This window comes from Elaeis guineensis, chromosome 10, assembly GCF_000442705.2.
Source record: "Elaeis guineensis isolate ETL-2024a chromosome 10, EG11, whole genome shotgun sequence".
NCBI lineage: Eukaryota > Viridiplantae > Streptophyta > Magnoliopsida > Arecales > Arecaceae > Elaeis > Elaeis guineensis.
In genome coordinates this window covers 27,821,399-27,943,698 of record NC_026002.2, presented here as the reverse complement: position 1 = coordinate 27,943,698, position 122,300 = coordinate 27,821,399, and the positions used below count along the sequence as shown (strand labels likewise).

General features: G+C 38.2%; 6 protein-coding genes across 9 annotated transcripts; 3 read left to right on the top strand and 3 right to left on the bottom strand.

The window, feature by feature from the left end:
- Nucleotides 1-20,029: 20,029 nt before the first annotated feature.
- On the bottom strand, nucleotides 20,030-24,866 carry LOC105052765 (uncharacterized). 3 transcript variants are annotated; one of them, XR_003801953.2, is made up of 2 exons: nucleotides 24,369-24,503; nucleotides 20,030-20,426 (listed from the first exon to the last, which is right to left on the bottom strand). XR_003801953.2 is itself a non-coding variant. In XM_029266912.2 (2 exons), exons 1-2 carry the CDS (start codon nucleotides 24,550-24,552, stop codon nucleotides 20,409-20,411), a joined length of 2,583 nt encoding a protein of 860 aa, XP_029122745.1. In that variant the 5' UTR covers nucleotides 24,553-24,866; the 3' UTR covers nucleotides 20,030-20,408. The 3 variants fall into 3 exon arrangements, 2 of the variants coding, with proteins under 2 accessions (XP_029122745.1, XP_010932006.1); XM_029266912.2 differs by having other exon boundaries at nucleotides 21,988-24,866; XM_010933704.4 differs by lacking the exon at nucleotides 20,030-20,426 and having other exon boundaries at nucleotides 21,487-24,865.
- Nucleotides 24,867-50,052: 25,186 nt separating this feature from the next.
- Nucleotides 50,053-51,211, top strand: LOC105052513 (protein LURP-one-related 11-like). The gene is made up of 3 exons (XM_073245079.1): nucleotides 50,053-50,319; nucleotides 50,422-50,655; nucleotides 50,841-51,211. Exons 1-3 carry the CDS (start codon nucleotides 50,053-50,055, stop codon nucleotides 50,967-50,969), a joined length of 630 nt encoding a protein of 209 aa, XP_073101180.1. The 3' UTR covers nucleotides 50,970-51,211.
- A 1,788-nt stretch (nucleotides 51,212-52,999) lies between these two features.
- LOC140852079 (uncharacterized) lies at nucleotides 53,000-54,486 on the bottom strand. 2 transcript variants are annotated; one of them, XM_073244833.1, is made up of 6 exons: nucleotides 54,387-54,486; nucleotides 54,095-54,297; nucleotides 53,760-53,998; nucleotides 53,413-53,634; nucleotides 53,248-53,340; nucleotides 53,014-53,154 (listed from the first exon to the last, which is right to left on the bottom strand). In XM_073244833.1, the coding sequence occupies exons 1-6, from the start codon at nucleotides 54,437-54,439 to the stop codon at nucleotides 53,035-53,037; spliced, it is 930 nt and encodes a 309-aa protein (XP_073100934.1). In that variant the 5' UTR covers nucleotides 54,440-54,486; the 3' UTR covers nucleotides 53,014-53,034. The 2 variants fall into 2 exon arrangements, with proteins under 2 accessions (XP_073100933.1, XP_073100934.1); XM_073244832.1 differs by having other exon boundaries at nucleotides 53,000-53,154; nucleotides 53,760-54,297.
- Nucleotides 54,487-64,378: 9,892 nt separating this feature from the next.
- LOC105052764 (protein LURP-one-related 11-like) lies at nucleotides 64,379-65,415 on the top strand. Its single transcript, XM_010933703.3, has 3 exons — nucleotides 64,379-64,636; nucleotides 64,764-64,997; nucleotides 65,169-65,415. The coding sequence occupies exons 1-3, from the start codon at nucleotides 64,379-64,381 to the stop codon at nucleotides 65,295-65,297; spliced, it is 621 nt and encodes a 206-aa protein (XP_010932005.1). The 3' UTR covers nucleotides 65,298-65,415.
- Nucleotides 65,416-68,539: 3,124 nt separating this feature from the next.
- LOC105052763 (protein LURP-one-related 11) lies at nucleotides 68,540-69,431 on the top strand. The gene is made up of 3 exons (XM_019853294.3): nucleotides 68,540-68,809; nucleotides 68,913-69,146; nucleotides 69,303-69,431. Exons 1-3 carry the CDS (start codon nucleotides 68,540-68,542, stop codon nucleotides 69,429-69,431), a joined length of 633 nt encoding a protein of 210 aa, XP_019708853.1.
- A 1,259-nt stretch (nucleotides 69,432-70,690) lies between these two features.
- LOC105052512 (uncharacterized) lies at nucleotides 70,691-98,827 on the bottom strand. The gene is made up of 27 exons (XM_010933343.3): nucleotides 98,622-98,827; nucleotides 98,299-98,494; nucleotides 98,090-98,208; nucleotides 91,613-91,729; nucleotides 91,324-91,470; nucleotides 90,485-91,185; nucleotides 87,723-87,844; nucleotides 87,518-87,609; nucleotides 87,093-87,303; nucleotides 86,906-86,969; nucleotides 84,704-84,852; nucleotides 84,542-84,612; nucleotides 84,281-84,454; nucleotides 84,040-84,111; nucleotides 81,569-81,670; nucleotides 81,393-81,482; nucleotides 77,335-77,410; nucleotides 77,139-77,238; nucleotides 76,969-77,038; nucleotides 76,582-76,761; nucleotides 76,091-76,213; nucleotides 75,920-76,003; nucleotides 75,418-75,602; nucleotides 75,183-75,321; nucleotides 75,031-75,090; nucleotides 72,820-72,924; nucleotides 70,691-71,121 (listed from the first exon to the last, which is right to left on the bottom strand). The coding sequence occupies exons 1-27, from the start codon at nucleotides 98,706-98,708 to the stop codon at nucleotides 71,008-71,010; spliced, it is 3,750 nt and encodes a 1,249-aa protein (XP_010931645.1). The 5' UTR covers nucleotides 98,709-98,827; the 3' UTR covers nucleotides 70,691-71,007.
- Between the last annotated feature and the right edge of the window lie 23,473 nt (nucleotides 98,828-122,300).

The following is a 122,300-nucleotide window of genomic DNA, read 5'->3' as shown; positions in this document are numbered from 1 at the left end:
CTTTTGAGTTAAATCAAACTGGTGAAAAAGCATCTAATAATTCGGTATCATGCATGATACATCACATATTGTGTTCATCACATCTGCCTCTTTTACTATATATATATATATATATATATATATATATATATAAACCTTGATCTTTTTTTTTTTTTTGATACATGAGTGGTGTCCTTTAGTTGAATAAAAAATATGATTCCTTTTTCCTTAAAAAATATCCATGTCTGGAATAGGGTTCAGTAGAACCCTATCAATGCACTGATGGAACAGTAATAAACGCAAGAGAGGAAAACATTTAATAAACATTGATAGAAGATTAATTAACCAAAGAAAGGAAAACATCTAAAAGAATACCTAAATTAAAGCTAAAAAATGATGCATGTCTATTATGTTGGATGAAGTGTGATGCACACCACATTAAGCCATGAACTAATAAATAGGAATTGTTCTAGTTCACAGCTCATGCAAGTGATTATTACATACACATGCATATAAATGGAGGAAGGCTCATTAACAAAGCTCATTAGATCTAGTTCTGACTTTTGATGCAAATGCATGATTAAGGTTGTTTTTCACTCTTGAATGTCAAATTTATTGGAGGGAACCAGAGCTGAGTTCCCCTCTCAGATGGAGTTGGCAAGCAAGGATTCCTTGGATGTGGTTTCCAACATTTTAGTGCATAAACTTCAAGAGATGAAGAACAAACAATAGATGGAATTCTAGGAGACTAGGCAACCCGAACAGCAACAAAAAAGTTTAGGATATTGTTGCAGCCAATCCCCTCATCGCCTGGTCGTCGGGAACGAGTACTTGCAAGAAAAGCTACACTGACCGGAGATGCCTCCGGCGGGGACCCTCCGACGGTCAAGTCAGAGAGGAGACTAGACAACAGTAGAAGAGAATCATGGGGACTCAGTGGGAGAGAGAGAAAAAGAGTTAGAGAGAGTGTGTGAGTCTAGAGGCTTCGAAAGAACCTCTTTGTAGCACTGTTGCCTTCCCCATTTTATAGTAGAGCACAGCGTGGTGCCGTCATTAATGGCGCAGACAACTGGGGAGTTGTCAAGTCGCCGGAGGCTGTCAAAGTCGCCGCGAACTGTCAAATCACCGTGGGCTGTCAAATCGCTGGGATTAATCTATGTCCTTAGCAGGACAATGTCCCAGGGCGGCTACGCCGCACGTCCTTGTCAGGACAGCGGCCCACAACAGTCATACGGCGTTTGGGGAGCCGACCGACCGTACGTCGGTATTTGGTTACGGGACGTTGGGCGAAGACCCGGGGACACCGTCGGTTGGTCTGGCACATGGCGGGAGTCGGTAGAGTCGGGCTCCGCCGTTCGGCTAGTCGGGAACAGAACGGGTCTGCCTGACCGATATACCTTCGGTCGGACGGTGTCGGCAGTCGTCGGTCGGTGCGGTCGGTAAAGTCGGACGCCGGTCGGACAGGTCTAAAGATGAGTCGGCGTGAAAGGGGTCGGTCGGTATGTCCCAACATATATGTTTGTCAAATTACCATATCAAATGTTGGCTCCCAATTTATATTGCCATATCAGCTGTGGCATGTTGCCGGTCCCAAGTTCATATACTCCATAAGCAATCATTGGTCGTTTCTATTGGAGAATGAATGCAAGGTACGATTAGAAAATATTTATGATTCATCTCTAGCACCATCTTACATCTAGCTAGGTAATAAAAGTTATTATATCTTTATTATTTTTCTTTTGTTTTTGAAAAACTATACTTTATTCAGGTGACCGTTGGGATATGGCACATGTAGATTGTCAGATTTTCAGCAAAATTTCTACCATATTCCGAAAGTATAAGATGCCACAACCTGGGATCTAATTACCCACAAGTATCTAAAATCTACTCAGTGCATAGTGAACATTTAAGTCTGATATTTAACCTTCAAAAACCTACTTTAAGTACCAACAACCAAGTTGATTTACATGATCTTGTATGGTTTTTTTTACCATTGTTTGTGTTGACAATGGAGGTATATACATGTGCAAACATATGTGCATATGTACGCACACACACATATACATGTATGTATGTATGCATTTGTTGTTGCATATTTTCAAAAAAAAAGAAGATAAAGTTTGACTTAAAACAAAAATAAATAACTGATGTAGTGGTTGGTTGCCCAGCCTCTTATTTCAGTGGTGCTAGTTTGAGCCATGCTATACACTTTGAAGCCTTTTCTTAAGAAGATTTTTATTATTTTTCTTCCTATTTGATCCAACATTTACTGATGTATCTACATTACCACCATACAGGGTTCTCTCTCTCTCTCTCTCTCTCTCTCTGAAAAGGGAGGATAGTCCACCTGATTACTTCACTATCATTAACTGATTACAGAGCCACAGAGGGCTGACTTGGTGGTACAATGTTGTAATTGTACCATATCAGAAGTAGAGACCGCCACAGCTTAACTAAAAGGTCTGTTGTAATTGCATACGGAGATTTGAAGAGGCTTCATTTCATTATTCAAATGTATGTTGAAGGATCTCAAAAGATTTAGGGCAAATAAGTGGTTTTGCACAGAAGTCATAGAACAAAAAAATTGGAGAACCTACAATATATAACACCAAGGGCTATTGATTGGTTAATAACTATTTATAAGACAGACACTTAATGCTTAAATAGTATGGTTACTATTACATTAAAAATATTCCAACTCTGTTTAAAAATAAAAACATAATCTGAGTGAACATGTCATGAAACACTAGTATATTTTCAAAAATATGAGAAATAGCTTACAACTGTTACATTGATCTTAATGGATAATGTCAGTTCAATTAAAAATTTACCATATAAATTTTTGAACCATTACAACACCAAAAATTGCTTCAGGGCTCTGACCAGAGACTCATTCTAATAATTTGAACCAAGTGTATGCTCATGATTGGCTGGATATATAATTCTGGAATATATATATATATATATATATATATATATATATATATATATATATATATATATATATATATATATATATATATATATATATATATTCTCCAAATTTACATGAAGTTGACATTCCTTTGATTCAACACCAAAACAATCTCTAAATCATTGTTAAAACTCCCAATGATTATGGTTGTCTGGTTCCTTGGCTCCTTTCCCAAAATGATACAAAAAATCAGAAGCAGACATTCCTTTGTCATTCCAAAAGTTGACAATGACATGAAGTGCAAAATAATCTCATAAACAATCCCTACGTGTCAGAAGTTATGATAGCTAATATAATAAAAACACTGCATAAGCTCAAATATTCCACACCATATGCATCTGCCCTGAGAAGAATAAGTAGATCACTGCATATATAGGTTGGCGAGCCTCCCCCTAATGAATGAGACAAGCTAAGCCTTGAATAGGTTTTGTTAGAGCGACGATGTCTGCAATAATTGAGTAACATTGCTAATCCATGATTGACGTTGCCATCCTTAATTTGTTGAATGCACAAAAACCCATGAATTTAAAAGGTGTAATTAATCAAGTAACAAATATCCGGAAGTAGATATCTATCCAGGTGGACACAATTGTCTCAAGCTGAGAGTCTCTTATGTCACAAACATTATCTATTCATATCCTTGTCATATCTTTTTGGCTCCAAACGTGATAGTAAAGATACTCACACTACGGAAGTGGAGAGGGCACTATCATTGGCTATCCTCCAACTTTGCATTCCATCCCATGCAAGCTGCCAATGCCTGGGGACAAAACCACTTTCAATCAATCCATTATTTTAGCACTGCATGTCCCCTTTGTTTAACCTTAACGAGTGAAAGGTTCCTAGTGCCTCTCAAAGGATCCAGTACTCCTTCCACTATATTCTAGTTGGTTGACGTGGTCTACTAGGAGACTAAAGGAAAAGAGATGGGTTTCAATCATAGTTTGCAAAACCTCACGTCGTACTGATTGGTTTGGTAGTACGTAATCAAAAGCTATGGTTCTACTAGGACGTGACAAAAAGGAAAAGTGGACGGAGAGATCGAGCAAGAGTTTGTCTTCTTGTCTGAGCTTAATCTGACCATAGTTTTTGTCTTTGGTAGTGGTGGCATCACTGCTGACGATCTCAAACCAATCATTAAAACGTTAAAACAAGGAAAGGATCTAAGGGGAAGGATATGGCTTGGGTTGCAAACGGAGGGCCACAAGGTGGTGTGAGGGAGGACCATGGTCAAAGGTCAGGAGGTCAAGTCTATCTTTTTTAAACTATGTTATCAATAATTTGGAAGACAGAAATTCAAGTTCCATGGAGAGATGAGGATATTATGTCATTTAATGTTTGATTAAATGGTCTGATCATTGAAGAACTCTAACTTTTAGGCTCTAGTTGATTGCAAGAAAATCTAGTTTTTCTTTTAGAAAGTTAAAAAAAAAAAAAATTCTAGAGATAACAGTAATACACTTCCATCTAATCCTATTTGATGTCAATTAGAGTCCACTGCTCTACTAAGTGAGCTAAGGTCGGGATGTCCATCTAATCCTATTTGAATCCAGCCAATATGGTAAATTTGGACCAATGATCAGATATTGACTCTAAATTGAGCCTAGACTCCAAATCAATTGTAGATCTTGCAAAATTGAAGTCTGACTCATGTCAAAATGAAATATATCTATTATGGTTGACTTCGCATCCGCATGCGTGAGGTATTGTCTGCTTTGGCTCTTCAGTCAAGAGAGAGTATGTGTGAGTAGGAGGTGTTCCTACAAACGGCGCCAATGTTGCGGTCAAGAGTTAAGGGGTCGAATGGCTCGGCTCGGATGGTTGGGTTGACTCCGCGTCCGTATACACGAGGTATTGTTGTTTTGATTCATTACCATCTTTAGATTTCAGTGGGTCTTGGTAATTTAGAGCCTTACGATTTTGTCTTTTAAAAGACATCTCATATTGAAGAAAATGTTCCAATCCGTATAAGCTATACTCTTTCTCGACTCATAACCGATATGGGACTAAAGAAGCCCTCTCTATACCACAACAATACCCAAAAAACTAAGTAAAAAATGACTGCCTCAATGCTTTAAATGGAGTTCGACGTAAACCAAATCTATCCGGTGGGTGTTTTGCTCATGGGTTTGAATCTTAGAAATGAGGTCTATTCAGGTCAATCCAAGTCAAGCTCTCCAGTAAGCCGGTTGCATTTGGGTTTAAATCTTAGACACGAGCTCTATGTGGATCTATCCATATCAAGCCAGAAACATGACCCAAGCGGATCCACTTGGAAGCGTACCACTTCATTATTCCAAGTTAGAATACACATTTTGTTTTCAACATTTTGAGTTGATAAATCATGCAAAGAAATTCTAATTTTATTATTATGTTATGTTGACCAATTATTTTGGATGGTAATAGCCTTCTTTTGTTGTAATGGTAAGGACTAGTCCGACAAGTGCAAGTCATGGGTTCGAGTCTTCATCTGTTGAAGGATCCAAGATTACCCGGAACATAACTAGGTAGTGTAGTTTTTTTTTTTCTTTGTCCTTTTTAATTTTGAATGGTAAGTAATTAAGTGAGAATTATGTTAGGAAAAAAAAAAAAAGTAGTAGTCTTCCATCAGTTCCATCCCTAGGTCGTGCAGTCCTCCTGATGGTTCCGACATTATTCAATATTCCACCTGTATAGAAAAAGGATGCTTTAAAAAAAAAAAAAATGATGAATAGACTTGAAAAGCTCAAGGATTTCATAGTTCATTTGTGACCATGTATGACATCTGTGAATTATAACATACCTAATGCTACTTGTCATAGTTGTTGCATGAGTATCTAATACTTGCCAAGAAAATACTAGGTTTCCAACAAACACAAACACACCTTGGATTGTTTAGTGCAGCCATGGTGATTGAAAACAACCTGAGAGGCTGCGAATGTGAAATGCTTCGTAGATCAGATTTATTGTGTGTTGAACATTCTAAATGCTTGACAAATTCCTCGTAGATTCCAAGGATTGGTGGCCTTGGCATATGAAAAGCTTGCAGAAACCTTTTAAAATCTATGGGAGCATCACCAATTTTATATTGCAGCTTTCAATATACATGACCAACAAGTCACAATCTGTTACAATGTTTGAGATTAAAAACAAAAAAAGACATTTTGAATTAAGTCGGTATTTGAAAAACTAAAAAGCATTTTGTCATTTGTGTATGGTAGAATAAAATGATCTCATGTGATTAGGATTACATGATAGCTACCCTGCCTTCTCCTCTCTCCCTTCGAAACATAGCCAAGCCTCCTAAGCAAAAAACGGTACCACAGCACATGTGGAGGATTGCAACCACTATGACCCCTCTGTATCTTGCCTTATTGTTCCAATTATGTTACTTCTTGTCAAAAAAATTTAAAAAAGTATATTAGATTTTATTGTTTGTATTCATATAGACATGAAAGAAGAGTACCCTATAAGCCAATCGTAAGTATATTGCGATAAATTTTTTTTATAATTTTTTAATTCATAAAATGATATTTATTATTTAAGGTATTGATTCATCATATTAGCTGCATCTTATTATGTCTAAGATTATGATGAACCCCAAAGATTAGGACAATAATTTTAGGAGACATGAATGGATCATGCTAGTGAGACCTAAAATTCTAAAGCCCTAATTTTAAACATTCTTGATCATAGGAGCATTGAGTCGGAGATCAATGTTCTGGATAGATTGACACATCCTATGTATGCTCGATGGAGAGGGTGGCAGATCTCACTAACCACTTGTGTGGGACACTAATACAAAGATGTGGGTGCTCATTTAGAAAATGAGTTTACTGAATTGACTCAATGAAAGAGAACATCTTATGGAAGCCTTACTTGCATGTCAAAAATGGTTCTCTAAGTAGGAGTTGTGCAAGTGATCCTTAGACCTGAGACCACCATAAAATCTTGTGCACATGAACCTATATTTGGGTTCATATCTAGACATGGCATTAAGACATGTACGAGGTGTTCTGGATATGATGGAGTGTATATGGAGGTTGTGAGTAGGTCAATATGGAATCAATCACTCCTAGTAAGAGGAGATCGCATCCTGTGTATTCTTAATCCTAGATGACTTGGGAAAAGTCTTTTGGCCAAAAGCAGAAAGAAAATTAGAAAGAGTTTCTAATACTTCTTTATTGGAGTCATCATTGCTTAATTGAGAATCGATATGAATATGTGTTTGAGTTTGATATGATTCCATACTCATGAATATATTCAAGGTGTAGGGATGATCGAAGAATTGAATTGTATGTAACTTGCTATTGAAGGATATATTTGATATTTTCATCAAAATTTTACATCTTCTGGATAGTCATGATACGTTACTAGACGTCAATCTTGACTTATAGGTTTTTGATCGAATTAAAGAGTTTAATTCGATCATCAATTAGAAAGGATTATGATTGTTGAACTCGGATTAGCTCGATTGGACCTAAATCGATTAGATTGAAATCTAATCAAATTTGATCAACTTGCACCTGGACCTATTGCCAGCTAAATGTAGAATCCAATGAGTCACACACATATAAAAATTGACCAAGGATCCTTTTGAAAATAGTTGATTGAAATTTTGGATTCAATCAGGGCTCCGGTAAGCATGCTAGCACGTGTGGAACCCTTGCTCCTTTGAAGGTCAATTTGGTCTCATCTCTTGCTAATTAGCTAGCGCAATTTAGTGGGTATTTGGGTCAGATTATGCCACCTGAAAGCAGTCCAAATTGGGGTACCACATCCTATTTTAACGCCAATTATGAGGAGTCCAAGTTGTGAAGGACTCTTGGTGCAAAACAAGTTCTGCGTACAAGTGTTGGCGTGGGTAGAAGAAAAGAGTCCTTTTGGCATAGGATTAAGATGCGTGTGGTAGCCCATATCACCCTCCATCCTCTGATGCATATCTCAAAGCATGAGATATATTTTTTCTGAAATTTTTGGGGCAGAAAAAAATTAGAAAAATGAAGGAAGTCTCGCGCATGCGCAGAAGCATCACGTCTCTCTGAGATTTGGAGAGTCATTCTCCTCATCAAATGCTTTCAAAATGAAACAACTTTTGGTGATAATGTTCCACATTTGACAAGATATTTTTGATAATTTTTTTGGAATTTTTTTAGACTTATTTGGATGCCAAACAGACGTCATAAGTTCCTCCTCATGCCTGCATGTGTGGTGATCAGACTTCGTATGAAAGGACATGAGAACACATCCATTTGTGGGAATTTTTATCCACTCATTATATGTTCTAGAATTAAGATTGAATTCTCTATTCACATAAATTTTTAAGGATTTTTCTGATTTGAGAAGGGATGCGAAAACATCCTTTCTCTGGTTGCACGCATAGAGCAGGGTGTTGATCGACATATTATTGATAAGAGTCCTTCTATTTGAAGGAACTCTTATCTCTGATAATTAGATTAGATACGCCTCTTGGATGAGGCACATCCCTCTCTTTTGCCGTCCCTCTAGTGGCTATAAATTGATCGCTGCACTGGGTGTCCGAGGCAATTCAGAAAGAGTTTCCAATTTTGTCTCCGTTGCTTTCTTTTCTTTCTTACAACCTATCTTAGTTTTAGGACAAAGCTTTGAGATTTAAGACAAAATCTTATCTGATCCTAATTAACAAGGGTTGTGAGGGTCTTAAAGAAGGAGGATCAGAAGTTCAGAGGAGGTTCTGAGAGGGTGGAGTCAGTTTCTTGGAGAAACCTGATCGGTATGAGGCTAGTCGAGTTCTAGTGGCTAGAACTCTTGAAGCAAGGTAAAAAAAGAGCACTGTCCTTGGTTCAGTTTTCATATGGATCACCATTGGAGGGCGGATACTTGGAGACCTTATGAAAATTGAGATTAGCACTACAGGTATTCTTCTTATCCTAATTTATATTTATTGTACTTTGATTATTATAGTCAAGGATTTTTGAGCATTGGGATTTCCGGTGCATCGGATGTTTTGAATAAAAATTTTAAACACCTAACCCTTTCGCTGCACCACTGAAACCCATCAGTGGTATCAGAGCCTACTTTGATCTATATAATTAAAGGTTAGAATGTTGTCTTGATTGTGATAAAACATGACTTTTTGGTTTGGTTCAAATCGGGTCAAAGGTTGAACCCGATTGAACATCCAAACCCTCACATGTCTTAGAGATATATTTTTAAATATAAAATACATGTGCATGTATAACATCTTTTTTAGTAGCTTAGTACTCTAATTGGGTTCATCACCAGGCCGTCCGATCATAAGAGCAAGTAGGATTCAGAGATCCTCTTTTTCTATTCAATAGGGTACTCTTATGGCGCGTAGGGGTGCCATTGTGATGTTCTAAGAAGAAGAATCATGAAAAGAATATTTTGTATTCATGCATGTTATTAGAACTTCATGCATATGTGATATGCTTGAGATGCTTAGTTATAATCATATTGAATGATTATGATTTCATATCTTAGAGATATGAATAGATGCCATGATTAGTTGTTATAATTATTAAGATATAACTATAATAGTGCATCATTGTGATTGAAGTAGGATGTGCTTGAGATCATTAAAGCTCTCATAAAAATTATATTAAGTCGTAGTGTTATGAATCAGTAGCTGACCTATTTCTTGAATCAATTAATCAATTGGTGTCTAAAGAAGTTTCAAGTGCGGTGGTTATTTAATTGATTCCGTTGCTGGTCTGGCCAATTTTATTGGTGTCTAAGAAAAGCAACGGGGAGACCCCCACCAATCTTAACACTTTCTTGGCCAATTGGATTAGTTTGAATCTTGAATGAAGGTAGCTCAGTATTTAGAACACTACATATGCCTTCCTTCATGCTTAGTTAATATCTTATGAAAAATCATAATAGGTTTGTTGTGATATCCACAAGGCTTGCTATGAAAATTGATGTGGATTTGTCTTGGTATATATTATATGCTTTATGGTATATTTGGATATATTACTTTGTTGTGATATCCACAAGGGCAGTATTTTTCAGATATGATTGTATAGAAATGAAGGGTCTGACTTAACTAAAAATACTATAGTTTGTTATGATATCCACAAGACTATGAGTATTTTTAGAGGCAGGTTATGTTGAGAGTTGCATGAGAAGCAATTGGATAGGTTTTTCTATCTTTGAACTCATTGAGGTTTGTTGTGATATCCACAAGGCTTCATTAAGGGATTAGGGTCTCAACCCCATTAAGAAACCAGTTTAGGATTTCTCGTTTACTATAGGAGAGGGCTATGGTATCCGATAAAATAGTAGGAGACATAACTAGTTTAAAAGTCCTCATCTAGTTATGCATGTTAAACATGAGTGATCTGCTTATACTATTGTTCTTTATTTATGCAGATTTAAGTCTGCATTATGGTTTCTTTATTTTCATTGCATAACACCATAAATAAAAATATGTTGACCAATCCAGCTCTGTGGATTGGTTGAGGAACTTGCAAATAAGGTTCGTATCGGAGAAGAACTCCAATATTCTGGATATTCCTGATCTTGGGATGGTCAGTAATAATGAGAAGGCAAAAGATATCCTTAAGGATATCATCTATTCATTTTATGATAAATTTGGTCATTGAGAGTATAATTGCAAGAATAATCTTGCAAGATTGAAGCAGGATGCATGTGTAGCACCAAAAGGTGTGTATACGATACAGACCTATTTTTTATTGAGTGGTTCAGACTCTGATATCTGGTATTAGATATCACCTGTGGATCGTATATTTGTAATTCATTACAGCGACTACAGAATATCAAAGGTCTGAAAAGAGGTAACCTTGAGCTTTATGGCGCAAATGGAGAGTCCATTAGCACAGAGGCTGTGAAAATCTGCATGCTTGATTTGCCTTCAGGCAAAATTTTAGAATTAAAAGACTGTTATTACATATCAAAGGTCATTAGAAACATTATTTCTACACCTTTGTTGTAAAAACAAGGTTATGAAATAAGGCTAATGGAAAATGGATTCTCCATTTTCTTTTCTAATGAATATTATGACAGTAGTTATATTGATAACAATCTTTTAATTCATGCACTTAATAAAAATATTTTTCATATTAAAAAAAATATGAAAAAAAAGAGAGAAGATGTGAATGTCACATATCTCTGGCATTATCGTCTTGGTCATATTAGTGAGTCAAGGATTAACAAGTTATACAAAGAAGAATTCTTTGACCCATATGATTATGAATCATTGAGAACTTATAAATCTTGTCTCATGGGTAAGATGATCAAGACTCTATTTTCTGAATATAGAGAGAGGACAAATGAGTTGTTAGCCCTAGTACATACAGATGTATGAGGATCAATGACAACTCAGGCCAGAAAAAGATACTCCTATTTTATCACCTAAACGAAGGATTTATCAAGGTTCGGATATGTGTATCTTATGAAACATAAATTCAAAGTCTTTGATAAGTTCAAAGAGTATCAATGTATGATCGAAAAATAAACTGAAAAAGGTATCGAGATTCTTCGATCTGATCGAGGAGGAGAATACTTATCCAGTAAATTTCTTGATCATCTTAAAAGTAAAGGTATTCTCTCTGAATGGATCCTTCCTTATACACCTCAGTTAAATAGTGTAGCAGAAAGGAAGAATCGTACTTTGATGGATATGGTGCAATCCATAATGTGCTTCACTGATCTTCCAATATTTTTCTAGAGATAATGTCCTAGAGACTGCCACATACATATTAAACAGGGTGCCTTCAAAGTCTGTTGCAAGCACACCATATGAGATATGGAAGGGAAGGAAGCCTAATCGTAAATATCTTAAGACTTGGGACTGTCCTGCTTATGTTAGAAATATTTTTGGACATAAGCTTAGTGCTAGATTAGATAAGTGTAGGTTTGTAGGGTATCCTAAGAAAACTAATGGATACTACTTCTACCACCTACTGAACAAAAGGTGTTTGTTAGTAGGCATACCATTTTTTTGAAAAATAAACTCATCCAAGAAGGAGGCAGTGGAAGAAATATTGAACTTACTAAAGTTCATGATCTACAAATCGATCCAGAAATATCAGTGGTTAGACCACAAGAAGATCCTCAATCAGAAGTACCTAAAGATGAGGTACATTCACAATACACACCTCCTCTCCGAAGGTCAAATAGAGTGCATCATGCATCTCTGAGATTTGATGACAATATGATCAACATCATTCATGATGATGATCCACTGACCTATTCGGAAGCTGTCATGAGTAGAGACTCAGACAGATGGCTGAAAGTCATGAAATCTGAGATGGACTCGATGTATATCAACCAAGTGCGGATCTTGGTTAATGCACCTAAGGGTGTGATCCCAATAGGGTGCAAGTGGATCTTCAAGAAGAAAATCGGAGCAGATGGCCAAGTAAAAACCTACAAAGCTAGGTTGGTGGTGCAGGATTTCAGTCAAAGCTAAAGAATTGACTATGATGAAGCCTTCTCATCAGTGGCTATGCTCAAGTCCATCCGGATTTTACTTGCTATAGCAGCATACTACGATTATGAGATCTGACAGATGGATGTCAAGATGCATTCCTCAATAGTAATCTAGAGGAAGAAGTCTATATAACTCAGCTAGAGAAATTTATCTCAAGTGGGAGGACAAATCAAGTATGTAGCTAAAGAGATCAATCTATGGATTAAAATATGCTTCGAGGAGCTGGAACATCCGATTTGATATGACAGTCAAAGAGTTTGGCTTTATCAAAAATAAGGATGAACCATATGTGTATAAGAAGATAAGTGGGAGTGCTGTTCTCTTCTTGATTTTGTATGTCGATGACATACTGCTCATTGAGAATAATATCTCAATAATGCAATCGGTCAAGACTTGACTATCGAATAAGTTTTTCATAAAAGATTTGGGTGAAGCATCCTATATACTGGGTATAAAAATCTATAGAAATAGATCTAAAGGGATGTTAAGCTTATCCCAGTCACGGTAAATAGATCTCATATTAAAGAGGTTTAATATGAAAGCAAGTAAGAGAGGTTACTTACCTGCAAGTCATGGTATACGTCTCTCCAAGAAAATGTGTCCTAAGACATTAGAGGAGAGAAAGAGGATGAATGAAATCCCTTATGCTTTGGCTATGGGATCAATTATGTATGCCATGCTTTGTACCAAGCCTGATGTAGCTTATGCTTTAGGCATAGCTATCAGATTTTAAGCTGATCTAAAGAACGATTATTAGAAAGTGGATGATAGCAAGTCGATATCAGGGTATGTGTTTACCCTAAATGATGGGGCAGTGAGTTGGAAAAGCTCCAAGCAGCAGATAGTATCTGACTCAATTACTGAGGTAGCGTACATCATTGCTAGTGAAGCCATTAAGAAAACTATCTGGATGAAGAAATTCATCATAGATTTAGGAGTCATTCCTAAGAATGAAGGACCAGTGTCACTCTATTGTGATAACACTGAGGCCATTATTCAAGCAAAAGAATCTAGGTCTCATTATAGATCCAAGCACATCCTCAGATGCTTCCATCTTGTTAGAGACAAGATGTTGTCTTTGAATGAGTAGACAGAAAGAACAATATAACAGACCCATTCATAAAGCCATACTAAAGCAGCTATATAATCGCCATCTTGATTGTATGAGATATAAAGGCGATTGACTTTAATGCAAGTGGAAGATTGAAAGAAGAGTGCCCTATAAGCCAATTGCAAGTGTGTTGCGATGAAACTTTTCTTTATAATTTTTTAACTCATGAAATGACATTTATTATTTGAGGTATTGATTCATCATATTAGCTGCATCTTATTATGTCTAAGATTATGATGAACCTCAAAGATTAGGACAACGATTTTAGGAGACATGAATGGATTATGCTAGTGAGATCTAAAATCCTAAAACCCTAATCTTAAACATTCCTGATCGTAGGAGCATTAAGTCAGAGATCAATGTTCTGGATAGACTGGTACATCCTATGTATGCTCGATAGAGAGGATGGCAGATCTCACTAGCCACTTGTGTGGGACACTAATATAAGGATATGGATGCTCATTTAGAACATGAGTCCACTGAATTGACTCGATGAAAGAGAACATCTTATGAAAATCTTACTTGCATGTCAAAGATGGTTCTCTAAGTGGAAGTTGTGCAAGTGATCCTTAGACCTGAGACCACCAAAGAATCTTATGCACATGAAGCCATATTTTGGTTCATACCCAGGCATGGCATTAAGACATGTACGGGGTGTTCTGGATATGGTAGAGTGTATATGGAGGTTGTGAGTAGGTCAAAATGGAATCGATCACTCCTAGTAAGAGGAGATCACATCTTGTGTATTCTCAATCCTAGATGATTTGAAAAAAGTCTTTTGGTTAAAAGCAGAAATGAAATTAGAAAGAGTTTCTAATACTTCTTCATTGGAGTCATCATTGGTTAATTGAGAATCAATATGAATATATGTTTGAGTTTGACATGATTTCATACTCATGAACATATTCAAGGTGCAGGAAAGATCGAATGATTGAATTGTATGGTAACTTACCACTAAAGGGTATATTTGATATTTTTATCAAAATTCTATATTTTTTGGGTAGTCATGATACGTTGCTAGACGTCAATATTAACTTGTCAATTTTTGATCGAATTAAAGAGTTTAATTCGATCACCAATTAGAAAGGATTATAATTGTTAAACTCGGGTTAGCTCGATTGGACCTAAATCGATTAGATTGAAATCTAATCAAATTTGATCAACTTGCACCCAGACCTACTGCCAGCTAGATGTGGAACCCAATGGGGCACACACATATAAAAATTGGCCAAGGATTCTTTTGAAAAAGGTTGATTGAAATTTTGGATTCAATCAGAGCTCCGATAAGCATGCTAGCACGTGTGGAACCCTTACTTTTTTGGAGGTCAATTTGGTCTCATCCCTTGCTAATTAGCTAGCCCAATTTAGTAGGTATTTGGGTCAGGTCATGCCACTTGGAAGCAGCCCAAATTGGGGTGCCACATCCCATTTTAACTCCAATTATGTAGAGTTCAAGTTGTGAAGAACTCTTGGCACAAAATAAGTTCTGCGTACAAGTGTTAGCGTGGACAGAAGAAAAGTATCCTTCTGGCATGGGATTAAGATGCGTGTGGCAGTCCATATCACCCTCTATCTTCTGGTGCATATCTTAAAGCATAAGATATATTTTTTCTGAAAGTTTTAGGATGAAAAAAAAATAGAAAAAGGAAGGAAGTCTCGCGTGCGCACGCAGAAGCGTCACGTCTCTTTGAGATTTGGAGAGTCCTTCTCCTCATCAAATGCTTTCAAAATGGAATGATTTTTGGTGATAACGTTCCACATTTGACAAGCTATTTTTGATAATTTTTTTGAAATTTTTTCAGACTTATCTGGATGCCAAACGGACACTATAAGTTCCTTCTCATGCCTGCATGCGCGGTGATCAGACTTCACGTGAAAGGACGTGAGAACACATCCATTTGTGAGAATTTTTATCCACTCATTATATGTTCTAGAATCAGAATTGAATTCTCTATCCACGTAGATTTTTGAGACTTTTTTTAATTTGAGAAGGGATGCGAAAACATCCCTTCTCTGATCGCGCATGCAGAGCAGGGTGCTGATCGACGTATCATTGATAAGAGTCCTTCTGTTTAAAGAAACTCTTGTCTCTGATAATCAGATCAGATAGGCCTCTTGGATGAGATGCATCCCTCTCTTTTGACGTCCCTCTAGTGGCTATAAATTGATCGGAACACTGGATGTCCGAAGCAATTCAGAAAGAGTTTTCAATTTTGTCTTCGTTGCTCTCTTTTCTTTCTTACAACCTATCTTTGTTTTAGGACAAGGCTTGAGATTTAAGACAAAGCCTTATCTGATCCTAACAAGGATTGTGAGAGTCCTAAATAAGGAGGATCAGAAGTCCAGAGGAGGTTCTGAGAGGGTGGAGTCAGTTTCTTAGAGAAACCTGACCGGTATGAGACTAGTCGAGTTCTAGTGGCTAGAACTCTTGAAGCAAGGTGAAGAAGGAGTGCTGTCCTTGGTTCAGTTTTCATGTAGATCACCATTGGAAGGCGGACACTTGAACGTCTTGTGAAAATTGAGATTAGCGCTATAGGTATTCTTCTTATCCTAATTTATATTTATTGTAGTTTGATTATTACAGTCAAAGATTTCTGGGTATTAAAGTTTTCGGTGCATTGGATATTTTGAATGAAACTTTTAAACACCTAACCCTTCCGCTGCACCACTAGAATCCATCAGGACATAGCTCTTTGAAGTTTCAATTCAATTGCAGCTACGAGTGAAATAAGAGAGAGGGCCACAGACCCTATGTTTATACCATACAATATTGCAAACAGAATGATACGAAGCTTCCAATCATGGAAATAAAGGAAAAATCCATCAAGTGTTTGATGGTAGCACTTTTTGTAAGTAACTCAAGTGTTGGTGCGTAAGTTGGTAAAAAAGTAGCATCGATGTGAAATCTTGGTTCCCATGTTCAATATGTTCTTTTTTTCCTTTCCACTTCTAAAGTTGCTTCCCCACTGACATCACTAAAATGAGATACATAGGTCAAACAAAATTTTGAAGCTAACTTGCACAGAGATCATTTAGAATAACTCTCATAGACCTCATGTAGATTAAACCTCATTCAGTTTTGTTGTGTTTTCTGACTAATTTGACAGGAATATGTCAAATAAATTGTAATAAAACAAAACAACCATGACAGAAAATAGTGAAGGTCCAAAAAAAAAAAAAAACTAAAAACAAAAAATTAAAAAATTAAAAAAAAAACTAAAAACTAAAACAAACAAACAAACATTGAAGACAAAGCAGCATTTTCGGTTTCAATAGGCAGTTATAACATACCCATCAGCTGTTCCCTTAGCAAGTCTTAAACTCCTAGCAGTGTACTTTTCAAACATTACATTGTTAAAAAAGGACAAAGGCATGCAGATATTAAATATTCAATCAAGCAGTAAAGGGGGGAAAAAACCAGCATTCACAAATCCAAAATAGGAGGCACGGAAAGCATGCATGTTGACTCTGAAATTCAATAGAACATATCCGGACAGCAAGCAACCAACCTAGCTGTTATTGTCACTGGTCAGAGAAATGCACCACCACTGAAGATTTCTAAAGGCAAGATCAAGAAGGTGCTCAGCAAAATTCACAAGGATGGGAAATTTCACCAAGACCACCAATATTAGCTAAAGCTTGAAAGGAGAAGCCTGTAGGAATACATAGATGTCTGATTTGGCTAACTCTGCATCATTCCAGAAGGGATTTTGTTTAAAAATAGATTTACACTTGCACTCCGCACATGTTCGAGCACTCTGAAAGTTTACTGCCAGAAAATAACTCATTTCATTTCATCATCTCAAATAGCAATGCGAATACTTACTTTCTCGAGGAAAAACAAAACCTTAAATTCAAGATAAGAGAGTACAGAATAAAAATGAGAGAAAAAACCATTAAAATGACTGCAACACTGGGTACATGAATGACATCTTAAAAAAAAAGAGGAGGCATGCGCATTGCATGAGAGAGAGGTTGAAGAATCATGCAGAACTAAAACAACTCTTGAATTATTTATGCTCAGAAGCAGTACCACTGTAATCAGTATTATGTGCTATGCTGCCTAGAAAACTAGGATATTAGTTTAGTGGCACATCTGACTAGGTAAGTCATCATACCTATTTCAAGAATGGTTTTGAGATGGACTTGCTGGAAATGCTCTCAAAACAAAAGCAACAGAACAAATGGGCTAGAAAACATAAGATGATACCTCCTCCTTGAATTGTATAAATCGGAAGGAGGCCCAGCAAACAGAAGAGCTGAATATTGGATGGCTGGGAAAGAAAAGAGAAGAAAGCTTAGGTGAAAGCTTTTGAGGAACTGAAAGCCGCGAAACAAGATTTTCAGAAGTTCTTGATAGAAACAAAAGTCAAATTACTTAAACTAACCACCTTCGATGGTAAAAAAGCTTCTTGGTTATGAATTTATGATTATCATACCCATATAAAATAGAAAATAATCAAGTTTAAACTTCCCATATTTTATATATTTTCAGGTTTCACAAGTCTCATTTTCCTCCATTGATATAATGAGTCCCATCAGTCATGACTGCACAGGCTACTTTCAAGAAGAATGCCAACAGCAAGGGGAGGAAGAGGAGAGAGAGAGGAGGGGGGTGGTGTAAGAAAACAGTTTCACAGTTTAGAAGAAGCCTCACTAGGGACCTAAAATCTTGAATTTTCCCAAATTAAAACACAATAATTTACCTACACTTAATAACCTCCTCTATTGACATTATGATCCACAAGTCATATAACCACATAGGCTACTCCTGAAAACAAAGCCAACAGCAAGGGAAAGAATTGAGAAAAAGAGAGAACAATCTCATAGATTTGAAGAAATTTTGGCAAAATAACCAAAATTGCTGAATATTCCAAACTTGAAATACAATAATTCATTTGCTCTGCAATAAGCTTCCTGGAATTCAACCACTACAGAAATTCATTGTGATTCCCCTTAGGCATAGCTTTTGTGTGACCAATCAGGTGCCAACAATGGCAATTTCATGTTTGTTGCAATGCAACACATATTGTGTAAGGAGCTTACTCAATCAGATCAATAAATGTACAGACTATGAAGCATATCGTGGAAGATCAAATTGGAATTCAAAATCTCAAAGAAGCATCTCTCTTTGAATATGCAACCATCAAACATTAGATTGGAAAACAAAAGCATGACTTCAATCTGATTGAACTAGCTTTCAAAATGCCATGCATTATTAGAGGCTTAGCACTACTATTGTTGTATGTATCAGATCTAACTTGTGTTTTTAGATCAGGAGAAATGACATGGTAAAATAGAGAAATGAAGAATTGCCTATTTGTCAGTCCAAGTTTTTAGCACATGAAAGAGTTACACTGAAATACTCAAAGGTTCTGCTTGCTCTTGTACAAGGGTACTTCCAATTGGATAAAGAGGGTGGGTATGACACAAGCTGCACCATAGACCAAACAACAAATTGTATTGACTGATATGCTTTCACACAACTGCTGCACCTTTTCTACAACCTATTTTGGCCTTCAAATTCGTTGTTCTCCTTTTCTTATGCCTTACAGTCTTGATGCTATATTTTATAAAAAATATGGTAAGAATATCAATTTAAGTCCCATTGTCAGGTCTTTCATGCATGTTGAAGCTTTTGTATAGCATGTTTACAACATATCTTGGATTGAAGACAAAACATGATTCTTGATGTAGATTTTGGGATGCAACCTAAAACCTCAAGTTTCCTTTATTTTGATTTCAGGTTCATGATTTATGACATGATTCTGGTGTTCAGGGGCTATTAAATCCACCAACAACTTAAACTCCAATTTTTTTAAATAAAAAATTAAGACATACTTATCCTTGAATTTTAAAGATTTTTTTTTTTGTTTGGGGGTGGGTGGCAGGGCGGAGTGATTTACCCAGCTAGAAACCTACTAAAATTTGATGATCATTGCTTGAATCCCACTAAAACTGGGCACAGGGGGCTCTTGGCTTCTCCCTCAGCTTGTGCTCACCTTGAAATGGCGATGAATGAACTAAAATCCTCCTTAAAACCTCATTCTGAGCAGTATTAGGTAGCTCAGGTCTGGTTTGAGGGCAATATGGGTCCAATCCCCTGTGATTCAACCCAACATGGGCAGTCTGGTCCCAGGTCAGTTAACGCCAGGGCATCTTGGCACCTGACATTTCAATCCCTGCCTTTGAGGTGATTTATTGTCTTTTGGGATAAAACTTTTTCGAAAAAAACTTGAATCCCCAACAAAGGAAAGTAATTAAACAGAATATATTATTTGCAATGAACTATTTTGGCTGCCATCCTGACATCCGAACAGCCCCATGTCATATAGTTAAGGTCAACAAAGTTGAGGTAATGTAGCAAGAAAATCTCCTCATAAATTTGGAGGACAAATTGCAAACCAAGAATAATCATGGAAAAGTTATATTGAAACTCTCTATCATCACCTTTGCGTATTGTTACTAAAACTATTTATCTTAGCAACTGCCAGAACCATCTTCTTGCAACTTCAAACAGCAAGAAACAGAGGAGAAACCACAATCTGTTATGTAAACTAAATGTTGATAACAAGGCAAAAGAAAGAGATCCTCCAGATCCCCTCCCACATGGATCTTTATGGACCAACATAGATAACATGATTTTACAAACAACAATGCGTTGAAGAGTCAACTAGAGGTCTACCTCAAGAACAATTAATCCATCAGAATCTTTCCTGTTTGAGGCATGTTTTTTCTTCAGCTTTGTCAAAAGCACTTCATAAAGCACGAACTGGGCGGAGGATTGTTAACTTGTAATAATGGATGATAGAAGCTACAATATCACCAAGTTAGAACTTCAGAAATGTTTCCTTCTTCCCAATCATTTCAAGTGCTCAAAACCCTACCAGAAACCCCATAATCCAGATTCACATGAATTCTTGAACCTGCATGCGAGGAACCAATTTAGTCAAAGAAGCTGCCTTAACCGGATCAAAGAGAAGAAAGCTAAAGCAGCACATGATATAATTGGAGTAGATATTTCAATTACAAAAAAAAATATCCTATCATGAAGACCTTGCAGGAGCATTTAGCAGACCATTAATAAAAACCATGATGAAAAATTGTTTTACTAAGTGTTATTCTGATCAGCATATAGATTATCTATGTCCCCATTATAAGTGTGAATACATGTAGTGCTCACCAGCTACATCTACAGTTTTATTTATTGAACAATTGATGGGCAATATGACAATACTTCTTCTATCAAAGAAATGAACAAGTTTAAATTGCGTAAACTCACGAGCTGTAAATGTTATTCGGAAACCTTGAGGTAAGAAGATCCAAAAAAACTATCCAGACAGAAATAGAACAGGAGTCTAAAAAGAACCTAGAGGTTTTCATTAATTTCTAATCCTATCCCACTATGACTTTCACACGCAAGAGTAAGATTTTCCGTCTTTGTAATCTTATCCCTATGCATAGAACCTACAGATAAGTTCACATATTTCCTATCTCCCGTTTTATACGCAAACAAGATCAAACAGGACCTCTCATTAAGGTTTTGCAATCCTTTCTAACTTGCAGCAAAATGGATGTATGGAGAAAGTGACCCTGACATTAGTACTGTAACTGTAGCCAACAATCGTGAACAAGATTGAACGGCATATGCATATTGGCTGTTATTTCTATCTATATTTCTACTCTTCTTGTTCTTTTATGGACATATCTAATAGCCAGGAAACTATATAATGATGGGGTCCAAATTTGATGCCACCTGCTCTGATTCAACTAAGTTCTATCACATAAGCTAAATAAATAGATAAACACCTTCTTGAAAGAAGCTCAGAGTCAGATGGTGCAAAACAGACACCACATTTCCAACATCAGGTAAATATTCATGCTTTTGTTATTTAAACAAGAAGAATTCCTTGCAGGTTAGCAGCAAAAGCTTGACATGTTAACTTCAAAATTGACTGATGGCATATGCATATTGCACATAACATATTTCCAAATTGTGGTCTACATGTTGGGAATATAATTTTCCCTCCCAAAAGACAGGAAAAAGAAGTTTCTGTATGGAGCAACTGCATGTATACAACCATAATTTATAATGTCATGACAGGTTAAAGAAGGCAAGATGCAGCATGTCTCCCAGCCTGTTATCGTCAAAAACAAAAGAACCACAAGTTTTGTAGCTCCACAGTCTACAGTCTACAAAGATCTAGCAGCATGTTGGGACTTTGCCATCTCCCTCAAGACAGCACCAACAATCGCAGCCTGTTCAAGACATTCAGCCTTATGCAATGCATCTAGAAGAACAATACAGGTCTTGGCATTAATTTTGCAACCCCTCAACCGTGTTTCTTCAAAAATCCTATATGCATCCATTGCTCTATTGGCATTACTCATGCCTTCTATAAGGGCATTAAAACTAACTGAGTCGGGGATACCGCCGTTAGCCTTAAACTTTTCAAAAAGTTTATTAGCCTCCATTATGTTTCCAACCTTTGCAAGCCCTGAGATCATGGTTGTATATGTGACCACACTTGGGGTAAGACCCAGTTTCTGCATTTCTTGCCAGAAAACGAAAGCTTTATTATACTTCCGCACTCGACAAAGTCCATTGATAAGAATGCTGTAAGTATAGGTGTTGGGAGCACATTTCATGTCTTTCATTGATTGAAAACAGACCAGAGCTTCATTGATCTCCTCTGCCTTCGCTAAAGCATCAATCAGGCAATTCCATGTGTACACATTAGGAGTCAAACCCTTCTGCATCATCTCTTCCATAATTAGGTAAGCCTCATCTATCCTCCCTACTTTTCCAAACCCATCTATAAGACTACTATACACGACAACATTTAACTGTACCCCTTTTGACTTTGCCTCTTCAAAAAGCATATAAGCCTCATCAAGCCTGTCAATCTTTGCAAGGCCATCAATTACAGCTCCATAAGTAACCACAGTGGGAGCATGACCCTTAATCTTCATCTCCTCGAGAAGCTGGTAAGCTTTGTCCACCTTGCCGGACTTGCAAAACCCATCAATTACAGTGTTGTAAGCAAGGGTGTCAAGTACACAACCTTGCTCCTTCATGGCATAAAACAGTTTGTAGGTCTCTCGTGCATGGCCAGCTTTTGTGAGACCATGAATCAATATGGAATAGCTCCTTACATCAGGAGAGAACCCGTGCTTACTGATGTCCTCAAATATAGCACGACCCTTTTCGACTTCACCCGCCTTAAAGACGCAATCCATGTATATGTTGAGAAGCGTTAGATCAGGGCGACACCCTCGACGGTTCATCTCTTTGAATACTTTATGACCATCTTCTCTTCTGCCATGCTTGAAGAAGTTCCTAATCAGAGATGTATAAGCAACAGCATCAGGGTTATGACCTGCATCCAACATCCTCTCAAACATTTTGTAAGCTTCTTCAACCTTGCCATTCCTTCCTAATCCATTAATAAGTGAACAATATGTTACTGCATTTGGAGTGCAGCCTTTTTGCCTTATGCCTTCAAATATTTTGCAGGCCTCATCAAGCTTCTGTGCCTTACACAACCTGTCAACCATTATGTTCACAGTCAGCAAGTTGGGAAATAAGCCTGCTTCTTCCATGGCATCCCGAATCTTGTAAGCAGCTTCAAGATTTCCTGACATGCAAAGCATGTCTATGATAATGTTATAGGTTGATACATTGGGCTCTGCATCCTTCTTCATCTCCTCGAAGACATTCAATGCCTCATCAACTCTCCCTTTCCTTCCTAGGCAAGTAAGGATTGAATTATATGCAACAACACTGGGAATGCATCCCTTCTCTCTTAGCCTCTCCAGTAGCTTGTAAGCATCATCAAACTTTCCCGCAGAGCCATACCCCAATATCATTGTATTATAAGCATAAGCACAAGGAACTTTTCTGTTGTGTTCCATCTGCTCAAAGAGTTCCACAGCTTCACTCAGTCTATCTGCTTTGCATAGAACTGAAATCATGCTAGTATATGACACGTCATCTGGATCCAAACCTTGTGCTTTCAACTCATGGAAGAACTTCCAGGCCATATCCACTTTACCCACCTTTCCAAAACAGTCAATACAGACATTATACAACACAATATCTGCACTCAATGAATTGCTTTTCATCTCATCCAACAAGGAAAGAGCTGCATCGATCTTTCCTTCTCTCGCAAACACACGCACCATAGTCGTAAACAATTGAACATTTACTTCGTATCCCATCTCCTGCATCTGATGAAACATGGCCAAAGCCAAAACAGGCTCATGAGCATCCGCCAGAGCACCAATCAGCGTAGTGTAGGCAGAAAATGCCGGGCGAAACTTAAACTTCCTCATCATTTGTATCACATCAGCAGCTTCCTTCAGCCTTCTGGACTTGATGAAACTCGTGACCAGCTCAATGCAAACATTGCTCGACAACCCAAGTCCAAGGAGGCTCATTTCCTCCAAGATCTTCTCCAAAGAATCATATTTTCTGCTAGCAGCCATCATCATAAGAATTGAATTATATGCTTCAGGACTGTGCGGTTCCCCAGTCATCTTTTCCACCCACCGGAAATAATTCAACGACAAAATCAAATCTTTCTGCCTTTTTAACACACCATAGACGAATTCCGAACTAGGTTTCTGGTGAACTGCAGAGAGAGCAGCCTCCAATTCGGGTCCCCAAGGTCTGCTATCAAGAACGCGGCAAATTTCATCGATACTTGATCTCAAACCTTCCCTATTTGTTCCCTCAATGTAGCTGACACCCCTATGGGCAGACCCACTCCCCTCTCCGACGGGATCGAAGGGCCCATTCGATGAAAAATTTCGACAAATAGGCTTAGAGAGGGTATGGAAACATACTTTTGAGTGAAAGCTAGTACCTTTTCTATCAATTCCGTGATTCCTCTCCCATGTGAGGTGCCGCCGGAGAGTAGGGGAAGGAGCTGAGCCCGTACGATCTACCGCAGATGCTTCTTCCGGATTAAAACCGAGGGCTTCAAAATAGGCAGTGCTGCGAATTCCGTGAGAACAGGGGAGGAATCGCGGGGGTCTCTTCATCGCCATTGCAGCAGATGGTATCCCCGAAACGGATCAAGAACAGCCAAAGGAACTCCGGAAATGGGAAGTAGACAACGCTGTTCCGATCCGAACCCTAGAAACCACTAATCAGACATCAAATCGAAGCCTTTTTCCTCGATTTCGCTCCGGCTTTCCGACCTCTGAATCAAAAACAGACGATCACGATCAAGAATAATTGGAAATCACCTCATCGGATATGAGAGAGGAAAAGCCCTAGAAACCTCAATCGGTCCAACACCAGATAACCAGAGATTTCAACGGGGCGGGCCGGCCCGGCCTGGTCTGAACTGTTAACAAAACGAAGAACTGGTGGACCGTATATACAACACAAGCAGTTGGGACACTTACGGGAGCCAACAAAATCATCAACTAATCATGCTCAGCTTACAATAACTGGAGTTTGTTAATCTTAGAATACCTAATTTACATGATATAGCTATCAAAAATTTATGGGGCCCACAAGCATACAAACCAACAATCTTTGGATAAATTATAAAAACTCCTCTAAGATCTACGAAATTATACTTAAACCCAATAGTTTTAAAAACCTATACCTACACCTTTTATATTTATTTTAAGCCTACAGTTTAACCCAGACCAATCCAAAATAAGACCCAAATACCATATAATAAAATTTTTATGAAATAACTGAAATGGCCTTTAATAAAAAATTAGCAAAATGAAGAATAAAAATCCTTCCCTTTTGTGAAAACCTTTCTCCTTTCCGGCCTTTCCTAACTCCATTCTTTTTTTGCTCTGGTGCTATTGGGCGCTCCATTCTTCTCTTGCTCTGATGCTGTTGGACAACAACGGCCATCTACTCTAGTATACCTCTATTCTAAAACTTTCGTGCGCTAAAGACATTCTTTCGAGCTATCTTCTAAGTTTTCCCTTCCACTAGAAACCTGCTTCACCCTCCCCATTTTTGACCCATCCTCTCGGTCTGATCCCAATGGGTCTACTGAATCTCAAATAGTGTCCTATACTGAAACCTTGGGATTGCTCCCTTCACTAGAATTCTAATCTTTTTTTGACATACAATGTATATTGTATTAGAGATCTATTTTGAATTTGTTATGGATTTATCATATTTGTATTGTTTGAAATTAATGTTAACATATATAGTATAATTCAACGAAGTTTCTTAGGTCAAACTGAATATATCATATTCATATGTTTAGTGTTTAAATTAAACTAAATGTAATAGAACATGTTATCTTGATTTAAAATTAATAGTACTTCATCTATCTAGTTCTCTTTCTAACTAACATTGTCTCCCTGATTGTCTTCCTAACTAATATTATTTATTTTTTTTATACTGGATGTCCTAATATCTCAACTAAGTTCAAATTCTCAAAGTAGCTCATCTTAGCTTGATTATTCCAATAAAAGGTGCCATTACGGTCGCATAGCATCCATAAAAATTTCAAGATTTCAAAAAAATAAAATAAATTATATTATAATTATCAAGAACATCACTTTGTGGATTGATATTTGCCTGTAAATGATCAATCAAAAACTCAGTCATTGATATTGATTGATGATTCGCTTCGAGATGTAAGAATAAAAATTAGTGATTTATAGATGGAGTCAAAAAAAATATATTATAAAATTAATAAATTAGATAAGAGTAGTGCTACGATCAATAGATTTTTAGTTGGAATAATAGCACTACTTATTTTTATAATTATATTTATGTTAAAGTGAGCTATTATAGTTTTGAAAAACTACTTATCATAATGAATATTGGACTTAAATTTATATGGTATAATTTTAGTTGTATTATAATAAAATGCGAATGCTAAGAAGTATTTAGCTCTTTTGTTGTATAAGCAAAACATGATGACCAATTTGATCCATATGCCATGTTTCTCCTAACTTTTTCTAAAATTAGATCATAAAGAGCTATGAATGCTAAAAAGTAAAATCGGCATGTCTTGTTTTAGTTTTAATTAAAAGCAAATAAGATTGTCCAAATACATCAAAGAACTTATGTTTATACGTACAAACATGAGTTTATAACAATCTGCATTACACAACATAAGTTTATAACAGTATGAATTATACAATATGGGCCTATAACAACCAATTAAAAGCAAACCCAATTATATAACATGAAGCAACAGATCATCTTTTACTATTTCAGACCATATTATCTTGAGACTACCTATAGACTAATTACACAATATGATCTAGTCTCCTAACATGAAACAATTATACAACATGAAGCAAAATGAATCAGTTACACACCACTTTCAATAACCTGATGTAGTCACTAAATGTCCATATATCCTAAACCAGCAACGTGTACTATATACTTTTAACAACTTGAAGTAAACTATATGATATAAAATGTAACACAACATGTGCTATGAGACATATACCAAAAAGCTGAAATATTATATTATATTGAATGTAAATAATGTTTAACATAAACAACAATAATGGATGAATCACGGACATAAACCACAGTCATCACAGATAAATATAAACCACAAATATATTCTCTATCTATTGATTAACAAATATAAACTACAGTCATCACAGACAGCCCACATGGCATCAAAAGCAATATCCATCCTTTGCATGTAAAAAGACAAAAAGAGTCAAAATTCTGATAGTCCACTTTAACATCTCCCAATGCCATTTTGTTGGCTTCCAAATAAATCTGCACTCTTCTCCTTGAACCAGATCCAACATTCCTACCACCCTCTTAAGGCTCCCCTTTCTACTAAATCCACCTCTTAAAGCAGATGAACCCATTGAAGCAGATCCACCTCTTCTGCTTAAGACAGATCTGATTATAGGTGTTCTATCACATGCTTAGGAGTATTCTTATGCTTTTTTCTATAAAAATCACAGAAAACTAATGTAAGTAAGTTGATGCAATAAAGCTAAAAAAAATTACAATCTATACTTTTTTGTCACAAAAGTATGCTGATTGGTTCTCTTATTATGGCCAAATCTTTTACAATTATTACATCTCAAAGTGGTTGACTCTTTCCTCCAAACAGATTCACCTTTTTCTTTTCTCATATTTTTTCTTGACCTTCCGAATAATCTTTTGACACATGGAGGCTATAAATTCTCATTATCATTTGTTGAGTCAAGGTTGCTATTAAATAATGGATGAATCATATAGCTATAAGCCTTTAAGTATTTTGCTACTGTATAACAATCATCATATAATTCCTCTAACTTTTTCCTTGTATAACTAATACATAGCATAGTATGTCTATATAGTACTTTAATGATCTCCCACTCACCATAAATACAACTTCTTTTACTCAAATTCATAATAACTTTTTAGCCCTTTCCAACACTTGAAACTCTTGCTTGCTTGCTGGTATTAACTTATAGACCCTTGAGGCTTGTATAGTTTTACTCAACCTAAACCTAGCATATGGAGTTAATTTATCCTCCTAACTACATCCTTTAATATACCTCTTCTATAATCTACTCATCAACTTCATCCTTATATTTCTTAAGCAATCCAAGAATGAGCTTGCTTCTAACTTTCCCATCAATTGATTGAAAGATTCGCACATATTATTTATAATATGATCACTGTGAGCGTTTGGATAAAAAGTATGTCTTGTCCATATAGATAGTGGTATTTTTATCATGTGTGTAAGAGCTTTGGCATCATATTTTTTCATTCTTTTCATTGCTTCTTCAAAGAATATCTAATCATATACTTTCGTAGTATTTTAAAAATCAAACCTCAGCAATAATCCAAATTTTTTTTTAAAAAAAATTATTATACAAATACCTAGCACAGAACTGATTACTGGCATCGAGGAATGTTTTAGAAATTGTCTCAACTAAACTTTACACATATATTAGGCTGCATGAGTAAACCATTAAAATAATACAAATAAAAAATCTTGTAAGCAAATTTAATGCCCTAACATAAGTACTACTAATTATATACTTATTGATATTTTCAAATGTACAATATTATCATATTTTGATATGATTAATCTTCATAATCATAGCATGTAACTAGATAAATTGGGTTTGAATGCTTAAACAATATTTTTTTATACTTATCAGATTTTAATGTGTTAATTATTTATTAATTTTCATATGAATAGAATAAGCCTAAGGTATAACTACAATGATGGATTGATAATACAGAGAATAGAAGAAATATAAAATATTACATTGATCTGCACAGCATCCCAAAAGTCTAAGGTTCAGATATATTTAATGGGCTATCATAATACAAAAAATAGAACAAATACCACTCCATAATAGAGGGATTGATAATACAAGTTGGTACATTCAAAATCCAAACATATATAATATTTACTTTCTAACTATAATATGAATTGAACTAAAATATGAATCAAATTGTCTGTATACAATAATGTGAAAGCTCTAAAATATGAACCAAATAATTAAAGTATAATTTTTGCTTATTAATTAGATATTATAATTAATAGGCTGTCTACTGTATCACCACCAATACAAATATATAGATGCTCCAGAAAGAACTGCTAACTATCCTTGCATTCAGTCTCCACCATACCATATGCCACTAAAGGGCCCTTTCGGATGACATCCATCCAATCCTAAGAAGAGTACGCACCCTTCTAAATAATCTTTCTTCATTGTCTTAAGGCATATAAATATCTTTTTAAATATTGGGAGCTCTTTGGATTGCACAAACCTCTTATATAACTGAATCTTTACTAATGTATCAGGATTCTTTATCCGAAATAGTTTAGCATACCTAGACAGCTTACAATAGGACTCACTATACTTTCTCTCAATCCCTTCTAGTATCTTTCTTTTTGTTTTATAGTTGCATCATGTGAGACTCGACATTATATTTTTCAGTGAAAATTGGATACATTAACACATAACTTATATGTCGATAAGCTTTTAAGTAATGCTATAATACTCTAGCTATTTATTAGGAGTTTACATTATTATTCTTTATAGACCTCACATATATATGCTACCCTTGTAAGATTTTTATCATGAAGGTCCTAGCTACTATCAGGTGTAATGGATGCATGAATTCTTTAATTATATCCTTGATCTAAGTAGTGGGCAGTGACTCTCTCAGGTTCATTTTTTTCTTTCTTAAGTTCATAGCCATCCAAAATTATATATTTTCTTAATTTATTTTTAAACTCATTTATATTTATAAATAGTTGTCCTTCTTCAAACACAATTTGTCCTTCCTCTATAATCTTAAATGGTTTATCCTTGAGATTAAATGAGGAGAAGTTTCTTTTTCTTACCTTAGAATTAGACTCCTCATCACTATTTAAGAGATCAACTGATTCAATAGAGTTCATATCACTCAGTTGATCATTACTGTCATCATCCTCGGATCTCTCATCATCACACTCATTAGTTGAATTATTTCATCACCATCATTTAACTCTTTCTCCATCATTCAGTCAGCATCATCTGAGTCAGAAAAAAGATAAATCTTCTTTGATAATTCAAGCACATCATCAACTTTTCCTCCTACTTGACCTCCAACATTTCTTTTAACTTTCCCTCCTACCCGCCTCTAACATCTTCTTCAACTATCCCTCCTCCAACATCTCCTCTTCTTCCAACTTGCCCTTCAATTTGACCTCCAACATTCTCTTTAGCCAGATCTTCATCTTTTACCTCATTTACATTCCATCCAAAAGAAATGACTATAAAAAGAATTAGATTATTAATATTAGCTTCAATAAATAAGTATATTTTCTCAACTCCTTGATGCACGTACTAAATATATAGATTACATCATTATCATTTTTAATAAAAAATTCATTGCCACAAGAGATATATAGTACGTTTAATGTTCTTTTTATCTATGATTTCATACAAATCAGTTATTATTTTTAAATATGAATAAAGATCTTTATCTACATTATCGACCCAATATTCTGGATCCCCGTAGTATATAATGAAATTATAATTAATAAACCATTGCATCTTTGCATAAATTAATCAATATATTAGTTCCTATAGATTTAAAAATTGGGTATTTATAAGATAGTATTTCGTTGCATGATAAATAATTGAAACAGTTACAAATAATAACAACAAATCCAACCATTATAATTGGGGTTTAATTTAAATTATAATGCTAAATCTCATTATGTGTTTAATAATTTCCTCATACATTAAACCATGGATTACACATCTATTATGTCCTTTAGTGAGAAATGAAAACTCTATTTAGTTATTCAATAATTTTTTTTTGAAATTAATCAAGTATTTCTATGAAGCATATACCACATATCTGTCTCATACAAATTATGAGATCCCAATTATTATTTGACCTCCAATTGAATACACCAGCCATCTATTTTAGGTAGATATGTTCCATTAGTCAAGTATACACACTTTGTCTAAATGTACCATGCATATGTACTATGAGAGTGCCCCCATTTTAGTTGATACTCCATTTGCCACTAATTTATCATTTTTTGACATAAATAATAATGCTAATAATTAAGAAAAAATCTTATCTTTTTGACATTAATTAATCCCCAAAGATCATAATCACTATTTACCAACAATGGAAGGTCTTTAGAAAGGATCTTCTCAAGATTATTTTCTATCTTAAACACTGGATATTCAAATTGAGTGAGGGAAGCATGTCAATTGAAAATATATTTCTATATTAGATGAACAATATATGATTAACTCCCACCAACTCCTAGATATTTCATATTTCATATATGTATAAATATACCAAAATAACTCAATATTTCAATAATAACAACTATTTTATTTTAATCACATATCCATACCATAAGATTTATTTTACATGCATCCTATGCTACTTGTAGTATCAACAATATATCAATAAAATCAATACTAAATACATGTGTTCATGTGAACATGGCTTTGATATCAATGTTAGTTTAAATATGTTCCAAATCTAATTCAAAAATTTTATAAATAATAATTGTCCAAGATCAACCACATGAACTACATGCCTTCATGTGATGGTTAAGGGATATCTTATAGAGATTTCATACGCGCAAAATCCTCCAAAGTTCATACGTGATGCTCTTGAACTCTTTGCCCTTTATATCTTGAGAGAAAGTGATGGCTTCCAAAATATAACATTTTACTTCCTTGCATTATGAGTTTCTTTCTTAAACCCTTTATATAACTCTTTCAAAGGCTTTTACAATTTCTAAACATTTAGTAAGGTCATAATGATTTATTATATTTTTAAAAAAAACTTTTAGAGTTCCCAAAATCTCTTAAACATTTAGTGAGATCATCATAATTTATTGAATTTCTAGAATTTTCAAAGTCTCCTAAATATTTAGTGAGATCACATGATTTATTGAATTTCTAGAATTCCAAAACCTCCTAGGTCATAATGACTTATGAAATTCTAATGCTTTATCTCATGTATACAGGCCAAGATAAGAAAATGCAGCATGAGACCCTTGGGATATTCTCTTCACTAATTTAGAAATCATAATTATGTCCATCAACTAATTATAACTCACACAAAGGATTAGTACCTTCAACTAATATTTTATTTAAGTTAATAGGATTAAACCACCAATGACACTATCAATCCTCAACTTATATATGTATCTCTTTATAATAAATAGATAATTAAAATAATTTAAAAATTTTAATTAGAAATATATATCATATATATTTATCATATACATAAAACATAAAATAATTTTTCAAATTGATCGATCGGATTTTCTTCCAATAATATATAAGATACAATCTAGAATATTCTTCTCCACAATAGAAATGATGGATCCCGTATTGGATGACTATAAGTTTTCATACACTCGTTATATCCAACATGTCTATATATAGCCTCTTATTAGGCATCATCGATTGACAATATCAAAAATATACAAACTGGACATAAGGATCGATTAATAACATCCTTAGGTTATAAGGACTTTCTATATATATATATATATATATATACATATATATATATATATATATATATTATGATTAGAATAACTATTTCTTAGTGATAGCATAAGGTTTAAGAGTATATATAGTGATCTAGTTCAATATTTGTCTCTTACAAATACCTTTAATATTATTAAGAGTCTAACTAAGGGTCTCTACTCTAGTGATTGAGATATATCAATCTATCACAAGCAGTGGTACAACATGCAGCAACGAACAAAAGCATACTATTTTAGTTAGGCTTATAGATTGTGAACACTTTTAATATTATAAAAAAATAGAATATCATGTCTCCTTCTTAATGATCTTTATTATATATTAATATAAGTTTCATACAATGTAACATAAGGACATATCATATCATCAAATATAACATCAAAATAGTATACATAAAATATGCATATAATAAAAATAAAAAAATATTTTATTATCAAATAATAAAAAAAATTATTGGTTTTGTAGGATATATAATTCTTTCTGGGCATCATATTTTAGAAAAGATATTCTAGTGAGGAAAACTTTTCCCATGAATGAAACGAATCCAAAACCATATCACATAACGCTATCTACCACGTGTCCCATGCATAGGGCCATAAACAAAATAGACAAATTGATTTCCTCATTTCTTTTTACTTTTGTAGCTCCCCCCATGTGATAATAGAATCGAGAGAAGCTTTTCTCTTCAAACCCCTGCCCCGAACGAACGTGAGCAGAGCAGTGATGTTGGACGCTGAGCAACCAGCTTCATCATATGGGTTCTTTCCCGGCCTTTTGTAGCAACCGAATATTACCATTCACTTAAAATAAACCAAAAGGAATAAGAAAAAGAAAATAAATTACCTCACATGCATGTTCATTTTATTAATTGGTTGTAAATGCTTGCAGCATGGACCCATTGCTTGTGGACCCACAGTCATATGCCCAATCCTGAGAGAAAATATTCGTATACCACGTCACCGTTGTAACAAATCAATGAAAAATTGAAAATAGATGAAATACACGAGGGCATGTGGGTATTATCTGTGAAAATTAATGTAATATGTGACAATCGATAAAATATAAATATTTTTATTGATTGATTATAAATTTGACATGATACCACCGTTGTAATGAATATTTTTTCGAACCGTGGAGCAGTCGAAACTATAAAAAGCGGAGAAGGCACCTTCAAGAGGTGACAAGTCCGTTCGATGGCCAAGAGCTACCATCACACGCTCTTCCCTGCCCCTTCTTCTTCTTCTTCTTCTTCTTTCTCTTCTTCCTCCTCCAATCTTGCTTCTTCTTGTCTGACTTCCATTGGAGAGATATATACTCTTTGAATGAAGTCATTGGTGTTGAACGGGAATGGTTGCACCATCGATCTATGATTCTAATGGCGAAGTAGTTACAAGATAGAGATATTGAGCACCAGTCAGCGTACAGAATAATGGACACGGCTGGAGAACTTGTGGCACAGGTGATGTATCTTTAACTCTAGGATTAGAGAAGTTGATCCAATGATTTGTTTACGCATGGCAAACAAACGCTTAGTAACTCAAGTTACCATACGCTAGCTAGCTAAGAAGAACTCATAAAACCAACCCTAGAAAGATCACATCATTGGATGCTTATAACCAAGTTAATTGGTGACTACAGGTTCAAAGGAAGCACACGGACGGTTTCAGGAGTCATGCTTGGAGAAGATGTTATGACATTGGCGGTGGAGCCCAACACAGATCGTCTGCTCGTTATGGGACTCGTCATTGTTTGCTGTCTTATAAATCATTAACATGCAAAGTCTCCCTCATGGCCAAGCCATGGAATGTTGCTATTTTCAAGTTTTTCTTGTCATTTTCTTTCCCACTCTATCCTTTAATTCATGCCGAATCGGTAGAGTAGCATGGCTTTTGTTTTCCCTCTTATCCTCTTCATTCTGGAAGAAGAAAGGTAGAATTTTTCACTAATTGGCAAATGTAAGAGATTATGAAGACAGCAGAAGGTTATCTCCAATGATCACTTTGTTCATGAGTTGGGAATTGGAAAGTGCGCTTACAAATGTTTTTTCTTGTCAAACTCATTGGTTATTCGTTCACTTGCACTTCATAATCATTTGGTTGTTTCCCAAAAACTGTAGAGTGTGCAAATCCTAGTCAACTGATCAAAGAAAAAATGAGATACTTCAATGATGCTTATGCAAATGGAGAACGGAGAAACCCATGCATCTTAGCAAACGGTAATTCTTTTCTCCACCGAAAAGGGAGGATATCATCCAGCCCAAGCAGCGAAGATATACGGGTGGCCACGGTGAAATGACTACAAATTTTTCATAGGAACGGCGATCGAAGCCACTCCCAATTGCATGCGCATTGCTCCTCCATCCCTATCCCACATGGCCCCTACATTCCTATTCGATAGGATCCGTTCTCCCATGAAAGCCATAAATTATCCCACATAGATCGGATATATCCGAAAACCCGTTATAGTTAAAAAAAAAAAATTATGTAATAAAATAGAGCCCCATAAATTAAAAATTTTATAGCCAAAAAAGAATCTTTTTGATAAAAATCCCCAACCCTCCAAAATATCATGCTTCTACCATGATTAAGCTCTCAAAACCTCAAGGAACCCACTCACACCGCCACAACTCGAACAGAATCTCATATACTTTGAGAAAAAAAATCAAATCGGAACCTCATAAACTCTTCTAATCTCTCTCAAGTGCTCTCCTTTGCCACAGATCTCTGAAAAAGATGATGAAAAGAAAAGAAAAAGAAGCAAAGAGAAAAAAAATGACAATCCATGTAGGAAAAGGACTTACCTCTCAATTTTTTTTGCTTTTTCTTTATTTTTCTTGATTTTTTCTTCATTTTCTCCTAATTTTTCTCTATTTTTTTCATTTTCAAAAGTCCCAATCAGGTGGGAGGCTTGGAGTGGCCGAAAATGTAGGCTTAGGTGAGGTGGAGTGGCCAAATACGAGATGCTTGGATGGCTAGGATTTTGGGTTGGGTATTTGAGTGTGTGTATCGGGATGGGGCATATTATTATCCATAGCCGATTCATACATGTTTCAAATTTTTTTTTAAAAACCCATATCCATCTCAGAATTTAATCGGATCGAGTAAAATCTGTCTCATTCGAATTAGATCGGATCAGATATATGACAGGTTTGACGAAATTGCCACCCCTAGCTCAAGATACTCAAATTAGACAGCTACAATTGGTATCACTAATTTGAATACATACAAAGTGGTACTCTGAAAAACATGAGCTTAGAAAGTGAAGCTTTTACACAGCCTAGCAGCATTGCTGATGCTTACAGCATGTTAATATGAACTTTTGCTCTTTTTTTGTTTCTTTTTTTCTCGTTGGCCAATCTATATCATACATCAACTAATATTACTATCTGGATACAGGAAGTGTGAAGTCACTTATAAGCTCCCACTTTCTCTCTTCTATAGTTTTCTGGATCTTTAGAAAGACCCTTAGATAGTTTTTATAGATCCTGACAAAGGGATCTTAACTATTGATATTGGATGGCCAGTCCTATAAGGATTTAGAATTTTTATTTTAAAAATAATTATAATTAAATTTTGATAAAACTGTAATTTTGGATAGTAGATTTTGAAACAAAAATTTTTGAAATTATATAGATTTGTTGGAGTAATTGTGAGGTAAATAATACTTCATTTTTTCTAGATTTATAAATAAATTATAAAATATTTTATATTAAATTATTCATCATTTATAAATTCGATGAATTATATTTTGGATTATCGAATATGTCCTTTTTTCGATATGTCAAATATTTTATAATCGATCGTATTGATTTAACTATGGATTATATCGATTAATATCGATCTTACCTAGTTCATGATTTTTTGAATTGAAATATAGAAAAAATATTTTGATTTGAAAAAAATTTTGACTCACAGCCTGACTATATATCAAATCCTGTCAGTGAAGGTTAAATATCGATACTTTGATATTTTGCTAGTGAGGATTGTGTGCTAGTATTTTGATCCCTTGCTGTCGAGAGTTATGTAGTGACACTTTAATTTAATTAATGACTGTTGAGACAAATGTGATGTTTTGAAAGAAATTGACTTATGAATTATTGGATTATATATACCGAATTAATGTAATTTATATATTTATTTTTAGTATATTATTATTACTGCATTTATCTAACTAAAGTGTATATTACTTATTGGACTGTCTAGCTCATTAATTTATATTTTATATTTTTATAGATTTAAAGAACTAGCTTGACTTGGGTATTCGATTTAAAAGAATGAATTAGAAACAGAATTTGATAACTTTATTTTAGATTGAAATTTATTAAAGTTGATGAAAAATTATGGAATATTATTTTGAAGATATTTGATTTAGTTATTTAAATTAGGATTGAACATTAATTATTTAAATTTTATTTTGCTGTTGTTTTATGATATCGTGATGAGATGTCTTGTATATTTATGAAGAGAGTTCTCTATAAATATATGACAGTTGTTATGACTTCTGACTCACGATCTTAAATCAAGGGCATGACAGAAGATGAGAGAAAGTGTGGACAATAGAAAAATAAAAAAAAAATCTTATGTTTCGTTCAAATTTTTAAAGAAGAGAGATAAAAAGTAGCATTCAATCCTATAGGAATAAGATTACGATATTTCATAGGAAAGAAAAATTCATGTGGGATATGAGAAGATCAAATTTTCATTGACTAAGAATTGGGGTAATTTATTTTCAAATGTGCCCTTGAGTTTTTAGATATAATATGATAAAGTTATTCCCTTTATTGAAAACATGATTGATATTTTATACAATTTTTTAAATAAATATATATTCCATCATCAAATATAAATCACTCTAAAATATATTATTTTTTTATGATCAATTAAATATATAAAAATTATTTTTTTAAATATCATATAGGCATATCATCCCTATAGAAAAGATATTCTGATGAGGAAAACTTTTCTTACGAAGGAAAGGTATCCTAAAGCAGAGTGCTTTACCTAATTAATTTTAAAAAAAAATTATTTATAAAAATAATCTAATATTTAACTTATTTACCAAATTAATGTAAAAAGAATAAAACATCATTTTGAATGACGTTTTATCATCACCACGTCACCCACCTTTTTCTCCATTTTCCACGTAAACGATGCCAAAAAAAAATAAAAAATATCATTTGAAATGGTGTTTTTAAAAATGCCATTCCAAATGATATTTTTAAAAACATCAAAATATTTGACAATTTTAATTTTTTCAAAAAAAAGAAAAAATAAAAAAATAGAAAAAAATTATAATTTTAAATTTATAAAAAAATAAAAATTATAATTTTGATAAAAATAAAAATTATTATTTCAAATTAGTATCCCCATTCCAAATTATTTTTTAAAAAAAATATCTAAAAAAAATTATTATAAAAAAAATTAAAAATACCATAAAAAAATTGAAAAGAAATAGAAATTATAATTCTAAATTTAAAAAAAATAAAAATTCTAATTCTAATTCAAATAAAAATCATCATTTCAAATTACAATCTCCTTTTCAAATTAATTTTTCTTAAAAATATATCATAAAAGAAGAAAAAATTGAGAAAAAAATGAAAAAAAATAAAAATTATAATTTTGAATGAATTTTAAAAAATAAAATTTCAAATTTTAATTCAAATAAAAAATATAATTTTAAATTATTTTATCAATTGAAAATTAATTTTTTTAAAAAAATATCTAAAAAATCTTATAAAATTTAAAAAATAAAAAATACCAAAAAAAAGAAAAAATGAGAAAGAAATGAGAAAAAAATAAAATTTATAATTTTGAATTTAAAAAAATAAAAATTTTAATTTTGAATTTAAAAAAATAAAAGTTTTAATTTTAATTCAAATAAAAAAAATCATTTCAAATTACTTTTTCCATTTCAAATTAATTTTTTTAAAAAAAAGATGATTAAAAAAATTAAAAAATAAAAGTGCCAAAAAAAAGTCAAAAATTTAAAAAAATTGAGAAAAAAATAAAAATTATAATTTTAAAATTAAAAGAAATAAAACTTTTAATTTAAATTAAAATAAAAGACATCATTTCAAATTACTTTCTCCACTTAAAATTAATTTATTTAAAAAATATTCCAAACAAATGAAAAAAATATCTAAAAAAATTTTATAAAAATAAAAAAAATAGTAAAAATGGGAAAAAATAAAAATTATAATTTTAAATTATAAAAAAATTAAAATTTTAATTTGAACTCAAAAAAATAAAAGAAAAAATACCATAAAAAAAGTGGAAAAAGGGGAAAAAATGTGAGAAAAAATAAAAATTGTAAATTAAAATAAAAAAAAAATAAAAATTTTAACTTTAATTCAAATAAAAAATTTTATTTCAAATTACTTTTTCTATTTTAAATTATTTTTTTTTAAAAATATCTGAAAAAAATTGGTGTAAAAAATAAAAAATACCATAAGAAAAAGAAAAAAGGGAAAAAATTGAATTGAAAAAAATAGAAATTCTAATTCTAATTCAAAAATAAAAATTATAATTTTAAATTTAAAAAAATAAAAATTTTAATTATAATTCAAATCAAAAATGGTAAAAAAATAAAAATTATAATTATAAATTTAAAAAAAATTAACTTTAATTTAAATAAAAAATTATCATTTCAAATTACTATCTTCATTTTAAATTAATTTTATTTATTAAAAAATTACATAAAAATAACTAAAAAAATTATAAAAATTATAAAAAGAAGAAAAAAATGGAAGAAAATGCCAAAGGGAATGACGTTTTTGAAAACACCATTCCCTTTGGCATTTTTGCAGCATAAAATCCAAAAAAAAACCCTCTTCTCCCTCTTCTCCGGTGTTTTCTCCTCTCCGACGGCACGGCGACGAGCTCCCGACGACGGTGAGCTCCCTCCTCTTTCTTTCCTCTTCCTCTCTCTCTCCCCCTTTTCTCTCCCTCTTCCTCTCTCTCTCCCTCTTTTTCTTTGGCCGTCGGCGACAGACGGCCGACGGCGGCCCCCCCGACGAGCCCCAGCCCTCCCTTTCCCTTGGCCGGCCCCCTCCTCTCCGTCTTCCTCTCTCTCTCTTCCTCTTTTTCCTTGGCCGCCGACGACAGACAGCCGACGGCGGGCCCGCACGCCCTGGCGACGGCCCCCCGCGGCGGCCCCAGCCCTCCCCTTCCCTTGGCCAGCCCTCTCTTCTCTCCCTCTTCCTCTCTCTCTCTCCCTCTTCTCTCCCTCTTCCTCTCTCTCTCTCCCTCTTTTTCCTTGGTCGCCGACAACAGACGGCCGGTTGCGGCCCCCCGCGACGGGCCCCGACCCCCTCTTCTCTCCCTCTTCCTCTCTCACTCTCCCTCTTTTTCCTTGGCCACCGGCGACAGAGGGCCAGCGGCAGGCCCGTGCACCCCGACGGCGGCTCCCTGTGGTGGGTCCCAACGGTGGCCCCGCGGCAGCCCCCCGGCGATGGGCCGCGACGGGCCCCTGCGGTGGGCCCTCGACGATGGGCCCCGACGGCGGGACCCCGACGGCAGGCCCTGACGGCGGCCCCCCAGCGGCGGGCCCATGGTGGGCCCGTGCGGCCCTGCGGTGCCCTTCTATTTCGATCCACGACGATGGGCCCTGTCGGGCCCCAACAGCGGGCCCCGACGATGGCCCTCTGGCGGCGGCCCCGCGGCGACCCTCCGATGGCGGGCCCATGCGGCCCTACGACACCCTTCTATTTCGATCTTTTTAAATTTTATTTTTATCTCATTATTTTTAATTTTTAATTTTTATCTCATTAGATTCAGATTTCATGAAAACGTAAACCTGTTAGTTGACCAATGTAGGATATTCTATGATATCTATATAAAATATATATTTGATTATATATTTTTGTACGGGTACCGTAAAATATATACATTGGTCAATTGATTGTCCAGTTTGGACAGTTTGAAAATTATATTTAATTCTATAGGTAGTTACATTATTCGAATGATATGCGGAGGGTTCGAGAGAAATTTCGGACAGTATTTTTCTTTAGTTCTCCTCACACATTTTCAGTCGTGTGGGAAGAACTAAGGAAAAATACTGTCGAAATTTCTTTCGATCCCTTTTGCGTATCGTTTGATTAATGTAATTAACCTATAGAATTAATATAATTTTCGAATAGGATAGGATCTATCTGTATCTATTTATTGATAATATGATGTATTTATCATGTAAATCTTTTGAAACGATAAAATAATTAATAATACTAAATATTTTGATTTTGATTTTATCATAGATTTCTCTGAGAAAATGGCCAGTACTCGAGTTCATGTACTATTGTATTATGATGGCATGATACAGAATGATGAAACTGATGTGCAGTACAGTCACCCTGCAAATCGGATGATTAGAGTATCTTCATCATTATCATGTCAAGAATTATTGGACCATTTATACAGTAGTATTTTTGTAGACAAAGAAAAATATGAAATAAAATTGAAATAAAAATCTCCTAATCTGTTGGGACAGTTAATGCAGAGCAATTATATTTTAGTTCCAATTGATGACGATGAAGATGTCGAAGAAATACTGATCTTTTCTTTAAAATATTCAGAATATCGATTTTTAGAATTATATATTGAAAAAGAAGATGTACCGAGCTTTGGATACTATAGTCAGCTTTTAACTCAAGCGGACAATAATGTTGGGCCTTCCTCATCTTTCGTAACTCCTATGGTGCAAACTGATAATGTTGAGGCCGTATTTGCAGAACAACATTTCACTACTGCCGGCCCTAGTTGTCCAATTATTCAGAGTCCTATGGTGACTTCTCCTGTGTCTTCTGCTATGATGACTTCTCCTTTGCTACAAGTAGTGGTAAGTACAGGAGATGATACTCATATAGGGAACGATGACTGGATAGTCGGTAGAATAAATTCTGATAATCTAGGCTTTGAGTCAGATGAAAACGGAGATGAAGACTATTGGATGGATGAGGACAGTAGCAGTAATGATGATGATGGTGAAGATGAGAATGATGATGAAGATGTTCAGGCCAATATTAATATGGGAGAACCTCAACCTCGTTTGCACGAACCCCCATAATTTTTTAACGATATAAATTTAGATGATGGTGGTTATGTTAGTGCTGGTCGAAGATTGAACTTTGACTATCAATTTTGGGACTCCTCGATGATTGAATTTTTTAAAGGTCTAATGTTTGAGAGTAAAAATTATGTAAGGAGAGCTGTTGATCTTTATCACATTATGAAGCATCGGATATACAATGTAGTTCAGTCGCATTCAAAATTATGGTCCGTACGATGCGCATCATCAGATAATGTTCAAAATTGTTAATGGAGACTTCGTGCTGTATTGTTGAAAAAATATGGATATTTTCAAATCACAAAATATGAGGATCCTCACACTTGTTTGTTTACGGGGTTGAGTCGAGATCACAAACATGTCAGTGGAAGGATGATTGGCATACTAGTCTGATATATTGTTGAGAAAGATCCCAGTGTTAAAGTTGAAGCTATTGTGGCAACCGTTAATGATCAATTTCAATATACAGTGTCATATAGGAAAGCATGGTGTGGAAAGCAGAAGGCATTAGTTGATATTTATGGAGAATGGGAGCCGTCTTATGCTAAATTATCCTATTATATGGCTGTACTTCAACATGCAAATCTCGGTACAGTTATTTCATGAAATTTTTTTCAAACTGTGAATTCTAATGTCTGAGTTTTAAATTATATTTTTTGGACTTTCAAACCATCTATCCAAGATTTTACGTACTGCCGTTCTGTAATCAGCATTGATGGCACGCACTTGTATGGAAAGTTTAAAGGTAAGATGTTAATTGCAACAGAAATTGATGCTGAGATTGGGATATTTCTATTAGCATATGCAATTGTGGATGAGGAGACGACTGCAAGTTGGAGTTGGTTTCTTTTCCAGCTCAGAACACATATCGTCAAAGATAGAAATAGAATATGCTTAATTTCTGACAGGCATCCAGGTATATTAAATGCCATCGTAGATGAGTCTATTGGATGGAGTCCACCACGTGCCTATCACCGATACTGCTTAAGACATATCTGCAGTAATTTCAACACTCATTTTACAAATGTGCACCTGAAAAGAGCAATATGGCAAGCAGGAAGCACTCATCAAGTTCGCAAGTTCAACTTTATCATGGGTAAGATCAGAACAGTGAATGAAGAGGCTTGGAGCTGGTTGTCCGAGATAGAAAAGGAGAAGTGGATGTTGGCATATGATGATGGCCTGCGCTATGGTGTCTTAACTACAAATTTATCGAAGATTTTTAACAGTGTTTTACGATGAGCTAGAAATGTGCCAAATTACAGCTTGTGTTCAAATGACATTTTATCGTCTTGTGAAATATTTTAATACGAGGTATGCCCAAGCCTTGAGATATGTAGAAGAGAATCTAAATAATCTTTTTACTCCTCATGTTGCAATTAAGATTACTGAAGATCAAGTTAAAGCTAACCGCACCGAGTAACAGCATTCAACCTTCAAAGAGGTATATATGAAGTGCTTACGAGGAGAGCAAGCGTAGGATTACGAGGTGGAAAAAATTTTCATACTGTTACTTTAGCTGAAAGAAAATATTCTTGTAAAAAGTGGAGCATGTACAAATATCCATGTTCCCACGTTTTAGTTGTGTGTCAAGAAATTGTTGCACATTTTAGTGGTTTTGTGGATGATGCATATACAATTACAGCATATATGAATGCTTGGAGTGGTGACTTTAATCCATTACCACATGAAGATTATTGGATGCATACACGTATGTTCAAATATATTCCTGATCATCATCGTTTGAGACCCAAGCAGAAAGGTAGACCAAAGTGAACAAAACTACGAAATGAGATGGATGATAGGCAAATAAGAAGTAAGAACCACTGTGGCATTTGTAAGGAACAGGGTCATGACCACCGTCGCTGTCCTAGGATACTTCAACACACTTCAACTTCAAGCAGTGAAAGAAATTAAAGGCTTCGAAGATGTATTTTAGTCATTGTTTTATATATTTATGTGAGATTATATTTGAATATATGTGTTTAATATCTTGAGATGAACTGAATTTTGTGTTTAAGTTGTATTGTGTGACAATATTGTGTTTAAAATATATTTCTCATAAAATGAATGGCTATCATATTTTTTATTTTTTAATACACTTGTGATAATATTATTATTTTAATTCATTAGCGTATTATGGTTTATGATCTGCAGTATCCCGATCCTCGAGACAACAGTATTCTTACATTGCAGGAGCACCATCGATCACAGACTATTTTAGATGGTGGCGTAAGCATTCCAAACCTATTTACTATTTTTTTTTGAAAAGTCATATACATTATCTAATTGTTATATTTTATTGCAGGAGCCCAGACATCTTCGTCTACGATGATCCGATGTTGACTTCTAGAGGACAGAGGACATCCCACATAGAGTGCTGGATTATTTACGATATCTTGGATTTTATGGAGTATATCGGATTGATCGTATATAGATGGACGTTGCTCTTATTACTGCTTTGCTTGAGAGATGGCGTCCAAAGATACACACATTTCATCTTCCATTTGGTGAGGCGACCATCACTTTATAGGATGTCAGCATCCTTATTGGACTACCAGTTGATGGTGATCCAGTTACCGGAGTTGATCCCACGCTTACCATTCTAGAGTGGCAGGCTTTGTGCTTGCGATTGCTAGGGTTTGAGCCCGACGCACACTTTTTCGATCATTCACGACTTAGGATTCAGTGTTTGGATGATCGTTATCGATATTTTCATATTGCGAATGATGCACCAGAGGAGATGGTGCAGCAGTATGTTAGAGGTCAGGTGCTGCGATTGTTAGGTGGTGTCCTGTTATCCGATACTTCATCGAATAAGATGAAGTTGTATTTTTGCCATTATTAGAGGATTTAGACTTCGCTCGTAGACTCAGATGGAGCAGTGCAGTACTAGCTTGCTTATACAGAGCTATGTATCGGGGTTCTTATGCTGATCAGAGCGAGATTGATGGTTATCTTGTATTATTACAGATATATGAATTAAAAATTTTTATTTTTAATATTCAATTATATTTCAAACATTGGGTATATCATGTATGATTTTTTTAAAATTTGCAGATTTGGGTATGGGAGTGTATGCCGACTATTAGTCCATTACGATGACAGTTGCTTGAGATGCCATCAGAACAGCATGATCCTGATGTTCCATTCAGACTAGACGGACCATTGGGATATAGGTATAAAAATATTAATTTTTTTATTTGAAACTTACTGTTTTAAATTCGATAAAATTTATTTAACATGACTAGATTGTGAAACAGATGGAACGTTACATTCAACGTTCATCACGTATCGACGAGAGTGGCACGGATTTATAGGTGCCAGTTGGATACATTAGTTGATACATATAGATGGATAAATTTTAAATTTTTTACAAATATCATTTTACAGTATTCATAATCTATTAAAATTTTAGCTTACTAATTTTTTTTATTTTAACTCTATCAATTTTTGTGGGAGCCATATACAGATGAGATATTGGCTATATTGCCACAGTTGTGTACAATTGGATATGACATATGGACTGCTAGGGTACCACTTATTTATTTTGATGTGGTAGAGTGGCATCTTTCCAATCGTGTCCTACGGCAGTTTGGTCAGATTCAGGATATCCCAAAGCAGTTTGATACCAGCTAGGGACTTCATCGTATTGATCGACGAGGGAGAGCTCGTATTGACTGGCGTATCAGACATACAGAGTACATCGATATTTGGGATGCACGTCGAGATCACATTATTCATGGTGATTCCATTTTGAGAGGCCATTCATATACCAATGACTACATGGCTTGATTTTTTAGCATTACAGTGCGAGTCATTGGACAGCCTTGGTATGCAGTTCTCGGATACGAGGGCGAGAATTCTACTGTGCGTCTTTTGGTTAGACTACCAAAATTAGTTTATATTGTTTGGGTTATATTTTTATTTTATATTTTACAGTATATTGACTGTTTTATTTTTATTTTATAAACTGATTCTATGTCGGATCTTGTATTGGACGCTCGTCGTGCTTTATCGACGACTGATGAGGACAAACAGATTCGGATACTATATGAGAGAAAGAGAACAAGTTTCGAAACATTAGTGGCGATTGGTGTTGATCCATATAGCTGTGCGTCTTGGTATGGAGCAGTCGATGCACCAGATATGAGATATACGCCGTCACCATATATTCCACATATGTCATCACCTTATATTCCACAGATATCATCACTAGATGCTGTACAGATGCCATCGCCTTTTGATCCACAAATGGTAGTGCCTTCTTCTTCCTATATCCCCCAGATGACATCACTAGGTACCAGTTGGCTACATGAGTATGATACTTTCTTTTCAGGCCCATCCGTGTATCCAGATGAGAGGGTTGAGCGGGTCGCTCAGTCCGTAGATGATCCGACAACATCAGTTATTCCTAAGCAGCATGACCAGCAGATCTCCTCCACTGATATAGGGGAGGAGCCATCACAGCAAGAGTAGGAGCAGCCGTTGAGGACCTTCCTTGGAAGGTCCAAGTGACCACGGACACCACGACGTCCTTGTAGGACTTAGTCTTTTTTAGATTTGTACTTAGTATTTTTGAAACTTTTATTATACTATTTTTTATTCTTAATATTTTTATTCTATTTAATATTATTAATTATTAATTTTATTTTATATTATTTAATTTCAAGTAATCGGATATTATGCTTTGTGGATATAGTTACACATATTCTAATGTGTCTCAAAATATTAGGAGAGAAAAAGTTATGCTAAAAGGGCTATAGAAATTATAATGTAAATAATAATAATATATCGAATAATTTAATTATAAGATGAATTAGACCACACTAGTACATCTCGATTTGGTACGGGCACGAACAGCTACGTACGGTGCGGTATGAAAAAAAAATTAATTAATTTGAAATAGAAAAAGTAATTTGAAATGATATTTTTTATTTGAATTAAAATTAATTTTTTTTAAATTCAAAATTATAATTTTTTTATTTTTTTATTATTTTTTTATGATATTTTTAATTTTTTTAATTTTTTAAGATTTTTTTGGGATATTTTTTTAAAAAAATTAATTTTAAATGGAAAAAATAATTTGAATTTATGTTTTTTATTGGAATTAACATTTGAATTTTTATTTTTTCTCATTTTTTTTATTTTTTACTTCTTTGTTTGGAATATTTTTTAAAAAAAATAATTTGAAATAGTATTTTTTTATTTTAATTAAAATTAAAAAATTTATTTCTTTTAAATTAAAAATTATAATTTTTTATTTTTTTTTTATTTTTTAAATATTTTTTTATGGCACTTTTTTTTGACATATTTTTTTAAAAAATTTAATTTAAAATGGAGAAAGTAATTTGAAATGATGGTTTTTATTTGAATTAAAATTAAAATTTTTATTTTTTTAAATTTAAAATTAAAATTTTTATTTTTTTAAATTTAAAATTATAATTTTTATTTTTTCATTTCTTTCTCATTTTTTTATGATATTTTTTATTTTTTTAATTTTTAAGATTTTTTTTGAGATATTTTTTTAAAAAATTAATTTTAAATTGACAAAATAATTTAAAATTAACTTTTTTATTTGAATTAAAATTAAAATTTTTATTCTTTAAAATTTATTTAAAATTATAATTTTTATTTTTTTCTCATTTTTTCTTTTTTTATGATATTTTTTAAAAAAAATAATTTGAAAAGGAGATTGTAATTTGAAATGATAATTTTTATTTGAATTAAAATTAAAATTTTTATTTTCTTAAAATTTAGAATTATAATTTCTATTTCTTTTCAATTCTTTTTTATGGTATTTTTAATTTTTTTTTACACCAATTTTTTTTAGATATTTTTTAAAAAGATAATTTGAAATGGGGATATTAATTTTAAATGATAATTTTTATTTTTTTTAAAATTAAAATTTTTATTTTTTTATAAATTTAAAATTTTTATTTTTATTTTTTATTATTTTTTGAAAAAAAAATTAAAATCGTTAAATAATATGATATTTTTAAAAACATCATTTCGAATGGTGTTTTTAAAAATACTATTTGAAATAGTATTTTTAAAAATACTATATTATTTGGACGGTGACGTAGCATTTAAAATGATATTTTATCATTTTTATATTAATTTGATAAATAAGTTAAAAATTAAATTATTTATATAAATTTTTTTTTTTTACATTAACTACGAAAAGCACTCTTTTAGACCACGTCACATAACACTGCATACCACACGTGTCCCATGCACATGTCCATAAACAACGAGGTACGTACAGATCAGTCAATTGAGATGTCATGAAACAAAATAGACTAATTGATTTCCTCATTTCTTTTTTATTTTTATAGCTCTCGCACCCCCACCCCCACCCCCACCCCCCATGTGATCATGGAATCGAGAGAACCTTCTCGATTCGAACCCATGTCCTAAACGTGAGCATTGATGCTGAACACTGAGCAACCAGCTCCATACGTGTCCCCTCCTCTCGTACTAATATTGGCATCTTCCTAGCAACCAAATAGTACGATTATAAAAAAATAAAAAACCGCACGATTGACTAAAAATAAACCAAAAAAAGAAAAAGAAAATAGATTTGGGTCTAAATGCTTGCCGCACGTGCCCAATCCTGGGGCAGTCAGAATTATGAAAGGCTGAGAAGCCACCTTTGAGCGGGGACAAGTCTGTTCCGTGGCCTAGATCTACCATCACACTCTCTTCCCTTCCCCTTCTTCTTCTTCTTCTTCCAATGCTTCTTCTTGTCTAACTTCTGGTAGAGAGATATATACTCTTTGGATGAAGTCGTTGGTGTTGAACGGGAATGGTTGCACCATCTATCTATGATTCTAATGGCGAAGTAGTTTATCGTGTTGATAACTATGACCAGAAGTGCTGCAAGGAGGTCTACCTCATGGATCGAGGTGGCAAAACTCTTTACAAGATACTAAGAAAGGTAAGACATTAATTAATGCCACTTAACTTGATATCATTAATTTATTTGATGGCCATGTCAAAAAAATAAAGAATGATGACATTATGAAGACAGCAGAAGGTTATCTCCAATGATCACTTTGTTTATTAGTTGGGAAATGGAAAGTGCGCTTGCAAATGTTTTTTCTTGTCAAACTCATTGATTATTCGTTCACTTGCACTTCATCCGTAAATGCAACAACTCAATCATTTGGTAGTTTCCCAAAAAATATAAATTAGTGTGCAATTTCTAGTCTACTGATCATAGAAAAAATGAGATACTTCAATGATGGTTACACAAATGGAGAATGATAAACCCCATCTCAGCAAACGGTGATTCATTTTCCCACTAAAAAGAGAGGATATCATCTGACCTAAACAATGACTACTACAAAAAAAAAAGATATTTACTAATTTAATATTGCTAATGCTAGAAAAAAACATCGACCAATTTTACATAATGTATCTACGTGCCAATGCTTTTTAAAAGCATCAGCATTTTATGACACTATAAAGCATCGACAAGTTGCGATGATGAAAAACGTCAATGAAAGCCATGAAGCATCATTAAAATTCAACTTCTCTTTTATCCCATACATCCGTCCTCAATTGAAAACCCTAAATCAATCTTGAGCGGACTATCCAGTCTCTTATCTCTTGTCGATATCAATCCACCACCTCTCCCACTCTCATGCCTCCATCCCAAACCCCGATCATCGTGCATCATTTCCAACCTTAGACCTCTCGTTGTTCTATGCCTCCTCCTCCATCATCGTTGCAGTTGCCATCGTCGTCAATCTCGCTGATTGGCCTAAAATATGCCTCCTCCTCTATCTGTGCATCATCCGTCGCTATCCCTCACCACTCCGATCGAAATCTCAATCTCCTCCTCACATCATCTTCCTCCTCCATCCCCACTGCCCTTCAATGCCCGCACTTTTAATCATATAAATTGTCCAGAAAAATGATGATCTCAAAAAAGCCACTCCCAATTGCACGTATTCTGATGAGGAAAATTTTTCTCACGAAGGAAAGGTATCCCAAACCACATCACAGAACACTGCCTACCACACGTGTCCCATGCACATATCCATAAACAATGAGGTACGTACAGATCAGTCAATTGAGATGTCATGAAACAAAATAGACTAATTGATTTCCTCATTTCTTTTTTATTTTTGTAGCCCCCCGCCCCCCCCCCCCCATGTGATCATGGAATCGAGAGAACCTTTCTCTATTCAAACCCATGTCCTAAACGTGAGCATTGATGCGGAACACTGAGCGACCAGGTCCATACGTGCCCCCTCCTCTCGTACTAATATTTGCAACTTTCTTAGTACGATTCACTAAAAATAAACCAAAAAAAAAAAAAAGAAAATAGATTACCTCACATGTTCATTTTATTGGCTCTAAACGCTTGCCGCGTGGACCCACTGCGTGTGGACCCCATACCAAATACACCACTGTCACGTGCCCAATCCTGGGGCGATCAGAAGTATAAAAAGCTGAGAAGCCACCTTCGAGAGGTGACAAGTCTGTTCAATGGCCAAAATCTACCATCACACTCTCTTCCCTTCCCCTTCTTCTTCTTCTTCCTCCTCCTCCTCCAATGATTCTTGTTGTCTGACTTCTGGTAGAGAGATTTATACTCTTTGGATGAAGTCGTTGGTGTTGAACGGGAATGGTTGCACCATCTATGATTCTAATGGTGAAGTAGTTTATCGTGTTGATAACTACGACCAGAAGTGCTGCAAGGAGGTCTACCTCATGGATCAAGGTGGCAAAACTCTTTACAAGATACTAAGAAAGGTGAGACATTAATTAATGCCACGTCACTTGAGACCATTTATTGATGAACTGCAAAATGAAGAATGATGACTTTAGTTCGTGTTTTGTTTGTTCTTTGTACAGAAGCTTCGGGTGCTTGGAAGATGGGAAGCTTATCGTTACAATGACTCGAATGGAGAAGAGAAGAAGCCTAGATTTAGAGTCAAAAACGCTGGTGGGATTCTAAAGGGAAGTGGGTCCTTTGGAATTGAAGTTATGGGGTGTGGCAGGGAGAACAAGGCTAGTTACAAGATAGAGATATTGAAGCACCCGTCAGTGTACAGAATAATGGACATGGCTGGAGGACTTGTGGCACAGGTAATGTATATCTTTAACTCTAGTATTAGAGAAGTTGATCCAATGATTATTTACGCGTTGGAAACAAACACTTGAGTAACTCAAGTTACCATATGCTAGCTAAGAAGATAGAATCCATAAAACCAACCCTAGCTAGAAAGATCACATTATTGGATGCTTATATCCAAGTTAATTGGTGACAGCAGGTTCAAAGGAAGCACGCTGTTTCGGGAGTTATGCTTGGAGAAGATGTTATGACATTGGCTGTGGAGCCCAACACAGATCGTTTGCTCGTTATAGGGCTCGTCGTCGTTTGCTGTCTTATAAATCATTAACATGTGAAGTCTTCCACACGGCCAAGCAATGCAGTGTTGCTATTTCAAGCTTTTCTTGTCATTTCCTTCCCCCTCTATCCTTTAATTCATGCCAAGTCCATAGAGTCATTTTTCCCCCCTTGTTTTCCCTCTCATCTTTTTCATAATGGAAGAAGAAAGAATTTTTCACTAATTGGCAAATGTAAGAGATTCCAATGATTCACTTCGTTTATTACTTGGGAATTGGAAAGTGCGCTTACAAATGCTTTTTCTTGTCAAACTTATTGGTTATTCGACATCATTTCTCCCGTGAAAGCCGCAATAAAATGAAACATGGCATTTTCTTCTCATTTTCGGGCCTCCAAGATGAATATTTTTCAAGCCCAGATCTTCGTTAATGAGGTAAGAATGGTTCTTTTTTTTAAAAAAAAAAAGCTCTCTCCTCTGAGTGTTCGACAGCCTTTCACTACAAGAAATTTGATTTTTTGCGATGAAATTTTTTCGTCGCTAAAAATCTTATTTTCATCGCTAAAAGTATTTGCGACGAAATATATCGTCGCTAAAAATTTGTAGAGAAAGCCTCGTAGCAAAAGATCTTAGCGACGAAAATATTTTATTTCGTCGCAAAAAATAGTAAACCCAGACGACGAAGTTATGTACTGTATTAGCGACGAAAATATTTTGTCGCAAGAGCTTAAATTTTCGTCGCTAAAATTGCAACGAAAAAAAATTTCGTCGCTAAATATTTTGATTAAAAAAAATTTTTTCTTATTTTTTGCGACGAAAATGAATTTCGTCGCAAAACTTAGCGACGGATTTCGTCGCAAAATAATTTGTCGCAAAAATTTCGTCGCAAAAATTGCGACGAAAAAAATGTTCGTCGCTATAATTGCGACGAAATAAAATTTCGTCGCTATAATAGCAACGAAATAAAATTTTCGTCGCTAAAAGGGCGACGAAATAAAAAATTTCGTCGCTATAATGGTGACGAAATAATAATTTCGTCGCTATAATTGCAACAAAATAAAAATTTCGTCGCAAAAAGTTTAAATTTTTAGCGACGAAAATTTTTTTTTTGTCGCAAAAATAGCAACGAAATAATTTCGTCGCAAAAATTGCGACGAAAAAAAAATTTCGTCGCTATAATGGCGACGAAATAATAATTTCGTCGCTATAAGGACGACGAAATAAAAATATTCGTCGGCATAATTGCGACGAAATAAAAATTTCGTCGTAAAAGTTATAATTTTTAGCGACGAAACTAAGACTTTCGTCGCAAAAATAGCAACGAAATAAAAAATTTCGTCGCAATGAATAATAAATATTTTACTTTTTTGGGTTCACAAATTTTTTTGCGATGAAATTAATATTTTATCGCTAAAATAAATTTTGGATAAAAAATAAAATTTTTATTAATTTTTCAAAAAAACCTGCTCAAATACAAATTATCTGATCAAACATATTTTAAATAAACAGTATGTTAACACAATAAAAATATTCTAAGTCAAAAGACCAATTTCAAATAACAAAAAGTTTCATAACCATCTTTGTCATATACAAAAATATAAGTCCATACACCATTTTAAATTTAAAATAAGTACAAACTAAGTATGATCTGACTCATTGGCCTCGTTCCCTCCTCCAGGCGTCGATCCCTGACCCGATACGTGTCGCGATGGTGGTGCAGAGGCGGCATCATGTGACTGTAGAGGTGCTAACTCAGAAGCATCAATATCGAGCCGTCCCGCTACCGCAGCTACGATCCTCTCGAGCGTCTGACTACGATTCATCCAGTAACTAATCTGATCTTGCATCATGCTCATGGATGTCCTAACTACCTCTGGCACTGATGCATCATCAGACCGACCGGATGACGAACTGCGTGATTTTTTGGACCGCATGCTATGACCAGATCCTAGCTGCCGTCCGAGGATGGTATCCAAAATCGTATCATCTGTCATCAAACAAACCTGCTGCGATCCAGTATCACCATCAGATCCCACCTCCCTCGTCGCCTGCTCTCTCAATTTTAACATTTTTTCCTTCACAATAAACCAAATAAAATCATAAATTTTTTTCAAACTCTTTAAAAGTATTCAAAATGTAGAGTAATGATACTTACATGACGCTGCCTCGCCTCCTCGGTCACGAACTCGCCACTCTTGTTTTGATAGAATTTAGCATAGGCGTCGACTCCGGATAGTCCCTGTTCAAACAAAAAAAAAGAAAAAAAGATATCAAAATAATGTAAATATTTAATAAAAAGTTACAAAGTATGATTGCAAATGTAGTTACGTACCATCCTCTTCATTCCCTGTGCAAAAGAGGCACTTCCTTGCATGTGAATAGAATCAATCTTGCTCCTATTCACCTTATTCGCCTCCGATCGTCGCTACAAAATACATACAATTATAACCAATAAAGGACATAACATAATTAAAAAAACTTGGAACACTAGACATACCTGAAATGCCTCACTTCCAAAATGCTCACATAACCACCGCCAATCGTCACTAGACCCAGCCCAATTTCTGTATGGCTGGGTCACAGGATCAATCCCCTTCGCTTGCAGCTCATTGCAGTATTTATGAAGCCTACATCGCCGATCTCTGTATCTATTTGCAGCCATTTTGAGAATACATGTCGTCACTTCTTCGTCAGTGCAATCCTCGAAGTCAATATTATCCTACACAGTAATCATACCAAAAGGCAAATACATGAAATTATTCATATAATAAAAAATTTATTTATATAACCAAAAATAATATGGATCATGTAATGATATGCAAGACATCCAAATTTAATTCTTACCCTGATGTGAGAGACTAGAGCATCACGGTATCGAGGAGCTATATGCTTGAAACTTTCAGCAGCCCACGAAAAATGATTCCACATATACAAACTGATCTCATTTGCGACGATACTAGCCTCTGTGCCAACCGGATGATCTCGAAATATATGTACCTTCGGTTTTTCATTGTGTGTATGCACATATTTTTCCAAAACAAGACCCCTACTAGGACCACGCACTGCACGTCGATGCTGTGTTCCTACATGTAAAAATTGATGAAATGAACATATATCATGTATCACTAAATGCATATAACAAAAAAATATATATGGTTTATAAATTGATAGAGATGTACCTGTAAGGGGATGATGCTGCGGTACCATGGCCTCCGGCTGGGCAAGCTCTGGCTGAGCACTAGGCGGCTCTGTGGACTCGGGCAACTGAGTCTCATCTAAATCCTCTGACTCATCATGCAAAATGCTAAAGTGAGGATGTGTATCATCAAGCGGAGCCTGCTGCCTACCCCGTGAATGTCTACGTCCAGGACCAGTCATGATGCTGCAATGATTAAAATAATTTAAATCAGTAAGTAATCAAAAAAACTCAAGTATTACATGATATAATAAAAAAAAAATAAATTAAATTACTTATTCATATTAATTATTGTTCTCAGATTCTGAACTCGTGTCCATATAGTCATCTTCGACGGGAGTCATAGAAGACTTCGACCCTGAAGTACTATCATCATTGTCATTAACGAAGTCATTATTGGATCGTGCTCGTGTTCGTGCCCTTATCGATGATCCAACAGAAACATCCTCAGGTTCATAGTCGTCTCTTTGTAATTATCCTATGTCAATCGTATCATCTGGCACTAATATGTTATCTGGTGCTTGCATTTGATATGCTTCGTTTTCAATAATTGCACAGACTTCATTCTCAAGATGTTCATCGTTCGGGCATGTGAAAAGTGCAGGATCAAACAAATGCCTATGCTGAGCCCTTATTGCAACTCGCCAAGGCTCTTTCATTTTGTTATCATCAATATACCACATTGGTCTTGCTTGCTTTGCAAAAATATAAGGATCACTTTCATACCATACATGACCAGTGTGGACACTGACGAGTTGAGGATCTATAACAATTGGCCTGTGTCGTCCTAAGTCATACCATCGACACTTGAATAACACAATCCGTCGAAGACCACTATATCTCAACTCTATAACCTCATGCAGAACACCAAAAAAATCTATTATTTCACCCTTGTGCTCGCCCTCCACGCTTATTCCACAATTCTGTGTGGTTCGATCACGATCGCGATCTTCCGTTAAGAATCGCACACCATTGACTATGCATGCTGAATATACTGATACACGTCTGTCAGGTTTTCGTGCAAGTGCAGCTAAGTCATTACTGATACAGTTAGGATTGTCTATACGTAGCTGAGCTATCTACAATTAAAAGAACAATAAGCAGGTTAAATTTGACAAAATAAATACTATATAAACAAACTTTTAATCATGGATGAACATGAACATAACTTACCCGTTCGTCAAACCATGATGTGAATTGATTCCTATGTCGTGCCGCTGCTAATGTAGGATTACTTCTTCTGAGCTCACTTTCGTGTTCTCTGAAGTGATACAGTAATACCATGTATATTTTAATTTAGAGTCCACGTGCATTCATTGATATATCAACAAATAAAAATTAAATGTATATACTCACATCATGTAGGCTTCTACCTCCTCGCAATTGTTTAGCACATACCAATGCATGTCATCCGTTTCTTGTGGTGTCAACATTCGAAAATCTTTTTTACCATATGGTCGGGCAACATTGGAGAACACGGACAATCCATCGGTCAGAATCTCGTCAACATCAATATTCCGCTGTGGCCTTGTAAATTTGGTCTCCACTCGTCGAAGGTACATAGAGCAGAACGTCAGACATTCATTCATAACATGTGCCTCTGCTATTGAACCTTCAGGCCGTGCTTTGTTAGTGACGGCACTCTTGTATTCACGCATCTCCCTATTCAATAAATTATCAATTGATATCACATATAATAAGAATACAATAATGAATAATAAATATTACAATATCATGCAATTACCTTTCAATTGGGTACATCCATCTTGTATGTACTGGCCCACCCAATCTAGCCTCATGTGGAAGATGAACAGAAAGATGCACCATGATATCAAAGAAGGCGGGAGGGAATATCATCTCGAGCTTACAGAGAGTAATGATAATCTTCTTCTCCAATATGTCGATCTGACTTCGTCTCAATGTCTTCGCACATAAGTCTCGAAAATAAGTTTCTAGATCAAGTAACGCATCACACACATTATCCGGCAACAATCCGCGCAAACCAACTGGGAGCACATGCTGTAGAAGTACATGACAATCATGACTTTTCATCCCGACGATCTTCCCATCTTTCGACTTGATGCACCGTTTCAAGTTTGAGGCGTATCCATCAGGAAACCTCACTGATCTCAAATATGAAAGAAATTGATTTCTCTCTCTTCAATTCAGTGTATAACATGCCAATGGCTTCACCAGCCTATCCCCTCGTCGAATCAAATGTAATTCCTTTCTAATCCGCATATCCTCTAAGTCAAGACGAGCCTTTACGGTATCCTTTGTTCTTCCTTCGATATTAAGAATGGTATAAAATACATTATCAAATATATTCTTTTCAATATGCATGACGTCAAGATTATGTCGAAGAAGAAGTGTTTTCCAATATGGAAGATCAAACAACTTGCTCTTTTTTCTCCAATTTCCGATACTTGTTCGCACCCCTACTTGGCTGGCCAGACCCTTACCAAATATGACATCCTGTAGGTTTGGTAATTGATTTAAAATATTATCCGTAGACCAGAATCTTGGCTGCGCACGTCGTTCATGCTTGCCATTGAACTTAAGACTTCTCCTCCATCTATGATCATCTGGCAAGAAACGTCGATGGCCGGTAAAACAAATCTTTCCGTGAATACGGTCCGATGTAATATCATCGTTACAAGTTGGGCATGCTTTATACCCTTTTGTATACCATCCAGAAATATCGCCATATGCAGGAAAATCGTTAACTGTCCAAAGCAATGCTGCATGCATACGAAAGATGCCTCCTACAACATGATCATATGTTTCGCATCCTTCTTCCCACAAATATTGTAACTCTTCGATCAATGGCTCTAAAAATATGTCTATGTCTCTTCCAGGGGCACGGGGACCCGGGATCAACAAGGCCAATAGATTAAAAGGTGATTTCATGCACTTCCATGGTGGTAAATTATAAGGAAATACCATAACTGGCCACATACTATAAGCAGTACTAAGATTACCATATGGATTAAATCCGTCTGTTGCCAACCTTAGCCTGATATTTCGTGAATCAGCTGCAAACCATGGATGTTCACGATCAAAATGTTTCCATGCATCTCCATCTGATGGATGTCTCATGACATCATCGTCCATATTATTTACCTCCTTATGCCACCGCATGTCACAAGCAGTATGCCTCGACATGAACAATCGACGCAATCGTGGTGTAATCGGAAAGTACAGCAGAATCTTGCATGGTATTTTCTTTTTCTTCTTATCCTTACCACGACTTTCTTTCCATCTGCTTGAATGACAAATTGGACATGCTTGTAGATCTTGTTTATCCTTCCGAAATAGAACACAATCATTCGGACATGCATGTATCTTTTCACAGCGTAGGCCCAAGTCATCGACTCCCAAACCGAGTCCTTTCAATAATTTTTTGGCTTCATAATGACTTGACGGAAGTAACTCTCCCTCTGGCAGTAAGTCCTTCAAAAATTTGAGCAACCAATTAAACGAGTTGTTTGACCACTTACCAAGTATCTTCATGTGTAATAACTTTATTACGGCGGACAACAGAGAGTACTTCTTACAACCAGGATAAACATCACTTTGTGCATCTCTTAATAGACGCTCGAATCTATCATTTATAGATATATTAATGTCCTCTTCAGCTTCTTGTCTCGGAATGGAATGCTGATGTTCTGCTCTCGCTTCTACATTTACTTCAAATAATTCCGGATGAAGATCCTCTAAAATTTCTCTATCTTCTTCACCAAGTGTTTGTCTTTCACGACTGCATGATCCACCGACTGACGACGGATTTATGGGACTCCTGGACAACATGTTCGAGCTAGTCGGCAAATCTTCACCATGACAAGTCCATCTCTTGTAAGTCACATCTATACCGTGTTCGTATAAATGATTCTGAATGTCCGATAAGGTACACCAAAATAAATTCCTACATCGACGACATGGACAACGAGCTTTCCCATCTTCTCTAGTATGATTGGACGCCACATTCATAAAAGTCGTCACACCCGTAATATACTCGGGACAGAACTTATCACGCAAAGACATCCAACCACGATCCATACCTACATATTTATGATGCAAACTATACAATCAATTTTATGTAATAATAGTTGACTAACGCCTTATATCTCCTACCTATAGGGTGATGGTCCTATTCCATTCAGGAACGTAAGAATTTAATATTGCAATACATGTCTTGTATACCAAAAAAATTTCGGCAGCATTTCGACGCAGTTCTCCAGATACACAAGCATTAAAATTGTGCTATGTATCCAGAGAACATGATCGAAAATACCGACAAAACTCTGCGATATACAAGCATATGTGTTGCAATATTAAATTCATTCACGTGCCCAAACTGTCCACGAGGATAATTCGAGAATAGTGTGTAAAGCACCAATATTTTTTTCATAAAAAAAAATATTGGTTTTTGCACGCTATCCTCGAACGGAAATTCTAAGGCTTATAAATTTTTTATGCTACAATTAATATATTATTATTAAAAAAAATATTTTAAAAATATTTTTAAATCATGATTAACATTAATTATATCAAACAAATAATTATATCTAACATTATATCTAATTACTAAAATAATAAATAATTATTTTTAATGACTAAAATTTATTAAAAAAAATTAAAAAAATATATAAATTAAAAAATTGGTTTCACCTTCAATCGTGAGCAGTGATGGTGACAATCCGCGGCAACCGGCGGTGGCAGCCCGGCGGTGGCGCGGCGGTGGCGGCCCGGCGGCGACGCGGCGGCGGCGACGCGGCGGCGGCGGCCCGGCGGCGACGCGGCGGCGGCGGCCCGGCGGCGACGCGGCGGCGGCTGCGGCGGCCCTACGAAAACAAAAAAAAAAAACACAGACTGAGAAAGGGAGGGAGAGGCCAGCGTGGCGGCGGCGGACAAAGGCGTGGAGCTGGCGGGGGGAGAGGCCGGCGTGGCGGCTGAGGAAGGCGAGGACGGCGTCGGGGGTGGTGATGTGGAGGAGGGATTTGGAGGCGACGAGGGCCTTATCCTTGGCCGGCGAGGAAGAATAGGAGGAGGAGGTAGTCATTTCGGCGGCGGCCGGCGAGGAAGAATAGGAGGAAAGTATGGAAGGAGGAGGAAAGGGAGGGAGGAGAGGTGGCCGCCACCTTCGTTTTATGGATTGGAGGGTTAGGGTTTCGACGGATTGGAGGGAACCGGAGGGAAGGAGGCAGAGAAGAGGGAGGATTCGGTGCGCGGAGGAGAGGGTGGCGAGGCGGGAGGGAGATGGCCGGCAAGCTAGGAGGTGGGCTCGATCAGCGACGGGGGGCGGGCTCGAGCGGCGACGGTGGCGGGGAGGGAGGGCTCGACAGCGGTGGGGAGGGAGAGAGAGAGAGGATGGTGGCGGGGAGGGAGAGGACTTACCGGGAAGGACGATCGGCGATCGGGGAACGACGACTGTCGCCGGAGATCGGGGAGGGAGAAGATTTGGATGACCACGACGGAGATCGGGCCGGGAGGGAGATCAAGCGGGTTTTTTCAATTAGGGCAGAATACCTTCGGTTTTATTTTTAATTAAAAAATATTTAGTGACGAAATAAATTCGTTGCTAAAAATAAATATTCTGTCGCGAAAAAAAAAATTTTGCAACAAAAATATTTTCGTCGCAAATGATTAATTTTTGGCAACGAAAATTTAATTTCGTCGCAAATGATCGGGAAATCAAGTTTCTCGCAACGAAACAAATATTTCGTCACTAAAAATTAAATTTTTGGCGACGTAACTATTTTCGTCGCAAAAAAAAATTTAGCAACGAAAAATTTTTCCGTCGCCAAAAAAAAATTTTTTTGCGATGAAAAAACTTTCGTCGCTAAAAATCAATTCTAGCAACGAAATTTAAATTTTCGTCGCAAAATATTCAAAAATTTTTTAATAAAATAAAATTTAGCGACGCAATAGTTTCGTCGCTAAATATAAATAAAATTGGTCGCAAAAGTCTTTTTTTTTTAGCAACGAAAAATCAATTTCGTCGTAAAAAATATAATTTTTTGGCGATAAAATTTTTTTTTGTCGCAAAAAAAAAAAATTTAACTACGAAAAAAAATATTTCGTCGCCAAAAAAACTGTTTTTTGCAACAAAAAATGAACTTCTAGCAACAAAAAAAAAAATTTCGTTGCAAAAGATATAACTTTTTGCAACGCAATTTTTTTCGTCGCAAATACCTAATTTTTGGGGATGAAATTTAAATTTCGTTGCAAAAGCCTACTTTTTTGCGATGAAAATTATTTCGTCGCTAAAATTTCGTCGCAAAAAATTAAATTTCTTGTAGTGTTTGTTCTCAATCCAGTAAATCAAGCCCATAGTAAGATGAAATTTGGCACCTCTGTATCAGGTTTCTTTTTTGTTTGGACTTTTCAAACTTTTATTGAAAGTACATAACCTTCACTATTTTTTTTTTCCATTTTATTTTCAACTTTCATCAGCAATTGCCCCTCACCATCTAGGCATCAGCATTTCGGCAAGCAACACGAGCATATGGCATGGCATGTGGTGTCACAGAAGTCCAACATTTGGCATTCCGAGCCCATACCAGGCTCTCCTTTAATATATTAGATAGATAACGCATGTACGATTTGCATATCACTAATTTCTAATTACATTTTGTGCTCGCGGAAAAACTAGCCATTGAGGCTAGCAAGTACAGAAGAGTTGACTCTTAAAATAATGGGATCGACTCTTGAAGTCCTGGGGTCCACTCTTAAAGCGTCAAAAAATTTGATGGCTTCTATTTTGGGCCTATAGCTTTCGAGAGTTGAGTCCTGTCTATCTGGGATCGACTCTTGAGATTCTAAGATAACCTTTTCTTCCCTGATATTACCGTAGAAGTTTTCAAAATATTTTAAATATCTTTTAAATTTTAAAATTTATTTTTTTAAATATTTTTATATATCTTCAATCTTTCGCACTTATTAATTAAACTTACTATAAAATAAATTAACTATTTTAAAAATAAAAAATTATTAATATCATACGTAAATATTTTGTATTCATCAAAATCAACTCAGTAGGTCAACACTTTCTATTTTTAGACTTACATGGGTAGATTGGGTTAATATGGACATATCAAGAGGAACTCTTGCAATAAATTTCGTACAATAACCTTAGAACTTGGCCTTATATTAAAATAAGAGAGATATAAAACAATCTTAAGAGAAACACTAAGGACTCATTTGATTCGAGGAAAGATGAGGGGAGAAAGTGTGGACAAAAGAGAAATAGAGAAAGACCTTATATTTGGTTAAAATTCTAAAAGAAGAGAGATGAAAAGAAGCATTCAATCCCTTGGGACTAAGATTATGATATTTCACAGAAAAGATATCACGCCTCAAACCCAACACTAGAATCGGATACGTGATAGCCGCACATTTCTTAGGGTAAGCCCTAAAGAATGTGCAAGATCCGTAAAATTTCTCATAATTTCTACATCCCATGGAAGCTATCAATCTCAATTTATAATAAATAATTTCACATTAATAGATATTAACCTTGTACAATTTATAAAACTCGATTATCTAACTATCGTTGATTATGCACTATCTAATCAATCCTTTAAATCATGATTCCAACAATAGCTAAATGCATCTATCTTGTAACTCTGAGAAGAAAAGAAAAATGAAGGAAGATGAGCTTTACAGTCCAATAGAAACCCCATTATATATGTATCAATATAATAATACATTTCAAAAATAATGAATAAGCAATATCGGAGAGAAATCATAAATCATAATATCTCGTGTTAAGCATGCAATATAACTTAATAGTTATATGAACATATATATCACAAATTATATGTTCTCATAACTTCATCATAAAAATTACGTGTATGTTCATATGACTCATCAATTATATTTCATTAATATTTTTTTCAAATCAATCATCATCTTTTAGTTTGAAATAATCATAGTCACACTTTGATCCATGACTAGCAAACCATAAACCATACTTCGGTCTGTGGTGACAATCTATAATAACTGTACTTCGGTTCGTAGTTATAAACTAGAATATTCATGCTTTGGCCCACAGTGGCAATTAATCCAAGATGTTATGATTTGATCCATGATCGGCAATCTACATCATGGCTCATCCAAATCTTCTTTCATAATCAATAGTTATTCTATATTTTTGTGTTACATTATTATTTGATTTCAAAACCAAATATCATATTTTCCAACAATCAAAATAATAAATAGATGATGCAAATATAGTAAGAAATATTCATATATTTGATGTGAAACTAAAAATATCATCATGCACAATACAGAAAAAAATCATATATATAGGAGATCATGTAAAGGGATCCTTACCTCTATTAGTCTCAGACTCAAGTACAGCTATTGTTCAATCCCTTCGATCTATAAATTCGAGATCAAGGTATTTCTACTCGATACATTGTACCGATATTTGCATTTCTACATAATCAAGATTAGACATAAAAATTATATTTGATTAAGGACAGAGAACAGAAAATCATCCGAATATTACGGATCTAATTAGATCCCTCCTAGGATCAACCAAGTGATCTAGGAGCCCTCTACTAGTCCTTAGGATTTCTGGAGAAAAAAATTCATGAAGAAAGAAAATTCTAAAGGGAGAAGTAGATAGAAAATAGAGAGAGAAACTTGTAGAGAGAGAGAAACTTGTAGAGAAAGAGAGTGGGGAGAAGGTAGAGAGGGAAGAGAGGAAAAAAAATTGTTTTTTTTTCTCCCTCTTTTCTTTTTCTTTTCTTTTCTTTTTCTTTTTCTTATTTCTTTCTTTGTGTTTTCTTCCTCTTGTTTTCTTGTTTTCTTCCTAGTTAAAATAGAGGAAGTATGTAGCCAATTTACCTTCCATGGCCGTGGCTATCTCCGTCAGCACTTTGGGCGGCTGCACTTGGGGATGGTTCTGGCCCTCGACGACCAAGATAAGATGGTGTCAGGCAACGGCAAACAGTTCTGCGGAAAGAAAAGAAAGAACAAAATGGGGGAGGGGTTCCTTCCTCTATGAAATCGGTGGCTCAATCCGGCCATTAAAGGCTTCATGGGGTTCGAAAAAGAGAAAAGAAAAGAGAATAGGAGATCTTACCTCAACTTCGGTTAAGAATCGATAGTGGTTTGCCGAAGGACACTTGTCAAAAACAATCCAACAAAACCTGTAATTACACCCGTGGTTGACTAAGAATTTGGGCAATGCACAAAAGAAAGGGCCGGGGAATTTATAGAAAGGAGTCTTAGAATCCTCACCGGAGTTTGATTGGCCATAGGACTCCTTGTCCTAATTGAATTCGAAGAGGAGAAAGACTCCTTCAGCAGTTCTCCTCTTCCGCCTCACATGCTCAATGCATGAGGTTTCAAATATTTTTTTTTTTAATTTTATTTTAAGATTCATGCAGGGAATTAAAAATCGGGATCATTATAAAAGAAAATTCTATATGAGGCATGGGAAAGTCCAATTCCCATTGATAGAGAATTGGGATAATTTATTTTCAAATGTGCCCTAAAGCTTTTAGATATAATAGGATAAAATCATTCTTTTTATTAAAAACATGATAGATATTTAATATAATTTTTTCGAAAGCACATATTCCATCAGAAAACATGAATCATTCTAAAATGTACTATTTTTCTATAGCCACCTAAATATATAAAAAATTATTTTTTCAAGTATCATATATCCGGGCATACTATCCTTCTAGAAAATATATACTAGTCAGGAAAACATTTCCCACGAATGAAACGAATCCTAAACCATATCACATAATGCTGCCTACCACACGTGTCCCATGCATAGGTCCCTAAACAACGAGGTACGTACAGAACAGCCAGTTAAGATGCCATGAAGCAAAATAGACAAATTGATTCCCTCATTTCTTTTTACTTTGGCAGCTCCATCTCATGTGATAATAGAATCAGGAAAAGCCTCTCTGTTCAAACCCATGCCCTAAACGTGTGCAGTGATGTTGGACACTGAGCAACCAGCTTCACACGGGTTTTACCAAAAAAAAAAAAACAAACAACCAGCTTCATACGGGTTCCCTCCGGCTCCTGTCCATTGGAATCTTTGCAGCAACCGAAAAAAAAAGAAAAAGAAAATAGATGACCTCACATGTTCATTTAATTGGTTGTAAATGCTTGCCGCATGGACCCATTGGGTGTGGCCCCCATACCAAGGACACCACAGTCATGTGCCCAATACTGGGGCTGTCAGAAGTCTATAAAAGGGTGAGAAGCCACCTTCATGAGGCGACAAGTCTGTTCAATGGCCAAGAGCTACAATCACACGCTCTACCCTTCCCCTTCTTCTTCTTCTTCTTCCAATGCTTCTTCTTGTCTGACTTCTAGTACAGAGATATACACTCTTTGGATGAAGTCATTGGTGTTGAACGGGAATGGTTGCACCATCTATGATTCTAATGGCGAAATAGTTTATCGTGTTGATAACTACGACCAGAAGGGCTGCAAGGAGGTCTACCTCATGGATCAAGGTGGCAAAGCTCTTTACAAGATACTAAGAAAGGTAAGACATTAATTAATGCCACTTCACTTGAGACCATTTATTGATGAACTGACGACCATATCAAAAATGGGAAAAAAAAAATGAAGAATGATGACTTTTGTTCGTGTTTTGTTTGTTCTTTGCACAGAAGCTTCGGGTGTTTGGAAGATGGGAAGCTTATCGTTATGATGACTCGAATGGAGAAGAGAAGATGCCTAGATTTAGAGTCAAAAAAGCTTGTGGGATTCTAAAGGGAAGTGGATCCTTTGGAATTGAAGTTATGGGATGTGGCAGGGAGAACAAGGCTAGTTACAAGATAGAGATATTGAAGCACCAGTCAGTGTACAGAATAATGGACATGGCTGGAGGACTTGTGGCACAGGTAATGTATCTTTAACTCTAGTATTAGAGAAGTTGATCCAATGATTTGTTTCCGCGTCGGAAACAAACACTCAAGTTACCATGCATAAGCTAGCTAAGAAGAATTCATAAAACCAACCCTAGAAAGATCACATCATTGGATGCTTATAACCAAGTTAGTTGGTGACTACAGGTTCAAAGGAAGCACACGGTTTCAGGAGTCATGCTTGGAGAAGATGTTATGACATTGGCGGTGGAGCCCAACACAGAGCGTCTGCTCGTTATGGGACTCGTCGTTGTTTGCTGTCTTATAAATCATTAACATGCAAAGTCTCCCTCATGGCCAAGCCATGGAATGTTGCTGTTTTCAAGTTTTTCTTGTCATTTTCTTTCCCACTCTATCCTTTAATTATGCCAAATCGGTAGAGTCGCATGGCTTTTGTTTTCCCTCTTATATATTTTTTTCATTCCGGAAGAAGAAACGTAGAATTTGTCACTAATTGGCAAGTATAAGAGATTATGAAGACAGCAGAAGATTATCTCCAATGATCACTTTGTTTATGAGTTGGGAATTGGAAAGTGCGCTTGCAAATGTTTTTTCTTGTCAAACTCATTGGTTATTCGTTCACTTGCACATCATCCGTAAATGCAACAACTCAATCATTTGGTAGTTTCCCAAAAAATATAAATTAGTGTGCAATTCCTAGTCAACTGATCATCGAAAAAAATGAGATACTCCAACGATGGTTACACAAACGGAGAATGGTAAAACCCACCTTAGCAAATGGTAATTTATTTTCCCACTGAAAGGAGAGGATATCATCCGACCCAAACAGTGACCATTACAAGAAAAAAAAATTTACTGACTTAATATTGCCGATACTAAGAGAAAGCACCAGTAAATTTCAAATAACATATCCATATATGCTTTTTAAAAGCATCAGCATTTTACGACACTATAGAGCGTCGACAAGTTGCGATGATGAAAAGCATCGATAAAAGCCAAGAAACATCATTTAAATTCAACTTTTTTTTTTATCCCGTACATCCATCCTCAATTGAAAATCCTAAATCGATCTCGAGCGGACTATCCGACCTTTTATCTCTTATCGATATTAATCCACCACCTCTCCCACTCTCATGCCTCCATCCCAAGCTCTGATCGTCATATACCATTTCCAACCCTAGACCTCTCGTTGTTCTATGCCTCCTCCTCCATCATCGTTGCAGTCGCCATCACCGTCAATCTCGTTGATTGGCCTAAGACATGCCTCTTCCTCTATCTGTGCACCATCTATCGCTATCTCTCATCTCTCCGATCGAAATCCCAACCTCCTCCTCACATCACCCTTCTCCTCCATCCCCACTACCCTCCAATGCCTGCACTTTCAATCGTATAAATTATCCAAAGGAATGGTGATCACTGGGAAGCCGCTCCCAATTGCACATGCAGTGCTCCTCCACCCCTATCCCACGTGGATGCTACTTTTCTATTCGACATCCATTCTCCCGTGAAAGGCATAGTAAAATGAAACATAATATTTTCTTCTCATTTTCAGACCTCCGACATGAATATTTTTTAGACTCTATTTAATAAGCCCTGATCTGCATTAATGAGGTAAGGATGGATTTTTTTTATTAAAAAAAAAACTCTCCTCTAAATATTCGGCAACCTCTGTTCTCAATCTGATACATCAAACCCACAGTAAGATAAAATATGGCATATATCTCCACGTTAGATTTCCTTTTTGTTTGGGCTTTTCAAACTTCTATTGGAAGTACCTCCCATCAGTTTTTTTTTCTTTTCCTTTTTGATTTTTAACTTTCATTAGCTATTGTCCCTCACCACCTAGGCATCAGCATTTCGACAAGCAACATGAGCACGTGCTCTTCTATGACCCGATGTATGGATCCACCATCGCTCGACACATGGCACAGTATGTGGCACCACCGAAGTCCAATATTTGGCATTTCGATAGCGTATCAGACTCTTCTTCAATATATTAGATAAATATGCACATATGATATGCATATCACTCATTATATTTTGTGCCCATAAAAAATTAACCGTTGAGGTTACCAAATATAGGAGAGTTAACTTTTAAAATGCTTGGGTCTACTCCTGAATTCTTAAGATCCATCCTTAAAGTATCAAAAAATTGATAGCTTCTAATTTTGGATCGTAGCTTTCTGGAGTTGAGTTTCGCCTCTCTGCAATCGAGTCATGGGATTCTAGGATAATTTTTTTTTCTCCTAAGTTCACACATTTATTGTAGAAGTTTCCAAAATACTTCAAATATTTCTCTAACTTAAAATTTATTCATTTAAGTTTCTCCATATTTTCCCAATCACTCATTAAGCATGCTACAAACTAAATTAACTATTTTAAGAATACAAAATTACTAGTATCATATGCAAACATTTTGTACTCATAAAAATCAACTCATTAATTCAACACTATTCTACTTTTAGACTTGCATGGATAGATTGGGTTAATATGGACATATCAAGCGGCACTCTTGTAATAGATTTCGTGCAATAATTTTAGAACTTGGCTCTGGTATTAAAATAAAAAATATAAAACAATCTTAAGAGATACACTAAGGACTCATTTGGTTCCAGAGAAGATGAGGAGAGAAAGTGTGAACAACAAAAAACTGGAGAAAGATCTAATGTTTGGTCAAAATTTTTAAAGAAAAGAGATGAAAAATAGCAGTCGATCCCGTGAGAATAAAATTATAATATTTTATGAAAAAAAAATTATATTGGGCTTGAAAAAGTCTAATTTTCGTTGATTGGGAATTGAAAAAAATTATTTTCAAATGTGCCCTAAAACTTTTAGATATAATAAGATAAGTTAGTTCCCTTTATTAAAAACATAATAGATATTTTATATAATTTTTTAAAAAAATATATATTTAACCAGCAAACATAAATCATTTTAAAATATATCATTTTTCTGTAGCTAATCAAATATATAAAATTATTTTTTAGATATTATATAGGCATATCATCTTTTTAGAAAAGATACACCGGTGAGGAAAACTTTTTCCCCCGCGGAGGAAACGAATCCTAAACCGTATCACAGATCACAGCCTACCACACGTGTCCCATGCATGTGTCCATGAACATCAAGTTACGCACAGAACGGTCAGTTGAAATGCCATGAAACAAAAATAGATAAATTGATTTCCTCGTTCCTTCTTTTATTTCCGTAGCTCCCCCCATGTGATCATGGAATCGAGAGAACCTTCTCTGTTCAAACCCATGTCCTCAACGCGAGCATTGATGCTGAACACTGAGCAACCAGCTCCATACGTGTCCCCTCCTCTCGTACTAATATTGGCAACTTTCTTAGTACGATTCACTAAAAATAAACCAAAAAAAAAAAAAAAGAAAATAGATTACCTCACATGTTCATTTTATTGGGTCTAAATGCTTGCCGCATGGACCCACTGCGTGTGGACCCCATATCAAATACACCACTGTCACGTGCCCAATCCTGGGGCAGTCGGAATTATAAAAGGCTGAGAAGCCATCTTCGAGAGGTGACAAGTCTGTTCAATGGCCGAGATCTACCATCACCCTCTCTTCCCTTCCCCTTCTTCTTCTTCTTGCTCCTCCTCCTCCTCCAATGATTCTTGTTGTCTGACTTCTGGTAGAGAAATATATACTCTTTGGATGAAGTCGTTGGTGTTGAACGGGAATGGTTGCACCATCTATGATTCTAATGGCGAAGTAGTATATCGTGTTGATAACTACGACCAGAAGTGCTGCAAGGAGGTCTACCTCATGGATCAAGGTGGCAAAACTCTTTACAAGATACTAAGAAAGGTGAGACACTAATTAATGCCACTTCACTTGAGATCATTTATTGATGAACTGAAAATGAAGAATGATGACTTTAGTTCGTGTAATTTGTTTGTTCTTTGTACAGAAGCTTCGGGTGTTTGGAAGATGGGCAGCTTATCGTTACAATGACTCGAATGGAGAAGAGAAGAGGCCTAGATTTCGAGTCAAAAAAGCTTGTGGGATTGTAAAGGGAAGTGGGTCCTTTGGAATTAAAGTTATGGGGTGTGGCGGGGAGAACAAGGCTAGTTACAAGATAGAGATATTGAAGCACCAGTCAGTGTACAGAATAATGGACGTAGCTGGAGGACTTGTGGCACAGGTAATGTACATCTTTAACTCTAGGATTTGTTTATGCGTGGCAAACAAACACCTGCTAAGCCAAGTTACCATACGCTAGCTAAGAAGAATTCATAAAACCAACCCTTGAAAGATCACCTCATTTGATGCTTATATCACAGTTAATTGGTGACCACAGGTTCAAAGGAAGCACACTGTTTCAGGAGTTATGCTGGGAGAAGATGTTATGACATTGGCGGTGGAGCCGGACACAGATCGTTTGCTCGTTATGGGACTCGTCGTTGCTTGCTGTCTTATAAATCATTAGTCTTATAAATCATTAAAACGTGAAGTCTCCCTCATGACCAAACCATGGAGTGTTGCTATTTTCAAGTTTTTTCTTGTCACTTTCTTTCCGATGCTGTCCTCTAATTCATGCCAAATCCATAGAGTCGCACGGCTTTCATTTTTCTTTTTGCGCTCGTTCTCCCTCTTTATCTTTTTCATTCTGGAAATAGGAAGATAGAATTTTTCACTAATTAAAAAATGTAAGAGATTAAGAAGACAACGGAAGGTCATCTCCAATGAGCACTTTGTTTATTAGTTGGGAATCGGAAAGTGCGCTTACAAATGTTTTTTCTTGTCAAACTCATTGGTTATTCATTCACTCGCACTTCATCTCTAAATGCAACAACTCAATCATTTGGTAGCTTCCCAAAATATATAAATGAGAGATTCCTAGTCAACTAATAGAGAAAATGAGATACTTAATTCATTGATGGTTAGCGTACGTTTCTTCTTATTATTGGGAGAACAAAAAAAAAAAAAGAAAAAAAATGTCAATTAGTGCTAATATGACATATAAATTTTCTTGCATACTTTGTGGAAATTGAAACATAATGGAAAACAACATTATACATGCGATCCAAATGTGTCTTAGAGCAATCCAGCACTTCACCTTCATAAATCAAGGCCAAGATGCTTGATGCTGCTCCGGTGATTAAGATCTGCTGTCCCACTTCAAATTCAGCCAAAATGAGATGAAACCATTTCCTCGGTTAATGCAATGACCATACAAAGTTTGATCCTTTCTGATCAGTTCAGCCAATCACTCTCATCATTCAAAAGCTCCTGGACAAATAATGTTTCAGCACTTAGATATCATTACCAAGGTGTATAGGAGTTCATATAATTTTCTAGTAGTTCATATAATATATGAGTTTTGGCCACTTCAACTTGACAATTGTTATTACCACGCATGACTTTACCTCCTCTCCAAAAGCCTAATTTATAGTCAAGTAGCTCCCAACATTGTTTTCGTTGCAGTTCTTGTGCAATTAGAACAGAGAGCTCTATCCATCAACAGAAAGAAGCACAATCTTGCTGCCCGACAAAAGGAAACAGATTTGAGTTTGACTCCAACAATGATATTTTTTTTAATTAGGCCCTAACAAAACAAGTCACACCACCAAATTCACCAGCATGACAATAACCAATAACAGAGACTTCACTTCCAAACATGAAACATGGCAGAAGATTCCACAAAAACAGCTGTTGGTAACATCCAGTAATAACTACACCTGCCACTTGAACTAAAACGATATTAATTCGAAAAAGGAAGAACTCTAGTTGCAGTGTTTATTCCTCTCGGCAATTTCTATGGTATTTACAGAGGCCTTCAGCCCTGCTAAAGTGCTGCATTTTACAGACAAAAAAGGCTACTGTTATACCAGCTCGATGAAAATGATAGAATATAACTTACTATAAATTACAGATTGATAAATGACATGACACACATTAAATACATGGGAGCCTGAGAAGGAAAACCAGTTACACTGACAGCCAAATTTGCGAGCTTTCACGCAAGGATGTAAGAGAACGGCTGTACACAAAATGGGCATCTCCTACATGAAATAGCTCAGTGCTTTCTTCTTCCTCGACCCACCTTCACCATAGAGCTCATTCCACTGAAGAAGTTCACTCATGTTTGTGGATTCAGACGATACACTAGCACATACCTACATGATCATTCAAATCAATCATCAATAAGATAGTTCTCTTTTCCTTTTTTTTTTTTTTTTTTGGTAGGAATAAGTTCATTCTCTTGATAAAGGCAAATGAAGCACAAATTTCTATTCCAGCAAAATCTTTTAGGGGTAAAAGGATTAAAGGATGGGCGACCATTCTATAAATTGAACTATATATATGTTCAAGCTTCTGCAAAGTCTTACCTTGAAACTGACACATACAGTCCTATAAAGCAAGTATATGGATTTTGAGATACAGTATGACATGACAAGACACATGGATTCAACAGTTTTATGTAAAAAAAAAAAAACAGATAGAAAATGGTAATCAATAAATATATTATTGTTTATACATATGCTAAGAAATCCAAAAAGCTATATTAGTTATCTTTTTTTTTTTTTTGAATACCATAGTTATTCATTAACTACCATTCATTTGAACCTAAGACCACTTGTTTGGAGAGGTGAGTTCAAACCAGCTGATCTAGTAACTCTTGACAACTATTAGATATCAGAATAAAGTAGTGCATACTTTATATAATAACATTTCAACCACACAAACTCCAAGTAAACTCAGTCAACGAAAGCTATCATGTTCATCAAAAATGAACATTCAATAGAAAAGGAAAGAACTCCCCTCATCTGAAAATATCCCAAGGGCACCTAAAAAGTATCCGCATATCTCAGAAAAGTATCTGGGCGCCCTCTTATTCTTGAACAAAATGGAATACTTATTGTAAGTATTTAACACACAGGCTCATATAGGATACCGCAATGGCATCTAAAACCAAGTATTCATGCTTCCCAATATATATAGTTAGACAAACAAGGCTGAGCCAAATCTTCTGCATCATAGAAGGATGCCAGGGCCTTGCGCTTTCAATTCTAAAGCAAGCATCCATTTCGGTATAGCTGATTAGAGGAGACAGAGTAAGAGGAAAAAAAAAAAAGAGGAGGTTGCAGAGCTTGGAGATGCCATTATTGCAGTCCAACTGGAATGCTAATATTGACATCTGAAACTCCTGATGGGAGATCTTGAACTTGATCAGCATTTCAAGTTTTCAACAAGGGACACTTGGAGATGCTTGCAGAAAGAGGGGAAAAAAGTAACCACAGTACTTTTTGAGTTTAAAAGAAGATAGAACTTATGTGGAATTTCTGAGGTATGTCTAGGTTGGGGATACCATACGACAGGGCTCCAGGTAAGGCTTTAAAAGAAAGCAGTAAGTTTGAAGATGTTGTCAGGGCTAGAATGTTGGAGAAAGAAGAGGGTTGAGACATATAATATTCCATTGTTGCAAGTGGCGAACAAGACAGAACAAGCTTATGCAAGAACAAGAACTGAGTCGACAAATAGTGAAAATATTAGAGGATTTTTTTTGTTCTTTTTTTCACTTTCTTTGAGAACTAGGATGGAAGGACACCTGGCACAGATCAGGTTAATGGAAGCTTTTAACCAAGATCACCAGTATACAACACCCACAAGGTATGTGAACATGCCCTAGAAGTCTTGTAATGAGACCAAATTTGTTCAAGATGTAACAGATTGTTACAAAAAGAAACAAGAGAAAAGAAAACATATGCTTGACCTGAAAAAGATTAGGTTAAGGCATGTTTGCCATGTTTACAAGGTATAATGGAATCCAGGCTAATCTTTTTATAAAGAAAAATAAGATAAACAAAATTGACCTGCTCATGTGCGTATTTCAAGTCTTCCATGCTTAAAGGACGAATGTCATCACTTCCACGCAATGCAGGTAAAGGTCTACCTTCTGCTAATGCTAAACTTCTCTCCTGCAGATTGCAAAACAAATAATGGATGAGCAATACTTAATGTCAACAAGAACCAACAAAGAAGCACAAACTTTGAGTTTCAACCAAAAATGAAAGCATATTTTAGCATAGAAGTTCGTGTAATGGCCAAATAAATATGCTTAAGTATAACAACAGCTAAAATAAAATGAAGACAACAATGAAGAGCACTAGTTTTTATGACTGACAAAACAATCAACCTGCTGTTAAAATAAATTATTATATTTGAGTGCATGACTGCCTTATGACTTTGATGGCTATATATGCACGTACAATGTGCACATCACTCATTACTTTCCGCTTGTTTCTTCAATTCTTTCTAGAATCATCTTTTGTTCTAACAAGTACATCATAGTGTCAACATGAACTAACCCAACTAAACAAAAGCACAATGAGAAGCATGGTATTTTCAATGTATGCATATATGTGCTAAATAAAAGAGTAGGCAAACAAAACAAAAGCCAAGGCATAAAAGAGCATTGATAAATGCACTAGTTTATATGACTACATTAGTATACATGACTGCAGAGCTAGATGAAAGCATATTAGCCATGAATCAATATAACAAATTCTCCCCCACTCCCAGGGTAAGCATGCAAACATGCATGAGCCTGTATGCGAATGCAGTAGTATAATATATACTCACTCCTTGCATCTCATATTCAAGTGCTGATATGACCAATGATTTAACACATTAGCACACCAAGCCAACAACACATACCTCCCCCCCACCAACAATCACCCACAGTCATTATTGCTATCAGCCCCACAGCTCCCAGCTGCTAACCCCATTCGTCACAAGTGAATGGCAGCAAGCGAAGCAGTAAGTTCAGGGATGGACTAGAGTTTGTCTCGGCAATGCAGATTTCACTGGGCCTAGAGGACTGGGGATCTAAGATGCGGATCCTGTGGAGATCAAAGAGGATTGAGGAAAAGGGTTCCAAGGAAGAGGACAAGGGAAGGGGAGAAAGATGTTTATTTTCTTCCCATGTTTTTACTTATATTTCCTCTTCTTTTTTGTGGTGGCGGACAGGTAGGTTGGGGGGAAAGGAAGTGGGGAGGTGCACAGGTGAGTGGCATGTCTTTGTGTGTCCATACAAATTGACAAAAAAATAGCTTAAGACTAGCAGCTAGCCAAGCAGCAAAATCATCCCTTCCATAGACCATGATTTGACAACTCATTACTTTTGATTTTTCACATATCTTTCCAAGACTAAATATGATCTAGATGGAAGTTACATGCATTCAAGAACACAATTTCAAGTCATGATTATTGGTTGGAGGTGCATGCACTTCAAAAGATGTGAAATGGCTATTATTTATTTGAACAAAGAAAGAAATTTTAAATAGCATAAAACATAAACCTAAAGTTGATTTTTCAGTATAAATTTGAAGGCACGGACTTAAAAATGGAGCTTTTGGGAATAAGCATACGTTGTTTAGTCGTTTGCATTCTACCTTAACAGCATAAGCACAACAAAGATCAGAAAACAAATTTTAAATAGCATAAAACAACGAAATGGCTATTATTTATTTGAACAAAGATGTGAAATGGCTATTATTTATTTGAACAAAGAAAGAAATTTTAAATAGCATAAAACATAAACCTAAAGTTGATTTTTCAGTCATAAATTTGAAGGCACAGACTTAAAAATGGAGCTTTTGGGAATAAGCATACGTTGTTTAGTCGTTTGCATTCTACCTTAACAGCATAAGCACAACAAAGATCAGAAAACAAATGAGGACAAGAGGGCCAATCATCCTAAGTTGATTCTGCAACCAACACAGTTATCGGGATGATCAAATGTACAGGACCAGAACTTAGCAGAATTAATAAAAATTTTCTGCGCTCTAACATCCAGTTAGGATCTTCACCTAAAAGCAGGAACTCCCTTCCGTATCTCTCCATGCATACACATTGAAATAATTTTTACTGAGATGACAAGTCAAATGTGATGAGAACATCCAAAAGTAAACATGCCAATTTCCTTTAAAATTAGAGATATGTAACCAGAACTACCTAAACATATATCATAAAGGAGAAACAAAGAAGATATTGACCAATTATGCCAGAGAACAAACACTAACCTTCTTTTCCTTTTCCAGAATTTCTCTAATGGGGCAATGTGCAGCAGTTACACACAGATTCTGAGAACAGGAGATAGAGTGTAAATTCAAACTTTCTTGATTTCTCAAAACCACTAAAAGAAGAGACAGCAAAACGTCAAATCCAAACAAACCTTCAAGTCACTTCCTGAATATCCATCCGTCATATTGGCAAGTGCTTCCAAATCAACATCTGGTGCGAGCTCCTCTTTGGCTAATATTACTCTGAGAATCTTTTCTCTATTTGATGCATCCGGTAAGTTTACCATTAATCTGCATAAAATATGCATATATTAAAATCATTAGGCTCAGCATTAAGTTGTAAACCTGTAAAATTTGTCAACATGCAACTTCAAATGACGGTAATACCTCCGAGGAAACCTCCTTATGACAGCATCATCAAGGTCAAAAGGCCTGTTGGTGGCAGCAAGCACCAATACCCGTTCTTTATCTTTTGTGCGCAATCCATCCCAGTTCACCATGAATTCATTTTTCATCTTGCGCATGGCTTCATGTTCTCCAGGATTTTCTCGCCTGCCCAACATACTGTCAACCTGTGCAAGGAAATGCAAGTAATCAGCAAGAATAATTGACAAGACAAAAGCCATCGTTAGCAGAACTAGTGGCCCCTGAAAGTATTTTGAAAAGGGAGGGAGAGAGGAAGTGGCCAAGTGCACAAGGCTCTCACCACTGCAAGGTCAGGGAATGCTTAGATGTACACAGCCTAACCCCTGCATGAGGAGAGGCTGTTTCCAGGTTTCGAAACTATGACACCCAGGTCAGAATAGAGCAACTTTACTGTCGTACCAAGTCTCACCCTCTAAACAATTATCAGCGAAGAGAAGAAGAAGGTTTCTGCTGATTTACTTACCTCATCGACAAAAATGACGCTAGGAGCAATTTTGCTTGCTAATGAGAAAACTGCTTTGACATACTTCTCTCCTTCCCCAAACCACTGTCACAAATGACGTGTGCATTAGATTTGACAGGAAAAAGAAAACATGCAATCAACAAGAAATGCTAATGCTGGATGAATTAATACCTTAGAGGTGATGCTTGACATTGATATATTGATAAAATTTGCACCTGCTTCTGTTGCAACAGCTTTAGCAAGCATGGTTTTTCCTGTACCAGGAGGACCAAAGAGCAGTATTCCTTTGCAGGGCTGCAAAAACAGAAGAAAAGTTGATGTTATCAAGATTTAAAATATAAATTGTCACTCTAAGATAGCCTATTACATCGGCCACTTATGCCTTCGATATCAAATTAAGTTTAATGAGCTTGCATTGCTAAGAACTGATACCCTTCCAATGCAAATATCAAAGATACTTCACAACCACAAGAACATCTAGGGAGCTTAACCATCATCAGGATGTTGTAGACTGTGAATGCAGGGAAACTTAGCTGCTTGTCTTCCAGCAAGCAAATATTATCCATCAACGAGTAAGTTTGAAAGCAAATATTATCCAAGACTACAAGAATGGCTAGCTTGGAAGCATGCTAGCATTTGGATGGGCTGTAGAAGGCTTATACCTTTGTCAATTGTCCTTTGCAGAACAATTCTGGTCTTTGTAGAGGAAGCATCACCAACTCTTTCAATGTGTCCTTCACATTCTCTAAGGCTCCAATGTCATCAAAAGTAACTCCAATGTCATCAGGTGGAATAACATCAGCTAGAAGTCTTTTCTCAAATTCATTTTCAGTGACCACATCCTAGAATGCTCAAGGCAAAAGATACAGAATAGATAAAGGAACTGAACTGTGTAGTACAACAAAATTAATTAGCTCAAACCAGCCGTGCTAAAAGCATCAAATTGCCAGAGCATATATAGCATACGAATGTGCACACATTTACAAAAACAGAGGGAGGCGGTTGAAAGAATAAAAATGCACACACAGAGAGGAGGGAGGAGAAAGGACCTTGAGTGATTTCTTTGTACTCTTGGTATCACTTTGGATGCTTTGTAGCATACACAGCCCATGCTTAATGCTGCCAGTTATTGACAATAATGTTAGTATTTCAGGAGTCTAAAAGTCAGCCTCAGGTTATGTCATAAATATCCTACAACGTTTGTCAAACATATAAGGACCTGTCATTGGAAATTACAAACTTAGAATCCTTCGCAGATGCTTCAATTTTATTGTTCTTAAGGTGATGACTAAGTGCAAAGCCAACTATTTTATCCACATCTGCAAAAAGAAAAAGAAAAAGAAAATAGTAAGAGCAAGCATGCTGGTAAAGTAATAACAAGATAAAAAGTAACTAGGTCCAAGAAAAATACTCACTTTCATTCGTAAGTGTTTGATCCTTTATGGATATCATTTCAAGATCATTACAGTCTAATCCATTCCGGTTTAGAAACTGTAGAACATGGAAAATGGAAGCATATTTACATGATTGCAAACGATGATTCATAGATCACAACAAACCACTTTGGAAAAGAAATTAACAATCATAATAACAAATTCAAGAAGCTTGTTCTAATGCCAGATTAGTTTCATAACATGCTACAGTCATATGCAACACCATGCCAGATTATTTTAACAAACTAATAGATCAGTTAAAAGCACAATAGCAGATAAAGGTCAACAACCAAAAGCACAATAGTAGATAAGGTTAGCATCTAAAAGCACAACGACAGATAAAGGCTAACATTTAAAAGCATAATAGCTGACAAAGGTCAACATTTAAATCATAATAGCAGATAAAGGTCAACAACTTAAGGCCCACTGTAGTCAATTTAGCACTTCCACTTACTTCACAACCATGACCATTTCAGTGGTATCTCCTTAAGATCTTCACAGATCCATTCAGAAACATGGAGAGCGAAGGGAAGGAATGATTCTCCATCAAAGCAGTTGAGGGGTAAAAAGGTCCATAACATCCAGTACCATCACAACCTCCACACACATGAGTTCATTAACCAGATTAGACCAATTAGGCAATGATGCAATGCACGTGATATTCCAGATGGGAAATTGATTAATATGTAGTGATATCTGCATTGGTATATGGTATCCCATTGGAAGTGAAATTATATATGGTTGTCTTACATATGGCAAGCAAAAATAAACAAAAGAAACCTAGTTAAAGTAGGTTCCCCATTAAAACAAATATTCTAGTTGTCCAAGAGGATATTACAGGCCACTACATGCTGAAAACAGAACATTGAAACAAATGCATGATGTAGAGAACTAGTATGTGGGCCACACAAAAACAGGAAAATCCTAAGAAACAACAAGTTGAGCAAAGTTTTAAAAGGGGAGGTAAACTAGCACATCTGAAAATCAAACAAGGGAAAAAACACTTAATTGGCTATAGGGAAGCAGATTGGAGTTTAGAAAGGTTTTTCTATTCTTGAGAATCAATCACAACTTATAAAGAGTGAAATAACCAATAGACCAAAAAAAAGAAAAAGGAAACCACAGCAACCTAAAATCATATAGATCACAAAATCAAAAAGACAGTATAATAAAGAAGGGATCTACGAGCCATAGAAATGTTGCTGGGGCTTGTAAGAACCAATGTAATCCCTGCCTATAAACAGTGAAACAACCATTAGACCCAAAAAAAAGAAAAATAACACAGAAACCTAAAATCCTAGTAATCACAGAATCAAAATGACATTAATGAAGAATACAGGCCATAAAGAGATAGCTCAGGGCTGTAACAATCAATACCAATTTGAATTGTAGCATTGGGCTGGATTTGGTGGTGACTCATAGCCAATACGATATCTCAAAGTCAGATCAGGATTGGACGGAGCTCAATACCACTAGAGAAGGAAAGGGAATGTTCATGGGAGCCAATGGTCTTCAATGAGAAAACAATGGACAAAGACAACAAGTTCAATTTTCAGAACACTCGTCCTTGGCTTAAAATTTGATCACTGAAACATAATACTGAGCAAATTTTCTAGCCAGGGGGATTGCATAATCACAGGATTCCGGTAATCACACAGCAGATCTTGCTGATAAGGGAAGAATTGCATTCATTGCATTGCCAATTTAAAACATCATTAGAAGTTGCTCCGTGAAGTTCAAATCTCCCACAAAAGATTTGTGAAATTATTGTGACTGCAGTATCATTACATTTGAGAAGCAATTTTATGGGAATGCAATTGTAAAAGAAGCATGAAATGAATACAAAACACTAGCACTACCTAAACCCGAGGAGCATGACACCATATTGAGGGTGCAAGTATTTACACACTCTATGCATGCCATCTATGAATGAATTCATACAAAATTAAAAATTACACCAACATGCTGAAGTTTTTAAGGGAGTTTCATTCTCATCAATGCATCAAATGCATTAAATGAATACAGAACACCTGCGCTAACTAAACTAAGGCCGTAAGACATCGTATTAAGATTGCCAATTTATCTGAGAAGGTAGAGTTTCTCTCAAATATAAACTTGATTTGAAGTTAATTGAGCTTTAGAATGAACCTGTTCTGAGGCTCAAAATTAATTTCAGGCCGAGCCTGATCCCAAATTGATCAAGCTGAGGTAGATAAGATTTGAAACTGGATATATAATATCAAGCATGCACATATATGCATAATAAGACATCAAGATAGATTCAACAAAAGATATTCCAGGAATCAAGGTCCTATAAAATCTGACTGATATGTTATTAAATTATCACATTTTAAAGAGTGATAACATATAAATCTTTGTTTGATGACCTACAGAAACTAATAATGTTTCCTGAAGTGATGATATCTTTGGAAGTATACTTAATGGTTTCTTTTGAATTTATAATTCATGATGAAGGTTTTGACTAGTGGGATACTTCAAATTTTGGCGGATTATTTAACTTGTTAGAATCAGGTTAAAGTTCCATTCAAGCTTGAATTGAGCCTTGACTAGGCTGAAACCAAGCTTGATTAAAATTTCATACAAATTTGTATCAACTTCAGCTCGTTGAGTATATCAAGTTGATCCAAATGGGCTCTTGTTTGACTTGGTTCAAGATTAGGCATGCTTAGGCCCAATCAAATAATAAACAACCTAAGATAGAACTCAAATTTTGAGCTCAGAATTTATTCCAAGCCTAACTTGATTAGACCTAGGCAAGGTTCCCCGAACTGGAACTGGCACCCGTGCCGGCAATACGAGTCGGTATGGATCTGTACCGGACCAGACCGGCACGAACCGACACAGCAGAGAAAAGGAAAGGGAGAAGAAAGAGAGGAGAGACGGAGGGAGAAAGAGAGGAAGCGAGAGAGAGGGAGAGAGGGGCGAAGAGGGAGAGGAAAAAGAAGTAGGAGGCCGTTGGAGCTCTTTCTGAGCTCAGTATGCCTGGAGGGAGGGAAGAAGAGAGAGGTGAACTCATCGAATCACTGAAGAAAGAAAATTTTCAACTGAAAGTCGGCAAACGATTTGCGGACTTCAACTGAAATAAAAAAAAAAAAAAAAAAAGGTGAAGTCAGCAACCAAGTTGCCGACTTCGCCCGTTAAAAACCAAATATATATATATATATATAGAACAAAGATAAACCCCTATTCCACATGGGAGGAGGGCGGAGGCCGTCCTCAGCTTGTCCGACCTCGACTGCCCTCGACGCTCGCTTACCGGCTATTGAAGAAGTCACATCGGCGTCGGTGTCCCTCTGGTGATCCGATAATCCCGATCTCCTGGTCTCCCTATCTCCTTCCCTCCCTCTGCCATTACCGAGCTCTCCCTCTCCAACCCCCCTCTCTTCCTCTATTTCTTCTCCCTCCATCTGAGACTCCGCCATGCCATTTTGTACGCCGGAACTAGACCGATTTCCTGCCAGTACTGTTCGGCATGGCTTAAACCGTCCGATTCGGGATGGTTCAAAAAACCGTAGACCCAGGTTTGATCACGTTTGGCTCAATTAAAACCCTAACTGAGATCACATTTATATAGACTCTATGCATGCCACCTATGTATTGATTCACATAGAATAAACAAATACAGCAAGATAAACAAATGTCACAAATAGTACTCAGCAAAACAGACCAAGACAGTTTAAGTGAACTTCTAGAAGGGGGAGATCTTCCATCTATTGGATTTATGTGGCAAGATTTTTTTATAAAATGAAGGTTATGCTTTTACACCATGAACATAGAATGCAATCTCGCACCATTCTAAAACATCCAGAACTTCTCAAAATGGAGATATAGCATTAAGCAGAATAGCAAACAAGGTGAAGAGAACCTCTCTCTTTTTTGATAACGGTGATGTAGTGACGTAGGAGAAGTTATCAGCATTAAAAAGAACAAAAAAATTAATCTCTTGAAATAAACAAACTAAAAAGGAAATGAAAGAACTGGATGAGCACCCTCAATTTTCACAAGTTATCAAATCTTACAGAACGGATGCTAAGAATATTGGATTTGGCCTTCAGAATTTCAACATCACGCTCCAATTGTTGTTTCCAATCTAAAAGTTGGGCTTCGTCCTGCCATATTTTAAACATATCAAGAAATACATTTTACAAGGTATAAAGTGTAACTGCAATAACATAATAAGGTGCCAAAATTAAACCTGTGGAAGTTGGATAGAAACTTTATTAGGAAATAATCTAGTGAGCTGCTTCATGGTCTTCGGAATTTCTTTGCTTCTCTCATGAAGCCTACCAAAGTTATCCTGCACAGCTCCAGAAGATTTATACATTAAAACCGTACCAAGCAGAAAGGAAAAGACCACAAAACATTGCTGTCATTGGTCCATCAAGGTAAATAGAAACAACACTCAGGTGACTTCAGATTTCATCTTATCAACAGCTAGACCAGTGGCCTACCAATCAATTCAGGGGTAACATGAAGGGAACAACTGATGAGTTCAATTCAGGCACAAAATCCAATGCAGGATGATCAGAAATCCATGACAAAAGAGGGGAAGTTGGACAGTAAACTACTAGTATTACGATGGATGGTTGGGGTGGGCCAAATGCAAGTATGTGGCTAGCAATTCATACTTATTATATTGCAGGTTTGCCGTCTCAGTACCGGACTCCATACTCGTACCATCCTATTACAATACCAATACACAGTACAGTCTAAGACTGTGAGGCGTAGAGTATCGATATGGTATGAGATTGCATACTGGTTCGGTAACAAGACAGTACATACAGTACACATGGTGCAGTACAATACCAACCAATACAGTGAACCTTGCTATTGCCAATTAAGAAGGAAAAGGGAACAACAATCAGTTTTCTTTCTTAGGCCCATCTTAGCCTAGTCTGATGTATCTAAAATAATCCTAACTAACAACATAATTGTCCACAATGATGTTGGAATGATGACTCAGTTCTCAATGTATATTGAAACCATTCAGCAAAATACCTATTTCCACTCTAATAAAAAAAAGCAGACAGGAACTTAACAGTATCAGCATTATGAGATGTCTAAATTATTATTAAATCACTAAGTCTAACTTCATTTTTCTGCCAGAGCAGACTAGAAGTGATGACACTGAATTTCTTAGACAATAAACCAGGACAATGCTTCAATGATATAACCAGCATCAATCAAGATAGTATATTTATTCTTATCACTAGAGCAGCATGGAATATTCGCAGGAACAAATATCCACATTGCCCACATTGTTATGTCAGAAAATGTTTCTTTACATTGTTCCTGTTATCAAACTCTTAATCATCCTCTTACACATGTTATCTACCATTTTCAGTCAAAAACCAATTTGGCTTTTGGCCTCCTAATTTAATTTGGAAGCAGTTTTATGGTTAAGATAGGCTTGAACCCAAAAACTTATGGTTGCTAATACATGTGTTTTTTATCAGATATAATATCTATAATTATTGTTGACAGATTTTATTCACGCATAATCAATATCAGGAAAGAACATCATTACTAATTAAATAAGATCACAAAATTAAAAATTTAACAAACATGGCAGGAAACCACATGCAAAATGGAGGACATGGGTGCATATGTATGTAAAGGCTCGCATTTCTAATAAATAACCAATTGGATCAGCCACCTGTTGCATCAACATGGATGTCAAAATTGCATAGGGACATATGTTCAACTGTTTGACTCAACAAAAGGGGGGAAAGATAATACAGATAACATGCCAAAAAAAATAAAATTAACATAGCATATTACATACATTAAATTTTCTTCACAATTGAAATATTAAAAGATTATTATTTGTTAAGATACTTCTGTATTCCTCATTCAAACTCCAAAATTAGCTCAAGGGTACAAGATGCATGGTTCACAGTTATTATTCTAATACCTTGAAACAAGCTACAAAAACAATAAAAGCCTACTTCCAACATAATTATGGTGGGTCAAACTCACTGGAAAACCCAACTATCCATTGCTCTCTAAAACATATAACCAGAGCAATTGACAAGTACCTAACATCGTATTCTAATGCACATCTTGCTTGTGGATACCAAACCAATACAGATTCTTCAAGGTGGACATGAGAATCCCAGATAACACAGCCTAAACTGAAATGAATAAGACATTTTTTCACTATATGCAGTATCATTTTCTGACGTACCACCAGCAAACATCAAAAGATGATGACATCATCATTTGAAAATATGAAACATCCATGTGTCAGGGAATTTCCAAGTGCAAGACATCAAGAAAATCGACATTTGAAGCACTGATGCAACACTTAAAAGAAATAGACAAAACTGCTATGGTACGAATAAGCACAAAACAATTTTATAGAATCTACTGCAGCATAAAACGGTATATGTCAGCATCTGTTGCACTGGCTGAGAACAGGAATGACGAAATTATGGAACACACAAATGAGACCAAGCTAGAAAAGTTAGATGATTTATTGCATGGGCAAAAAAACCATTACATACGCTAAGTTTCCATCAAAAGTGGAATAAGTGAATCTTAGATAGTAAGGAATGCATTAAAAAAAAAAAATCCAAATTCAAACACGTCAAAGAAAAAAGCACAACATAATGATGCCTAGTATGCAAGCTAGATGTTGTACAAGTTTGACCCAAGTTAGAATACCGGGAAAGCAAAGTCAAGCAGTGCTGTCTGGTTGCTTCCAAATTTTGTGAAGAGAAGACCTCCAGGATGTGACTGCAAAATAGTAATAGGAACAAATCAAGTAACACAATTTGAGTTCAGCTAGATGGATAATACACCATCATTAACTTTTCTCCTACTTTTCTAAGCACCAACAAAAAATATTCAGTTCCACAAGCAAAATGCCCACAACGAACTGAACACGAATAAATCACAGTGCTACCTTCTCTTTGCGGTTGTCTATCTGGGTATGGGAACCCATAATTAGAACACCTGCAGGCATGAATTCAAGCTTACTCTTCAAAGTTAAATATGTTTCTGTACCTCCAGCCATAGATTTCTCTATGTCCTTTATTAGAATGATTAAAGGACCATTTTTACTTTCTTCAGATACAACCTGTAAAACAAAATGCAATAAACAACAAGGAACTGCAAAAATGAATTTCAGATACATCACTAAATTTGAAAAAGTAACAGAACACACCTCTAGTAACTCATTGATGCCAAGCCTTTCAATGTCTTCACCTCCAGAAAAATCTGGGCGGAGCAAATCAGCTGAATAGAAGAAGAAGAAACACATTTTATCGAGGGAAAGAAACACAAAAATGTTAAATGGTGAAGAAAAAAAATATAATTTGAGAATCACCAGTGCAAAAGAAGCCATGATCTTCCTCGCATAGCCCACCAAGATCGTTACCCTCAGGAATTTGCTTATCGAATCTAACTCCAATTTTGGAGGCTCCGTTTTCCTCAAAAGCAAGAACAACTTTACCTCGATAACCATAATTTGGACCACTGTTAACAAACAAAACAACAAATAAGCGAACTTCGCACCACACTAACAGCACATTTATACTTAAACCAAAAACAGCAGAGTGAAAAATCAGGAATGAGCAAATGAAATAAGAGATTTCTGTGCAAAAATGTCAGCATTGATTCTTAAAATACAACTACGTGACAATCAGCAATATTTTTGTTCAGAAAGATGCTTAATGCTGGGATAGGTTAGCCATATATTATAGAGCACATAGTATTCCATACCGACCCGAACCGGCCGGTATATCCCGTACCGAACCGTACCAGTGGGGAGGCGGTCCGGTTCAGGACCAAACTGGTCGGTTCAGTATGGTATCGAACCGAACCATCTGATACTGGGCGGTTTAGTCCGGTTCAGGGCCGGATCGGCCCGATTTCTTTTTTTTTTTTTTTAAGTGCCAGTGGTGGGATTTTTTTTATTTTTTTATTATCAATATGGTATGGTACAATTTCATATGATATGGTACCATACTGTACCGGCTGGCAACCAGCACAGGTTCCAATACCAAGTCCACGAGCCTTAATGGAGCATTTACTATCTCAAGGATTATGACCCAGGAAAGCCACCTCATGCTCAAGCTAGTAAAAATCTTTGATTATCATAATTTTCTAGCTAAGGTTACATGTATTTATTATTTTTAGTACAGCACTTAATTAAACTAATTGCCCTAAAATTAAAACTAAAATAGGATGAAGTTCCATCTAACTAGGGGACCAGCAGAATTAATCATCAGTACCCTTGAACATTTACATTATAGGGTGGGTTGGTATCATTCACCCACCACTGCCCACCTCCCCCCTCCCCCACCCCAAGAAGAAGAAGAAGAAGAAGAAGAAGAAGAAAAAGCACTTGTACAGACACACACAACAAACACAAAGCAGTATTTATACAAAAGGCCAGCCTGACAAAGATAGAACATGGACCAACCTTTTACAGCCTCTGGACAACCCCTCAAATTCGCGATTGGTCTAACAGTAGTTTTGGTCTAGAAGGAACTAGAACCACCTAGTCATCCTTTATCAAGATTCAGAGAGTTACCTTTTCCTTTCCTTCTGAAACTAGTTGACCATTAATCTATGTTGTCTGACATTTAAAAGCAAACCTATAAGCATTTGCATGATGATATAATAAAATTAAAAGACTTACTGCATGCACAAAATAAAAACAAGCAACACAGACATTGATGATGTGAACAAAAGTATTTGCCAAACATCAAAATGGAGGAAAATTCAACTATTTGCCTAAAATGGAGCAACCAATAGCAAAGATGGGAATGTTTAGGAAAGATGTTTGATTTTCTAACTAACATAACAATATCTTTTAAAGATTTAAAAAATGCATAGCAGGATGTGTGGCAATAATAGGATGAGCAGAAATAAATTTAGTGCATAAAGGAAGCTCTGGTAAGGTAGGCAGAGGATAACGTCATAGGCAACTGCATGAAACGAGATAGGAAGAGGACAAAATGATGCGCAATTGTATGAGATAGTTTGATAATGTGCAAAAAAGACAAGACAAACAAAGGGGAAAAAAATGTGCTTGTGCTGTGAGGCATGAAAAGATAAGGCTAGAAAACAAAAAACCTCCTAGAAGGATGTTGAAACATCATATCGAGACTTGCTCCCAATTAAAAAAGACCTACAGAATTTGACTTTTAAAACAGATCTTAGAGTAGACAAGTCATGTTGACGGTGATTCAAGTTTTCATTCTCCAAACAACCTGCACAAACTTGTGAATTTGCATTTAAGAAATGTCTTTTTAAGCTGGTTATTGACAATCTATAATCAATTAAGAAGCTCCACATGTGACTCCCATATCTGAACCATTAATTTAATAAATGGTAAACTTTCGAATACTCTTAAAGCAAAGCAGACACTATTAGAATGTCATGTTCTGGGGCTTATAGAAGTTAAGAAGTGCTGGCTAATCTTAAATTACAAAGAAAAAACTACAGACATGTGAGATGAGAAAAAAAATATATAAACCAAAGAGCTGGAAGTAACTTCAACATCTGTTAACTGAAAACATACATCTGAGGAGCTGGAAGAGGAAAGCCTGATGAAGTTCCTGAGCCAATATATCTTACCCTATCGCCTATGTGACATAATGCAAAAGCTTAATCAGTTAAAAGTGCAAACTAAGGAACAAATTATAAAGAAATTGTTTACCTAAAGCAGAATAAAATTGATTCAAACAATATAGTGAAACATAGCATGCCTTCTTTAAATGTGTATTTCTTTGATGATGCTGTTGATGCCTCCTGCTTTGGCAAAGAATGGGAATTTAACATAGATGTCCCCATAATCTCAGCCTCTACACTAGAAGTTGGTCTTCTAAGATCAAGAACTGCACCACGCTTAGAAAAGAAGCTTGCTTTCTCGACCCTGCCACCTTCTTTTAGGGATTCTGAGTCCTTCGAAGATGAACCCTGGAATCATTTTTTCCAGGGATCAATACATAATAATCTCAAGATTAAAATTCAAAAAGAGTTTCATCTGTCATGTTAAGGTGATGATAATGATAAGCAAGAAAATAAAGATACTATCTCAAACTGCAAGCAGTTTTCCCTTTTCCTCCCTTTAGTACAAGAAATGGTTAAATTATTGACAATGTGATGTATAATGTAAAAAAGGGAAACTTACACCGGGTAGCTGAAGAGAATCTATTATGAGTAATCGGGCACCAAAGTGTCTTGCAAGGGCCTTTACCAAAGTTTCTTGATAGATTTCAGATCCTAGCAAAGGGTTGGCAGAGAAAGCCATAACATATAAACCAGACAAAACTCCATAAGCAGAAATAACAGAAGCATACATATTTCATTCAGGAAAAAAAAGCGGGGTTGCATACCTGTTGGACCAGTTAGTAGAATTCGTGGATTTACAGATGAAATCTCAGTTGCATATTTTATAAACTCCTTGCATTCCAGGTGAATGTATGCACATGATAGAAGCACATTTTTTGTATTCTCACTGTATGTAATGACATAAAATTAAAGAAGGTTAAATTATCCAAAGAATTGCTGAGAAATGACTTCAACAACGAAAAAAATGTTCAGCTGATAACAACATAAGGTAGGAGGACAAGCATCCAATATACACATGAGCTTAGTCATGTACCGATTTATGACAGACAGAAAATTAACAAGAAATCTGACGATGCTGGAATGAAAGTTTTTCTTTTTTTCTTTTTTTTTGAGGGAAGATGTTGGAATGGAAAGTTGAAGTTGGAAGTTAGTAAGCATGGAGATGGTACAGTCATCAGTATAAAGCTCCAGCAACCAGTAATGTGGTTTTACAGCATCTCAAGAAAGAACATCCAGTTATACAACTATATATACAGCTATATGCATCAGCTTGTTGTCTACAAAAAAAGTAAATGCATTCTAAAGTACAACAATATCAACAAACAAAAAGAAAAAAGGTTTTTGAACTGGAATCAGTAACTACATAATTTGTCAATTTGGAGAATCATGTTGAAGAAGTGATTACATATACCCAAAACAATCATGCTGTACATCCTACATCAAAAAGAAGGAATTAGATAGACTAACAAAACCTTACAACTATAAAGATAACAAATGATAAGATAGGCATACTGGTAATAAATTGGCATTGACAAAATTTTGGGTCCCATGGATTTAACTACTTGATACTGATCCCACGTTTGTAGCCCTTGGACTTTTAGTCAGGGGGGAAAACACAAACAAGGGGGAAAATCAAATAGTATTCTGCCAACTTTAGAACTATACCTAAGAAGAAAGTATGCTAATTCTATATTATCTCATTGGATTTTGACTTCATAAAATTATATATTCAGACCAAGTCAAAGACAAGGAAGTTTTTGCCATCACATCTTTACTAGACCAGATCCTGTTACGTTCAAATTCAAGAAGTCCCACGCAATGTGCGAAATCGAATATTTTAATACTAAACAGCTTGCATTTGATCAATCACCAGAGGTGGGACCAAAGACTAAACTTTCAGAAATTCTCCTTACAATAATAGAAACTCTTCTACCCCAAAATCCCCACCCCCGATCCCAAGAAAAAAAAAGCCAAAAGAAAAAGAAAAAGGAAAGAAAACAAAAGAAAAGAAAAGAAACAACAGCAATAATAATGGGTGCCAAGGCCACCTAAAGAAAGAGGGGAAAAAAATCCAGAACTGCTCCTTCCAACAGATGTTACACCAACCATGCTCCCAAAAATCCAACATTTCTTTTCCATATAAATTAGTCGACAAAATAGAAACCCAGTACCACCAGGCCTTCCAATGACCTTGTAACCATGGTAAATCATATTAGTTTTCCGTCTCTTTCTCAACCTAATTAACACTGTAGCTAAAATTTCTGACCCCATTTTTGCTCACTAAATTATCGAATTGGACTAACAAAACACTGCCTTTTTCTCTACATATATTAAACAGACAAAGTCTGGAAGCAGATTTTTCTAACACTAAAGTGAGGATTATCAACAATTTTCAAGAAGGAAAATGCAGGAACTTGCAGTTGCAAGTTGCAACATGCACAAGGTGCATCCATTTTAGTTTTGTTTACAATAGCATGAGTATGGTGAATATTTAATATATTAGGATTTAGAAATGCTAACCAAAAGTAACATCACACCTTTTTGTCTTTTTTCTCATGCATTTTTTTCATAAGTCTAAATGGTGTCATTGTATTAAAGACATTGTTAAATTCCTCATGTCATGCATTATCCATTTCCCTGAAAACATGAGATATTTGACTGCAAGGCATTTTTCTTAGACATTGAAATATCATGGATGTGGAAAGTATTTCTACCTTCAGTTCAGCAACTTTTCATAACAGCAGTTAGACATGTTTAAAGCCCCACTGATCATGTGATGGACAGAAACAGAGAATTTCTAAATTATCCCTTAAGTCACCAATAGCTGGGCCCCAAACAATGGAATCCTAGCTAAGCCCTGTGGCAGCCATGCAATACAAGTAACCTAGTCCAGTTTATCAAGCAAGAAGATGGACAAATTTATAACTTTTATATCCCTCCTTTGAGCCACAAAGAGTACTAACCTAAAAAATTCTAGATATTTTTTTTCCAAAATAGTGGACCATAAGCATAATTTGTCACATAGAAAAATACCACACAAATGAACAAAAACAATAAAACATTGACAAACAAGTTTATAGAAGAGGCAGTGTCCTACATAATGCCTAATATAAGCTTGTATAGCTGATATTTCAGGGACGGTAAAACAGGGGCTAAGATGAGTGGAAAATAGAATTTTTTAATATCAATACCAGACAAATATATAGCCAATTGACACTTCCACATAAAGAATCTCAAAAATTTTTCTGGACAAGTTTAACATCTCCTGTCCCAGAGGAAGCATAAGCACCCATAAGAAATCATAAAACAAACTTAAATGAAGAAAAAATGATAGAAGACCATAACTTTTTCAAGTTTGCATAATCAAACTAAGTTGCATGCAGAAAAGATAATTCATTAAGCTGACAAAACATATCTAACACTAGAAAGCATTACAAGACCAAGAAAGTAAGCAGTAGAATAAGTTAAATGGGAGTAGCTGATGAAGTAAAGCAAAAGCATGATAAATATAAATCAAGGCTCTCACCTAAGATAATAGGGAAAACTTTCAAAGGAGACTTGGATATCACTAGCATCAACAATCCCTTGTTTCAAACCATCCTTAAAGGCTTGGCATCTAGTGGTAGGCAAGGATGCAGGGGTACCAAGATCCCTAAGGAGCTCCCTCTGATCCCCAAACACTTTAAATATGCTTCCAGTCAAATCCAGTTCAGCAGTCGATGATCCTGCAATCATCTTCAGAAGCGGCCTTATCTCATAGTTTGCACCAGAAATCTTTCCAATATCTGCATCAAGTTGGGCATCTGAACCAATTGTATCATGCTGAGTTGCTCCATTAACACCAAGATTGGTAGCTAAAACAACAGCATCCTCATCACCAGAAGGAACCTCAGTACTCCCATTATGAACAGTATTGCCCTTCGTAGCATCGCAGTTCTTATCAAGGTCTGAATTACAAACCTCTGATACATCACAAGCAGAAGGCAGGGCAGGCTTTTCTACTCCTTGATGAGCATTATCACCACTAGATGCTGGTGGAAGGACTGATGGATCTTTCTTATGATTAGATAGAGATGCCAATATTGACGCACCAGCAACAGCTGATGGGTCTCCAGATCTGCTCTCAAATTGAATCCCTTTGATAGGAACATCCTGTGCATCCAAAATGCCAGGTGCAGAACATGATGCAGGTGTAGTTAATTTGTCATTAGCAAGTGGTTGAAAAATCTGCCAATAGATCAAGGAACAACTTTTCTAATTAAAAAAAGGGGTAAATATCTCAGCACAGAATTAGACAGATCTATATAAAATTTTTAAAAAATGCATTATGTGGCTATATGCAAAGAAACAACCACAAAAGGATACATAAGCATGCCTCCTGGATGAACCGAAAATGACCTCATCCCCTCCCATGAGAATTATTTGCGAGTTTTGCTCAATGATTTTTCCATTAACCTGCACAATGCCTTTTCTTCCTACTATTTCAAGCAAGGCCCCTGGTGCACCTCTACACTGATATGGTAGAATTAAAAACAGGAATGAACTTCATATAAGTCAAGGGCATGTGTAATAAGCTAAGGTATGACTTTCAATTTGAAGCCAATCAACTTGTAATTCCACCATAATTTAAAAAAAAATATAACCCAGACTATACCTCAAGATATTTCAGTTTACAAAGATTCCTGCTGACAGACAGATCCTTCAATGATAAGTTGCAGCTTGGGCCTTGACCAACAGTGAATTGAGAACCACAGATAACAAGATGAGGGTTCTGGACAGGAGCATCAGACATGCAAGTAAAGTGAACTCAAAGATTAAGATGGTTACTCATCTTACAAGTACTCATATCACAACATGACCAAGATAAACTTTAAAGACAGAAATATTTTTCCCCCTTATTTAACAGCAAAATTCCTAAAGAAACATGCATTATCCAGCAAAATTAGTTAAAATGATAAATAATAGAAACATGCTGGGAAAACTCCCCAATGGCAAGTAAATTAGAAGGTACAAAAATAAGTCTAGAACTCGGTAACACAACGTGAATGTGAAAGATTAGCAGTGATATGTTATCATCATAATGCAACTACCATTGCATCGCAAAATATAATGTTGAGAAATATCACAATTCACATTTTATCAAAAACAAAACCCATTTATCATCTTTTGCAAAGAATTTCCCCAGAAAAATCATTAGTTAATATAAATACAAAGGCAGCACAAAAGAAAATTATTTTTAGTGACTTTTTCTATCTGAATGATGTAAGACCCTTACCCAAACCATCTTTAAATAACCGTTGTTTTAACAGTTTCTGCGCATCCCTACCTTTGTTACATAAATAATGGACCATAATATATTTGTTATGACTGTTATAACGGTGCTATTAAAAGAAATTACTTTCTAATTGATATCACTAGTGCTTAAAGGGGAGGCCAAGTTTACTCTACACAGGTGGTGTGTTACATTAAAAAAAGCCAAATTCATCATTGAAAATCTAAAAAGAAAAAAAAAAGTAATAAAGCTAAATACATGTCATTTTTGAAAAAAAAGGGTGGGAGTGTGGTGAAAAAGGGAAGGAGGTGGAGGAGGAGGGGGGAGGATGATTGTTGTTTGTAGAACTTTTTTACAGGATGAGTTAAACAAGTTCATTTGGGTTTTATAATGAGATCATGACAAGGGTGATTTCAAAGGGCAGCAGGAATTTAAAGTGAATAAACAAGCTCCGAGTACAAGTTGACCCATCACACCTGTAAACTATGTAAGATGGACAACAACACTGATCTGAGTAATTATTTTAATTGACCAACTATCATATGGCAATAATGTGTTCAAAGTTCTTCAATTTGCCTCCTTAAAACATAACTTATATTTGCACAATACTATGATAGAATATTTAATTCAGTGGTCGTTTTCCTCTCTAAATGGCCAGTTGACTTATATATTATTTCTCTTTTGGTTCAGGTACTCCTCTCATCTTTCTACATCATTCAGACAAGAGTTACACATCCTCCCACCACTTTCTTTTCTGTTTCTTAGAGATAGTATGCTAGCCCACTGACACAAACAAAAATTACATAAAGTATCTTAGCATGTTATTTGCTGAAGTACGCTTGAATTCTTCAAGCCAAAGAGCGTGGATGGAGTTCTAGATACTGCTCACTGCATGATTACCTTTTTTCTTGCTCACATCTTGCACAAATAGGTTAATTTATTATGGAACTATAAGTCTACCAAAAAACATTTTTTAAGATGCATGATGAAAACACTCTTTTTCTTTCACCCCAATAAATTAGTTGATATCAAATTGTGCAATATATACTGCTCTTACTGTTATCAAGGTCCTAGCTTAATAAATTAACATCAAGAAACCATCAAACCTCGCACTAATTTCTCAGCCTTCACTAAACACTATCACCATGAGCTCATCCTTCCCAAAGCCCATAATGCCTTGCCTCCTAAATAATAATGTTATCAATCTGACCCTTCAAATTTAGGCCATAAAAATCCCATGTACTAAAAAAAGGTGTTTCAAAACAACAGTTTCACTTTCTCAAACATCAACTGGTATTCCTTAAGTTTTCAATCCCTAGCAGCCAAACTCTTTTAAATATTATTCCTCCTATAATTTGCCAATATTTATAAAACAAGGCAATAATGGTATCCTGCTTCCATCACTCATGCTCTAAAACATGACTCAAGAAAATCTCTTTCATTTGTGCTCAATCCCCATAATCTTGCAACTCTACTCTCATCATCTCTCTGTTTTTAAAGAAAAAACTGGTTGCCTTGTCATTGAAGTTGATCCCTTTTATACCATCTCATTATCAAAGTTTGCATTCATCAACCTCCCTATGGCATTCTCTTTTCGCCAAAATTTTTAGATTTTTCTTTTGCACCCAAAGTTTCATCCTTCTCCTAAGTTTTATCATCAAATTATGTTCTCCTTCTACTCCCACGTTATAGCTCAATCAAGAAAGCTCAAGCAAGTCCATCTACATCCTTATAATCCAAAAAATGGTTTGTCCCTCTCACTCTTACCCAAACAACCAAGAGAAAATAATCCTTTGTATTCTTTTGTGATGAGTAAAATCTAACTCAAGGATCGGTCATATTATTCAACCACATAACTTCATACTAATAAGTGATCAATCAACCAAGTCAAGTTCCCTAGAGTAATCTAAAGACCTAGCATGTTTCTCATGATCTTAAAAGCCTAGTAGCAAAACATGGACCAGAACAGAATTCCATGACAAGAATGACAAATTTGTCCTGCCTATAGTTCCTCATTCATGATGACACATCATATGGGGCTGGGAAAGGGAAAGAAGTAGAATTGACAGATAGGTCTGACTCAATAATTTTTGACGATCCCTTTATCCAACCATCCAACTTTTCCACCAAAAAATTGATGGCACAAAAGTTACTCCATAAAGTGTGCTTAGCATGATCATCCTATGGAAAATTCATTCTCCCAAAGCACCAGACCCATATATAAGGAAAAATCCCACTTGAAACTACCAAAATGCATGCATATTAGAGAATATGAAGCGTTCTGTCTTAACTCTTAACCTAGCAAACACATGGGAAATTAAGAAAATCCATTACATCTAAAGAAAAACTTAGACAAATAATTTTTTTTATCTATCGTTCAGAACAATTTTGCCCTCTACAGATAAGCCACAATAAATCAAATATTACGTTTTCTAATCTTAAACTAAACAATTGATATAAGCAAATTAATATTAAAACCTACAGCATACATAAGCCCACGAAAACTAAAATGGTCATCATACCACTAATCTATGCTTAGGAAAATATTTGTTTCGTCCAGGGGGGGAGAGAGAGATGGTTTAGACTCACAAGATGAGGAAGAGAAATTGATGTAGTAAAGGCACCAATTTCCATGGGTCAACATGATAAATAGGATATATAATGCAGAAAAGATAACATATATGTATGTAATCCTTATTTACATAAAACGTTCATATCTGGGATCTATATCAAAAAAAAAAAAAAAGGGGCTATATAGTGCATGAGGCTCCTGCCATTGCGAGGTCTAGGAAGGATTGGCTTTATGCAACCTAATTTCTCACGTGTAAGAGGCTATTTCTGGGTTTCAGACATGTGAGCTCCAAGTTACAATAAAGCAACCTTACTACTGTGCCCTTGCATGTTGGTTATATACATATATTCAACTCCAAAAAAGAGGCTAAAATGTTGGTTATATACAACTATACATTTCAATATATGGAACGACTAAACATGCATGTTGTTCATACATGCACACTCATGTGCATATGTACAATGTCTCTCTCAATCACCCTTTTATACACCCACAAGAATACATGCATATTTATATGTTATGTAATGTACATGACTACATGCAAATATGTACGCATCTTTGCATAGTTGTGCATTCTATGCACACACTCATGCACAAATATACATATAAATTTACATATTCACATGCATGCATATTCCTTATATCTCTCAATTTGATAATGTGGTGAAATTAACATCCTCTCATCCCACATCAGTTGGTTGCCTATATCATCAGAATTCTTAATTATTCTAATTACCAAATTAACCGAATAAGCCCATCTAAGCATATCTATCAATCTGCAGTGAGCAACATGTAACTGAAGACTCTAGCTAATCTATATATACATATACGCGCGCGCGCACACACACATATATATATTAAAATGAAGACATCAGCCTCCATTCGTCACGTGTCTATTTTTTTCCCAAGCCACCGTCTGCCACGTCGCAATGCTCGCAAAAGTGGGTCTCAATATATGGCAAACGTGGAATCACACATGGCCCTCACTAGGGCGATCGGGAGGCGAAGTTCCAAGAGGAGCGGATGGCCGAAGGGTCGACGGATTCAACGGCAATGAAGAGGGAGAGCTTAAGGAAGGAGTCGAGCATGGCGATGGGGACTTAGGAGTCACTCTGGAGCTTTACAGAGGGAAGTGATGATGATGCCGAGGCCAACGGCCGTCGATGAAGCTCCGGAGAGAGCAGATGGCCGGAGGTTTGGTGGGTTCACCGCCGACGAAGAGGGAGAGCTTGAGGAAGGAGGAGGCATCTGCATTCACCAATGAAAGGTTGCTGGGCCGTCGATGTGCCGGCTCCGATTGGGAAGTCAGAGCTTAGGCGGGAAGCTAGCGATCTTCGTCGGAGGGGGCGAGGAGTTCATCGCTGTTCGAGGTAATAGGGAAGGCAACACCGATGGAGGAGGTGGGCAGAGCAACATAGATTGCCATAGGAGGGAGCATTCTTGGACTCAGTAAAGCATCGGTGTTTGTAGAGGAGGTGGGGCTGGAGAAGAGAATTTTCTTGGAGGTGGCGAGGGGCAGGGTGGTGGAGTTTGATGTAATGGCGATCTTTAGGTAGAGGATTCTTGGTAGGGACTTTACACCTGGTGGGTTTGTAGAGTACATGGGGAAGGACTTGGGGATGGGTTTGGTAGGAGGTCAAGGGGAGAAAGATGGGAAAATGGGATCTCAAGGACTTATTAACACAAGATCTAATTGAATGTCTTGATGCTTCTATCTTGGTCATAGATTGGTGTGATGAAGTGTTTTGGTGATTTGGGTACTGCTCTTATTATTGCCTTCCCCCTGTAAAAAAAGGATAATGTAATCTAACCCCCTTGGGTTTTCTTTTTCTGAGAACCATGTTCTCTTCCCGTACATGATTAACTCCTACAGTAGTTTAATTAATATGGTGAAAGGGGTCACTATAAGACAAAAAAGAATGGTTGTAATAGTGGGTGGGCATATTCCATCACTAGATCCTATGTGCCCCTTGCTATTTTGTGGTGCCCTAGTTGTTGTAGTTGTTGGTGGTTTCTCTTTCTTTCTTTTCTTTTTCCTTTTTTTTTGGCACACGTGCATGTGTGGGTGTGTTTTGGCATTTTGGGGTCGGGGTGCTAGAATCGGACTCTAATAATTGGTCTATTAGTCTATTGTTTTGGGTCAACAACGATAATTTGGATTCATTGGGTTCATCAGAAGAATTTTTCTTCATTGGAGTGGACACTGATGGCGTGGTGGAAAGCCTAGATGAGGATGAGGCCAGGGAGGAGGATGGTGTGGCTGGTGATCTTACCCTCACGAATGAGCTAGAGAATGAGACCAACTGCCTTACGAGCGGACTCTTGCAGACCATGCCCTCAGAGATAATGCATGCCTCTAGAGCGGAGTCGAGGCCGAGGCTGCAGATGTGCAAGCGGGCATCGATATGCTCAATCCGGATGAGGTCCCAACTCTCTGAGAGCATCTTGAGCTCCGCCATGGCAATGGAACGGGAGAAGAGAGAGCGAGTTTCGGAGACGAAGAGCAAAACGAACGAATAGCCTAGGTAAGAACCTCAGTCTCGGACATCTCAAATGAGGTCTCAGCTTTGCGAGAGCCTCTTAAGCTTCGTCATGGAAATGGAAAGAGAGAAGAGAGAGTGAGCTCCAGAGGCGAAGAGTAAAGCAGAGATGAACGAATGTTAATACGGGAAGAGGACGAAGGTTTTAAGAGGAGCTAGGTGGCAAAAGGCCCGTAGGAAACCCCAAATTTAGAAAAATAAAATAAAATACTTATAAATAGTTTATAATCCACACTATGCATAAAATATTTTTTATTATTTTAATTATTTTTAAAATGTTATAGAATAGATATTAATAAATTAATAAAATAAAAATATTTTTTCAAAAAAATCACATCCCGTGGATGGCATGGGGTTATAAGCTAGTTTTTCATAAGCCTAAAACAAAAAAAGTGAGTCGGTCAAAAAGTAACGCTATATGCTGTAAAGTCAGTCACTTGAAGGCAAAACAGGTTTCCACCAATCACAAAGTATATCGAAGGCTTGCATTTTCAATTAGTATGGTTTAAATCTTATTTATTCTTTCTAGTAACAAAAAGCACCCTGGGAGCCAAAAACCACATCGCATATCGTGAATTCTTCTTTTAACAATAAAAATAAAAAGAAAATCAGGAACTTGTATGCTCCCTAGAACCGTCGATGCAAATAAAAAGATGAATAAATCTTTCAAACGGCTAACAGAAAATCTCATCATTGAAAACACTTTAAGAACATGGAAAGAAAAAAATAGGACAATAATAACCCAACCTGTGAACACTGCGAAAGAAGTTTCGCCCATGCCTTCGGCTGCACCTTCAAGACCCGTTTCTTCGGGAGTTCCGACGGCACCAGCCCCAATTGTTCTCCTTCAGCTTTTGCTGTTTGCTCTAAAAAAAGGTAAAAAGGCGAACTTTGTAAACAAAGCACAAAAAATTAGGGGGAAAACGGCCACCCTCCACGGTAAAGAACTGCAGAACCTTGGGTCGGCAATTGAAGCTCGGAACTCTGCCCCGCCCCATCCTCGGGCCTCTTCTCCTGTTCCGGCGAAGCATGGCCGGCCTCCGTCGGCGGATCAGCGGCAGCGGGCAGATCAGGCGCGACCTGGCGGTCCTCGGCGCCCGGCGGCGCCTCCTCCCTCGGGTCCGTCTCGTGCGCCTTCGAGGTTGCCTCCACCTGGACGAATCCCACGGATCCCGGCAGAAATCCGGCAAAACCTTCCAATTAGACGGAAGCCGAGGCAGAAAACCCCAAATAAAAAATTAAAAAAAAAAACTGGGAGAAATTAGGGGAAAGATCGCACCTTGGAGCGTTTGGTGGAGGGAGACGAGGGGGAGGGGAAAGAAAAGGCGCGCTTCGCGGACGCCGAGCTCCGCCTCGTCTCGACCATCGTCTCCTCTTATTTCTTCCTCAACTCCGCGCCGATATCTGTTCAGCTGGGAGAGCAAGGGAGGAACGAAAACGATAGAGAGGGAGGGATGGCGAGAGGCAGTGGAAAGGTTGCCATGGTTTTTATTTATTACGTGAGATATTTTTGTATTAATTACAGGGTTTTTTTATTTTTTTATTCATGACATGAGACATGCGGTAGATCTATGCATTGGAACAAAAATCATATGGGGTGGACACTATAAAATATCATATAGTGCGGACTTCAGAGTTTGCCGTGTTTCAATTGGCACCGATCACAAAAAATAAAATCAAAAATCAAAAATCAAAATAAATTATTAATAAAATTATTAATCTCATAATTAAAATATTTTTTATTTTTAATATATATTTTTTTATCGAAATATACTACGTGATCATATGATATATATTAAATATATAGTTAGATAATATCTATCGTAAATTTTTTAAAATACATACTCAATGACGATCTAATACATATGTATAGCTAAATTGATATATAATTTATTAAATTTAATATTCATCAGTACACAGTATATAATTAGTTGATACACATCTAGCAAAATATTTATCCAATATTTCAATATATTTCTCTAGATAAAGTAATATATAATTTTTAGAATATAGCAATTATTAGTACACAGTACATGAGTAAATGATACAAACTAGACAGCTGACTGATACATGCTATAAGCTTTTTTGATACATATCCTATAATAACTTAATGCATACTTACAGATAAATTAATACATAGTTTATCGAATTTGGTATCCATCAGTATACGTCAGTTGATACACATCTAATAAAATATTCATCCAATGTTTCAATATACACCTTTAGGTAAAATAATATACAATCTTTATGAACTTTTAGATATAAAAATCTTAAAAATAAAAAAAAATTGAAAAAGAAGAAAGGAACTCAAGAAAGACCTCATAGATAGAAGGGATGATGCATAGGGTTTCGAAGAGAAAAAAGAGACTCGAAAGAAAGACATATAGAGAAATATCTTGATAAAGTAAATAATGGATATAGAGATTTAACGAGATATTTTTATATTACTTATAGATTTTTTTTTTTAATTCATGACACGGGACATACATTAGATTTATGCACAGGGATGGCCAATATGCGTATTCATCCTATAATTAAAAAATTCATAATAGCATCCATCTCATATCTATTTTAGGTCGAGCCAGATCGGATTAAATAAAGATGTGAATCGAATCAGATCGAGTCTAATCCGATTGAATAAAGAACTTGTCATATAAATATTATAAAATAATTATAATTTTGAAAGATAAAATTAAACTAAGATTATATCAGATCGAATTTAGAATGGATATATTATTATCTATTTTTGATCCAAATCCACTTCGTTCATTATCTCTATAATCCATACTCACCTCAAATTTTAATCAGATTGGATTGGATCATCTGATGGTTTGACTAAAATTATCATTTTTATTTATGCAAACCATTTTACATACAAGTTTGCAAATAGATTCCAATAAATTTTAAATTATACAAAAATTTGATAAATAATTTATGATAATTTTTTTGTATAAAAATAATATTTTTATGAATTTACCGTACATGCAAAGCAATGCATTACTTATTAAAGATCTTTTGTTTTTATTTTTTCATACTATTTATCAAATATTTTTTAAGAAAATATTAATATGCATCTTAATGAGATAGATATGTTTGAAAAAACAATGAATGTATTTTTGTTTCGATGGTCTAATCTAATACATAACTTTATATATTCAAATATTTTATAGTAATAAAATATGATGAAATCATTATATTTTAGATAAATATAATCAATAAAGTACCTAAAAATTTATTTCATTCTATACATAAAATTTTGTAATCTAATGATTAAATGCACTCCTATTATATGAAGTATATAATTAAAAATATAAAAAAATAAAAATAAAATATAACCAATAAGTAATGCATCCCTTCACACCCACTAATTCATGATCCTATTACTTTTCATATAAACAACTTCAAAGAGGCTATCAACTTGTCATCACAAATTTTTAAAATAATATATAATTTTATATAATTTAAAATTTTTTGAGATGCATTTGCAAATATATTTGTAAAATAGTTTATATCAATCTAAACTTCATAATGATACAAAGAACCAAAAAATAACTTATAATTAATATAGATAATAAATAAAAACTATAAAGCAGTTATTTGATGGTCCTTTTATTACACCATCTCATCCTTCCTTTCTCTGATTTTTATTTTTATTTCTATCCTTTCTATCAGCATTTAGTAGAGGTAGATGATGGATTAGGATTAGAGAGGGGGCACTTCAAAGAAATAATAATGAGTAAGAAAACACAGATCTATTATTATAAATCATGAGATTTTCTAGTTGTTTTTTACACTTTCTTCAATTATAGTTTTTTTTTATTTTAGCATATAATGGTCACACATTTAATGCTCATTATATACATAGGTTAAAATGTAGAAATATCACAATAGCAACATGATAGCTATTACCATTGATGATTTATCGACATTTTTTTTTTTGTAATTAATACTTGGAATTTACTTGTTGGAATTTTGTGTACAACTCATATAATTAAGTTTGGATGTATAAAGGAACTTTAAAGTTTAAAAACTATTAAGCTATATGACAAAGTTATCATATATCCTAGATTTAAGGCTTTTTATTCTGATAATCTCATACTTTAATTTCTATAGCATGTATCTCTTGATCGAGATTTAGTGATTTAAAACTTAATGCTCCAACAATTATCTTAGGATGAAATTGATAAAAATGTTGCAAAGTCATGCGATCACTACTGTCCCCTATAAAATATCAATAATCCCTTAATTCAAAATATTATTATTTATATTATTATTTCAATAAATGATGCCTAAGGTAATCTACTGCTATATAATGGTACATGTGTGGGGAAAATTCAGTACAGGGGTAAAATGATAATTTTTAAATTTTTTCAAAATTATAATTTTACAGTGAAAAAATATTAATTAATCTAATTAATTAATATGAATTTATCCTACACTAGGATCTAAATATGATATATATAGCATGCATGCATTTAAATTTAAAATTCGAATTTGAACAATAAACAATTTATTGTAATGTGTTCAGAACACAATACCTTTGTGCGGGTAGTAGATCGCCGCAATCTGATCACCGTCGGAAGAATCTGATCATCGCGACACAGCCACACAGCGTGTCTGGCCTCTGCGGATCGTCCACATGAAGCTCTCGATCTGATCGACTCCTCACGAGTGCTAGCTCGTTGTAGAGCTCTTTTGACGGCTGATGCTGATCGAACTCCTTCGATCGATGTCTGTCGATTCTTCGGACACTCCGGATCATCAACAGACATGCTTGAGAGGATGTTGAAGATCTTTCTGAAATTTTATGGGCTCACGATATTCGTAGCTCACTTTCTCACTTTTCGAACCCTAGGCTAAAACTCTAGGGAACTCATCGAAAATCTTGCACCCACTTTTCTTTCTTTTTCTCTTGGAAGGATATGGACTTTCTTCTCACGCACAAGACTTTCTCACGCTCCAAAATTTTTCTCCAAAAATCTTCTTCTTGCACGCCCCATTCTTCTCCTCCTTTTATAACAACGTCAAACGTCTTATCCAAAAGAAAGGATAAAGATGAGTAATTACACATTTGAATTCAAATCAAATTTTGAATTCAAATGGACACCAACTCATCCCTTATCCACTAAAAGCGTGAGGTATGGCTTAAATTGTGCATGGAGTGATTTTATGAGAAATCTTTTCTCATGTAATAAATGGGGCATAAAAAAAGGGATAAGGTACAAAGATTGATTGCCCATTTAAATTCAAACTTTATTTTGAATTTGAATGGCCAACCAATCATCCTTATCCATTCATTTGGCACATTAAAGTGGGGCATGGAGAGGGCTTGGCGTGAGAAAAAAATTCATGAGAAGTTTCTTCTCATGAATTCAAATGGATGCAATGGAAGTGAGGTGGCGCATGGAGATTGGGTCAAGATGGTTTAATTATTTAAACCAACCTAATTGAACCAAATAAGTTAGGTCCAATTAGACTAATTTAAACCCAACTAAATTAGGCTTAATTAGGCTCAATAAAATCTTAATCAAATCAGGAATTGACTAAGCCCAACCTCTGATCAAATCAGGAACCAAACCATCTCGACGATTAGGTCGACTCTTAACCTAATCGGGTCAAACCCAACTGAATCCAATTCAATTGGATTTGATCCAAAAATAATTACTCAATCAAATTGAGTTAATTAGCGATCAAATCACTAATTAAACCTCTCATAAATACTGAGTCCAAATTCGATGGACAATCAGGCATCAGAATTCATTGATATGTAATCCTGATCGAAAAATCCCAACCAGTGGGACACTTGACCCCGATACCTATAATGTGTGGAACTTGTGATCAGAGAATCCTGATTCTCGATCACTGAGTCTCAAACATGTAGGATTCTACATCAGCCATCAGATCAGATAGCAACCTCTAATGTGTGTGACCCCACAAGTTCGAACCTAAGCTGGTAGCACAAGAACCAATTCCTGTACTAATCGAAGTGACCATCTAGCAATGGTACCCGACGTTCGGATAGGTCGAAGAGTCGCAATCGCTACACTCAGAACCTACATGAATATGGTTACTATATAATTCATCCTTTTGACTCCTGTGTTTAGGACGACTCAGGGTTAAACTGTCAACCCTGATCAGATCATCCGAATTGTGCTCAACTCAAACAGTCCTGTGACTCCTCACAAGGACTACCCTGGTCAAGATTTTACTAAATTGAAACACGACTGTACACAGCTCCTAAACTGGAGTGGTCAATCCCATCTTGACACATACACACCGACAAGTCAAGTACTTGACTACACCCAGCAGCCTTCCGTCACTGAATTAAAAATTCAGGTAGTCCAGTGCCTAAGTGCAGTGAGTTGCTTGCAAGTCACCATGGCGGTCTCAGATCGGAGGGATATTTATACCCATATTCCATCGGAGCAAATCTTGACAGCAGAAATAGCTCCGGAGTCGATCACGTTCAGTGTAGATGTACCCTTACATCTCACCTGTATGCCATACCAGTGTCTCCACACTCATTGGTTAAGAGGACAACCAACCTATATGGCACACAACGACCTATGCTTGATAAACGTTGTCATCCATGGTAACAACGTATCATTTGGTCACGAACAGATTTAAGGACTAAATGACAAATCCTCCTTTGTCGAGTCTAAATAGTCCTAAGGACTTCACCACAACATAGGAGTTCATTAGAAGATGAAATATTTTGTGATGAAAAATATCAAAATAATTTTTATTAATTCATAATTCATTTACAAATATAAAAATGAGCACAACCGTCAACAGACTGACGATTGACTTTGGAACACTATTCCCAACAATCTCCCACTTAGCCTAAAGTCAATCGGTGCAGTATCTAATACCCATCTTCGACTTGTAGTTGTCGAACTTCTTCACCGCAATGGCTTTAGTGAATGGGTCAGCCAGGTTCTCCTTCCCGTCGATCTTCTGAAGATCGACGTCACCTCGATCCATAATTTTTCGGATGAGATGGTAGCGGCGCAGAATATGCTTCGTCCGCTGGTGTGCCTTTGGTTCCTTCGCCTGAGCAATAGCTCCAGAGCTGTCACAGTAGAGCAGAACTGGACCAACAAGGGAGGGTGCTACTCTGAGCTCGGTGATGAATTTTCTCAGGCACATCGATTCGTTGGCAGCATCTGATGCAGCGACATACTCCACCTCGCAAACTGAATCAGCCACTGTGTACTGCTTTAAACTTTTCCAATAGATAGCCCCACCATTAAGGGTAAAAATAAATTTCGATACACTTTTGCTGTCATCGTGATCAGACTGAAAACAAGAGTCTGTAAACCCTATAAGTCTCAAGTCTGATTCACCATAAACAAGCCACTGGTCCTTAGTATTTCTTAAATACTTCAGGATGGTTTTAACAACCTTCCAGTGATTCTCCCCTGGATCAGATTGGTATCTACTCACTACCCCTAGTGAGTATGCCACATCTGATCGTGTATATGTCATGGCGTACATGATAGATCCCACTACCGAAGCATATGGAATCCTACCCATACGCTCTCTCTCTTGAGGTGTTGTCGGACAATCCCTCTTCGAGAGAGAAATTCCATGGCCTATCGGAAGATAGCCTTTCTTGAAATTCTCCATGCTGAACCTCTTCAGCATAGTATCAATATACGTGGACTGAGATAAATCAAGCAACCTTTTAGATCTATCCCTATAGATCCTCATCCCTAGGATGTAGGAAGCTTCTCCCAGATCCTTCATGGAGAACTGTGACGACAGCCAAATCTTTATTCCCTGTAATGCAAGGACATCATTCTCGATTAAGAGAATATCATCCACATACAATACAAGAAATACTACTACTGGACCATTAGCCCACTTATAAATGCATGGCTCTTTTTCATTCTTAACGAAGTCATACGTCTTGATCATCTTATCAAAATGTATGTTCCAACTCTGTGATACCTGCTTAAGTCCATAAATGGACCTCTGTAGCCTGCACACCTTAGACTCATCTGTGGATATGAATCCTTCAGGTTGTATCATATACACCTCTTCATCCAGCTCTCCATTTAGGAAAACTGTCTTCACATCCATCTGCCAGATTTCATAGTCTAGATAGACAGCTATCGTAAGTATAATCTGAATGGATTTGAGCATTGCCACAGGAGAAAACATCTCATAATAGTCTATACCATAATGTTGACGATATCCCTTGGCAACCAGACGGACTTTATAGGTTTCTACCTTTCCGTCTACGCCTCTCTTCCTCTTGAAGATCCACTTACACCCTATGGGTTTTACTCCTAAGGGTGGGTCAACCAATGTCCACACATCGTTGACCTTCATGGACTTCATTTCAGATTTCATGGCTTCTAGCCATTTCTTAGAGTCAGATCTTTGCATTGCATCCATATAGGTGATCGGATCCTCATCATTTTCATCAAGTTCGATAGGATCGCCACCCCGGACTAAGAAACCATAGTATCTGTCCGGTTGATGTGGTACTCTACCAGATCGCCTTAAGGGTGCTTGAATAATGGGCTCCGAATCTGATCTAATCAAATCCAGTCCAGGTTCAGCAACTTGTGTCAGTTTTTTCACCTGTCGAACTTCGTCAAGTTCGACCTTAGAGGTAACAGTCCCTTCACCAAGGAACTTCTTTTCCAAAAAGATTACCTTAAGACTGACAAACACTTTTTGCTCATCAGCTAAGTAGAAGTAACACCCTTTGATCTCTTTTGGGTACCCTATAAAATTACACTTGTCAGACCTAGGTCCAAGCTTGTCCGTAATTAAACGTTTAACATAAGCAGGACACCCCCAAACCCTAAGGTGCGAGAGTACTGGCTTACGTCCTATCCATATCTCATATGACGTTTTGGTTACAGACTTACTCGAAACTCTATTTAGAAGGTAACAAGCCGATTCGAGCGCATATCTCTAGAGGAAGATCGGCAGATCAACAAACCCCATCATGGATCGAACCATGTCCAACAAGATCCAATTCCTCTTTCAGATGCACCATTATGTTGTGGTGTTCCAGGAGGAGTCCACTGAGAGAGAATCCCATTCTCCCCAAGATATGTCAGAAAATCATTGGAAAGATATTCACCTCCTCGATCAGATCGAAGAGTTTTAATACACTTTCCAGTTTGTTTTTTTACCTCATTTCAAAATAGTTTGAACATTTCAAACAACTCCGACTTATGCTTCATTAAATAGACATATCCATACCTCGATAGGTCGTCTGTGAAGGTTATGAAGTAGAAATATCCACCTCTTGCACTTGAGCTCATAGGTCCACATACATCAGAATGTACCAGAGCCAAGAGTTTGCTGGCTCGCTCACCTTTTTCAGTAAAAGATGATTTGGTCATTTTACCAAGAAGATAGGACTCACAGGTTGGAAGTGATTCACAATCACCTACTTCAAGAATTTCTTCTTGAGCCAACCTGTTTATCCTGTTCTTATTGATATGACCTAGCCTACAGTGCCAAAGGTAGACTTTTGACATATTATCTATTCTAGGGCGTTTACCAGAAGTTGGAACCACATTAACAGGTTGTGATAGAAAGTAAATTTTATTATTAAGTTGTCCAACAAACATTGTAACACCATTCAAAATGATATTGCAAACGTTTTCTTTTATTAAAAATTGATAACCGTTCATGGTCAAAAGGCCTACTGAAATAATATTTAATAAAAAGCTTGGACAATAGTGACATTCACTCAGAATTATATTTCGAGAATTGATTACAAGATTCATGATTCCTAATGCTAGAATTGGAACTTTGCTTCCATCTCCAACATTCAGGAATCTCTCGCCTTCATCAAATCTCCTACTGACCTGTAGACCTTGCATCGAATTGCAAATATGATAAGGGCTTTCGGTATCCAATACCCAAGCAGTAGTATTACAAATAGAAAAGTTGCATGGTGTTATCATATAAGTACCTTGCTTCTTCTTCGGCCTGTTCGGGTCCAGTGAGGCAATGTATAGAGGATAATTCCTCTTCCAGTGCCCCTGCTTCTTGCAAAAGAAGCACTTCGCCTGGCTCTGGTCGGACTTGCGCTTCTTGGTCTGACCCTGTGCAGACGTCCCAGCATGCAGCTGCACCTTCTTATTCTTCTTCTTCTTGTTCTTCTTCTTTCCTTCTGTTGGGTATGAGATACCCACAGCCGAAGCCCTCAGCAGAATCAGCTCCAGGAAAACTCTGCCCAGGCTCCTACGGGAGCCGGACTTCGCCCTCGACTCCAACGACTACAGACAGACTTCGTCCGGACTCCTACGGGAGCCGAACTCCGCTGACAACTTCGACCGCAAGTAGACTCCGCCCGGACTCCTACGGGAGCCGGGCTCCATCCTCAACATCAACCGCTGGTAAGCCCCGTCCGGACTCCTACGGGAGCCGAACCCTGCCTTTGACTTTAATTGCAGGAAGACTCCGCCCGGGCTCCTACGGGAGCCGGGCTTCGCCCTCGACTCCAACGACTACAGACAAACTTCGTCCGGACTCCTACGGGAGCCGAACTCTGTTGACAACTTCGACCGCAAGTAGACTCCGCCCGGACTCCTACGGGAGCCGGGCTCCATCCTCAACATCAACCGTTGGTAAGCCCCGTCCGGACTCCTACGGGAGCCGGACCCTGCCTTTGACTTTAATTACAGGAAGACTCCGCCCGGGCTCCTACGGGAGCCGGGCTTCGCCCTCGACTCCAACGACTACAGACAGACTTCATCCGGACTCGTACGGGAGCCGAACTCCGCCGACAACTTCGACCGCAAGTAGACTCCGTCCGGACTCCTACGGGAGCCGGGCTCCGTCCTCAACATCAACCGCTGGTAAGCCCCGTCCAGACTCCTACGGGAGCCGGACCCTGTCTTTGACTTTAATTGCAGGAAGACTTCGCCCGGGCTCCTACGGGAGCCGGGCTTCGCCCTCGACTCCAACGACTGCAGACAGACTTCGTCGGAGCTGAACTTTGCACCTGACTTTAGTTGCAGGGGACTCCGCCCGAATCCCTACGGGAGCCGGGCTTCGCCCGAGAGGACTCCGTCCGGACTCCCACGGGAGCCGAACTCCGTCATCAGCTCCGACCACTACCGAGCTCCAGCCGATGGATCTGCATTCCCAGGCTGTATTAACAGCCATGATTCTGCTCCACTCCCTGCGGCGGACCCTAAGCAACCCCATTACTCTCTGACAGGCTGTATTAACAGTCATGATTCTGCTCCACTCCCTGCGGTGGATCCTACGCGACCCCATTACTCTCTGACAGGCTGTATCAACGGCCATGATTCTGCTCCACTCCCTGCGGCGGATGCTGCGTGACTCTACTACTCCCTGGCAATTAGCGGCAACGGACGCCGCTCCACTACCTGCAACAGGCTCCACGTGGCAGGCCATAGTAATAGCCACGGGTCTACTCCACTACTCTTCGCAGCAAATTCCACCTGACTCTGGGCAGCCGTCTGCCAGACGGTTACAGGCGTCGCTGTCAATCTGCTGCCCCCTCCGTCTATAAAAGAAAAACCCCAGATACGTTATTCCATAAGCTCTCGTCTTTTTATCTAAAAACTCTGCTAAATTCTCCGTTCGAGCGCTCCATTCTTGTTGAGGCAGAGAACTGACTTGAGTGTCGGAGGATCTTGCCGGAGCAACCCCACCTCCGATTTAGACTTCCTTTGCAGGTCCCGGCGGCGACCGCGACTTCTCCAACTCCAGCTTCTCCGGCGCAAGCGAATTTTTGCACCAACAGGATTGGCGCTAGAGGAAGGGGTGTGTCTTCGCAATACCCTTGTTCTTAAAGGAGCGCTCAACGGATCCACTTCTGGCCATCTTTTCCGGCACCCACTCCTCCTTCCCTCATCTGATGCCTTCTCGCGAGGCCTTTGCACAACTACCTCCGGCTATGGTCGCCGATGAGGAGTGGCCGGATGACCGGCCTCTGCCGGATTCCGTCAATGCCATCTCGGGGGAATTCCGGCGGGAGGCAACCAACATACCAGTTGTATCCCCCAAGCGGCAAAAAGTTGAAGAACCCATAACCTTTACCGAAGAAGACACCCAGGGAGTCCAATTCCCTCATAACGACGCGGTCGTAGTTTTCTTGAATATAGTAAATTACGACGTCCGTCGCATTCTCGTTGACAACGAAAGTTCGGCCGACATCTTGTTCTACGACGCCTTTTCAAGAATGTCCGCTCTTGGCGGTCATCTGAGATCGATTTGCTCCCCCTTGATAGGATTTACCGGTGATGCCATTCCGATGGAGGGAATGATAGCTTTGACTGTGGCCGCGGGTCAGTATCCAAAGCAGTCCAGGGCTCTGGTGAATTTCTTGATGGTAAAGGCGCCATCCGCCTACAATGCAATCCTTGGCCGACCCGGCCTCAATGCTCTCAGAGCTGTCGTTTCAACCTACCATTTGAAATTGAAGTTTCCCACCAATCAGGGGATCAGAGAGGTCTGGAGAGACCAAGCCCTGGCCAGACTTTGCTACAACATCGCCTTGCAAAGAAGCGATCGGGCTGACCCCTATCCCGTCGATGGATTGGATGCTCACGACGACCTCACCGAAGAAAGGGGCGGCCCAATCGAAGATCTGGTACCAGTTCCCCTGAATGATGGGAACGCGGAGCATGTGGTGTTGATTGGCTCCAACCTGGGGGAGGAAGTGCGGACGCGTCTTATTGATTTCCTCCGAAGGAATGCGGACGTTTTCGCTTGGGTTCCGACGGACATGCCGGGGATTGACACGGAAGTCATGGAGCATCATCTGGCAGTCGATCCGAAGCATCGATCGATAAAAGAAAAAATCCGGAGTCATGCCCCGAAGAGGCAGAAGGCGATAGCCGAGGAAGTGGATAAGCTTCTCAAGGCCGGATTCATTAAGGAAGTCAATTATCCTGATTGGATTTCCAATGTTGTTTTGGTCAAGAAAGCAAACGGCAAGTAGAGGATGTGTATAGACTTCAAAAAGCTGAATAAGGCTTGTCCAAAGGACAGCTACCCCCTTCCCAGAATCGACCAACTGGTGGACGCTACCTCAGGCCATGAGCTCCTCACTTTTATGGACGCGTTCTCCGGCTATAATCAAATTAGAATGGCATCGGAAGATGAAGAAAAGATAGCTTTCATCACTAATCGTGGCCTTTACTGCTACAGGGTCATGCCATTCGGCCTCAAGAATGCGGGCGCAACCTACCAACGGTTGGTGAACAAAATCTTCAAAGAGCAGATCGGTCGAAACATGGAGGTCTACGTGGACGATATGCTTGTAAAAAGCAAGTCTTCCAGAAATCATGTCACCGACCTCGAGAAAACCTTTGGCGCTCTTCGAAAGTATAGGATGAAGCTGAACCCAACTAAATACGCTTTTGGGGTAACCTCAGGAAAGTTCCTGGGCTTCATGGTATCAGGGCGCGGGATTGAGGCCAATCCAGAGAAAATTCGCGCAATCCAAGATATGACCGCCCCAAAGTCGATCAAGGAGGTTCAGCGCCTCACAGGGAGGATAGCGGCTCTTAATCGCTTCGTCGCGAGGTCGGCCAAATGATGTTTGCCCTTCTTTCAAACCCTCAAGCAGCCGAAGAACTTCTGTTGGACCTCTGAATGCCAACAGGCGTTCGAAGAATTAAAAAACTACCTTAGCTCACCCCCGCTGCTGGCAAAGCCTGAACCTGGGGAGGAACTATTTTTATACCTGGCGGTCTCTCCCATGGCCCTTGCGGCCGTCCTTGTCAAAGAAGAAATGAAAGTCCAGCGACCAGTCTACTACATTAGCCGTGCACTGAGGGACGCCGAGACCAGGTACACCAAATTAAAAAAACTGACCTACGCCTTGTTGGTTGCAGCTCGGAGGCTCCAACCCTACTTTCAAGGGCACACCGTGACGTTACTCACCGATCAACTGATCAAGGCGGTTTTGCACCGGGCTGACGCCTCCGGAAAAATGGCAAAATGGGCGATCGAGCTTACGAAATTCGACATCGACTACAGACCTAGACCAGCAGTAAAGGCCCAAATATTGGCAGATTTCATAGTAGAGTGCACCATCCCAGAGGAGGCCGAACCTGAGCAAAGCAAAGTTGACGACCTGAAGTCTCAACCGAACTCCCCCAACGAAGGAGCCAATCCCTCCGATTGCTTTTGGACCCTCTATGTGGACGGATCTTCCAACATGGCAGGCGCGGGTGCAGGCCTGATCTTGGTCAGCCCGGAGGGAGTCATCGCGGAGTATGCTCTGCATTTTGAGTTTCCCGCAACAAACAATGGAGCGGAATATGAAGCCCTGATCGCAGGATTAAGGATCGCCAAAGAGCTGGGAATAGGTCAACTCCAGGTACACAGCGACTTCCAACTAGTGGTGGGACAAGTCAGCGGGAGTTATGAAGCGCGGGAGGACAGTATGGCCAAATATCTTGAGAAAGTAAAGGAGCTTACCCCCGCCTTTAGCAGTTTCGACATCAGGCAGATTCCAAGGCTGGAGAATACCAGAGCCGATCTTCTCTCCAAGCTGGCGACATCGGCTCCGGCCGAATTGCCCAAAGACGTCCTCTTTGAAGTTCTAAAATATCCGAGTACAGAAGAATCGCGGTCCGTAATGGAAATCGACCACGAGCCCAGCTGGATCGACCCGCTGATAACCTATCTTAGAGATGGAGTTCTCCCCCAGGATGCGAAGGAGGCTCGGAAGCTCCGAAATCAAGCCTCCCGGTACATCCTTCATGAGGGCAAATTGTACAAAAGATCATACTCCTTGCCCCTCTTAAGATGCCTCCGGTCCTCGGAAGCTGACTACGCCTTATGGGAAGTACACGAGGGAGTTTGCAGAAACCATTTGGGAGCTAGATCTTTATCCCACAAGCTACTCCGCCAAGGATATTACTGGCCAACGATGCATCATGATTCGATTGAATATGTTAAAAAGTGTGATCGATGCCAGAGATACGCCAATGTCCAGAGACAGCCCGCCACCGAGCTCACACCCTTGAGTGCCCCATGACCTTTTGCACAATGGGGGATGGACATCCTTGGCCCCTTTCCCATGGCGTCTGGACAAAGAAAGTTTCTCCTTGTAGCGATCGACTACTTCACCAAATGGGTTGAAGCCGAACCACTAGCAAAAATCACAGAAGCGAAAGTACAAGATTTCGTCTGAAAGTCAATTGTATGCAGGTTCGGTCTGCCTAGAACCCTAATCACTGATAATGGATGGCAATTCGCGGGAGCAAGATTCGTCGAATTCTGTGAAGATCTAAACATCTCCCACAACTTCACATCAGTAGCCCATCCTCAGGCGAACGGCGAAGCTGAGGTGACTAACAGAACCCTTTTGCAGGGGATTAAGACAAGGCTTGAAAAAGCAAAAGAAACTTGGGCGGACAAGCTTTATCATGTGCTATGGGCGTATCGAACTACCCAAAGGTTACCTACGGGGGAGACCCCCTTTGCTTTAGCCTTCAGAACGGAAGCTGTCATCCCAATCGAGCTTAAACTTCCGTCGGCATGAGTCGTGGCATTCGACGAACACCAAAATTTACAAAGTCTTAGAGTCAACCTCGACCTACTGGAAGAAAGACGGGAGATCGCTCAGGTTCGAATGGCAGTCTACAGACAGAAAGTTGCTCGATATTACAACGCCCGGGTCAAGAACAAAGCCTTCAAAGCAGGAGATCTAGTGCTTCGACGAGCTGCTGTCTCGCAACCCCAGGATCGGGGGAAACTCGTCCCAAACTGGGAGGGACCTTATGAGATCAAAGAAGCAGTCCGGTCCGGAAGTTATTATCTTAAGGAGCTCGGAGGAGCTGACCTCCCGCGACCATGGAGCTCAGAAAACTTACGGATGTACTACCAGTAACTTCGTTTTAATCAAAAATTGCATACCCATATGTCTTTGGACAATTCAAACAAACTGTATCAAAAGCAAAAGGGCAACCTCATAAAGTCGAAGGCCCGGTTCCATTTAGATCGGATGGAGGGAGAGGCCTTACAACGCCCATATGTGCCCCCACAGCCCTGTTAGGGACAGGAGGAGAATCTCGCCCTAACTTGAGCAAAGTCGAAGGCACGATTCTATTTAGATCGGATGGGGGGGAGAGACCTTACAACGCCCATATGTGCCCCCACAGCCCTGTTAGGGACAGGAGGAGAACCTCGCCCTAACTTGAGCAAAGTCGAAGGCCCGGTTCCATTTAGATCGAATGGGGGGAGAGGCCTTACAACGTCCATATGTGCCCCCACAGCCCTGTTAGGGACAGAAGGAGAACCTCGCCCTAACTTGAGCAAAGTCGAAGGTCCGGTTCCATTTAGATCGGATGGGGGGAGAGGCCTTACAATGCCCATATGTGCCCCCACAGCCCTGTTAGGGACAGGAGGAGAACCTCGCCCTAACTTGAGCAAAGTCGAAGGCCCGATTTCATTTAGATCGGATGGGGGGAGAGGCCTTACAACGCCCATATGTGCCTCCCCAGCCCTGTTAGGGACAGGAGGAGAACCTCGCCCTAACTTGAGCAAAGTCGAAGGCCCGATTCCATTTAGATCGGATGGGGGGTGAGGCCTTGCAACGCCCATATGCGCCCCCACAGCCATGTCAAGAACAGGAGGAGGACCTCGTCCTGACATGAACAAAGTCAAAGGCCCGATTCTTTTAGACCGGATGGGGGGAGAGGCCCTGCAACGCCCATATGCGCCCCCCAAGAGGAAAACCTTGCCCTAGCTTAAGCAACTTCGACCGGTGGTAAGCCTAGCCCGGACTCCTACGGGAGCTGGGCTCCGTCACCAACTTCGACTACATGACAGCTCCGCCCGGACTCCTACGGGAGCCGGGCTCCATCACCGACATCGACTACAGGACAACTCCGCTCGGGCTCCTACGGGAACCGGACTCCATCGCCAACCTCGACGGTCGGTAAGCCTCGTCCGGACTCTTATGGGAGCCGGACTCCGCCGACAACAGCAACTGCCGATAAGCCTTGTCCGGACTCCTACGGGAGTCGGACTTCGCCTATAACCTTGATTGCAGGAAGACTTCGCCCTAACTCCTACGGGAGCCGGGCTCCGTCCACGACGCCAAGGAAGGCTCCGCTCGGACTCCTACGGGAGTCGGGCTCTGCCCACAACTCCAACTTCGAGAGGGATTCTCCGTTCGGACTCCCACGGGAGCCAAATTTCGCCTCGGCTTCAGCGGAGAAAAACTCCAAGCGAAAAAGGAAGGCAATGGATTGCAACAGTGACGATTGGAAAACAAACAGCATCCGAGGAATAAAAACCATGTCACAGCAAGGATTGGGACTCCCGATGGGAGTCCCAGCTTTCAAAGAAGCTTTCGGTGCAAAATAAGACAACTCCCTTAGGGTGACAGAGGCTCGGATCTCCGAATTCAAGCTTTAGGAGGGACCCCGGGCCCGAATGGCCCCAAGCGAACCTACAGCCATTGACGGAATGACAACCGGGTATCTTCGAACGGTGTAAAAGTCGAAAAGGAGCTCGGCAAATAACAACCCTACACGAATAAAAGAGGTCGTCGATGACCTTAGGACGACATGAAAAAGAAAAGAAGAAAAGGAGGAAGAAAGAGGAAAGGAAAATGAAGAAGTTCGACAGACAACTATTCGATGCAAGATGCAGACAAGGTAACAAAATCTCCTTTTCATTTAATAAGATATACGTTACAAGATCCGGTGGGTCAAGAAAAAAAAAAAGAAAAGATATACATCATTGCAAGCCTCGCGAACACGGCTTGGAAAGGATATACCGGAGGCCGCTCCAAGCTGCAAACTCCTCTTCCCGTCTCTGTCCTTCTCAGCCGCGTTCTCCAGTGCGTGTAACGAACCTATCGGCTCTCGTCCCGTCTCGCTTCGCTCCATCTCCGAAGTCCCAACCCTAGGGGAAAATGGTGGGATAGATTCCCGGGGGCGGTAAGGGCAACGGCAGCAGTGACGAAGACCTGTTTCAAGAAGAGCCGGAGTCACCTTGGAGGCAACGGTGATGCCAAAGATATGCTCCATCTCCGAATGCTCCGTGACAGCCGCCACCCAAAATGCTCCGACAAGGTCGGCATGCGCTACTTCCACCGTCCCCGCAACAAATTCCACTGCCCCACCGTCGACGCCGACCGCTTCTGGTCCCTCGACCCCGACGGCATCAAGAATCCCGCCACGGCTTGTGACGACAGCTCTGCCCTCTTGACCGGTATCACCCCGTCTTGCTACTCCAAAATTCTCGGGCAGAATAACTTTACCGGCGGCCCCCATTATTAAACCCCTATTGTTGAAGGAATTCTTCCTTGAGCCCCCTTTGAAACGATGGGGATCCTCACCGGCCGCTGTTCTCCTCCTCGCCTTCCTCCAAGCCCTAGACATCCCTTCAAGGATGGCCTCTGGGGTAGAGGACATGGCGTGGGAACCCCTTAGAGAAGAATTGGGGGGCTGAAGACGGCAAGGACCGGTGCGGGGGAAGTAGCTGAGTAGCTAGGCTCTCAGATGAAAGAAGGGTGCCGTCTTCTAGACAGAGTGAAACCCCGAAGGGAGAGTAGGGGGTTTAAATAGCCAGCGAATCTTAGCGCAGTTATGGCAGCGGACGTACCTGGGCCAACTGATGCATGCCATGTGTTCCGCATGTCTCCCTCACCGCTATCAAGGATTGACCGTTCGCAGATTTCCGTAGCACGACGCTTGGGATCGCATTTCGGCAGGAGTTTCGAAAAGACTCTTCAGGTCACCTTAACCAGAAGAAGAGTTCCGATATGCACACATTTAATGCCAAAATATCTGGAAGCGACGGTGCGCAGGATTCGAGGAGACGGTTTCGGCTGTGCCCATCTCTCTGTACTTCCTTCATTCGAAATTCGAACTCGAAAGTAGGGAGACTGGTGTTGGGTATGAGATACCCACAGTCGAAACCCTCAGCAGAATCAGCTCCTGGAAAACTCTGCCCGGGCTCCTACGGGAGCCGGACTTCACCCTCGACTCCAACGACTACAGACAGACTTCGTCCGGACTCCTACGGGAGCCGAACTCCGCCGACAACTTCGACCGCAAGTAGACTCCGCCCGGACTCCTACGGGAGCCGGGCTCCGTCCTCAACATCAACCACTGGTAAGCCCCGTCCGGACTCCTACTGGAGCCAGACCCTGCCTTTGACTTTAATTGCAGGAAGACTCCGCCCGGACTCCTACGGGAGCCGGGCTTCGCCCTCGACTCCAACGACTACAGACAGACTTCGTTTGGACTCCTACGGGAGCCGAACTCCGCCGACAACTTCGACCGCAAGTAGACTCCGCCCGGACTCCTACAGGAGTCGGGCTCCGTCCTCAACATCAACCGCTGGTAAGCCCCGTCCGGACTCCTACGGGAGCCAGACCCTGCCTTTGACTTTAATTGCAGGAAGACTCCGTCCGGGCTCCTACGGGAGCCGGGCTTCGCCCTCGACTCCAACGACTACAGACAGACTTCGTCCGGACTCGTACGGGAGCCGAACTTCGCCGACAATTTCGACCGCAAGTAGACTCCGCCCGGACTCCTACGGGAGCCGGGCTCCGTCCTCAACATCAATCGCTGGTAAGCCCCGTCCGGACTCCTACGGGAGTCGGACCCTGCCTTTGACTTTAATTGCAGGAAGACTCCGCCCGGGCTCCTACGGGAGCCGGGCTTCGCCCTCGACTCCAACGACTGCAGACAGACTTCATCAGAGCCGAACTTTGCACCTGACTTTAGTTGCAGGGGACTCCGCCTGGATCCCTACGGGAGCCGGGCTCCGCCCGAGAGGACTTCATCCGGACTCCCACGGGAGCCGAACTCCGTCATCAGCTCCGACCACTGCCGAGCTCCAGCCGATGGATCTGCATTCTCAGGCTGTATTAACAGCCATGATTCTGCTCCACTCCCTGCGGCGGACCCTAAGCAACCCCATTACTCTCTGACAGGCTGTATTAACAGTCATGATTCTGCTCCACTCCCTGCGGCGGACCCTACGCGACCCCATTACTCTCTGACAGGCTGTATCAACGGCCATGATTCTGCTCCACTCCCTGCGGCGGGTGCTGCGTGACTCCACTACTCCCTGGCAATTAGCGGCAACGGACGCCGCTCCACTACCTGCAACAGGCTCCACGTGGCAGGCCATAGCAATAGCCACGGGTCTACTCCACTACTCTTCGCAGCAAATACCGCCTGACTCTGGGCAGCCGTCTGCCAGACGGTTACAGGCGTCGCTGTCAATCTGCTGCCCCCTCCGTCTATAAAAGGGAAACCCCAGATACGTTATTCCATAAGCTCTCGTCTTTTTATCTAAAAACTCTGCTAAATTCTCCGTTCGAGTACTCCATTCTTGTTGAGGCAGAGAACTGACTTGAGCGTCGGAGGGTCTTGCCGGAGCAACCCCACCTCCGGTTTAGACTTCCTTTGTAGGTCCCGGCGGCGACCGTGACTTTTCCAACTCCAGCTTCTCCGGCGCAAGCGGATTTTTGCACCAACACCTTCCTTAAAGGGTCGACGACCAAAAGAAGACCCTCCCACAACATTCACCGACTCCTTATGGAGCTGGTGATCCTTCTCAAAGTTCTGTAGCAACCCCAATAAACCGTGGTAGTTCACTGCAGGCTTTGTCATTCGAAAATGAGTAAGAAAGGGAGGAAGGACTTGGGCAATGAATTAAAGATCGCATCCTTGCCGAGCTGCTCGTGCAAGGGAAAGCCCAGTTTAGTTAGGCGCTCAATCATTTCAATCATGTACAGTACATGATTAGTGACTGAGGCTCCATCTCTCATCCGAGCATTGAAAATGGCACAACTAGTTTTGTGCCTTTCAGCGTCGTCAGGCGTGCCAAATGAGTCATTCAACATTTGAAGCATCTCCTTCTCGAATCTGCGGCTGGGCGTTCTCGAACCTGCGACTGAACTCATCATTCATTGCCGCCAGCATAATGCATCGAACAGTGGTGCGATCGTTGAGTCACTTCTGATAAGTATCTCGGACCGTCCCTCTAACGTTCGGGGCTGGTTCCTCAGGTGCCGGATCCATTACTACATAAAAGATCCGCTCATGCTCAAGGACGATTTTTAATTTTCGATACCAGCTATCGAAATTAGGTCCCATGAGCTTGTCATTATCTAATAATGACCGGAGAGACAGGGTAGTGGCCATAGCTGCATAAAGAAAAATCAGACCTCTATTAGTACTGTTGGTGCAGAAATTCGCCCGCGCCGGAGAAGCTGGAGTTGAGGAAGCCGCGGTCGCCGCCGGGACCTGCAAGGGAAGTCTAAACCGGAGGTGGGGTTACTCCGGCAAGACCCTCCGACGCTCAAGTCAGTTCTCTGCCTCAACAAGAATGGAGTGCTCGAACGGAGAATTTAGCAGAGTTTTGAGATAAGGCAAAAGAGGGCTTAAAAAATAACGTATCTGAGTCCCCTTTTATAGGCAGAGGGGGCAACGGATTGACGATGATACCTGCAACCGTCTGGTAGTGGGCCGCCCACGGTCAGAGAAATTAATTGCGGAGAGTGGTGGGGTAGACTCGTGGCTGTTGTCATAGTCTGCCACGTATGGCCTGTTGCGGATAGTGGGGCGACGTCCGTTGCCGCTAGCTGTCAGTGAGTAGTGGGATCGTGCAGCACCTGCCGCAGGGAGCGGAACAGAATCGTGGCCGTTTGCTACAGCCTGTCAGGGAGTAATGGGTCCGCTGTTGGAGCCGCGTAGAATCTGCTGTAGGACCTGGAACAGGATCATGATTGTTGTCGCGACCTGCCGAGGGGGTGCGGATCTGTCGATTGAGGTTCGGTCGCGGTTGGTGTCCAGCCTCCGTAGGAGCCCGGGCGGAACCGCTCTGATGTCGAAGGTGGAGCCCGGCTCCCGTAGGAGTCCGGGCGGAGCCGTTCTGATGTCGGTGGTGGAGCCCGGCTCCCGTAGGAGTCCGGGCGGAGCCGTTCTGATGTCGGTGGTGGAGCCCGGCTCCCGTAGGAGTCTGGGCGGAGCCGTTCTGATGTCGGAGGTGGAGCCCGGCTCCCGTAGGAGTCCGGGCGGAGCCGTTCTGATGTCGGAGGTGGAGCCCGGCTCCCGTAGGAGTCCGGGCGGAGCCTTTCTGATGTCGGAAGTGGAGCCCGGCTCCCGTAGAAGTCTGGGCGGAGCCTTTCTGATGTCGGAGGTGGAGCCCGGCTCCCGTAGGAGTCCGGGCGGAGCCTTTCTGATGTCGGAGGTGGAGCTCGGCTCCCGTAGGAGTCCGGGCGGAGCCTTTCTGATGTCGGAGGTGGAGCCCGGCTCCCGTAGGAGTCCGGGCGGAGCCTTTCTGATGGGAATTTCGGCCGCGGGTATTTTATATCCAACACCAGTCCCCCTACTTCCAAGTTTGAATTTCAAGCGAAGGAAGTACACAGAGAGAGAGATGCGCAGCCGAAATTGCCCCCTCGATCCCTGTGCGCAGCTGCCCCCACTTAATGTGCGCGTGTCAGAATCCATTTTTTGGCAAAGGCGACTTGAAAAGTCTTTTCGAAACCCCCGTTGAAACGCGATCCCAGGTGTCGCTCTGTGGGAATCTGTGAGCGGTCAACCCTCGATAGCAACGAAGCGGATAAGCGCGACACGCGGTACACACCATCTGGCCCAGGAATTCTCGCCGTCATAACTGCACCAGGATCCGCCGGCTATTTAAACCCTTCGATCCATTCACGGTCTCATCCTGGCGTTCTTCTTTTCCCCTGAGAGTCTTGCTCCCCTCGTGCCAATTCTCGCCGCCTTTTGCCCATCAATCCTTCTCTGAAGGTTTCCACACCATGTCCTCAACTCTGGAGGCTGTTCTTGAGGGGATTGTTAGGGCTCGGAGGAAGGTGAGGAGGAGGACGACGGTCGGTGAGAATCTTTGTCATCTCAGAGGGGGCCCAAGGAAGAATTCCTTTAACAACAGGGGTTTAATATCGGAGGCTGTTGTAGAAGCTATTCTGTCCGCGAATTTCGGAGCAGTAAGGCGGGGCAATACCGGTCAAGAGGGCAGAACAGACGTCACAAGTCATGACGGGATCCTTGACGCCGTCGGGGCCAAGGGACCAGAGACGGTCGACGGCGGGGCGGTAGAACTTGTTGCGGAGACGGTGGAAGTAGCGCATGCCGACCTTGCCGGAGCGTCTCAGGTGGCGGCCGTCATGGCTACGGCTCTTCTTGAAACAGGTCTTCGTTACTGCCGTTGTTACCCCCGCCGCCTTCGGAGATCAATCCCACCCCTTTCTCGCTAAGGTCGGAACTTTGGGGGCAGAATGAAGAGAGATGGGGCGAGAGATGTTACACGCACTGGAGAATGCGACTGAGAAGAACAGAGACGGGAAGAGGAATTTGCAGCTTGGATCGGCCTCCGGTTCATCCTGCCCGAACCGTGCTTTGCGAGACATGTATTTTCTTTTTCTCTTTTTCCTGACCCGCCGGGTCCTGTAACGTGTGCTTTTATCAAATAAAATAGTGATTTCAGTACTTTGTTTATCTCTCGTGTCAAATAATTGTCTGCCGACCTTCTTTCCTTCTCTTTGCCTGTGTCATGCCGTTCCAAGACCATCGGCGACCTTTTCAGTTCATGTGGGGTCGTCCTTCGCCGGGCTTCTTTTCGATTTTTCCTGCCGTTAGGAGATATCCACTTGTTAGGTTTGCTGGGATCTTTCTCCGCTGGAGTTGGGGCTAGGTTCGAAGAAGCTCCTGGAAGTTGAAGCAGCATAGTTTTCATAAGAAGTAGGGCAAAGTCTTTCTGTAATCAAAGTCATAAGTAAAGTCCAGCTTCCGTAGAAGTCCGGGCGGAGCCGTTCTGATGTCGAAGGTGGAGCCCGACTCCCGTAGGAGTCCGGGCGAAGCCTTTTCGTGGCGGAACCCGGCTCCCGTAGGAGTCCGGGCGAAACCTTTTGGTGGCGGAACCCGGCTCCCGTAGGAGTCCGGGCTTTACTCCCCGCTCATGTCAGGACGAGGTTCTCCTCCTGTTCCTGACAGAGCTGCGGGGGCACGTATGGGCGTTGCGAGGCCTCTCCCCCCGTCCGGTCTAAAGGAACCGGGCCTTCGACTTTGCGCAAGTTAGGGCGAGGTTCTCCTCCTGTCCCTAACAGGGCTGTGGGGGCACATATGGGCGTTGTGAGGCCTCTCCCCCCATCCGGTCTAAAGGAATCGGACCTTCGACTTTGCGCAAGTTAGGGCGAGGTTCTCCTCCTGTCCCTAACAGGGCTGTGGGGGCACATATGGGCGTTGTGAGGCCTCTCCCCCCATCCGGTCTAAAGGAACCGGGCCTTCGACTTTGCTCAAGTTAGGGCATGGTTCTCCTCCTGTCCCTAACAGGGCTGTGGAGGCACATATGGGCGTTGTGAGGCCTCTCCCCCCATCCGGTCTAAAGGAACCGGGCCTTCGATTTTGCTCAAGTTAGGGCGAGGTTCTCCTCCTGTCCCTAACAGGGCTGTGGGGGCACATATGGGCGTTGTGAGGCCTCTCCCCCCATCCGGTCTAAAGGAACCGGGCCTTCGACTTTGCTCAAGTTAGGGCGAGGTTCTCCTCCTGTCCCTAACAGGGCTGTGGGGGCACATATGGGTGTTGTGAGGCCTCTCCCCCCATCCGGTCTAAAGGAACCGGGCCTTCGACTTTTGTAAGATTGTGTTCTCATTTTTGATACCGTCTGCTTGAATTGTCCCTAGACAAGTGGGCACACATTTTTCGATTAGGATGAAATTACTGGTAGTATACCCGTAAGTTTTCTGAGTTCCATGGTCGCGGGAGGTCGGCCCCTCCGAGCTCCTTAAGATAATAAGTCCCAGGTCGGACTACTTCTTTGATCTCATAAGGTCCTTCCTAATTTGGGGCTAGCTTCCCCTGGGCCTGCGGCTGTGAGACAGCAGCTCGTCGGAGTACAAGATCCCCCGCTCTAAATGTCCTGTTCTTGACTCGGGCGTTATAATATCGGGCAACCTTTTGTCTGTAGGCCGCCATTCGGACCTGAGCGATCTCCCGCC

Bases quoted from the DNA above. Each gene is read 5' to 3' on its own strand.
- LOC105052512 (XM_010933343.3), bottom strand. From the start codon at position 98,708: ATGGTCGAGACGAGGCGGAGCTCGGCGTCCGCGAAGCGCGCCTTTTCT. The intron at 98,495-98,621 runs GTGCGATCTTTC...GGATTCGTCCAG, and splicing joins CCTCCACCAAACGCTCCAAG to GTGGAGGCAACCTCGAAGGC. The intron at 84,455-84,541 runs GTGTGTTCTGTT...TTTGTTTTACAG, and splicing joins GCATCAATGAGTTACTAGAG to GTTGTATCTGAAGAAAGTAA.
- LOC140852079 (XM_073244832.1), bottom strand. From the start codon at position 54,439: ATGACTATATGGACACGAGTTCAGAATCTGAGAACAATAATTAATATG. The intron at 54,298-54,386 runs GTAATTTAATTT...TAATCATTGCAG, and splicing joins ACAATAATTAATATGAATAA to CATCATGACTGGTCCTGGAC. The intron at 53,635-53,759 runs GTAAGAATTAAA...ATTACTGTGTAG, and splicing joins CTCTAGTCTCTCACATCAGG to GATAATATTGACTTCGAGGA.
- LOC105052765 (XM_010933704.4), bottom strand. From the start codon at position 24,552: ATGGCGATGAAGAGACCCCCGCGATTCCTCCCCTGTTCTCACGGAATT.
- LOC105052513 (XM_073245079.1), top strand. From the start codon at position 50,053: ATGGCCAAAATCTACCATCACACTCTCTTCCCTTCCCCTTCTTCTTCT. The intron at 50,320-50,421 runs GTGAGACATTAA...TTCTTTGTACAG, and splicing joins TTTACAAGATACTAAGAAAG to AAGCTTCGGGTGCTTGGAAG. The intron at 50,656-50,840 runs GTAATGTATATC...TGGTGACAGCAG, and splicing joins CTGGAGGACTTGTGGCACAG to GTTCAAAGGAAGCACGCTGT.
- LOC105052763 (XM_019853294.3), top strand. From the start codon at position 68,540: ATGGCCGAGATCTACCATCACCCTCTCTTCCCTTCCCCTTCTTCTTCT. The intron at 68,810-68,912 runs GTGAGACACTAA...TTCTTTGTACAG, and splicing joins TTTACAAGATACTAAGAAAG to AAGCTTCGGGTGTTTGGAAG. The intron at 69,147-69,302 runs GTAATGTACATC...TGGTGACCACAG, and splicing joins CTGGAGGACTTGTGGCACAG to GTTCAAAGGAAGCACACTGT.
- LOC105052764 (XM_010933703.3), top strand. From the start codon at position 64,379: ATGGCCAAGAGCTACAATCACACGCTCTACCCTTCCCCTTCTTCTTCT. The intron at 64,637-64,763 runs GTAAGACATTAA...TTCTTTGCACAG, and splicing joins TTTACAAGATACTAAGAAAG to AAGCTTCGGGTGTTTGGAAG. The intron at 64,998-65,168 runs GTAATGTATCTT...TGGTGACTACAG, and splicing joins CTGGAGGACTTGTGGCACAG to GTTCAAAGGAAGCACACGGT.